We start from the raw sequence: 123239 nt of genomic DNA, 5'->3' as shown, positions 1-123239 counted from the left end.
CTCTCTCTCTCTCTCTCTCTCTCTCTCTCTCTCTCTCTCTCCCTCCCATGTGTTTGTGGAGGAGTGCAATTGCAGGCACTGTTGTTTGCCCTGAGAATTGTCGTTCACACCCGTGGACCTCCATGAATTTAAAGCAGGTCTGAAATTGCACTGACCAGCGTTAAAATCAGCCATATTAATTCAGATGCCAAATTGAAGTACAGCCCCTTTGCTAACGCCAGTGCCATGCATTGTGATGAAACTGTCAGTTAGAGACTTGGGTCTGGCGGCCAGTGACTTACTGTCAGATAAGGAGTCGAGGCAGCGGAGCCCAGGGTGTTTGTTCAGTCCCCACGGGTCGAGCTCTAAACATATGGCGCGCTTCGCATAATGCAGTTCGATAGTGTAGACCCTTCTTGCCCTTCCCCTCACGTTTTGAGTGAGTAACTACACTTGACAAACACATGCATGAACACTAAATCTTAGTTAAATCAACAGTACCAAAGCACGTAGCGTAAGGAGGAGAGACAGCGGAGGGGGATGCGAGGTGCAGATTGATAAAATGAAATATGACTGGACGTTCGTTACCAATCAGCTGGTAGCCAAAAGGCTTACGAAGCACGACTGAAGCCTGTAGGCCCCGTGCGAGCTTTGACTGTATCCCATTTAACTGTGAAACTGTGGTGCATGTTGCAATATGGTCGTTGGAAATGCTGCGGGAACATTTCGGTCTTTTCTTGTCAACCAAAGCTGCAGCAAATTCAGCCGGGATTTGCCAAGTCTTGATGCCTTTTGACCTGACAACCGCCAAATCAGTGGCCTAATACCAATACTTAAATGTGCATTATTCTGGGACCTCTCAGTTCATTTTCCATTCCCAAGAGGCGTGACCGACGGACACGGGTCAAAATGCCTCCGGACTCAATTGGTTAGAACTACAACCAGTGAGTGCAACGAATGTGACGCATGGGAGAATGTCAACAGACCGGAGCAGAGAGGAGATTTCGGTGATGATGATTCCACAATGTCTGTGAACGAGTGTTGTCATTTTTTTGTTCATGAGAACTGTGAAAATATCGGGTACTTTAGGTCAAATGCTCGTTCATCCGCCTTGGTTGTTTACAACAGCCGCTCCCCTCCGCGTCACGGTATAAACCCCGCCCATTATCAGATAGTCGGTTGTGATTGGACCGGCAAGTTTTCTGCTGGAGGGAAATCACTTCCCAATGGAGGGGATCCAGATGCAGTCTTGCTCGCAGTGAATTCATCTGGGTCCCAGGCGTCCAGTGGTTACTGGAATGGTTTTCTCTGACCTACGTACAGTGTCGGTTTGGTCAAATCATGATCACAATGGTTTTTGAGACTGTCCTCCACCAAAAAATGACCAGATGGGTCGTTTTTGAAGCAGCGTATTTCGACGAATGTGGTCGTTTTAAAGAGCAGACCTATAGCGGTGGTTATGTACATGGACTTGGTAAGTCCATCAAGTTTGTGTATTTCATTGGATTTGCTTATTTTCTGTAAAGTGAACTCGTACTGATTCTATGCCATGTTACCCTAACCCTAAACCATCGCTCTTACCTTTAACCAGCTCATTGACCATGCATTGGTAAAGCAAATAAAGCCCCTAGATGCTCTGACGCAGAAAATGTCACCGGCAGAGGCGCTATTTCTGGAAACTGTCGATATGGTCGTTTTTACCACATACGACTTTTTCACCCTAGCTTTGGACTACTCCTAACTACTGGACTTCAAAAAACATGCCAGCATATCTAAAACTTACCATATTTGCATGATGTAGTTTGACAAATCCGCACAGTGGTAACATTCTGGGGTTTTTTAAACTGAAGAAACACACAACACAGTCATCTCTCAAGCAACAATGTTGAATGTTTAGAAAAATATGGATGGTTTATTTGACCCTACTTTGACAAGAATTATAATCCATTTCCATGATGTTCAACTCCTCCGATGTCAATGGAACACAGTCTACATCCAATGAACAGTGGTATATCTGTTATCAACAACACATTCGTTCACTTTTTCGTTCTACAAACAGTTTCGCAAAGACACACACAGTATAGTATTAATTGATCCTGTCAAATACTTGGTTAAGTGGATTTTCTATTCTGTACTCACGAAACAGTGATGATTTATAGTTGGTTTTTTTAAGAATCTATTTAAAACAGATAGTCTAATACAAAGTCCATCCAGTACTGACTTGTCCATAATACGGCTTCTAAAATAGCTTATTTACAATCGTCTACTGGAAGCAAAAAAAATAAAACCCGCCATTGCTTTCAAAACAAAACAAGCTAGCCATCAACTATTCAAACTCAAAAAAACCCAATAACAGAACAGAATTTTTTTTATTTTTATTGATTGTGCTTTGTAACCCACAAAACCACTTCATTTTTGGAAATGGAATATTCGTCAGAGGCACCAAAAAAAGAAGTGCTGAAAACATCCATTTCAACTTTTCTCTCGTCGAGATTCTCTAGAGCTATGAGAAGGACAGGGCGTACAGATGGTTGGGTAGCTTTTTTTTCCTTTTTCAAATCCATTTATTTATATATTTATAAAGTGATTACAGGCTCATCCTTGTTCATCACCTGTGGTGACGTTGTGTTGCACAACAGAAGTCACGGCGGAATCGGTCTTTTTTCTTTAACCATGCAAAGCCCTTTGAGATTTGCCAGAGAAGGTCACAAAATAGATTTGTTGGACAAAGGGGGGCGGCCGAGGCGGAAACAGACGTGATTAGTGTCTCCTCACTCAAACATACACAGAATGAGGATGTAACCTGTGGATGAATAGGGTAAATCGTGACAGTGGAATTAATAGTAGGCAAGTTAGCTGGATAATACCACCCCTCCCCATATACACAACCCTCTCTGGCTTCAGATCTAGCTGGGCACCTGTCTGCAGTGTACAGTGAAGATAGTTTTCCCGGTCTCTCACAGTAAGATAGTGAACGTTCTTGGTCGTGGAATCTCTTGCAGGAACCTCAGTCAAAGAAAGTGAATTATCGTCATCCTACTCGTGTACCCGCATACCTCAATCCGACCAACGCCCCCTGGCACACAACAGTGCTTCTCCCCGTCCAGTTCAACTATTCCCTGGCTGCCGTTACACAGTCACCTCAGTCTTGCTGCCTGTGCGGTAGTGCTGTGGCTGCTGCTGCTGCTGCTGCTGCTGCTGCTGCTGCTGCTGGTGATGCTGAGGGATGTAGTGGAGCTGCTCCACAGTGTGAGTCCGTCTGGAGGCAAATGCCTGCCTCTTGGAGACTGTCTGGTTCATGGCTAAAGTGTTGGAGTGCCCGTTGCCTCCTGTTCCCTGTGGCCCGCCACTGCCGCCGCCACCACCATTGTTAGAGGCACTGGGATGGGAGTGCATTTTGGTCATCTTGTAACGATCCATGAGAGGGGTGGTGGGTATGAACACGTCCGTGTGCGAGATTGCGCGGGACATTGACACGTCGCTGCCGCGGAACCCGCCGGACATGCTGCCGACCATGCCGCGCTTCAGGGACATCATCAGCTTGTCCGGCGAGAGCAGGGGATCCTGGGACAGGAGGCGGTCTTGTGAGTACAGGCGATCTTGTGAGTAGAGGCGGTCTTGAGAGTAGTGGCGGTCTTTTGAGTACAGGTGGTCCTGTGACAGGAGTCGGTCCTTAGTGTACACGCGGTCCTTGGTGTACAAGCGGTCCTGGGAGGTGTGGCGGTCCTGTGGCAGCAGGCGCTCCTGGGAACGGAGGCGTTCGGCGGACAGGAGCTGCTCGTCAGAGAGGATCCTGCCTCCATATGGGGACATGCCATTCGAAGACATGCTGTACTCCTCCTGCGGGGCCCTCTGCGGAGACAGCACGCGGTCCTGGGACATGGCCCTCTGGACGCGACGGGGCCTTTGCCTTTGCTGAGCCTGCTGCTGTGAAGACTGCGACTGCTGAGGGGCCTGGGAGATGGAGGACTGCGGGGGCTGGCTCTGGAGCTGCTGCTGCTGCTGCTGCTCCCGGTGCTGTGGAGCAAAAGACGAATGAGGTGAGTTTATTCACAAGCTGAGGGGTAAAAAGGCTCGGCCGCCCAACAAGGAAGAATGAGGTGAAAGACCGGCTCCAGCGTCTAACTCATTCAAATCTGGAGGCTCGGAGACGGCACTAATGGTTCGCCTCACTGACGCATGCAAAGAAAAGAAGGCGACTTTGCTTAGATGCCTGCACACTAAGCCGAGCACTCGTATACACACCTGCTCTTGAGTCATTTTGAGAACATGCAACGGGAGAGTGCCTCTCGCTGCAAGGTCGGGCAGGTGTCGCTTACGCGTGTAGTAGTCATCGACTTCTTTATCTGCTGCTGAGATGAGAATGAAAAGAAAACAGAAGCAAGGGGTGAGGAGGAGACTCCGAGAGTGAGCGCAAGAGGAAACACGGAAAGGTGTTGGAATGTGGCCGGGGGGGGGGGGGGATTGCATTAAGCGAAGAGAACAACTGCACACAATGCAAAGAGCAGTGTTGGCAGACCCATCTGAGTTTCACCTTTCCGAGCTCATGGAGTGGAATAGAGAATAGGGATTGACAGGGGATCACAGTCGGACCACATTACATGCTAGGCCGCAGCATCAACACATCCAGGCTTCATCTGGGATTCTACGGGCAGCACTGGCTGTGGGGGCAAACTTTTTCAAAGGTCAGGCGAAAGTGTATTAAAACAACATTGCACCGACATGGAGGGAAGCACGCAGCCACGCCATACCGTCACATGCCGGAAAGCAAATCTCGACATTGCACAATCACATCACGTTGATAACGGCGAGTGCGTCAACGTCCTTGAATGGATGTTGGATCCCTATTTGTGTGTACAAACAACTCACGACATGCATTCAGGGGCAGATTCAAAAGACGAGGATACATTTCCAGAGAGACAGTAGTGTGTAGGAGTGAGCATCGATTTCATGCCGCGCAGCACGAACCCATGCTTGAGGACGTGTCTTTGCGTACACAACCGCACACAAAGTGACGCAGATCTACAGAAACTCTCGCCGACATCTTGTCAAAGAAACAAAAACACAGCAAAAAATGGAGAAAAAAAACATCCAAAAATGGAAACACTTAGTTAGACACCCGTTGTGAGACGAGACGCTCATTCTTTATTCTTTCCCAGCACCGTCGTGAATGTCTAACAATCACACTGAGTCGGAGGTAAACGCTAATGTGAAAATAAATGAAGGAGAGCAGACCTATCCACCTTATTAAGAATTCGGCCTGGGCCCCGTCTTTTTCAATAATGGGTGCAGCAGTGTTCACACCACCTGTCAAGATAACACTCAGCCAAAAATCCCCTCCGACGGCGAGCTGCGGCTGCTTCCTGCAAATCGATTAATTATGAGAGATAATAAAAACAAGATGTTCCTTTCTCGAGCATAATAGTCTTCAAGATCTGGGCAGGCCTTTGCAAACTCCTCAACCATATTACCATGGAGTGAATGAACAACTCGCGATGTACACTGTCCTGCACTGCGATGGGCTAAACGCTTTTTCTCCAGTTTGATAGCAATTTGCATTAATAAGCGGTAGCATTCTTCTCTTTTATTATCCCAACAATGAAAACGCTGCTCTATCTTCCTCCCAGCACAATCCACCGTGATCTATCAGTGAGCAGACACACGTTGAGCAACAAAAAGAAGGAAAAAAAAACGCAGAGCCCCTTTGGCTGTTTGCTGCAACAAATAATATGCTTTGGAAGCAGAAAGGAAGTTGGTAAGACTGAAGGACACTGCCTGAGGATATTTTTTCGTCTCGTCTGTGAGCTACCGTCGTTGGCAACTGAATCCATTCAGTTTGGTTTTACCGCCTATCAAATCTACTATGTTAATTTTCGCAGGCATGCTTTAAGTAAGAGGATGATTTTTTTGTTTCCAATGTAGGGCAACTGAGGACCAGTAAAAAAAAAAGAGCACTGCATCCCGCAAAACCTGCTTTGCCATTTAGTTTGAAATTGTGCCTGGCAGCTACCGAGTGGGAGTCGGTGTGGAGTGAGCCCTGACGGGACGAGTAGTAGATCGTCATCCTTCACTTTGACTGCATGCCAGCAGTGAAGTGGGGCAGTCATGATGAAATTACACAAGCCTTAAGGAATGTTTGCGTTCCACTTAGAGAGTATCATGAGATGAGACCTCATTACGCAGCAGAAATCCACCGTGGCACCACTAAATCAATACCGAGCCGGGCCAGGCACGAGAAGCCGCCTAATGTACTTACACGCTCCGAGAGAAATAGTGTCTGCGGCCTTTAAGTGGAGGCAAGGGAAAGCACGGAATGTCAATGACTCGGCTGATGTCGCGGAGGATCAAAGTTGGGGACGTGGCCGTTCCCTGGTTTCGGATTCAAGGTCCTCTCCGTCTGCAGGAGAACGCGCGGGCACGCGTTGTGCTACTGCGGTCGATGTCCTCGGTGCGGCCAGCAGATCTAATTCACCGCTGAACCACTCGGAGGTTCTTTCGGTCTAAGTCCCCAGTCTGGAGTGGGGAGAGCACACTCAAGGCACCATTTCTTTTTCTCATCATGCACGGCACCGGGCCACGGAGCCTACTCTTGCATTAGTGCAGGGAACTTGCACCTACTGAGTTTCTTCAGCGACGAGAATCGGCTGAGGTCGGCTTTGACGGCCGCCTCGTAGGAGGGCGGCAGGTGTGACAGGCTCTGGAAGGAGCGAGAGAAAGACAGGTCGTAGGGCTCCGTCTGCGAGGTCAGGATGCCGCTTATCCGATTGTTTTCTGGAGACACATACATACATATACAGACACAGAAAAAGGAAAAAGGAAAGAAATGGGCAGGCTGGCTTCTCCTACACCCCCCCCCCCCCCCCCCCCCCCCCCCATCACAAGGACGAGACCATCATGGAAGACCGCCTGCTGAGGTAGAGAAGGCCAGCAGGCTGGAGTTGTGTCTATACAAATATTCCCTGGAGGCAGAGTTGCTCTGAAAGGATTGGAATTGGAATAATGTAAGAATCTGTATATGGATTCATGAAAACACACATGTGCATTGTTCCAAGTAAATTCAGCTCAGCAGCGCTCACTCAGTGCCAGGGCTGTAGCCGCTGAAGACCCGGATAACGTGCCCTTGGTAAAGTCTCTGAGGAATTCGGGGGGGTTGCGTTGACCGAAGTAGAGCATTCACACTCGTACAAATAAACATAAACATGAGTTTTTAAAAGCTGGTCTTGGTACATTTTAATGAGTCAGATGGGATCGAGGTTTCAGAACCGTTTCCATTTACTCACTGCCATACAGTGGCAGGCTATTTTTCATGAGTGACTTGAGGTTTATTACGGAGATAGTATGAGAGCCTGACCAATTAATCGGTTGGCTGATGATATCGGCCGTTATGAGCTTTTGACAGACATATCGTCATAATATATTATATGTCATATATACATATATTGGTATCAGATTCGTCCAGTATACCGGTATTGGAAATGTTTTACTTCCTAATAACAGTAACAGCTCCAGAGAACCCATACCGTTCAAGCCATATGAAATATATACATTAAAGTGTATTGCATGTGACACGATCAGTTAGATCATTTCACTTAACAAATAGTCCCGCCGCCATCGCAGGGTGATATTATCTTGTGTTCACACCAGACGTTACGTTAGTTGTGTTCACTCGCGTGACTAGAGTAATATTCGCCCGTTCTCCTTCTGACACGGACGTCAGTGACTTCAGGAGAATCTCAACGCTACCTGGCTTTCACCAACATTGTGTCACGCGAATGTTTTTCGATTGAATTGAAACATTTTAACTCGAGCGAATTACGTGAACTTCGCATATTCGGCCCGTTTGCATCTTGGCAATGACTGTGTGTGACAATCTTGCCATCTTTGCATGCAAAACGGCTTCGCGCTTGGCGTGAACGCACCAGTAACAAGTGACACCGACTTGCAAAGAGCACAGCAAACTAGACAACAGCCGATTTTTAATGTTGTCTTCAGGCCAGTTTTGTTTGAAATTCCTGTCACTCAAGGCACGACGAACTACACAGAGCAACATAAATTCTATGGTGTAAATTAGGATAGGATTTTGTTCAACCCCACCAGAATGATATCGTAGCTTTGTAATAGAATTTTGATACATCATGCAAAGAGATTACATTTACAGAAAATATGTAAAAAGGGAAATTAAGGAATATTGAAGTGCATTTTTAGAATGTTTGGCGAGTCAAAAAGTGGTTTTTGAAGGGTGGTTGGCAGTTTGGGAATGCTACAGCCCTGAGTGGTGGCTCTATAGAGCATCTGAAATGAGTATCACAGAGACGCTGGTGTCAACTGTCTTTTCTTTTGCCCGCGCTTTAACTCAAACAATGGGTTGCGTGTGTCTGAAATGATTTCATATCTACAACTCCAGCGTGCTGGTGGCAGTGCTGGGGCATCGGAGGCGGTCACATCAGGCGCTCAGTGAGAGCGTTTGGTGTGGGACGGACACGACAGGTAACGTGGTGGTTTGACGAGAGGAGACAAGCGGTCCTTGGGGGGGGGGGGGGGGGGGAAACCAGAGACACGACACACCAAACGACAGATGTGTGCCGGAGAGCGGCCGCGCTCGCGACAGTGCTGTGATGCGGCCTGCGACGTGGCGGGCGAGCGACGTCTGGACTGGCGGTCGTCGGTGCGACGCGATAGGCTGCCGGCGGGACACGTGCGGTGGTGGCGACTGGACCGAAGAACCTCTTTTATTGCCGCCCCGCTCCTTCTCTTTATCTCTCCTTCTCTTTATCTCTCCTTCTCTTTATCTCTCCTTCTCCCAGGCACGCGCACAAAACATCCGCGGCCTGTCCCTTTCACCGCCGCCGGCCTCGCTCTGTCAATCTTATCTGTCCAGCCGTGCTGCCACCCACTTCCCTTTGCTCCTTAATTCTTTCTCGTCCATTCAGTGCTCCCCCTTTTCTTTCATGTTCTGTCTTGCTCCTGCTCCATCTCCCTAACCCCCCTGCGAGCTGTGCGGCTGTCGCGCGGTGCAGAGCAGCGGGCGATGGGGTGCGGCTCCCGACCGAACGGACAGATGAAAACGGGGCTTTAGAAACTGCTGCGGGACGGGGAGAAGGACGGGAAAGAAGGGGAGAAGAGGTACAAATAAGGGAAATGATACTGAAATACAAGAGGGAACAGAAATAGAGGGGTGAAAGGAGAAGGGACGCTCTTAGAGAATAGGACTGAGGGGCGGCGGCAGGGGGGTCCCGGGAACGATCCGTGAGCGGACAGTCCGCCACACTGCATCGATAAGGGGAGAAATCGACTCAGACTGGCACATGCTGTTAGCTATCTCAACAGCGAACACATTTGACCGCCTCATCGCGACGGACAGTAGCAACCACACAGACCTGGCTCGGATAGTTTTTGCGAATCTTGGCGCTGGAGTTCTTTAAAAGGGGGAAAGAAATGGAATTCTCTATTCCTCTAAGTGTCAACAAATCATACGGACAGGCCAAAACCAACGGTGAACGTCGGGTTTTCAGTTCAAAGCCCCAAGCATTCTGAGCAACTGCTACCCGAACCAGGTCTGAACACACGCCGGTTACAGTTGAACAAAGGAAGACACAGACACAGGGGTTAGTTTGTGGTGCAGGTGTACACACAGACATGTGCTGATGGATGGAGTGTTTACACTAAATTAAACATATGTACTGTATGACTTACCACGTCTCAGTGATCGGTGAGCTACCAAACCCAAGTGAAAAAACAAATATTTCAGAAACATGTTGATGCTGAGAAAAACAAGAACTACACAAACCTACTCCATATTCAGCATCGCTCAGTATGAAAAACCCCAGCTTTTACTTCCAGAGACATATGATGTGCAGACTTGTGTACAATTATGCAAGTAGATATATATATATATATATATATATAAATATATATATATATATATATATATATATATATATGCAGCGTTCTGAAATTTGAAGCCTACGATCAAAGTATCTGTGTTGTATGTGTTGTTAAAAATGGATTTTTCCTGATTTCCATGGTTCTCCACTGCTTTTCTCCAAAGATGTGGTTTAGGGTTCAAACAAACAGACTACGAATCAAATTCCAAGATCGGATTGATTTAAGAAGCACAGCGAATATTCAACTTGTCGCCTCCTCCCTTTCATCTGTCTTTCCTCTCTCCAGCATCCACCTAGAGGACTAATGTAACCACTTATAGAGCCTGACCAATATGGACATTAGGGAGTAAAACATTTCTCATATCAATATATTGACATATAAAAAAAAAAAAAGGATTCCTATGTTGTTATCAAACCCTTATGACAAAGCATTGTAATTGAGGCTTGATATTTGAGAATTTAACCATCAACTTTCTTTCAAATAAGTGAAAATAATAAAAAAAAAACATAATAAATATCATTATATTAAAATGCACATTTTGCTTTGTTCAGTCTGTGAAATAAAAGTTGTCATAGTGGCGCATTATCCGCACACATGAACGCAAATGCTGATATGTCTGTGAAAGGCTCATATAACCACTACTCAGCTCCCTCGTGAGAATTATTCTGAGCAAACCGCTGTATGACGTCAGTAAGAAAATACGGATTCATGTGATGCTCCTCGCAAGGGGTTTGAAGTCGGGGTGATAACTCTGGTTCGAGAGCTAAACAGCAGGGGTCATTACAGGTTACACATGCTCCGCCGACCATGACCTCAACACGGTGTTAAGTTGACCTTCGGCCAATTGCATTCTCTTTGGAAGAAAAGTGACTATGGGGTGTTACTCCTCTGCAAATAAAAAGGAACGCCTGTATTTTCAATAACAGAACAGCGTCGCAGCCGTGCCACTTGAAAAGAGGACGACGCTGAGGGTTTTCTTCACACATCCACGTCGAGCACTATCCTCAAGTTACCGCCCAGGGTCCAGGCTTCCTCTCAAACACTGAACTGAGCTGTGGATTGGTTCGAACATTCCCTCCTCCCACTGGTTTGTCTTACCATTCTTAGGTGTGCGTGTGGGGCTACCTAGAGCCACATGGTTATAGTTGTGCTGATGGGGACCTGCAATGACAAAAGCAATGAAAGATATATGTTCAGTGTCTATGAGGAATTTTCTGTATCAGCTCAAATACAGACTTGTTAGTAGTGTGAGGGTGGAAATCAAAGAGATCATCACTTAAAGGCTGTTGAAGTTGACTTTTGGTGGCATTTCTTTGTTGCCACATGCCTTTTTATGTAATTCACACACATTTTTAAATTGACTTCTATGGTGTTAACAAGTCTGGATGCCACAATCGCCACGATTCAACCGCTGGCCATCTTGTATTAGTGGGTGGAGGATCCCTTTAATTTCCTCAAATGAAGGGAATGGACACAGAGAGATGAGAGCGAGATGAGTGGCATGAGGAGTGAATCGACAGTAAATGGAGTCCGCTGTAATTTTGGCGATACACTGCAAAACATGTTTATATCAAACAGGTTCCAGACAGTCAGAGGCTACAGTCAAAACATGATGGAGTGGGAGGAAAAAACGGGGGTTGCATACATTTTTCACACTTTCTTTTTTTCACGTACTCGGAGCACAGAGGCTCCTAATCATAATCTTTGGAAAGAGACGACAGTTCGTGAATCCATGCATCATTTAAAAAAAAAAAAAAGTCTCACAAGTAGGGTGGCCACCACAAGGCACCACAAGCATATAGGTTGAAATAAGAGTAAATCAAGAAAAACATCTTGACCAATTTGACAAAATAAGGTATATGTTGCATTTGAAAAAAAAAAAAAAATGCTGCAAGCGAAAAAAACACAACTCCCTTAGTTAGACATCACGTGAGCAGTATACTGGAGATACCATGCAAGCACAGAGGAAACAAGAGAAGTCACACACAACAAAGAGTTTTCAGGGAATGCTACAGATAGGTGTGTATGTGTAGGTGTGCAATACCAGTTGTGCTGTTACCCTCAGGGCTTCTGAGTGTTTTAGCATCTTTCAGCCCATTGTTTCGGTTTCACTGCCCTTCTTTTTAACCGCTAGTCTTGAGCCACATTTTGTAGCGTGGGAGCACTAACAAACCCGCTGCACGCTATCTGCTGCTGCTGCTGCTGCAAAAAAGATAAAGCCGGCGACTATCTGGCGAGGACACAAGGACACAATTTAAAGGGAGAGAGATGCTTGAAGCCGCTTCAAAGAGCTTACTCTGCAAAGTCTCCACGTGTTCAGCGGCGTTTGCTCCAGCTGACAAAGAATCAGTTCAGATAATATTGGAATATACATGGTCATTACGTCATCACGTTAGGCTCCATGTTTCAGCTGAGACACTCGACGCGATTGAACATTTTGGGAAAAGGAAGTGAGTGGACTCCAAGGATACTTTGCCCAACTAAAATAAACATGATCGGCTTATCATTTTTTCTGTATAATTTAGTGCTCGACTCCTGCCTTCTTGAGTTGCAGTCCTATGAGTGCTCTCTGTCACAGTAGAATTCTTTTAATGCGCGCCCGTGTCCTCATGCTCCTGTTTGCATGAGGCCGGGCTAATCAGCAGCAGCAGTCTTCTGTGTCGCCATCTGGGAAGGCAGAGCCATTTTAATTTTCATCCCCGAGAATAAACAAGAGCTTCGCCCAATCGTCTCTCCTCCATCCTACTGTGGGGGAGTGTTTGACAGGCGATGCGACGCGGCGGAACAGTGCTCGACTGGGCGCCGCGCCGCGCAGGTTCTGCAGTTGAGGGATGGCACTTTCACTGAGCCCATTGTACTGAGAAAGTTGATGAATGACAGCCATTCTCAGCAGTGTGTAGGAGCGTGTGTGTGTGTGTGTGTGTGTGAGCTTGCACGGTGGTGTAGGAGCAGGAGGCGGCGATGGATGGAGACCCCGTTGCAGAGTGTTGCTGTCGCGACACGTTCATTTGCTGTCTGCTGCTGTGCCTGTTTAAAAATGCATTAGAGCCAACTGCTGAAACATCCATTTACATCTGTCACAGACGTGAAGGAGGAGCGGGAGGCCCGATGCGCTCACATCACACTTTTCAATATTTGCTCGGGCTATGGAGATAGATGGGATGTGTCTTCCACGCGTTCCTCCACCGAGTTTTATCCTTTTTCATAGAAATGCTTAACGGTGACTCTCGCAGAGGAGCTGATTCGAGGGGCCGAATTCACACCCCCCCCCCCCAGACTGCGTCTCCTGAGTATAGTACATGAACAGCATTGTATTAGAAATGTATGTGTGTTTAGTTTCTCTCTGTGGTATAACAAGAGTAATTCCACCAATAGTCCGGATTATGTGCTGTTCTTAACACTATGAGACACCAAGGAGGTGCCAAAGAAATAAAACATGGAAAGTGATGCGAATGATGCTTTCAGCAAAAGGAGCTTTTCCTGTGTGCTGAAAATGTAATAGCATTTCATTCCTGTTCAGAGAGAATTTGATTGTGAAGGTCACTGCGTATTCAACAACTCTGCCATGTCTGTCAATTTGTAAAATGCTAATCTTAGAAAAAAAAAATACATCTATTTTTTCCCAAATAGCACTTCTACTATAAATTACAAGTCCAGGGAAATGGCAGCTCTTACTCCCCTGTTGGAAACCTCGGCTCCTTTTCATATGTGTAATGGAAAGAAAGAAATGAAAACCTGTTGCTCCTCTGAAATAAAAAGGCCAATTTATTTTTCCACACTTCTTCAAGGCCAGTTTAAAAAAAAACAAAAACAAACAACTTTATATGAGAATATAATTTCTGATACAGGCCGTGAATACTTAACGGTGAACTTCACAGTTCACTAAGCAGTGCTAATACATCCACTTAAGTCTTGAAAGTTGGAGCACAAGCACACGAAATACCATCAGCGTTCCACATCTATCAGCGTTTCAACTGCACACCGGTGCAACGACAAAAAAGATAAAATAAGGCTTTGTAAATAACATTCCTCAGATGAAAAATTCACGTTTAAGCCAGTTTACTTCCCAACCCCTTTCCCCTTCACGATTCTGCACGCTACACAACACAAAGTAAATTAGAAGCTGGAGGGGATGTGGCTACATTTACTGGCAACATCTTCCTCAAAAGGAAGTGTGACGGTCGGTCCTATTAGAGGGGCATGATCGATACCTGATGTATCAATATGAACCAGCGTCCATTGGATCAATAACATTTAAAAAAAAAAGGTCTGATCACACGCTGGCCACGTGAGCCTGGTTTCCCCCGCTGCTGCTGCTGCGTGCATGAGCAGAGCGACGATGTCGCGAAATATTTACCATCCGAGACGAGCGCGTCCTATATTTCAACGCGCATGTGATTACGTAAACCTAATCGACGGAGAATGCTGAAGCAAAACGTCCGTCTATCGTTTCAGAAATCACAGAAAACGCGAAGATGTTATGAGGATCGCGATTCGTCGTAGCCTTTCAATAATCCATTTGCCGTATAAATCACGATACATGGCTCGCCCCTGCATAAGAGTCAATTATCTGTATGGATATTGACGGTAGCACTGGGTGGTCAGACAGTGACGAAAGTTGGTGTTTGCCCACTCTAATTACTAACTCCTGCCCAGAGCACCAGATCAAACCTGTTCGTCTATAAGCTTCTTGTGTCCTTCACATTGCTTACTGTCGGTTTCGGCTCCTGAAAACACACAGTTAATCTTGACTATGTGTGAGCATTGAGTTGCCTAAACATTATTATAAAATTAAGTGGATTATATCAGGAAAACAGATGAAAACTTTCAGTGAACATTTTCTCACGCTGATCAGAAAAACATGATTTCAGTCAACACTACATTTCCGACCAAACATATAATTGCTAATACACATTAGGTGTATAAACCGTAAAACTGACGAGATGAGATTCATGTCATTGTCATCACCAACACAACTACTGTACTGTGTGTAAATGTGTAATGATCACCAGTCCACTACTGAGATATTTGGTGGAGAAACTATTCAAAAGGTCAATACTTGATTGATTTGATCGAAAAAATGACAAGACAAACGGAGGTAATCACTCTACCAGATCTCACCACTGACACGAATGAGTTAACGAACTGAGGCACGGAGCGACGCTACGCAGCATTCAGGATCTCTGAGAATCTTTCCTCCGAGTCTGGTCTGGCGATTTCCAGTCAAAGCTCAGTCTGTCGGGTCCGGGGGGACGGGGGCCGAGGCTGAACGGTCCGCCGCGGAGAGGCGGACGACTTTTAGCTCATTAAGAGCCTGGACAGCCATGTTCAGTGATCCCCTCTGTAATCTGGGGACCAATTAACCGCAGTCAAATAAGAGCCCCGGCACAACCAGCAGCAGCAACCTCCAGAGCCACGAGGCTTCCTATCGGCTCAGAACACTGCCCGCTGCACCGTCAGCCTCCCCGCCTCTTTGAGTTGACAGTGCAAAAAATAACCTCCACTCACCGTGTTACCCCAGGAAAACTATTTGTCAATGATGAAGGGAATCTCACGGTGGAGGATGAAGACACCCCCCTCCTCCCCCCACTCCCGAAACAACGCTGTCCGTTAGTCACTGGCTTCATCTCCTTAAATTGGCACAGTGAAATAGATGCAAAGGCAGTGCTGCGGTGTGATCATATAGATGGTTGATTATCTCTGATTGACACGCTCTCCAGATTGCTGGGTTAAACAGGGTCCCTATCTAAAATGCTAAATGGATGTTTTTCTCTCACTATGTTGATGACGCAGCTGTGTTTGTCAGATGGTTCTCAGTCAGATTTAGTGGCTGAATAAACCGTATATCTCTCATCAGTGGGCTGCAGAGGCAGGCATTAGACACTTTCTCATGGATACAGTCGCCCTCACCTCCGCGGGGAAGATTACTCACATTAAATTTCCCTTTGCTTATAACCGATCTCCAGAGAGTACCTCCTCGGCGAGTTTGCATAATAGCATCCAGATGGAAAACAAGTGACTCAGTAAATGTGACATTTGGTGTGGCATTTAGTTTCACTTCACACTTCTAAACATCACATCCACATAAAAGCACACAAGGGGAGTCGAGAGCACGCATGCTGAGTGACCACATGAAAAACCTTGAACCCCACGACAAAGTTAAATAATCATTTGCAGAGCCGATAACAGCCACATGCTCCGCAGTATCGCGGAACGCATCAGCACATTGATTTCTAATCATTCGCATTCTGTCCAACACCTGTCAGCTCTCTGTCTGTAGGTTCTGTGTGTGAGTGTGTGTTTGGCCACAATCTCCTGTCTTTCCACGGGGAAGTCATGCAGAGGGAAGAGATGAGTTGAACGGAGCACTGCCAAAAACTCATCTATATGAGTGAGAGAAAGGGCCAGGGAACTGGCTGACAAACAAACAAGGTCATCCGAGTGTTCGCCTGGACAACTGCACAACCTCCAGGTGGTGGTGAGCCACCTCGTGTCGGACCCACGCACCACGCCAATCCTAACGCTTGGGGCCGCGTACGAGCAGCGTGCACAGACGGATGACAAATTCGGGGAAACAAATGAGGAGAAAATGCAGATTCCAACGAGTCCTCCGACTTGAACGACCATGTTGGTTGTTTAACGCTGCTCTTTACCGACTCAAGACACTTTCTCTCATTCCTTCAAATTTGAAGGCAGGGCGAGCTTCATACTTAGACTTGCAAGTTTGATTTTTAAAAACGGAAATCCTGCAGCAGACCGTGCTTCGTGCACCAGCATCTAAAAGCTAAAAAATATTTCCACTGTTTTTGATAACACAAGCTCTAAGTAGATGTGGCAGAAATTGTGGTGCATGTAGACAGACTAGAAAAACACTGACGATAGAGATGGACAGGCACAACTTAATGGAAACCCTCAAGGCTTGGTATCTCTCCACAACAACACAGAGGAGGGGTAGTGGTGGGGGAGGCAAGAGAGGGAAGAGCTGGGGAGACCGAAATACAGAGCGGACAGGATAAGAGAAGGAAGTATGAAAGTGTGAAAAGGGGGGGGATATGGCACTGAGAGGGACATAAGGAAGGAAACAGCAACATGGGCCAGTGATCACAAACCTCCAGCCTCCCAACTCCCCTCTTGCTCACCCCAGATCTATTAGAGACCCATCCTCAGCTCTGTGCTCCACTCTCCCGACGACAGCCCTCTCTGAAAACCAACAGCGCCTGCTATCCCATTAGCCCTGCCAAGTGGAGCTACTGGGGGTTATGAAAGGCCCTGGGGGGGACGTGGCGGTGGAGGGGGCTTCCGAGTGCACTGCGCACGGGTGTGTGTTTGCACGTAAGTGTGCACGACGTGTGTGACGGGTGTGAACTCGGATGTCTCTGTAACCGGGTGCTACCAACACGGCCCTGCCCTCCTCTCGCGGTAAAAGGAGGCGGGGGGAAGAGGACGCCACCTTGGGCTTGACATTTAACAACTGACAAAGAGTGTTCACATTAAAGAGCCAAATGTTAACTGCCATGAAAGCCCCACTTCACGCGGTTCGTAGGGGACAAAGCATTAGGGCCCTGGTTAGAAGTAGCTTCCACCTCCTCCCTGATTTCACTGGTAGAGCAGGAGGATTAAGTCTGACCCAATTCAAGAGTGATGCTAATGCTTAAAGTTGTATTTATAGCTCTTCTAGCTCTGCTAATTTTAACTTCCACTGCTCACTCTTGACTGTGAGAGTTGAATTTGAAAAATATGGATTTACTCTCACAAAAGACTGAACCTTTATCTTTAAGGAAAAGTCTCACGTTGGATACAGAGAAGCTTGTGTGATCGTGACGTGTTCAGACGAGGTAAACGGAGGACCGAGTAGTTGGCGACATTGGCAACAGCTACCATGACAACAACAAAACGCCACCCACAGAAACGTGCCAATACAGCAAAAGTCAATGTGGAAAAACAGCCAGTCTGGATGAGGTAGTCTGGATAAAAAACTAAAAGGAAATCTGTTTTGATTTCAGCACAGTTCTGTCCTTGGGTGTTGGCGATCTCTGGGAGAGGCAGGCGAGTATGGATTCCTGTCAGCCACGGTGTCTTTATTGATATCACAAATGTACCAATCTGAAATATACAGTTGTATGAACATATTGGGGTTAAGCTTAGGTTGTGATCAGCAAGCAATAATTCTCCAGTTGGGCGGCATTAAAGCATTTGCAGAGGAAGAGGACATGCAATCAAAAGTGCACCGATCAACTCAAATGGGTGGTGGTGTGTGGGTCGATGGTGCAATAGCGTTACTTCTGATCCCAAACGTTTCTCTTCTACGATCGATTCTCATATTAGAAGATCAATATCTAATCTCAGTAATTTGGGGTATATTTTATTACCAACAGGGACACAGCAGAAAGCAACTACATGTCGACATCATGATCTATAAGGTTATACATACTTCTCCTTCTGCTGGTCACGTGTGAACCACGGCCCTACAAATGCGTAAGCGACTGAACAGTGTTGACATTGACGGCGGTTGACCACAGGCGCAGCCACGCATGGATCTCTCTCAGGGTCTCCGAGCAGCGACCACGCTGAGATGTGCGTGGGAGGTCTGTGACGTTCAGTGGCAACACCACACACACTGTGTTGAGCATCTGAGATTTAATCCCAGTACAGAATACAAAGAGGAGGGAAGACTTCACTCCCTTAGTTTCCTCAGCAGTGGCAAGAATTATCCACGTACAGAGAGCTATAATTTAAAATGTTCATCGACTATTTCCCTTTTTCTGAACCCAAAGTTTTGGAAAAATTCTCTGCCAATTATTGGCATGAACAAAAAATTCCACCCTGGGCTATATTTGGTTTTGGAAACCAGGAGTTCGGGGGTATTGCACATCACTAAATCAAAGTCATGTGTTTCCTCTCTGCAGTGGAGTGGACACATGCTTCATAGACTTCATGATTTATTTTCTAAGTCTGATTTCACTGCTCCTATCAATATACCAACCCTCTTCCTAAAACAGGTGTAAGACCTTTTATATATATATATATATATATATATATATACATTTTTTTTCCCTGCGTTTCAAGGCTGAACATTAAAACATAAAAACAGGTGCATGGAAACGCACATACGGAGCATGACTACCAATTATCTTGGAGCCGTGTTTCTGGTGGCCAAATGAGACAAGTCCATCCTCCGTTATCAGGCTTTTACAGCCACACTCCACAATATTCACCACCGAGCAGCAAATGTTCTCTCTTCTCCGCGCGGCGGCTAACAGCTAAATGCTCTGTTGAGCTGGGTGAAGCAGCAGAATTGGTGATAATCGCCTAGAAGTGAAACCTGGAGGTGCGGGACACATGTCAGCGGTATGTGGGGGGAAACGCTATGATCAAGTCATGAAACATTAAAAAAGGGAGTATTAGTGGTTAGTGCCATGGCGGCATTATTTGCTGAGGCCTGTATTATAGACTATATCAGATTCTTGTTAATGCAGTCTGAACATGGTTCGATCCCCTGGTCCTCCGGTCCGCATGCCGGAGTGTCCTTGGGCAAGACACTTAACCCCTAAATTGCCCCTGACGGCTGTAATGGCAGTGTATGAATGATGCGTGATAGAAAAAGGACTATGAGCAGTGGTAGAAGTGCAGTATGAATATGTGTGTGTGAGTGAGTGGATGTGACTTGTACTGTAAAGTGTTTTGGGTGGGCGACGAGACTAGAAAAGTGTTACATAAATGCCGCCCATTTAATATTTGCCAGGTAGAAAGAGAGAACAGTTGATTGCAGAGGAAACTTTTTTTCATTCAGTGCCCAAGCAGACTGCGTGTGTCTGTGTGTGTGTAACACGCAGAGTGTGTGCGCATAGTGCACCTGCCTTTCTTGGCGCATTTAACTATAATCACGCCCCATGAGATAACATTTATATTGTTATATTGTTATATAATATCTCTACTGACTTCACTTAGTCAAAACCGTGTCACTTTCCACCGTCTAAAGACAGCAACACATCAACAATGTGCCCACGGGTGCTCAGATGGGCACGGCTAAGTCGTTCCGAAACTAACAAAGACACGGGCGTCGCACACTGGCCGCTACCTTTTGCGCAGGGTGTCGGCTGATACGTGAGAACCAATTAACACGTTTGGAATCGGTTGAAAGGAATCGCTGCTCTAAAACAAATTCCGCTGATATCATTATGCATTCGCAGACGACTCCATTAATGAGAATCGGTAGAGCTGCTGATTGCAAAGTTCCTGTGCCGCTCCAAGTGCAATAAAAAAAAACCCCGGTCCAGAGCCGGTAAGTATCACTCTTTATCTCATAACTCACAATCACCCCCAAGACACCAAAGGCCACGTAGTTACTTGACATGTCACTGCCTCTCCAGCTTTACAAATGAGCCATTATAGTCTCAGCAGGGATGGCGGGGGGCAGGAGGTCGAGATGGACCTCATATCCAGTTCATTTTGAAATGTGATAGACAGTGAACCCACCGCGGGCCACTCTGACTTTGTGTGTTAAAAGGCAATATGAGATCCATTTTATTGAAGTAGCGCTTCGCGATGTTCCTGCGGAGCTCGTCTGATTCCACCGCTCTTTCGCTACAAAGCCGAGGTGACTCATGGGGTTTAAAGGTAATAATCTTTTCCTGAAAAATCAAACAATGTAACAGTATGGCATTTTCATCTGATGTCACACAATAGGAATAGTACTCTCATGGAACAAAAAGAAAAAGCCATTTCTCAAAAAGCCATTTTTTTCAACAGTTGATTGACATACCAACCGACTCCATTTGCGGGCTGTTGAAAAGCAGACTCCCTTTGAGAGGAGGCGGAGGAGGGCGAGGAAGAGGTAGAGGAGGAAGAGGAGGGTCCGTATATCGCAAGCAAGGATAAGCACAGATTTATCTGATGTCTTCTTAAAATAAAAGAAGTAACATCATCAAAACTGCCTTTATCCGTGCCTTTATAGACCAGCCCTCCTCTCCACTGAGACGGACAGAGTCGGAGAGCACGCACACCAGAGGGGTTAGGACATTCATTTCGGTAAAGTGGACGACACCGAGCAGAAGCTTCAGTGGAACAGTTCAGAACACACATTTCAAAGGGCAGGAATTAGAACAGAGGAGTGGAATGGGACCATCTGCGTTTTTAAGGCACAGCACAATGAAAAAGGAAAAATGCAATGTGGGCCAGCTGCAACAAACATCAAGAGGTACAGAACATTCTTGTTTACAGACACTATGCCCTAGTTCTCTTTGTTGTTGTTGTTTTTTTTTAAATTTCTTTTTTATTAATTAGGCCCAAACTCTGCTAAAAGAAATGGCATTTTAGCTGAAAAGAAAAAGGAGTGCAATTGAAAAAAATCTCCTCTTTACAATGTTTCTTTGTAGGCAAGCCCACATGACCACACCATTGATTAGAACAGAACCAGGGGCGTAACGGTACGTGAGTTCACCTGAACTGTTGGGCACAGGACGTTCGCTTCAGATTACTGGAGAAGTTGTTTGGTAATTTTAGGGCTTCTAGCTCAGGCTTAGCCAGGTCGTCGCTGAAATAAGGCACCGAGGGGAAGAAACGCTGCATCCTTTCCCAGGACCTTCGTCCGATACAGAAATCAGTCGACAGACTGTCGTAGGCTACCGATGTTAAAATCGTTTCACACATTGGTAAATAAAAATAAAAAAAGATGAATGCATTTAATTGTTTCACATTCTTGCATGTGGTACCTTAAAGTATAAAAATACAAAGTCTTAATGGACTTTATGTGTGCATCTTTTTGTACCGTTACACCCCCAACAACACAAACCAGACTGTTTACATGTATCCATCATACAGACAGGGACGCTAGATGTCAAGGGGGAAATAACATAGGTTATAGATAGACAGAGGTCAACAACAAGGCACTGCACTACACTTAACACTCCAGGTACAAGCTGCCTCCAAACACTGCTCAGCGACCAGATCGTGCTCCAGCGCTTCAGACTGGTTCATAATTCAGAACCAAAGGGGTGGTTGGAGGCAGCCCAGACCGGTGAACAAAGAACAGCCATCCCTACCATGGTGACTCTGGGAGCGGACCGGCCAATGTTTTTCTCCTAGAAAACACAACCAAGTGGTTATTTATTAATTCATTGTGCTTCTTGTGCAGCATTTGTGATATAACAGGGAAAATACAATCGCATTGAGAGAAACAAACTGTAACTGGTTCGTGCTTAAAATTCACATTCACAACATCATTTCCTTTTTCATGCGTTTTGACTTCAGCATCAGACATTAAAGCAGTACAACGGCATCACTTTGTGAATAACATCTCGTTTACGAGTCAAACCGTTTTCCACATGGTAGAGCAGCAGATGTGCGTGGACACATGTAGTGCAAGAGGGCGGCAGCAGATGAGAACAATTTCAGTGCTCGGATATCGATTGTCTTTCATTTTTATCTTCCCATCTACAGGCTGATGCCACCTGACACCATGACACAAAGCATCAAGTAACCTCTCTCTGTCTTTGTCCCTCATGCACACACACACACACACACACACGCACACTCACTTAAAAATGCCACCAAGGGTGGCGGAATACAGAAGGGTTGGAATTTTGCGATGAAGACGGGAGAAGGGGAGAAGAGGATAATGAGGAGAAGGGAGGAGGTGTAAAAAGTCACTGTTGTTCCCCGCACCCTGACACCACAGGGCTCCAGCCATGCAGCGCTTTGATCCATCACTATTGATTTACCATCTCAGCTTCTCATCGCCACTGCCCTCCCACACAGCAACGCGCAGCTACAGGGATGCGTTCCCCAGCTCTGGGTCGGAAGCGATACGCGCCCGTTTTGACCTTTAACACGGCGAGCGCGTAACCCTTCATAGTTTGGAGTGGTGGTTAATTATAAGGGTTGGGGGGGGGTGATGCTGTTGCTGCAGAAACGCGGACGAACATGAATTGCAGATTTTTCCCCGCGGAAACACCAGGAGGTTTGGATGAAATCCCCGGCGAGAGAAATGTGCAAACAGCCAATCTCAGGACCGAAATGCTAAAGTACACATAACATGAGCACCAGCAGAGAAAGGGAGCACATTATAGATTAACATTGTGTATTGTGTTCTTTTCTGCTTTAGTTCCCTACACTAAAACATCATCTGCATATGATTAAAATGGTTGTATTCATAAGTCATAAAATACACCCCTCACTACAATCAGTACAAAGGTGTTGTTGTTACAGCCTTAGTTACTTGGTCTGGTGATGACACGTTAACAAACGTGTTAACAAACTTCAGATAGATGCTGTTGGGGTTGCATTTCAGCTTCACCCAGTAGGCTAAATATATTCTTTTTCTATTGTAAATCTATTGTCTATTTCAATTTCTTTGCTTCCAGTGACCCAGAAAAATTGTTAACATGTTACATCTCGTTAACATCGCGTTGTGTATTCAGTGTGCAAGTGCAAGTATTTATCATCTCATTTCACCTGCTTTCTTTGTCTCTGAAGCTCAGCCAAAAAGAAAGACAGAACACACAACAGCTCAGAGCTGCCCCGTAGGTGACATAAATTATGCATCTTCATATTAGCGAGGATTATAAACTTGCTAATAAGAGCAAACACGCATCTGTATCATAATACAAAATACTGGAAGGAATCATTTAATTTGGAAATTCAAATCATTTTAAGCATATGCTCACAAACCTCAAAGATTAAATTTGAATTCGACCAAATGAGCTTTCGTGCTCTGGTATTGATCAGCATTTTTTTGACAATCCCCCTCAGATTTATCTTGGTTGTTTTGACCTCATTAGTCGGTGAAATCTGTACTGCATTGCACCCTGGAACTGCACCGTGTTAAGTACTGCAGATTCCTGCCTGATGACCTTGAGTGTTATTCCAGTTTATAACTAATCAATAGCTTGATAAATCCATCCGACATGTAATGGGAGGCTGCCATATTGATGACTGTGGAGTGTTTCCTCCGGTGGAAGCACTTTGTGAAATCCGGGGTGGGGGGGGGGGGGGGGGACCCACTGAAGCCAGATGAAAATGTGTGGCCATTTTGAAAAGTCTGTATGTTCTTTGGTTTGGTTGAGGTACTGCAGGTTATTCATCTGTTTGTGACCCCGCTATTTGAGCTGCAAAAGACCAAACGGATCCATTTCTTCTCCTTTTCACACATCTGTACATTGGGTGTTCCTGCTCAGTTATTTAGACGCAAAATGTGACAGGAAACCTTCCTCCCCTTCCTGACTCAGCATTACGCGACGTGTTTGTGATGCGCGCGGCGCTCCCGTCAATAGGAACCTGCGAGCTACGACAAGATTCAGAATTACCCCTCTGCACCGCACAAGTAAACAATCGTCTCATTTCACAGCGTTGCCGTGTAAAGCAGTCAGTTATTCTGACACCCAATTTTCCTTGCGATGCGGAGTGGGGAGATAAATTGAAATGTCTCAAACTGACTGTGAGTGGAGGTATGAAATGCACCAAAACAAGACTTTTAAAGCAGGGATACGGATGGCATAAGTGTAGTTGGCAGCTCAGCAGTAAACAACATTGGTTATGCTCCTTAACAGGAAAAGGACTGTGGGTTTACAGTCTACACCTGCATGTAGTCGACCGGAGTGGTGTTGGTTGTTGGATTCGTGACTCTCTGGTGCAGCACCACCAAGGGGAAAGGCCACTGGCGAGGCGAAGGCGGCAGAGGAGTCGGTGCACGGAGGAGACCTCCCTCCCTGGGCAAATCTACTTGCCAGCATGCCCGCACCTCAGCACTTCACAATGTTTGCTCCGATTTTCATCCCAGCTGGCCGCGGCACACAGTATCAGCAACGCTAATCTCCTGAAGTCAATGAACGTGTCGTGCTTTCACGATATACACAAACTCAAGGCACCTTTTGGAAAAATCTGCGTTTGAAAGCTATTTGGTCTCTCTAATCTATATTAAACACTACATATTTTGCAAAATATAGTACATATAGTACTAAAACTTGATTCGTTGATTATAGCCTGGACTTTCCTTGATAGTAATGGGCATTTCAGTGATGTTGAGGCTAAATAATGGTCACACTGACTCCAGAGGCTGCTGTCGTATACCGTGATGTATGGTTCATTACAGCTAAATGTTTTTTTATGACTGCAAGACTTTGCATACTCTTGTATTTCATATCACCACACAATAAGAATGTGTCATAAACAATGTTTGCTAGTGGCGCTGAAGCACTCAGCTCATGAGCCTCAGAGCTGAAGCCACGTTCAAAAGACCTGATCATATATTCATCGGCGAAAATGTATCGTGTATTGCGTGCTAGCTCTGAGATCATAATTATGATTCAAAGGATGCTTCAGGTATATTGCAGCTTGGGTCTTATTTTTTACATTTTTGGACATCATTTCTATAAGTGGTCGGTCTAATCAAGTCAATTGCTGAGATCTGGAAACATCACTATAAAGAAGTAAACATATTTCCCACTAGTTATGTTCATATTTGATGATTCTGCACCATGCAATGCTAATGCAAGATGTAGTGTACTTTGTGTTGCGAGGTAAAAAAAACAACAAGTTTAACATTTTCATTGAATATTATTATATCCGTTGGTTGTATTTTTTTTATTTTTTTTTATCAAATCCGGAGTTTGAATTGTTATTTAAATTATTGTCTGGTGATACTGGGGCCAGAAATACAAGCAGTCAGATAATCAGACAGAGTTTTAACAAACCCCAAATTTCGCCTAACCTTTGGAGCAGGAAACATTTATCTCTAAATAAAGTTATGAAGAAAATCTTGCAAAACTTAGTCACAACCTGTCATTTGTTTTAGTGTGCATGTTATCTATTGGACACAGACACAGGCTTAAATTAGTCTCATCAGTCTTAGCTGGATCCAACCGGTATATCCATCTGGTAGTCATGTGTAAATTCAGTGCCAGCACCCTGGAGATTAGCCGGAATTCCATCCAGTATGGATCGGCAAGGAAGTACTGTCTGAGGAAACACAAAGACTGACTGTAGCATTAGAAATAACCCACACAATTTGTCAGACTGAAGCAGCTGTAGTCACATACTATCCTCTGTATTGCTACAGGGGGTTCTCAAATCAGTATCGTATTAGGATTCACGTGAAAAACATCCAAACTTTTCCTTCAAATCTCTACTTTTGCCCGTAGATACAATGTCGAATAATAAAGTTTTCATTTCTAAAAATGCACATTTGTGTCTCATCTGCCTCCCTGGTTGTTGATTTCTTTCAATCAACACCTCACCGAGCGAAGGCGCGCTCAGTTTCCTGCTTTGCAAATCACGGCGCATTAGCATATTAACAAATCACGCGGCTGAAATGGGTAAATCTTTCTGTACCTGTGGCAAAACACTGAGTGAAATATTGTGTGGCGCACTGAATGTGTGATTTCTTTCAAAACCCTCACCCGAAATACACACACACACACACACACACACACACACACACCACCACTCCCCTGCTGGGTGTGTTGGATTGCTATCAGTCCCTGAGAAAGCTGCTTACATAACCATGCTGCCAGCACCAGCCCACGTCAGCCTCCATATTAGATGATAGCATCTTAAATGGCTTTTTGACAATGTTGCATCTCACTTGCAGTTTACAAAGACAAGGCCACTAGTGATTGTGTGCGTGGGGGGGGGGGGGGACTGCTGCTTTGCCCCTAAGTGTTGTAAAAATAAGATGGTGTGTAATGAAAGGAATAAAAAGGGATGAGGTCGCTGGGATTGTTTCACAGAAGCAGCTGTTCATCCAACTTTAAGAGCAAAAAAATGATTCTGATTCATTTGTTTAGCAGCTTATGCAATTGTTTAAGACGTTCTCAGGGGCTTGAAAATAACGACGTCAAATATTTATGCTCAACTGGTTCAGGGGTTGAGTATTAAAAGCACGAAAGCCGATCGTGACACGATTGACAATAGGAGAGTACAAAGTTGCAAGAGTTTACCAGTCCTCTTGCAGGGGAGAGAGAAAAAAAAAGAAGGTTTCTTCATTAACTCTCCATCTCATACAGCAATCCCCCAAGCTCAGATAGAGCAGGGCGAGTGAGCAAGGGAAAGATTAAGAGAGGGAGAGTGAGAGCAAAGATTCGATAAAGACGGGGGGGGGGGGGGTCTTATTTCAGTGCTTCACACACTGCTGGATGATCAAAGTAGAAAATGCTGTTTTAATTCCAAGAATCATATCTCATCTCCTGTCCACAAGCTCATTATAGAGGATTATGCTGCAGGACAGAGAAGAAGACGAGAAGAAGAGAAGAAGGAGGCAGAGCAGGCACAGGCAAAGGGCCCCCAAAATCCTGCTGGTCTGCTACACTGCATTTATATATAGGCCTACATAAACTTTCTTTGCGGAGCATCGATGTAGAGCTGACCTTTCCTGACCTGTTGTGGATGTCGCAAAATGGGCAAGAGTGACCTTTGCCTTCAGACCCGAGGCATCTCAGCGATGCAGCCCCGGCAGGGGAACAACCTTGAATGAAATATAATTTGCCATAGCGCCAACCACAGCTCCACCTCTCCACACCCCCAGTCTCGGCAGAAACCTAACATGGCCAGGTCTCTTCCCTTAGCACAAGATTGAGGAAAAACTGTCCCATCAAACTCCTGGAAAAGAAAAAAGAAAAAATCCAAAATTTTGAAAAATAAAGTTACTGGGATAGGTAACTTTCTAATTTTGCTAAATCTGAAAACAGATATCTTTCTTCTCCACGCCAGGGCGACATATTTCTAAACTAGAAAATCACCTTTTGAAAATGCTCCAAGTGTATAAACCTAAATGCTAGTAGCAATAAAGGAGGTGTCATTATTTGTATGTTAATATTTTCAAATTAACATAAAAAACATCAGCTGTCTTTTGGATTTAGCTGTAATAACTGTTATCGTAATGACACAGAATGGGAAAAAAATTTGTCTACTGCTTAATAGATGTTTTCATATCTGAAATGTTTTAATATCGAGCAGATGAGTGGCCACAGGACGCCACCTGATGTCAGGTTGTACAGCGGCGACGAGCCCTGGCGCGTGACTTGTCCTGAAAACGACCCTCCCAGTTCTGACAGCGCTTGTATTTTCCCCGGCGACCGCGAGCAACAGACACAGATACCTGATGTGCACATTGTTCACGTCCATCCATACATTCCTCCTCCAGCTCCCCATTCAACAGCACAATCAGGCTCAGCAGGGGCCCCAGTCTCCAGTCATTACAGCCAGTTAATTCTAAACTCATTAACAATGGAGCCATAACAATAGTGCGCACAAGAGTGGAAGGTGTGGGTGGACTGCCTTCACGCAAGAGAGTGGGGGGGGGGGATACTGGGTTTTTCATAATCAACTGTCAGTCATTTGGCAAGATAAAGGCTTCTTTAAGTCTGCATAGGGGACAGAAGCCCACAGTTGCAATTTAATTACCATTTTGCTGGAGTTTTACAAAAGAAACGGAAGTATGCAGTGTCATGACTATGGAGGATTGGCTCCATGAATAGAAATGTGTTTCTACAGAGGAGAGAGTTGAATTAAAGCCCTGACATATTCATCGGAAGTTATGTTTTTTCCGTCTCCCCTGACCTCCTGCTTGATTAAAGAATAAAAAGACAAAAAATTTTGAGGTATATTAATTATATTATATTGGAAAATCTTAGTGACTTTTTCCTGCCCTCTGTGTCGTTGTTTTTCTTCCTCACCAATCCACACTCTGTTTGGCTTTTGGTAATTTTTCAATTGCAATGAATTCAAACGTTGATTTCTTTCACAATGAGAAATTCAAATGAAATCTTCAAAAGGCATGTCATATTTCTGGATGACAGAGAAAGGATATCCTGCCTCAACAGCCGCATTGCCACACAGCCTGAAGCACAATAGCTGGCAACGCTCGGCGAGGTGTGTGCGATTTGCTTCAGGCACATAGGTGTGAGCGAGACAAATCTGAACATTGATTGAGGCCATTTAATCCACCTCTACACCTATTGATATGTCAATCATCCTGCTCCATCTCGTAAAGCGCATCAGTCTCAGGAGCAGAACAGTGGCCCAAGGACACCTCTCTTTCCTGTCATGTTTTAATTGCTGCTGGCACTGCACGCCATGACTCATGGTAATGAGTTAATGTAGTCATTGAGATTTAGTGCGCAGCCACAGGCTACAGACTCCCTGCCGAGAATAGTCCACCGTTGAATATGGCTCTATTAACATTTCAGTGAAGTGCTACCGGTCACATCGGCTGCACTGATCACAGCAATTGTGATTAATTTTGTAGCCTGCCAGATCAGACTGGAGGAATCTAGGCGGGTTAGGGGGAATTAAAAAAATTTCATCATGATTGGATCTCACAGGGAAATAAATCCTTTTCTCTTCGTGCAATTTTCTCTTTCTCAATTCACACGCACAGACACCACTCTAGATGCATAAAAGTCCTTGCTTCCCTTGGAAGTCTTTGTGTTTTCTTTTTATTGTTTTACAACACTGAATCAATGCACATTTAGTATTGCCTTTTAGCCATGCTAAAAGCAAGATCCGGGACTGTTCCTCTAGCGCCACCTTGAAGCAGACATGGTTTTGAGTGATGTCTCAGCGACTGATGGTTAAACCGATGTGAAAGTGTGGTTATATCTTCAAAACAAGCCACGATAAAGTTCATCAGAGGGGCGATACCCCATATACCCCAATCTGGCAATGCTAAATTGAAATGTTCCCAGAGGACCTAACGGGACCTGCAGAAGCTAATGCTTTACTACAAAATGTCATTTTCTGTCTTTTTAATGACATCTTGTTGACATCGCTCCTGCCATATGATCATAAATTGTAAGTCAATTATTTTCCACACACGCACAGAGAAAAAACAAAATCCTGCTCCTGGCTTGGCCGGTGCACAGGGAATTTAAACTGTGCATGTGCACATAGGTGCTATAAGTCTGAAGAAAGCTCAGGCTTCTGAGGCTCAGACTGGAGAGACTATGCAAACAACAGCAGTTGCCAGGTGCATAACCAGTCACAGCTTTACAGAAATTACATGTTGCCTCCAATTTGTCAGTAGGAGAGGGCCTTGGCAGAGGTCTGCACTGAGTGTCCTTCTAGTTTTGTACGTTTTCCTATTGGATCACATTATTAGGCAAAACAGAAATGTCTGACAGAGCACACATCAGACAGTGGGGAACACTATTAAGTACTCTCATTGAATTCTAATTGTAGCTCTTATTTTGAAGGGGTTACCGTTCTAAAAGCATGGCGACAGAATTAGATGTTTTCTAGGCAGAGGAGAGGACTCCATAACTCGTGTGTTTGATTAGAAAGTGGCAGCTGAATTAACCCAATCTCTTAACCAAAAAAAAGGCTTTAGGGTAAACCTCACATGGTTTAGCTTTTTCCTGTCCAGGGGGTTTAATAAGCTACCTGAGCAGATCAAAGACATCAGTCAGTCAGACAGGTGGCAAAGTGATGGGATGCTTGCTGGCAAGCTAGGGAGAAAAATAGCTCCGAAATGAAACTGACAGGTTTAATACCAGAATGTAAATTGCTCTGATTCTATGGTAGCTAAGCAGGACAGGGCAGCAACTATTCATGAAAAGTAATATTCCTAGATTAATGTTGAAAGGGGTTTTCACGTTGAAAGATGTGGAGAAGTTGCCCAAAGGTGTGCAGTGGACTACACATGAAGATATTCATAGCTCAGAGTAATTTTACTAATAAGCCTTTTGATTCTCTCAATCCCTGCAGACCCCTTCGAGGAACAGACTCCTCGACTGCTTTAGAGGAGGAGTTGCCACCATTTTGTTGAAGCCACGAAAGGCTCAGGTAGGGCAGGCCTCAGTCAGAGGCAGGAGACAGATCTGACATAGCCCTCCTTTTATCTAATTAATGGATCAGTGGGCAAGATGTAGTGGCATCGAGTGGTGCGTTTGCAAATTGCAACCAACTTCTGCGGGCTTCTGGTAACATGAAAATGCGAAAGACCCTGTCGAGAGCCACTCTTATGTTTGTCCATATTGGGCTATGAGAAAATGACTGTACTGCTCACTTGATTTATAATTTATAATGACGGTTAACATTTTCCTGAGGAGTTTATGGTCTCAATCTCTAGTTTCAAGTCTTCTTCAATACAGCATTTAGTAAATTGTGCATGGAGTGTGGATACAGCGTGATTGACAGCTGGACCGTCCAATCGGTGCATGGTTGCAGGTGTAGGTGGGCGTGCAGTGGAAGAGCTCTCATTTCCGATCTTGCAACTCTACGACTGCTTGTGGAAATACTTTCGAAAGCAGTTGAGACTTACAACATGCTGCATAATAAGGAGGTACTTGGGAGAAGGAAGCAGGAAGAGGCCAGTGTGCAGATTGCGAGGTGATGGGACCCAGGACTCCCGTGGTTGGAGAGGAAGCGTTCCCCACTGTGTGAAATTACATTTGATAAGCTAAACCTGCAACACATACAATGTGAAATATTCCAGATTTGTAAAGAGAACCAGGGAATCTCGCTTGTTCCCCTCCAGAATGCAAACCGCCAAGAGGATTGTACAGCCGGAGACGCCTGCTTATGGCTTTTGTCGTTTTGATGGCAAAACTCATCAAACTCTCTGACAGACAGTATTTGGAGGGTGTGCAAGCAAAGGCTTTTCTTTTCTTCTTCAACCCTTACTCTGTTGATATCATGTGGGGAAACAAATTGAAAGATGACTGAAGTGGAAAAGGACTGTTGGTATGTTTTAACTCCGTAGGAGCTGGTGAAACATTGTAATTATGAGCCAAGCATGAAATATTTACCCGGGGAAGCAGCTACAGAAATGTGCAAACACGTAAATGTCGTGAGATGAAATACAATGGGTCTTTATGGATGTGTTTAATTATTACATTCTGCAGCTCCGCATAGCCAACGTGCTCCCTCTGCCTTTGACAAAGTGTCATATTTCATGTCGGCGTGCGTTTCAGTCAAATGAGAGCGAGTCAGGTTGATAGATCGAGGGTCTGTACAGATGATGCATTTCCCCTGTGATTGCTTCCATAGCCATTACTCACAGCATGGGGTGATTAGTCGGCCGGCCGCTGACACCTCTGCCCGCGCCTGTGTGACGTGGCCGTCTCTTAGGAGGGTCCGGTTACCTCTGCCACAACACTGATCTTTGATTGCCAGGCTCAATCAATAGGCCAAAATAATGGATTGTGTGCATTCCTATCAATCAGCCTGCCGGGGGGGGGGGGAGGAAGTCATGAAGGACAGACAGCAGCGATGCTATTTACGAAAAAGGGGCTGGATTACTTTTGGAAATATCACTCAAATGCTGTCTGATGGAAGTCATTGTGTTACCTGTCAAAGGAATTTGGGGTGGAATGTGTAATGAGATGGAGGGCAGCGGTGTCAAAATGTCAGCTTGGCCCTTTAACTGGGGAAAAATCCACTGACACCAGTAGGTTAGATTTAGGCCATTAGGGCTGTCGCTAAGACATATTTTTTTGAAATAACTTAAAAGCAACCAATCTAACCATCCTAATCTATATGGTATTCAAGTTAAATTCCTGCCTCACTTGAGTGACAAGCGAACAGGTGGCGTCAGAGTTGTGGTTATTTATGATGTCATTGTAAGGCAGCTGCATTTTTTTTTTTAACCAAACGGCCTTTAATTCATGATTTCTGTTCACTATGTTTGAATCCAAAATGTTTCCATACATTACATCTCTGATGGTTTGATGTCAGGATTGTTTCGCTCAGCCCAGCTTGTTATAGTTCCTACTGCACTACATTCATGAATAATTAGAGCCGCATTTAGTGGTAGCGCAACCGGCTATGCAATAGATGCTGGTAAACGTACATTTACAGAAATCGCATGGCCTGCTGCACCTAGACACTGTGAATGAGACAGATCATTGTGTTTGCTCAAATAAAAAGAAAAAGCAGTATCCTTACATAAAATAATCCATTATCCTTTTCTAATCCTTCATCCATTATAACAGGTTTTTTTTTCTTGTAATTTTTGTTTTGTGAGCCTCTGTGTCTGGCTGGTGACTCATTAAAAGTCACGATAAAGAGTCACAATTTTCGCACTCTCTAAACCATCACATCTGCCGTTATATGTATAAATAAGTAATTAATAGAGGACGATGGGTTTACAATGACAACATTTTTATATTGAGAGCTTGTGAAATCAAACAGTTTCTTATTTAATCATCCAACAGTTACGGAGCAACATAATCATTGCGTCGGAGTTGTGTTTCTGCACACCTGATGAATGCAAGTCCAACATTCACTCTCTTTCAGGTCTGGTTTTGGTCTCTATCAACTCAGGAACTTTGCGACAGGTAGCGCACAGTGGGTGCTGCAGATTTGGAAGGGTATTCTCATTTGGCTCATCACTACCAGCGTCCCCTTTTACTTTGTCACACTGTATTCGCATTGTTATTAGATAGCATTTTATTACAGGAAATGGAATATTACTGAACATCTGCCCTTTTAAACAACTTAGAGAGGGTCGCTAAAAATAAACATTAACATAAGATGCTTATTTAAATTAATGCACCCTTTAGATCTACTACCATGCATATATGTGGCATGTCAAACTAAGAAGATTCCCCAAGATGGCTGAATTACTTTTCCTCAATTAAGGTTCAAAAGATAGAACCCAAGATGGCAGCCTGGGGTTATTGCACTGGACGAGATTGTTAGCCAGCTCAGCCACGAGGCCTTCGGAAAAAGGCCGTGCCCTTAATTGGTCCCATTGCTCTGGTGGCTCAACCAAAACAACCAATGTAGACATCAAGTCTTTCACATCACCCTCATTGTGCATTAATCACACATCATATTCCATTGTGTCGCCACAATACACACTGTGGATTTAGAGATAATCTTTTCAGGCTTTTAATTAATAGCAAGATTCCTCATAGCATCAGCAAAACCCTAAAGTCAGCAGGGTCTGCGGAATCAGTTACAGCTAAAAGGCTAATGAGCTAGCTAAAAGGCTTGAAGTCAATGAACTGCAAGCACTGTAGATATCATCCTCTGGAAACACTTTCCATTTTCTACTATATTTCCCAGGGGGCATTGTGGCAGCTGCATGGCTGATTCCTCCTGGTTTAATTTAATATATTCGTGCATCTCCAGATTGCTGTGTCTGCCAGATAAACCACCATGGTCAAAAGAAAGCCTGAGGAGGGATGAAGGAAAAGTCGTACTTAGTTTGGGCCAAAATCTGGTCCAACTGTGTTCCAGAGGACAGAACTGGACGGTATCCACTGCCTATGCTGCTCAGGTGGGTTTGAGCGCTGACAATAATTCTTGAGATAATTAAATTTAACATCCAGAAAGCAGATATTGACTCACTCCCTTATAAACAATTAATCTGTAGAACAGCTGATTCTGGGTGATGAAAGGACCAAATACTAATTACAAGTGATTACTATCTAATATTTGAGGCGATTAATCATCTGAAAGTGTAACTTTTTGCCTGTGTCATTTGTAAACTCTCCCTCTGGCAAAAAAAAGGAAAGGATTCTGTCTTCTGGTGTACAAAATAGAGCTATAGGGCGAGATCAGCTGCCATGTGACTCCTCGCTCAGGGAATGAATTTTATTACCCGTCCCTAGATGGAGTGCAAAAGAGTTCTGGGCTGTTTAGATGGAACCTGATGCAGTATTGATGGGGCTGGCAAGCTGTCAGGCTGGCACAGACAATGCTCTGAGTAGATGGACCAATGCCACATCAAGGGAATAGAGGCAGTTTAGTGAAGGGAACACAAACAAAGCAGATATTCTTCATGTGGTTTAAGATGGACAAAAACTGTACATGGTAGGCCGCAAGGTTTCGCCTCAGTGGACTGTTTTCTATCAGGGGAATAAAAAACAGCCTCTACGATGACACTGATCTGACGCGATTGAGAATGCTTCTTTAAATCCAAAACAAGTCCAGTTGTTTATGTGGACAGCAAAGATTCGCAGGGTCACAACATCTCCCGTCATTGTCATGTTGCTGCTGTCTCCATGCATGGCTTGTCCACAATCAACTGACTATTATAATTAAAAGACTGAGCAAGCAAACATGGGCTTGGGCAGCGGAGCGTTCTGGCATGGATACAGGAACAGTTTTTACACTAACACCTCCAGTGTTTCGCCATCCGCCTTTGCGCTTCATTGCCCACAGCTGCAGGAGTCAACTCTCTGCAGGGTCTTTTTTTGCTTTTCCACCATTAACTACCTCAGAGAAAATGCTGGCTGGAAATTGTGTATAAGAAGTGCACCATATAGTTTTATTTGAAGTTTCTTTCTAAATGGAGTTATTCAATTCAATGGCGCATTTCCATTAGATGATTTAATTGTAATTACCCATATATGCCAAAGTAGGACTTAAGGTGGAGTGAGCAGTTCTCGAGACAGACTGTGGATATTTAATTCAACAGCAAAACAGTTGCAACCTCCGAGTAGGAGGTCTGTAATTTTCGCGGGTTACCTAAAGTTTTGGCGTATTATATGGCGTGCCTAAATAAAAAAACTATTTTTGTGCAAGCCCACACTGATGTTGCACAAAATATATTTGAATATCTTCACCGTCAGCTGTATTACAAATTATAGCTCCTGCCACAATCTGACCATGACATTGTAGTCCCAGTCTGAGGCCTCTGACATATCCTCGTCTTGCCTCTACTATTGTCAGCATTCCTGGAGGATTTGGAGTTGTGTTCAAAATTAAACAGACCAGCCGGTACACAATATCTCCAAAGGAAGAGAGAGACTGAGAGCATTGACACACTGAATATCTTCTGTTTCATACGCCGGCATATGGATGTTTCAATTCTGCCATACATGCCTGAGGGGAATTCTCCCTTGAGCTAGCTCTTCCTCTTTCTTCTGCTCCTCCTCAGGGATCACTGGCCCCCTCCGCCACCGCTCCTGTCATCCCAGGCATGCTAGCTGGGAGCCTTTTCCATACTGCGTCCTCCCCTGGCTGCTGTCACCAACCGCTGTCTGAGTGTCTCAGCTGAATCCCTATCTCCCCGGGGCTCCCGCTAGCTCTGCAGTGCACTGTGCCAATGGTGAGGTAATTAAGACACAGAAAACTCCTCCTCTCAGTTGGGAAGAGTATTGAAAACCTAATATCTGTCAGGAGCGGCAGCATGCAACTAATTTTGCCTGATTTGAAAGCGCTCCAATGGTGTGCCAATTGCTATGTGCATATAGGCAGCATGTCACTCACATGGCAGGCCTTCATAGGGATAGTTTGTCCGACCAGAAGGTTGGTTTGCATCACAATGATGTTCCAATGAGGTTCTGACGCTGAACTACCAGTCCACTACATACTGGCCACAGTTAGATATGTAACTTTTCTCTTTTATGAAATCTCAATCGATATGTTCCCCACCTCTGTTGAGATTAAGGTTCAATAGAAGGCACATAACAGCTACATAAAAAGTCTGTGAAACCTGCACTGAAATGTAAAAGCAGAAATTTCTATGTAAATGCCTCATGCATCCCACAGGCATCCCTAACAAATAATTAATGGGGTGGGTCACTCTGATTTATGTGCCTGCTAAACTCTTAATAGAATTTCATAAACTTTGGTGTCAGTGACTTTAATGTCAAATGATGAAATAAATGTGATTTCAGAGGGTTCCCCTACCCTGATCATAATACAATTCAGAGGGAGAGGTTGCCTTTTCTAGAATGTAGAAGATATTTGAATAATTAAGTGTTTCCTAACAGTGTCTTTTAACGTATCTTTAAAAGTATATTCAAAATGTGTATCTTCAAATACACACATAGGATAGGCTATCAATCAAAACCCTGACATTTTTGCTGTACAGTATCCTTTTCTTTTGCATTTTTTAGGAAGCCATTGATTTCTTTTCATTTTGGTGTTGATTGAAAACAATGAAGCAGGCCTTTAAAACTTGTGAGCATCGTGAGTCATGCTATTACTTCATACTAACATAATATGATTAGAAGGAAATAACTACTGTATTGCAGCCATTGGTTTACATTCCATTCCTTTAAAAATGTATGATCATGCATTGAATCATTTTTATCCTGCAATCCAATAAAATGATAATGGAATTGGCAAAATGTAATGCAGACTTGAGGTTAAAGGTAATTGATTACACAGCTGAACTAAGGTGCAAACACAGCCATTGGTATCCTTTAATGTAGGCTTTTAATACCTAAATTAAATTCCCTTAATTTAGACTTTTTACTTTTAAAACTTCATCAGTGAGTACTAAGAAATCATTAAAGCCAATCGTTGAAAAATGCATGTAATTTTACAAAAGTAAAAATTTAAATTTTGAAAAATATACCCACCAAATACATCATGTTAAGTATAAATAATTTGTAATATGTGGGCTGTGACATGCAAAGCTACTGTTATCGGCCTTTAATGTGTACTCATAACTGGTACTGAATCACCTCACATAATAATAATACTAGTTACATCATACATTGTTCCGGCTGATTCATAATGAAGCAATGTGAGTGACGCCCCTTCCTGTGTTTTCACATCCATATCATATTCCCTCCATGCCTCACTCAGTGGGGGGTTAACAGGCTGGCTCGATATATGTGAGAACACCATCCGATACACTCCCTTCCCCAACCTGTAATGGCCCCAGGGGAAACTTCATTATTTATCGCTATTGAAGGGGCCTTTCAATTATAATACTTCAGCCCCCCTTGTCTATTACCCCACAGTCTTGGTTAGTTGATTGAATATCTGTAGCATCTATCTGCGATAATTCAAGCGCCCCACCATGTGAAAAGTTCACAGAAACCTGCACCTAAACAATGTGGAGGCAATTTGCCACTATGGCCAGGGAGTATGGGGAGAATGCTGCAGGGGAATGGAGTCAATGACAGCTAAGAGATGTAAACATGGTTGCACTTCATTTCTTTAACCAACCGCTCATGGAGTGGCTTTATGGGCCCAACAGAGCTCCTCTTAATCTCTCACATCTCATATGGTCCTTCAAACTGGAGCATAATCTTAAATTTGACAAGGTGTTGGTCCCTGATAGTTGGATATGTTGAAATATATAAATGGAATATAATATTCATGATTATGTTTTTAGTCCTTAATATCTACAAAGGTATTTGGTCCCCGCCCCCCGTGTAGCCCAGAATGGACAAACCACACTCGTTTTTACGAGGATAGGTTATCCTATATGCTTGAAAAGAGAGGGGGGAAGGGAGGAGTATTCAGTTGGTGCAATCTGAAATCTCATCTCTAGATGCCATTCAATTTGACACCCCGCTCCTTTAACAGCCTGGTGTCAAATTAAAGAAAATACCAACGTAGAGCCATGCCACCAGAGCAGCTTCAGTGTGCCTTGGCATTGATTTTACAAATCTCTGGAACTATCGTTGCATGTTTTCCTCTGTAGAAGTGCTCTTCACTGACCTCATGCCTGGATAGCCACTGTCCTCTATGTCCCAAACCTACTCACTCTAAGCTGCCTCACCCATGGCTGACTGACACCATCTGAAAGCTGCATACTGATCTTAGAGATACTGAGAGAAAATGGCTGAAAACCAGTAAACCTGCTGATCTCAAGGGTTTTCAGTCCCTTGTATCCAGCATCAATGCCATGAAAACTGCTTTTTATGTGTTTTTAAGTATAGCACTAACAAAGACAATTTCCACCTTAAAAACATTGCTCAATCCTCCACTGCCACCAGATGCTACCCTCTCTGCTCATATATTTGTCTGAGTCTTTATTTTAAAGGTGGTAGCCATCAGCAGACAACTGACGACCCAAGTTAAGGGCACATCTCCGTCCACAGTCTTGAGGACGTTCCACCTCTCACCCAAGAGGCTTCTTCAGTTATGTTGTGGTGAAACAAGGTATTGAACTTCAGTAAAGTGTGGGCAATGTTCTTTGGTGCTCCAGGCTGAATCAATGGTCATTAGAGTCATTGGAGTAACCTGAGGTGGCTGATTCAATACCCCTTTTGGATAACTATGACCTGGATGAATAAGAATCTCCACAGACATCTTCTCATTACTTCAACTGTTATCAAAAGCTATCGGAAGGGCTGCTTTCAAACAGGTTGCAGAGTTGCTCTCACTGAACGTCCTTGTTAATCCAAAGAGAGTGGCTGTAAGAGTGGCCACTCCACATGAAACAGCTCTGCGATAGAAGCCCTAAGAGAAGCTAGAGCTGCAGTTCAGTCTTTGTTCCTTATCTTGCTGGACCTATCATTAACCTTTGATACACTGAGCCAGCGCATCCAGTTCTCTCCAATATCAGCATCTGGGGGAAATTGCATTCTTGGTTTGAATGTTATTTCACAGGGGATTCCTTCAATGCCTCATTGGCATCGCCAAACATCTTTATCCCATCCCCTCCCCACTGGGGTGCCACACGGCTCCTGCCGGGGCCCCTTCTCTTTACATTATACACAACTTGCTTTATGTCCAATTATCTACTCACATGGTTTCTCTTATCACTGCAACAGAGATGACACCTAACTGTGAGTGTTATACCCACCAGATGACTCCACAATCTTAATGCAAATTTCGGCGTGCCTCTCAGGCATAGCCATATACATGAAGGAACACTACCTGCAACCTGAACTCTCAAACACTGAACTCTTATTCAGCCCTTGCAATCGATCTCTCCAGCACAATATCAATGTTTAAATCACCTTTTCATCTCTCAGCCCAACCAAGGTCACGAGAAACCTGGAAGAGCAAATGCTAGCAGAGTAGGGGTGTCCTTGTCCAACCTTACAAACCTCTTAAAGACTCATCTCGTCAAAAAGCACCTCCTGGCATTCCATCCCTCAACACCTTAACATGTCTGACTAGCACGTCCGCTGCTGTATTGAAGAAATTTAGCACTTTGTATTTAAGGGCTGCGTCTGTCAAATGAGAATGTAATAAAATGTTTGGATGAAGGAATTTTCATCTTGTTTCTTCACCTAGGTTTTACCCTTTAATTTCTCACCTCCCTAAGAGAAAATTAAAAAGGCACATCATGGCCATCACAGCCCCCTCAAATTCAGTCAAGCCTCATAGTGAATCCAACCAAACAATGCAGATCATGGAATCATAATCTCTCTACATAATCTCTCTAGATACCCTCTCTACATTTAAAGTTAAAATTAAAACCTTCCTCTTCGATAAAGCTTATAGTTAGAGCTGCTCAGGTGTTTAATAAACCATTTATTTATTATGCTGCTATAGGCCTAGACTGCTGTGGGAACTTATATCATGAGCATCTCTCTTCCTCTCCTGCTCTCTCCTTCTCCCTCTCTCTCTCTATCTCTCTCCTTCTCCCTCTTTCTCTCTCTCTCTCTCTCTCTCTCTCTCTCTCTCTCTCTCTCTCTCTGCCCCCATGTATTTACATTAGATGTCACTAACTCTGTTTTCTCTCTCTCCTAGTAGATCTCGGACCCCAGAGCTACAGGATCCAAACCCGTCATTATTATTATTAAACCTAACCCTAACCCTATTACTATTATTATTATTAATACATCACTACATTTATGTGTCAGTATTCCCTAATTATTAATTTTACTATAATGAATTATTATTTTTCTCTCCACCATCGCCAAGTGCTTTGCTCATTGTTGGATTTGTTGGGTTTTCCCTGTAATATTGTAATATTGAGTTCACTATGTAAAGTGCCTTGAGACAATGTATGTTGTGATATGGCACTATACAAATAAAATAAAATTGAATTGAATTAATCTCCATCAAGGAGGAATGATGATGATAAAAACTGTTGTGCATCTCAGCTACACGTTGCTGGTAGTTACAGGTTTATCTTTTACCATGCATTGGCCGAAAAAATTGTACCCGCCTATGAAACATTCATATCACTAGATTGGGTTTTGTATTTTGATGTGCAGCAAATTAGACACAGAAATCGAATTTTCATCAAGATGCATTGCGCTATTATATTATCATATGCATTATTCTCTGGGAAATCTGAGAAAATGTCAAAAAATGCTCTCACAATTTCAAAGTTAGTGATAAAAGGTCCTGGATCCTTCCATTTTTTTTAATGGTTTCTTTCTTGGCTCATGTCCCATCCTTCCACCAAGTTTAGTGGACATCTGTTTAGGTTCATGTCATTTTTTGTGTAGCTTTTGTGTAATTTTGCTCGTTACGACCATAGGCCCGCCCCCTCTCCATTCGGTGTTAACACTGTCATTCTAAATAATGCAAAGCAGAATGTGTGGGATCTCATATGGGCTTGGAGGTTCCTGTGGCCCTGATTGGAGCTGCACCAAGTCCGGCTCTCTTCAATCAAGACTACATTGTTTTAAGAATGGACTGAAACATTATTAGGGTAGGCTAGCTCGGCAGCACGCCATAGAATTGAGAGAAAATTAGCAAGCAGTGCGCTTTGTGCTTTGAATATCCAAATTTGGATAAGATTGTTGATTTCTTTACAAACCTGGGGACTAGGACAGGCTTAGTTTAAAATACTTATTTGGAAACATTCACTTTTAGGAATTCAATTTTGTTGAGTCACACTAGGAACCAGGGTGCTGTTTTCGCTGTGATTTGTTTTTTAGTAGAAACAGAGTTGTTAATTAGGTTCTGATTTCACTCACACAGTTTATTTTGAGATAGTTAGATTAGTTTTGTTAACTCTGCTTTTATAGTCCTCTCCTTTATGGGTGTGCTGGGTTGTAACACTGCTGAAAAATAAACAGACAAATGGACATGGATGAGAACTCCTTGGCAGAGGTAATATAAAGGTACCTTTAAAGGTTTGGTTGAACCAGTTCATTGTGCTGTTCACTGAGAACAACGAGCAAACGGTGTCTCATAATGGTTAGTCATCAGTGAATGCAAAATCTGTGAATTGTTTAGGTGCTCAGTAAACAATTTCCCACTGTAAATTGATAATGATTACAGATCATCACAAAAACAGGAGCAATTTATCAGCCTCTACAAAATGATTAGGGCTGCAAAACCGGATTATTAGCCAGTTGGCATTTGGGGAATGTGTTTCCATTTGAATATTTGGATGTGTACAGTCTGTATCACTCACACTATTGTAGTTGTCAGATTATGGCGATTTATCTTCCATTCGGGATCAAACTGCTGTTTTTTGTCTAGGGTTATGGTTTAGGCTATGGTTACTCTTGGTAGATCCAAATAAAACATTTAAAAATGTGCATGCCACTGGAGAAAAAAAACCCCACTATGTCTGCACAAACAGACTAACTACAAACTCTTAACTTTTGGCCAGACTCGATTAAAAAAATGAGAGGATAACAGAACAAATTAAATTAACACCAAACTCAAAGCACGCATTCCCCTTTGCCTTTTCAATTTTCCATATGCTGGAAATAGATCTGGAGATGGATTCCAACCCAGGGCTGATAAATTTTAATTTCATCCCTCCAATGCATTATTATTTGCACAATGCAACTGGCAGTCATGGAAAGTGTGATCAGAATGGCAAGTCTACGTTGAAATTCCGCACAGAATACAAAATGTCCCACCCCTCGTATACAACAAAAGGCAATCATTCCATTTGTTTTTCCACACAATGGCCTCTGGATAATAGTAATACGGGGCCGAGGTGGAGAGAGAGAGAAAAAAGCAACCGAGTTACCAGCCTATCCCAGTCTCTGCCTCTTCGTTATGAATAATAGATTACAGATGAGAGCTGGAGTTTGCCTTGCAGGGAGGTGGATATAAAGCAGCTTGAGGTCAACACGGCAGAGCCAAGACCAGTTTTGACCAGGCCTATATCTAAAACACTCGGAGAAGTATCCTCACAACACCCTTAGCCTGACTATTTATAACATCTGCTTTATCACTCAAAGCAACCCTGTGAAGGACACGCCAGTCAATGTACAATGTCACGCTATTCAATATGATGAACTGCTTGAGCCAGCTATTTCTGGTGCCCCCCCTGATAAATATTTGGAAACCCCGTGCAGTGCTCTGCCGTTGTGCACTTGAGCACGCACGAAGGCGGCCAAGCCCGGAGCAGGAGGGATGAAATGCGCCGCGTCGAAAATCTCAGTCGGTGGGGAGTGACAATGACTGATTACCTGCTAAGAGGTTTACAGAGGAAACAAAAATCCAAACAACCGCCACTGTGTAATTTAATAAAGGTAATCTGGGCTGAGAGGCAATTTGAATAGGGAAACTTGAAAGAAAAAGGCTGTTTGATTCAAAGGCTCAGCGCTGTCCACTTAGCAGTGGATCAACAGCTCTCAGATCTGCGCCCATGTCTTTAATGAGAGAGGGCGTTCACTGCTCACGTTTGGACATGGAATCAGATCCATTCAAACAAAACACTGTATTCAATTCCCCTCGTGGACACGGTGAAAGGAGAAGAATGAAATAGAAAGCCCAAGTGAAGAGAAGCTTGAAATTCAAAGACTAGGACCAGACCCAGAGCACAATTCAACCGCCAACCTCTTTTCATCTGCCAACCCTGGAGGCGACGCGGTCCACGGGGATGATAGACGCGGGCCAAAGTTCACAGGTTCCTTTTTTATTTCAGCGGAGGGCATGGCATTTCAAGTCATCTTATCTTAGATGGACTTGCAGTAGACGGGGTGAAGGTGGTGAGGTAAGGGGCCGAGCAGCTGTGGATTTAAAGTTGTAAAAGGGTCTTTTCGTCGGGGAATTGCTCTCCGGGGAAGAGGTGGAGGAGAGAAGAGCTTGAGTTTCCAGACTAATAAATACGTCCTTTTAAAAAGAAGTTAGCATTACACTTCTTCAAATTAAATCCAAAGAAATGTCTTACAAAACAACCGGAGGACGGATTAATATATTTTGCACTTCCGTTAAACATATCTAAAACTCTTGAGCTTGCTGGATACACTTAAGCCGTGGAAGCAATCCACAGATGTGATGCTTCAGCACACGGCGGATTCCAGATTCGCCCTGCGCGCATTCTCCACTTGACTTTAGTTGTGTACAGGACCCCGTCGATCAAAGATGATGAATAACGAAATCTAAAGGAGGGAAATTAGCATGAAAAAGTCCTTGTTTCAACTGATGCATAAAATATCTGCACTTACTTTAATGAGCAGCGATAAAAGTTGCCATGCTGTGCGGTGGGCAGCATCGTGATTGATGCTGCCCATTAAGAGTGCGCTGCCGCGCCCGAGCAAACATCACAGCAGCCTTGTCAGCCCATTGTCCCCCACTACCTGCCTGCGAGGACTCTCTATCTCTTCTGCTGCCATTTTAACTGCCAAACTCCGACTCTCAAAATCCCCTTTTCTCGTTTCGCTCGCTCACGTTTAACCGCTCAGATATTCCGTTTGCTCCACATTCCTTGCATATTCCCTGCACCCGTTTCTCGCTGAGACGAAGCGCTCTTTCTCTTCCCTCCAGCATACCTCGCTGCCAGACAAATAGCTCCACTTGTTTCAAAGTGGCCACAACAGAAGGACAACGATAAGAGAGCTGTCTCCCAACTGTCATTTCCTCCGCCTGCCCCCGCATCTCGCATCACTGTAATCGACTGCAGTGTAGCTGGAAGTGCTATTGTTCCTCGGGGTCTCGTCAGGAATTGCAGGTTGGCTTGTCATTCACTGACCTCTACGTTTTTGTGGTCGGTATGTTTCCGAAAATGCCACGACCTGTTTGGCACATGTGTCCATTTTTTGAATACCCAGAGATAGTCGTTCATTCAGTCCTTGGCTTAATGACACCAAGGATTGCTTGTGTAAATGAGGGAGGAAGAAAAAAACCTGCGGCTCGGTCTCCTCACGTGGCAGACAGGCTCAGCGAGTGACTCTGTACGACACCGTTCCTTCTCTGCTCCTCTCTGATTCTGCCGCGAACGATGGAACGGACGCGTCACACTCTCCCACTTTACCCGTCAACAACTCACCTAACCCCTAACTGAGCAGCGGTGTTCCTCTCTACTTTCTCACCTGCACAGCCGCACAATGACTCACCTCCGTTCATATCTCGGATTCTCCTGCATATTCAGCAGGAGAAGCTCAAGAGACTGGTCACGGGATAGGGATGTCTGACCGTTCTTCCATATGGAAATTTGTCTTGATCTCTCTACCCATAATGAGTGCCGTGGTCCTGGCCTTTGCTCTCTCCCGCACACCTTATTAACACGTTCTTAATGGCGATTCTGCAGAGTGCTTAGCCAGCAGGTCAACGGTGCCACCTCCCCTGAACCAGGCCATCAATTTGTATGAGCAGGTACACTGTGCCAAATAGGAGCGCACTGTCAATCAGAAACAAGGCACCGGGTGAAAAGAGAGCCGCCTGGCTGGATCCTCGCCCCCTGAGAGCGATGTGGGGCCGCAGATTGCTCCCCGGAGTGGGACCTGCTTTCAAAGTGTTTAAAGAGGACGTTTTGTCACAGAAGGAAGAGAAAAAGAAAAAAAAAACCTTTGGTGGAAGAGCAACCAGTGATGAAGAGACCTTTTTTCTTTTGTCAGGTGCTAGCCTGACTGCTTCTTGAACAAATAGTGGAGAACCAAAAACAGCGCAAATAACGTTCAAAGGTTAATATGTAGTTCCTTTTTTTCCACGGCAAAATGAAGTAAATTACATTCAGTCATTCTTGTTTTTTTTGTTTTTTTTGCAATGTAAGGATCCCTTTAACGCAGAAGATTTTTTTGATTAAAATTACAAATCAATTCCGTGCACAATGCAACTGGCACCGTATTACCGTATTGATGGCGTGCGAAATACGGGCACAATTAAAACAAGCTGCTGTAACTGTGGTGGAATGTCCCCTGGAAAGTTGGGGGAAATAGCTCCAGGGGAGCCTGTAGAACCTCCTACTTCATGAAAATGTGACCATCAAAAGGCCATTTGAGATATAACAGGCAGTGAGATGAATAAATAAAGACCCAATGATGGAGTCTATCATATGTATTGTATGAACTAGCTTATTGGCAAAGTAACATGACGGCACGGTGCCTGGGTGCCAGGTTTAGTGCAGAGCAGCAGTTTGAAGATGGCCATGCCTCAAAATGCCTTTTTGTGTGTTTGTGATCATTAGTAATCCATTTCTGGAAAGGTTACGAGCAACTTCATTTTAATAGATGGCATATCCTGCCCTATAATGTGTATAAAGTGCTGGATGCTGGCAAAGTGACCGAAGGCGGAGGTGAGAAACAGTTGCTGGAAAATAGTGAGTTTTGCATCAGACATCTCATTTTACCATCTGTGGCTTAGAGGCGCGTCGGAGCTTTTTCCGTGGCCACTGTGTGAATCAGTCTGAGCTGGGGGGGTTTTTTCCCCCTCATGTACCTTAAACAACACCAGAGGTTTTTTTTTAACGGGCGGATGTTTTTCATCGTCTGCCTCATCAGCCCGGAGTGTTGATGACATGGGCTGGAAATGGTGAGACCGCCTGCGGGCTTGTTGTTCCACGGCCGCCTCTGATTCATCGGGAGAAACAGGGGAGGACTGGAGTGGAGAACTCAGACGCAGAGAGGGCCTTTTCATACCCTGCCATCTCCTTCTTCACAAAAGGTAAACAAAGAGGCCAAATTAGAGGCAAACGGCTGTAAGTGCGTGACAGCAGAACCAAATGATTGGTGTTCGCCTTGTGAGCTCCTCTGTTTCCCCCCCCCCACAACTCCTTTCCCTGGATGGTCCCGACACTCTCTTCCCACTGCACCGTTGTACAGTACAACTTGCTACATCAACACAACGCCAATTAGTGGCCCTCGCACTCGCTAATGTGCTGAAATTGCACTGTAAATAAAGGTCCTGCGATAACATCCCCCCGCTAATTCTGATACTTCATAAAAAAAATAAAAATAATAATTGTCTGCCATGAAAAACCAATTTGACTTCCTGCACGGGGCAGAATTATAAATTGGGCTTAGCAAGGTAATGAAGTATGGCACGCGCTAAGTCAAGGATGGAGGCTTTGTCTGAAGTAATCACTTCTCCGGATGCTGCAGCTTGGCTCGCGTTTCATATCAACAAGACTGACATATGGAAAAATAATTAAAATGGACGCATTCAAGCAATAACAGCTGGCGAGCGGCATTTTTAATACACCATCACATTCGCATGCCGGCTGTCAATCCACTCTCCTGTCCGAGGCGGAAAAGTCCAATCAATCAGGGTGTTGGAGTTGTAATCTAGTTCCGTCAGTTGCAATCTCACAACCTGCACGCTCCCCTTGAACACACCTGAGCACAGAGGAACGCGTGCGACAACGTGACAGTGATTTACTGTGCGGAGTTTTAGTCCGTGACAGTGAGTGAGTAGAAAAGTACACTGCAGTTCTTCTGTGACAAGAACAATTAATATAAGCCGGCGATTGGGCATCAGTCTGCGTAGGCTAGAAGCCATGATGCGGTGTGGCGTTGCATCACCACTGTCGGCAAACAGGGCAAAGCAGAGTTGCTCCAGCTCCCGCTTGTCGCCCTTATGAGATTATGTTTCCAGAGAACTTTTTACACAATTACTGGCGACTCTGGAGCTTCAAACTGAGTTCTGCTGTTTTTCTTTTTTACACCCAAGGCACTGTAACAGCGCAGTCCCATCTGACAGCAACACATACACACACAACACATCAGCGAGCATCCTCATTAGTTTGGCTCAGTTTGACAGAAGCCTCATCCCTCGCCGCCTGGCTAATTTTGGACAAGAGGACAAAAGAATACGCAGGAGCAAAGGGAACGTGGAAGGCGGCGCATCGATCCGGACAGATGGCCGAGGGGACGGGGGCAAGGTTAGCAGCTGTGAGCGCTAAATAAAGTTCAGTGTTACTAAAAGATTGTCACTCTGGGAAAACACAAGGCCAGAGTTATAAAATTTGGAGGAAGGTTTGCAAAAAGCACAATTGTAATTCATGCTTTCATTCGAGCTGTTAGATTTATCGACTGAAATGTCTAAAAAGTCATATGCATATTAAAAATCATATGTGCTGGTATCATGTTTCTTCAGTTATATATTCGGCATTGTAAAAAAAGGGGTTCATATCTTAGAATTTTGCATCACATGTAAAATTTTCATATTTTTGTGAATTATATTTGTGAATAGTGCTACATGTGAATTTCTCACTGTTTTGACATTTGGTAAATCACATGTTTCCATATATGATTGTTTCTGTACACAATATTGTATATGTAACATGTAAAACACAGTGTGTGACGATCACATATACCACACATCAATATGTCAAATGTATTGTGTGTTTCAGTTGAACATCATCGACTACATCGACATAATCAGCGTGGAGAAGGGCGTGGTGTGCAGTCAAACATTTTTTGAATGAGCAGTGCGAATCAAAACAGTCAACTAGAAAAGTGTGTACCACAGCTGCAGTCAAATACTGTAGTACCACAATGCCATACTGAAGTGTACCTATATCTATAGTGGGGTTTTTGCAGTCACAAGAAGTCTCAAAAGGATGCACAGTAAATATGCCAAGGAATATACATGTCATGTGAAAATGCAGCTGTCAAATAAAGTTTCAATAACAATAAATATATATTTTCCCGAGAAACTCCTTCGCACCGTGCACAAACTGTTTGAGGCCGACTGGAGTCATTCACTGATGAACAAACTATGGAGCGTCAAAACCAAAACCAGTTTTAGAAATGACTCAGGTCCTTACTTTTTCATCTTAAAATGATCAAAATGCCTCTGTCTAGCTGACTCTTGACTAGTGGCCACAAGTTTAATTACATGACTTTTTATGTTGCATTGTGGGATAATGTGAATCCACCATACACAGTGAACTCTCACTAGACATCACTACAAATGAGCGAATAATAATAATAACACCGTATATGATAACACTATACTGTGACTATATCATTAAATCGTTTGGCTGTTTGGCATTGCCGGAGAAATGTGTGCATCGGCTCAGAATATCCAGCAGCTTTCCGTAGGGTCACGGGGGACACATGCAACATTTCGAGCTGCGATCAACCGTGACCTTTCCAACCAAGCTGGCGCAAATGGGCTTTTTTCCAGGGGTCAGCGTGACATGAGGAAAACGTAATTGACAACTTAGATGAAGCGTTGGTTCCCCCCCCCCCCCTAAAGAAATACTGCAGTAAAATGTGTAGATCTCAATCCTGTCAGCTCACTGTGGGCTTCTTCTGCTTCTACCATAACTCACTAAACTGAGTTTTTTAGTCTGTGACACTGAATACTAAACGTCTAGTTTCGTCCCTTACTTTTTATTGAGACCGCAGCACACTCAGAACCTGGCAAGAGGTGGCATGTAGTTTGGAATTGGGACACAACTTTGGTGAAGCCCGTGGCACATGGTGACAAGAGGTTCGTGACCCCCTCTCTAAAAGTTCACTGAAAGGGCATTTTATGTAAAGCAGTAGAGGGTAGACGGGGGGAAGGCTGAGGGGAAGGTTGTTACACCAGCCCCTGTTGGTAAATGACACCAAAGTAACTGAGTGAGTTTTCTATTTGATCGCCTCTCTCCCCAGCGCTCCCGGCTGATCTTGTTGTCGTCCGTTCTTGAGCTCAGCTCACAGGCCTGTTTTGTAGCGCGCCACACAGATGCGAGGCATCATCCAGCTGCTGTGACGCGCAGCAGCGGCCCCCTGACCTCACCTGTCCTCCCCAAGGGCCAGGCGAGGCCCTTGGGGAGGGGGAACACGCACGCACGCACGCACGCTCGCACGCACACACAGCTTGCCATATAATTAACAACCAAACACACTTTCCATCTGTATAATTAAGCACTTTAACAGACGCCCTGCTCATTCAAGCCAGAGGACACACCATGACTCCTGGACCTCGTTCTGTCAGTGTGGGCAAAAAAAACCCCCATACAATATGCACTTTGTTCAAAAACAACAACTGAGAGGCAGCGAAGGAGACAACATCTGTTTTCAGATTCACGTGGAAACTGGAACGTTCTGACCGTCCAGGGAATGTGTGTTTGCGTTCTTCTTTTTTTTTTTCCGTTTCTATTGTTACTCGCAGCCAGGGCAAACCAAGCTGTGCAAACCTCCTCAAACCATAATGAAGCTGGCTATGATTTCAATTCAGCAGGACTGTTTACTCGCCGGTAACCTCAACGCGCCGCCTCCTCCTCATCGCCGCGCGTTCACGGCCGCCCACGCGCTTCCCCGCTGCTGGACGATCACGTCGAACCGTCGGTTTTTCCTCGGCCTGAATTCAATGCCGGGGGTCAAGAGACGGAGCGAGTGATTTACTGACAATTTGCGGATCATTAAACTGGGAAGATAAATGACCGCGTGTTGTCAGACGCACTGAGTATACTGTAGGTAGGAGCCATTCATAGCCGTCAATCAGTCAAGGACAGCAGTCCCATATTATGCAGCTGAAGCAGTTCCGCCTTTGTTGCTCATGGAGAGTGCTTGTAAGAGATGATAAGAGCACGGGGGAGGTTTGGTCAAACTGTTCATTTCCCTCTAGCACCCTGAAAGGGATTGTTCGCTGCAAATGCTAAAGATTATACCAAGCAGCAACAGTATCCGAAGCCAAACTTCAGACCAGCGTTTCATCGATTTTAGGATTCAAACCACAGCAACACCTGCCTCTGGGCGCAGGGCAGCTGAGCCGAGCCCTCGGAGAGGAAGAACACTGTTAAACAACCGGGGCTTCTGTGCACGCTTCACGTACTTCTTCTTTTTCTCTCCTTTTTTCCCCCCTTTCTCTTCTCAGCAGGAAATTTGAGCATCAGCAGACCTTTGCAAAATCTCCGTCTGTCACGTTTCATTTGTTTTTCTCGCAGCAGAGGAATCAAAGGCTACCCGCGGCAGGAAAACACACATTTTGCCTGCACGGATGCTGAGCGCTGAACCGCACCCCCACGCCGCTGTTGTGGCAAACACATAGCCGGAGTTACTGGAGTGCTGTTATTGTGATATTTGCACACGGGCAATCTATTTTAAAAGGAATAAGGATTCATAAGAGCTGATGATTTTTCTCTCATTGGTCATCTCTTTTTTTGTGGGGGGGGGGGGGGGGGTTCTGGCTGCATATACTATTGTGACACGGACCACCTCCGGGGATGAAAACAAGCGAAGTAAAGAGCGAGGAGAGAAACAGCAAATTTCATCTAAACATTAATACAATGGTTCCTCATTAGGAATGAGAGGGAAGAGAAGCTCCCGGGCCCCTGCAGTTTTTTGCGCACAAAGCCATGACACTTTATTACAAAGGATCAGTCACCGCCGGAGGAAGGGCTGCCGAGCAACACATGAATCTGAACAGCTATCCATTCGAGCGCGGATCGGTCACCTGCTGCTGTAATTGAGATCAGGAACAGGAAATCGGCAGGTTTCGATGCAAAGATGCAGAGTGTGAATACGCACATTTGACAGTAGAGCGGCGGAGCCACAATTACATTAGTACCATGTCGATTTTTACTAAAGGGTCAGGCACCATGAACCAGCACAGGCACAAACACACTCAATTAAACATTCGAAAGCAGTATCAGGTAAAGGAGCTCACCCCGCAACCCCCCTCCAAGTGACACACACACGCACGCACACACACACACACACACACACACACTGGGTTTGTGTAGCCAAAATGGATGGAATAAATCACAAGAGCCCAGCCAACATGGCTGCATAATGATCAGTGTATTACCCATGGGAAAACTCTGGCCCTGACTAATGGCTGTGTTTGTTTCTATGTGTGTGTGTGTGTGTGTGTGTGTGTGTTGTGGATGCGTTTGGAGTCACCTATTCCACGCCGCCGGCACTGCCCGTCAGCTGGAGTTCAGGTGAACTTTTTAGGAAGGAAATTGAATCTGGAAACTTGTTGTTGGCTTTTTTCTTTTTACTTTTTTAACATTCATCAGGTATAGAGCGCCGTGTTGGTAGATAAGAGGAGTTCATTCAATCTCCTGTGTGAGGAAAGAGAAGAAGAGGAAGAAAGAAAAGGTACTCTACCTTTCTGATGGCCCCGACCTAATGTCACGAAGCCCGAGGAGATGAAGTTGTGAAGGTCAGCGCCTCCACTGCTCCGGATGCTCTCCTTTCCATAGTGGAGTCCTGGTCACACACACACACACACACACACACACACACACATAAACATCAGGCAGAATATACACGCAGCGTACGTTTGATCTCATCAGTCAGGCATTAGTAGCACTGGCAAGACAGCTAACATAGTGGTTTCCAGTAGTGGGGCATGGACCAAGTGTGAAGATGACCAGAGCTTCTTTTTTTTTCCAGATAAAATTTGCTCATGGGATAGTTTTATCCTGTCAGTTCTGTCAAGATAATTCTAATAAAACACAGACAAAATGTCACTGGTTGGTATTTAGCCATTATTTCTACATTTTAGAAGGGGCAGTTCCGACAGTTGCACACAACAGGGTCCGTTTAGCAGCCATGCGTAATATGCCTGTGGGAAGTCTGGTATATTTTCTTCAGTGGCGCTAGAGAAGCTTAGTGAAATCTGAGATTATGTCTCAGATGATGTCTTAACGATGACATCGGGGATGTGGAGTTTTGCTTTAACTTGACACGGGCCGGGTCTAAGTTGCACTATAGGATATATTGAGGGGTTAGGGCTGGAAGAAAACATGTATCTTCAAAAAAAAACTAAATTGCACCTTAAAAATATCTAAACCCACAAAACTAACCAATACAAAGCATGTGACTTAATGACACTGCACACTGTCCGTGGAAGGGCCATGAAAATGACGGTACCACCCACCAACGACAGGACAGCCAGTGGTGCGACGTTAGGACGGCTGAGAAAAAGGTTCGGCCTGGTTCCGGTGACCTCGGAAACAGCGGAGCAGCAGCGCGGGGACACCAACGGTCACACTTGTCTTGGTTCAGAAAATGAGACACGGCTGTTTGCTACAACTTCAACTGGCAGTTATGGTCAACAGCTCCCCAATTCTCGGTGCTGCAACTCGCGCACAAGCTACCGGGAGACTTGAATAATAAAAAATGACGCATGGAAATGCAACACTAAGGGTATGGTCAGGGTTCCACCAAGTCTTTCGACTTGCCAACGTTAGGGGGTCACAAGTCTTTCGACCTGTCGGAAGTGTCACGCTGAACAATAATGACTATCTACTGTATCGACTGATCTTTCAATTATTTTCTAAGTTCATTTCTCAATCTCAATAAATCCATGGAACCTAATAGGTACAGTACAGTGTATTCCATACTGTCCTGCCGACAAGATCACTGTAAACCTCTCTCTAACCCTTATTTTTTATTCCCTCTAGCACATGAGCGTCCCGGCTCTCTATCTCTCTCTGTCCCTCTTTCTTTCTTCCTCCCATTTTCTCTGTTCTGGCCTCCCTGGAAATGTTTTGGATCTCTGTGCTGCAGGACTTCCAGCCTCTTCCCTGGGCGGCTGTGGCTCAGGACGCAGAGTCGTTCGTCCACCCAACCGAAGGTTGGCGGTTTGATCCCCACTTCCGCCAGTACGCATGCGTCTTCGGGCAAGACACTTAACTCTGACGGCTCTTCCGACAGACTATGAATGTGTATGAATGTGACAGAAAAATGCGTGGTAATTAGCAGCGCTGTATGAATGTGTGTGAATGGGTGAATGTGGCTTTGAGGGGTCTATGTGACTAGAAAAGCGCTATATAATACAGTCCATTTTACCTCTACCCTCTACATTGCAGGTTTGTTTAGTCTGTCCTTTTTCCAGGTCCTCACGTTGGAAAGTGTGGCTCAGGTTGTATCTGTTAGTGGCACCTGGAACTTCCTTCATGTCTCCCAAGTTTCATGTTATTCTTTCTGTTACAGGGTTTTTGTTCACATACATACAGTATCACTCATCGGCACCTCCGATTCCATGCGTATAGTCGGTGGGTTTCCCTTTCAGATATTTAGCTGACCATGACTGGAAATAAAGTTACAGTGAAGTGTGAAAAAATGTTGCTGATTATTTTTCTGTATTAGGAAACAGCATTTGGGCTTTTCCATTGTGTGCTCAATGGCCCCGCTTGCGTTGTCTTCCTTGTGTCAAATAGAAAACTTCCCTGCGGTGTCGTTTCCCCCAGGCACCGTTTGGGGGGCGGCGGGCTGTGAACCACACAAGCAAACGTGGCGCAGTGTTCTTCAGAAAATAAAAAAGCAATAGGTTTCCACCGCCCACATGCCAATGCACTTTGAACTCAATCACACGTCTCCCCGCGCTGCCTCCATGGCTGCAGATGGAGTATCCGCTGGGGTTATTTTCCCATTCCATCAATTCTGTGAGTGTCATGCACACAAGCCATTGTTGTCTCCCTTTGTCACCTTTGTCATTGGTAGGCCCCTCCACAACCCACTGCGACAACCCTTGAATCTGAACAACCCTTTAAAAGCAATCCCCCCCACCCTTCTTTCCTCCCGCTCCCATTCCCAGCTCATTAAGGTGAGGTAGCATGAAGAGCCTGCAGGGGGAAGGCTACGCATTATGAATTTATCGTCCTTGATACAAAGGAATTCGTGACTTTCACCTCAACAGTGTGCCAAGGAAATGAACGGGCACTGGAGCGAGCAGCCGCCGCGGATTCATACGGTAATGCTTCTTTAATCAGGCATCGTCACTGGACACCTACACCTCTGAATTACCTCTGCGAGTGGGATAATGTGAATAATAAGATAATTATATTTTTAAACCAAGCTGGATGTGACGCCGTGTGTGGCTGGCGTCGGGGAGGTTATCTGAACCAAGGTCGATTACACTTTAACATGGCCAGGCAGAGGTAATTTACATGGTGTGCTGATTTCATGGCATTATCAGAATGCGGATATCTGCCAGAGTGGACAAGGAGCTGTGTACATCATCTCGATAAAGTCGTTCAGCTGCGTGGGGCTTTGCCCTGCGAATCATCATATCTTTATCTTCCTCTTGTGCTCGAGCAGTCCGAGAAACACGTTGGAAAAAAAAAAGAAGCTCTTTAACTGCCATGTTGGCAAATACATGTCCGTTAGGCTTTTAACCCTGCCCCTGCTCGTGAAACTAATGGTGCAGTGCAGTATCACGGCCCGCACTGGTCCAATATTACAGTAACTGGTGCTGCGAACTGGAAAGAGATGCTGATGAGATCCCTGCATTCACACAACTGACACCTCCTCACACACATACACGTGTACACACGGGGGTTGGGGGGGTCCGGCTGCATAATCAGGGGCAATAATGAGATCTGGGCCAGGAGACAATTAGGCGGGGTCTCTCGGATGCTGAGTTTAACACACGGTGCACTCGAGAGGACGCTCCTATTAAAAACATGTTGATGCAGTCAGCATAGAAATGTTGCTTTTAACATGTGGGTGATGATTATCTGGCCAGTGGGGAGCCACCGAGGGTCACAGAGGACATGTTACCGTGCACACTTTAAGGATTAATTGGAGGGAGGTTGCGGGCAGAAGGAGGAGGTTTTTTTTGCTTGTGTGTGTATGTGTGTGTGTGTGTGTGTTTGTGTGTTTGGTAATGGTTGTTGCAAGAGGGCTCAGTAAATATGAGTATCACAGTGCCCAATGGCAAATTATTAGATTCATTAAATCAATGTTTCGTTATCAAGGCAAAACTTGCTATAAACTCTCTCAGAAAACAAACTACACAACCACACGCGCACAGACACACACACACACACACACGCGCGCATTTAAAAATACCTGAAGGTCATGTCAAAGCTGTTAAATAGCTGGAAATGTTATTCTATCATCACAACCTCTAATTGTCCACAGCGGCTGACCTTTAAGCTCGGGAGGCTGCTCGCCTCTGACTCACTCACAACTGACTGCTCAAATCCTCGGAGTGCTTGCATAGGATCTCAAACACACACACACACACACACACACACACACACACACACACACACACACACACACACACACACACACTGCAGCCTACAGTCACTCGCTGAAGGCTTTTTCAACTTCCACATGAGCACACTCACGAACACAGTCATCCCTCTTATGCTCCTTATTCTGATTCTTCTGGTGTGGCAAATGCACCCCCCCCCCCCCATAAGTCAGAATCTATTTTCTTTTTTTTCTTTTCTTTTGGCCAATCTACCTTATTGGAGGAGCTGTTTTTTCCGACTGGTCTCTGTTGAAGAGTTTCCCTCTGCACTACCTGGAAACTATATTTCATCATTCCGTGCACTAAGAAATGTTCAGAGAGGAAACCGAGCAACACATTTAAAAAAAATAAAAAAAATAGCAGAGAGGCAAATCTTGTGCCTGTGGTGTGCAGTGAAAAAAGAAAATCAACTTCATCTGCGGAGGGCCGCAGGCTAAACTGCATTACTCAGAGAAGCGGTTATTGTTTACTTTAACCGACGGCGAACTCCTGTTTGGCTACCTACTCCTCTCTTTTCAAGATCTGCTCGTTGTTGTGGCTGTGGGCCGCTCTGTGTTTACAACCCGGCCTAAAGAGAGGATCCAAGCGCCACGACAATGCAGAGTGGATGTGAGTAAAAATAGCAGCACTTGCTCTGGTATCATATTATGCCGTCTGCACTGTTTTCGCTTTAGGCCCTGTTATTTTTTGGATATTGTTCTAAAATGCAGAAAAGCTCTGCGGTGCACCAAGGACACCATGTCACCACTCACGGCTTGCAAAAGAATAACCCCAAAAACACCGGCATGCATTTCTTGAACTGAGCCTAAACAAAGCTCCGAGGATGAAAAAGACATACTTGAGCGAGGAAGTGATTACTGCTGAGAGCGACGGGGCATCATTACATGCTGAGGATCGAAGGAGAGATGGATGTTATTCCCACTCTCGACATAAGTTGATAGGATCCTCTCGGGCCCTTTAGCCACTTGCTTTATGAGCTCTCTCCACCTGATTTGAAAGTGTCTCAAAAACAAAAAGGTAAAAAAAGAGAAAACCTCTGGAAGTGAAGTGCAATTCTGAGCAGCGTAGCGACTCCGGCCGACAACCATCTCCTTAAGAGGCCTGCCTACTCGCTCTGTGCCAAATGCCCATTTAGCTGCACATGAATATGCATTTTCTGTGAGAGTGAGTGGGCTCCCGCTCCACAGTGTCGTCGAAGCTCCCAATTTATATGCACACATTAACCACGCTTTCGCCCGGGCTGTCACTGCCTTTCATGTCCAACCCCGTCAGGACTGCTGCGGTCCCTGATTGGGGGATGGTGGGTGCAAACAGGCGACCTAGTCGCAGCAAAGGCACCGTGACAGGAAGACAGAATCTTTACCGAGTACGAATGCATGCGAGGACGGCAACTGAAGGCAGCCCGCCACGTGCAGCTGCGTATCAGCCTGGTGACCATTCTAAAAAGGGCGCCCATGCGGCGACTGAGTGGGGGAGACGCCCAAGTGAACGGGCGCAGACTGCGGTCGCAAACAAACACTTGAGCTGCAAGGAAACGTTTCCGGCAAGCATTGGATAGATGTGGAAGTGGCAGAAAGAGGCCAGGTTAACGTGACATATAAAGACTGTAGAAGCACAAATGAAGCCGAAGGTATGCACCAATCTTTTATTCATTATTTGCAGACAAGGATGCCGTCCCGTAGCTCGAGTGAACCGTGAGAACAATAATGTGTCAGGTGCTTTCAGGACCTGTAACAGCCAGCGGACATTAATAAAAGGCACAATTCATATCCTCTAATGCCCTGTGAACTCTCTAATTCTTGCAACTGCACCCCCCCCCCCCACCCCCCATTTATAGATATTAAAACATTAACGTGGGAACACAGTTTCTAAAAGGGCCACATGTAGCACACTACCAGAAAATATTGAGATAAATCTGATTGTATTAACATCTTCAAATGAAGATGAAGCGTGTCCTTTCATTGCCATAGAAACGTCAGCAATGGATGTTTTCAAATATATCCTGTGTGATTTTTCATTTGACAATGATGTGTGGCTACACTAGGTCCCTTGTACAATGTTCAATGGTGGATGTGTTTTAATCAATGTATGTAATGAAGACCAATGTTTTTCCTACCAACAGATATTGACACAGCTACAGTTTATGGCGTAAAGGGGAACCTGATCTTGTGATAGTGAGTACAGTAAATTTGAGGGCGGTGAAGGTGAGGGAGACCAGGTCCACCAATCAGATTCCAGAAGCAGGTTCTAACTGGTCTAGTGCCACACATGCAGAAACCACGCGTTCTTGGTCCATGTAGAACCAAGGTCAATCCGGACTTGCCGTTCAAAATGACTGCAACAGCATTTTGCAAAATTGATGATGGAATCGGTCGGAAGTAAGGAATGGGAAAGAATGATTATATATATTTACAAAAGACAGTGCTGTCCTGTTAAAACATCCATACCCCAAATTTCTCATCCCAAGTCAATCCTTCACTTTTACAAAATTTTTGTATTTTCAACAGAAACCTGATTTTCTTCCTTTTTCTGATTGATGCATTATTGAAGTAGTGAAATTAAAAATCAAAAACAGTTTTTTTTTTTTTTAAACTCATGTTGTAGCAATGGCCGACTACACGCGTCATCATTTCGGTGCATTGACGGCTGCAAAGTGGCCACCTACACGTCCACACGCTGAGATATGTCTTCGCCCATATACGCCGCGCCGCCACGCGTCTCTCTGTTTTTCTTTCCGTCTCAGCGACTCCTGTGCGTTTTGCCATGTGTCATTATTTCCCATCTGTGTCCCTCTCTTCCCTCGATCTGATAACACCTGCGTCGCCTTAGAACCTGCTGGTGCCGACCGGCTTCCTCCGACCCCCCCCCCCCACCCACCTCCAAGCGGCTTTTAGCCCTATCACAGATTTATGTCCGCTGTCTCTTCCCTGAACTGCGCAGTTAAATCACACTGTGTGCGCCACGTCGGATTCGCCCGGTGACTGACTGAGAGGTCATCACTTGCAGCCTGTCAGAGACTGCCGGGCCATGCTACCTTGCCAGCCTGTAATTATCTCCACTAGCAGACAACCCCCCCACCCCCCCACCCCTTTTTTCCCTCTCTTTCTCTGTCACTCTCTTCCTCGCGCTCTCTTACTCAAATCAAATGATCACTGGATGTTCACATTGGAGATTACGCTGCCGGTGGTTGCAGTCTCTGGAGGGGAATGCATAACTGTATACAGAAATAATGAATATATATATATATATATTGCGAATGCGTTACAATGGACACACTGAAATGGATGTATAGGCTATGGGTCAAACTGCAGAAATCTGACTTCAAGCTGTATTCGACCGACAGTCCTGGCACATTAACTGGTGGCCGCCTTGTGACGCTCTAGAGCCTCGAGAGTCCTCGGAGAGGAGCTCTTACCGTGGTTGGATTTGGAGGCGTGCACCGGGGTGTAGTGGTTCTTGGACGAGGTTCTGACTGGCGTGTTGTCCTTGGGCGAGCCGTTCATCGCTGCGAAATTCTCACAGTCGTATTGCGATATGGGGATGGGCCCCTGCTGCCTCAGGATGTCTGCAAGGGCCCTGCAGACAGACAAAGCACACACACACGGAGAAAACAAGAATGGCTGTTAACGTCGCAGAAATATGTTTCTCCAGCTTCCTTTTTTTCTTTTTTCTCACAGTGCAGCTGAACTGACGTGAGAACAAAATGATAACCTGTCTGTTTACTGCACAGCGAATGGCTGCTAATTGTTCAAACAGCGGTGTGCCATTATGGGTAATTCAGAGCTGCTCCCTTTCTTCTCCTCCTTTTTTCTTTTTTTTTTTAATCTCTGTTTTAACTGCTGGGAACATGACGAATGTTCATTTGCAAGAGAAACAACGTTGGATGTGTGAGAGCGTTTCTCTTCTAATTGGGGTGAATTTGAATGTTTTTCAGACAGCACCAGGTGCATATGGAAGGATGGAGCCCTCCGGGGTCGGGGGGGGGTGGAAGAGAGGGAGAAGCGATCATGATGAAAGAAAGTTCAAAAAGTGTTTGTTTGCTTTAGAAAAAGCTTCAGTTAAAAAAAAAAAGGAAATCAAATTACTTTTGCAGTGCTGCAGCAGCTCAAAGCTTTTGTACAACAAATGTATCAGCGGCGTAACCTTTGCGTTTGAATTAATATTTTAACTTCACCCACCCAGCCCCCCCCCCCTCCCTGTTCCTTATTGAATGTGCAGTGGTGCATGCATGTCACATGACCTTGATACAGCCCCAACGTTAACACAATCCATTATTCACCGTCCTAAGATCGCTCGAGTGTTGAATAATGCATCCCATAAAAAAAAAATAAAAAAAACGATTCAATCTTGAGGAAATAATGTGTGTCAGCGTTTGTTCACCCAAGTGGGAACAGTCTACGACATGTGGTCCACTCATGTATGATGGCTCGCACATGTCGAACGCAGGGAGGCGGCAGGGGCCAGCTGAGGAGCTGAGACGCAAACACTCGCCGCGGTATCCCACCGCGGGCTGAGCGTGGCCCGTCCAAATCACTGTACCTGAGCACACCAGCACAGGCCATGTGCTGGTGTGCAGAGGGTGGGGTCGGAGGGGAGGCGGTGGCGACGGAGGATTGGGGGTCAGGCTGTGAGCTGTATGATGACAGCTGGCAGCCATAACTTGGCTGCCAGCTGTCATTGTAGTGGGGCCCTAAATATCTGGGTGAGCGAATCAAAACATTTGCATGTGTAATTTTCATCTCACCCTGAAGGCTGGGGGAAATAATTCATCTGCGATAGAAACGAACAAACATCTCCCCACTCCCACACATGACAGATGTACACACAAACACACACACACGCACACACGCACACACTTGCTTCACGCAAAACACCATCGCCCATTCCACAAACGCTGTAGATCACTCCCCCCTGATCGTTTTTAGCAAATCTGACGATCTGATGTGAAAGGTGCTCATCAGCTGAGCTTTATAGATTACAATCTGTTAACAATTACTGCAAACACACTGCCAGTCATTATCACTGATACAGGGACAAACACACCCACACACACACACACACACCTGACCACAACTGCGAATATAGAGACAAGAAGTCACATGTGACGTGATGACCTTTGACCTCCGACCGCCACGCGGTCTACACGTCCATCTGGTTAATAACCTGTCCAAATATTTACAGTCTATCAGATGGTGCAAATGATGGACCGTTTCTTCTACTAGGAGAGGCGTGTTTTAAACAAGACACTGAGCAGACTACACATATGTGACACACTCACCTGTGTATATTCATTTCCTGGGGCGGCTCTGTGGCTTTGTCGTACGCCACTTTGACCGACACCCCCAGCACTATGATGAAGGCTATGACGCCGCAGGTGATGTACACCGCCGTGCTGGTCTGATCCATGCTCGGGTCGTACGTCTCGCCGGTCGGGACGGGCGACGGGGCGGCCGTCTGCACCCACACGGGCGTTTGGTAGTTCTTGCAGGCTTTCTGCTCCAGCCGGTCCTTCTTGTACTCGCAGCAGAAGCGCAGGTAGCACGTCCCGCAGCAGTACCGGTGGTCGGTGTTGTTGCACTCGAACAGCTTGTCATACTGGCCGCTCACGTCGTAGTAGCCCAGGCAGGTGTCGTGGCTGCTGACGGGCGCCGGCGTCTTCCGCGGCGGGGCGAGCGTGGGCGCCGCGGTGGCCCTGGCCCCCGTGCGGGGCCCCGGCTTTGGTCGTTTGCCGCCCGCGGCGGCGCTCGACACGCTCGGCGGGTCCAGGTACACGAGCAGCAGCAGCAGGTGCCTCATCCCCATGGTGGCGTGGCGAGCTCTGCGCGGCGACCCTCGCGCGTTTCGGTGGAGACACCAGAGTGTGGCCGAACGCGCGGAGGCTCAGTCGAGTGGTGCAAGTTTCGCCGCCGAGTCTTCCGCTGCTTGCTCGGTCTCCTGCGCCGCCGTCATGCTGGACGCAAACTCGTCGTCAACTGTTGCCCAGTGGCGGGGGGGGGGGGGGGGGGGGGGGGGGGGGGGGGGGGGCAACGTGTCTGCTGTCGGTAGTCTCGGGCGAGCTACAGCCCGTGGCGAGGCGGCGGGCGGCGGAGGCAGCGGGGCACCATGTCCCGACGCGGCGCCGGCGAGCTGATGGAAGCGCGGGGGCCCCCGTGCGCTCCTCCCGCGGCTGAGCTCGCGCGTGGAGGCGCTCGGCGGCGCGTCGCTGTCCGAGGTGCTGATTGCTGGAGACCGAGTCCGCTTCTGCCGGCGTCAAAGTTCGGCTGGAGGGGGGGGAAGGAAACAAACAGACCAGGCGGGCTCATTAGGTGTTACCCCCCCCCACACGTCAGAGGCGCGTCATTAATAATTAGCAGTCTCCCACGCGCCCAAATAACTTGGGCGGATTTTGGACACGTACAGTACACGAGCCATCAATACAAGTCACCCTCTCCGTTTGCGCGAGCTGTTCAACGCGTTAACGCCGCATCCGAAACGCGGACGCATATGGATACGCGGCATTCCTTTCTCAAGTGTTTTCAAATGAAACTGAAATTTAGTTTAACGCTTCTTTTTTTTTCTCGATTATAATCAGAGAGTGGGAGTGTGAAAAGCAGCCTACCTCTGCGAGGATACCCGCTGGGGAGTCGCTCTCTGTCTGGGTCTCCGAAAGTGAGCAGAATATCAGCGCTCCGAACACACACACTCTCTCTCTCTCTCTCTCTCTCTCCTTCTCTCTCTCTCTCTCTCTCTCTCTCTCTCTCCTTCTCTCTCTCTCTCCCTCTCTCTCTCCTTCTCTCCTCCCTCTCCACTCCCTCCCTCCCTCCCTCCCCCCTGCCCCTTACATCACTCCAGTGCTGGCGTCAGAACTCAGCCAAGTATCGGTAAATGTTCCAGCGCACCGCGCCCACCCCATACCCCAAAACGCGCCGTCCCGAATGCGAGCCAATGCAGCCCAGTTAACGCTCCTTAATCCAATCTGCCGGACGGACCCCCGTCCGCGCAACACGGTCGCTGGCTGTCTCCGGCGACCAACCGTCTCCTCATCCACTCTTGCGCGCGGCGCTTTTTGCGCAGCTGGCCCCTATCACTTCGCAGCCACGTATAGCCTGCAAACAAGCATCGTTTTCGGGATGAAACAGCAATTAGCCGTGCCCTCTCAATTAATGCACTCATTATTTCCGATAAAGTTAATTTCTTGTTGGTCTAGTGATTCCCCAAGCCATGGCACCCGGGGGGGGGGGGGTATGAGGAGAACTGATGGTAGGGCTACATCACCAGTGAAGTGTGTTTTAGCACTGCTGCACTGAGCCAAAGCTGCATGGCACACTCATATAAATATATATGATGTTGCCAATGTCTTCTATTCTCCTGCTGTATAGTCACCAATGAAAGCCTCACACGTTTTCAGAACAATCATCTGCATCCATTGACAGACCTTCAAACCAGCAGATGCACGATCTTGGTCGTGATGAAAAATTCCTGCACACGCTGCTCCCAGGTGCACTCGGTTGGAGGGCGCACAGTTGCGCACAGTGTTTTTGCACTCCATGCTCCATGCACTCCAGCTACAGTATACGGAGAGGTGTGTGGACGCTGCAGGCTTCAAATCGCAGATAAACACGCCGGTTGGGAAATGCATGCAACGTGATGAGAATACAGCACATTGTTTCTTAGCTGTGGCGATGTGGGCCAAAGGAGCACGAGCAGAGATCAGAGAACAGAGAGCGAGAGATAGCCGGGAGGAAAGGAATCCACGCGATGTCTGCCGGAGGATTTCAGTCTTTCTCCAGCCTATGTATATGATTACAGATGATTATTGTAACAGTTTGGCGCACTTATGTGTGACATTTCCGGCGCAATGGCACAAGTTCTGTACCATGGGAGAAAGAAAAAAAAACTTGAGAACTGATCAACATCTCTGACAAATCCACACAGCAAAGCATCAGAAAAAAAGTAAGAAGCACTTGTTTGTGAGATACCTGTGTTCATAAATAAATGTGGATTTTTTTTTTTTTGCCATATTGGGATATGAAAACCACAAGTGAAAGTCAGGGTTAAGACAGCAGAAAATTATGAGTAGCAAAACTGGCATGGAGGTATTTGATATTTTTGGAAAGCTGTACTTATACATATTTGCATACTAAAGGCCTATAAATGAAAGGGCTAGTTCAGTCCGCAGCTCCACAAGGTGTTTTACCATCTTTTTTTGATAGCCCAATTTTTTTTTTTTACCAGTCCACACTGTTTTAATCCGCACTCACCTCAGCCATGTTTCCGGGAGCAGCAAGAATCTGTCCTCAGCCAGAAGAGCTCTTCCTAGCAGCGAACAGCGCACAGGCAACACAACTCTAGTTGCATGGTGGACATAAAGTGGACAACATGGCTGAGAGGGGGAGTGAATGTTGGATCAGAAACACAACCCTGCATGATGTAAAAGAAGAAGATCAGTATAACAATTTGACAAGTTTAGTAAGAGTGATGTGTTGAATGCTGTGGTCGCAGCTTGTTCTGCTGCACCCAAGTGCCCAACATAAGTTTTTGATGCAGCATTAAGGCCTTTGCTTCTTTATACAGTAGCACACTCGGTCATGGCTTAAGAGGTCTCGTGAGTTGAAATCTTAACAAGCGCACAGCACATGACGGTGAAAGAACAATTATCTTTTATGGCTCTCGTGAAAGATTTGAGACAGATTGCACTTGCTCACTCATAATATTTACCACCATTGTTTTCCGTGTGTCTGCTTTGCGGAGTTTGGTAAAAAATCTTTGCAATAAAGCTGGTGCAGTATAGAACACTTTAATTAAAGCAGCTCTGTGCCAACTGCCAAACATGAACCGCCCCGTTTCTATTGCAAATGAAAAGCATGATTCACCACTGAGTTGAAAGTAGTACAGTCACTCAGTATTGGCCAATCAGGACGGAGCATTTGGACCGTTCTACCTGTGCAGACTGAGCTTGCACTTGCCATTTACAGGAATGGGTTGGTGATTTTCTATTTATTGCTTAATAACATGGAAAGACCTGAAACCACAATGAATGTAATGTACTAACAAAAGCTGATGCACAGTCTCCCTATCCCTCTAACTATGAATTCTGACAAGTGTTGTTCTAAAACTATTAAAAGCACATCAGTGAGCCACACTGTTGCCCTGGGTGACATGTTCCATCATCACCATGAACACACACAAACACACACACACACACACACACACACACACACACACACACTGGTGGTTTATTTTGGCTCAATCCCACACACAGTACATGTCCTGCTAGTGCAGCAAATGTGAAGAAATCTTTGTGGAAAATAATAGACAACAAATTTACAATCTCCTCCTGCTTTGTGCATCAAATTAAAACTACAGTGGCCTACAATCAAGCCTTTTAAAATATACAAGTAAATATCGGGGACACCTTTACATTATGCAAGACATGTGGACATGGAGATGAACTGAAAGCCCGAATCATTGTAGGCTGTTGTTCGGCTTGTCATGGGACTTGCTGACCAAAAAGGTAAATACAAACTAACACAAACCTTTTCACTTGATTTTAAACAACAGAACTCAGAGAGCGCAGACCTCCACCGAGGCTCAGCCGGCCCCCCGCCTGTATGTGCTGTTTCACCCGGAACCTGCGTTCCCATCGCCATCCGATCCACATATTCATGCATTTGTGAAGATATACGCTCAAAAAACGTCAAGTTTGGCGCTATCTCGCAATGGTGAAGAATGCTTTTAAAAAAAAATTCCTGGATGCAGATTCTGATCTATTCAACATGCTACCGTGTCTGAAGCCTGTCTTTGATCAACTTTTCATGCGAATCTGTCAATAGCTTTTTAGCTGAGTGATCCTGCCAACAATCAAGCACACACAACAAAACATAACCTGCATCACCGTTACTATACATGAGCTGCTTTTTGAGTGAAAACACAAGATTGATTATTACTGGATGGGACCTTTAAAAGTCGCCTGAATCCACCTCCATCAGCACCGGCTGTCCAACCTTTGCAGGTCCAGCCGGCGGTGCCAGATCAGATGTGGCTGCCGCCCAACGGAGGTCACGCAGCAGACTCCCCCCTCGCCATCGTATGACGTTGTTTATGAAACACAGACGGATCTCAAAACCCCGGCACGACTCCTCCCGCACGAGGAGAGGTCTTTCCCTCGCCGCGGCACTCTCACCGCTGTCATACGTCTGTCGCTAACCCTCCCTGCTTCCCCCTCCAGAGGAATTAGCGAAGGAAGGTGGAATGTCATTCGAGAAAAAAAAAAAAAAAAAAAAGGATTTCAAAAGCTCCCTGACAGGAGCAGTAAGGGGAAAAAATGCTTTGCATAAGCATCTTTTTTTTCCCTCTATCACCAGTGGCGTGACTGGCAGCAGGTTATGGTACCGAAAGATCCTCATTTAAAGTCTAAGCCTCTCCTATAAAACTTAGAGAAGCTCCTGAGTGACTTATATACATTCAGCACACCAGGCAGAAGGCGACTCAACCTTGACTGACGCAGGAGACTTAGTCCTTCTGAACTAAACTGAAAGACTTTTGGGTCCAAACGCACTTCGTTTTTTGTTTGCTCTTTCATTTTATTACACATCACATTAATCCATCCGGTCTATGTTTTTGGACACTGGGTGACATGCAGAGGAGGAAAAGAGAGTGCGCTGATGTTGGTGTCTGGATCTCAAACCTACGACGCTGCTGATTGGGAGGCTGAGAGAGCAGTTGCCTGGTAACCGCGCTTTACGATGCCATCCATACTTGTTGTGATGAAAAATTTAAACTCCCCACTACTGAACTACTCGCTGGGACTTCAGCATGAGATATGGATGTGCTCTGAGACGCGGAGGGCAGGGAGCTGAGCGGCGTGCACTGAAAGAAACATTCAAACACACACACAGAGCGGGAATACAGACATCACACCTTTGCCTGTGCTTGGTGAATCATGTTACCGCAGCTCCGAATATATTTTCGGGCCCACAGCAGGGTCTATATGCAACCAAATAATGATAATGCAGAGGGGAAGGCAATGTTTTGAGCCTCACCCTCCTTCATCTGTGCGCTGCAGCTCGCGACCAACTGGGATGATGTTCCATTAATGTTTCAGATCCATTTCTGTTCCTGCAGTAAACATGATTGAAGATGCATCCTGCATGAGGCTGCATTTGGTGTCATTACATCACCCCCCCTCCCTTTTTTTTTCTTTGTTGAGGGTGTATGTATCATTGCTGGTGGCATCATTATATGATTCACTTGGGATTTTGGTTGCATTGTTTTCATCTCTGCGTGTTGTATTCCACTCTATATTCCAAGCAACACTTTAAAAAAAAATCCCCCCTGTCCTTATTTAAAGTCTTGAAAGTGAAACAGTTCAGCCGTTGAGGGAAGAAACTGCACGCCTATTCCGTGGTAGACAAAAATTATCAGCAGTAAAAATGCAGTGCACCCGGGGGAATTTGCTGCTGCAGCCTCACATGCTCTGGTATGACCACGGGCTTATTCTGGCAATTTGCTGACTTTGTGACTCTTGTCTGGAGTTCAGCAACCAGACTGTGCGTCGGGTCGGGTTCACGTCATCTTGTTGCAAAACAGTTCTGGGGCTCGGGTCGGATTATTTTCACATGTAACTCTATAAAACAATTCTCTCCATCTCCCTCCCTCCCTCCCTCCCTCCCTCCGTCTCTCTCTCTCTCTGCTAATCATCTGTGTCAATGTGAGTCATACGCTGCAAGTAAGGAGGAGGCTTCCAGAGGAGGATATTGCTAAATGTGTCGTGTGTGATTCTCTTCCTCCGTAGGGTTTTAATAACGTCCAGTGTCACTGAGCATATGTGTAACAAAACACGAGGAAAATCGAACAATGATAAATGGTGAATGACGCAGTTTAACGAAGTTCAAGTCTCGTTTCATCACATCATTAGCAGTTTTAAACCCGTCCGCGAGCGTGTACAAACCATGACACTTTACAACATGCTACAAAGTGTGTGTAATCAACACTCCAAAGAAACTGGGTTTTCCAAAAGCAAAGGTTACAGTTCTTCACAATAAATGCAAGCAAACTTCAAATAAGCACAGCAGCATTCTGCAATGCCACACATAAAAATGATTCAAAACATATTGATCAAGACACACAATCCGGCTGGTTTTCCTCTAATATCCATCATCAGCAAATAAAGCATGGTCAAAGGTTCACGCAGTTTAGGGCAACACAGCACTTGGTTAAGTTTAGGCCAACAACATCTGTTATATTTATTAAATATTTCTTAGTATGAAACTGAAAATATTTCATCTTTCCCTGACCTCAAGCCGAAACTAACCACGTGCCAGAGAGCACAAACCAGTTCTGTTCTTTGTCTGCCCACAGTTCACACGTCTGCCTCCCCATGGCAGAAACATGGTACGAAAATAAAAGCGCTTCATTCGCTCAAAGATAAAGACATAATTTCCGGGAAACATTACAGTCTGTCGTGAACCGATATGAAGTTTTAATGTACTTCTTGTGAATGCCTTAATTGTTACCCCCCCCCCATTCTATTCTGCTCTGCTCTATTATTTTCTCTCGGTGACGAATTATGAATATTCAGGCAGGCTTCTAAGATTTGTTTATCATTAAATAGAAAAGCAAGATTCAAGGCGCTGAAAAGGAATCTGTTTAAAAGCCCCTGCGTTCCTGTGTAGTCTCAACTGCAAACGCTTCGCAGTGAGCGGCTGAGCAGAATAAAGGCTTTTTAACGGATTTCTGAGTGCCTTGGTTCTCCCCTCTTTTTTTTTTTTTTTTCTTCTGTAATTTTCAGCCTGCAATTATGACTAGCCATGCAGAATAAAGGCTTTAGATACATTTTTTGGAGTGCCCTGAATTTGTCCTTTTTTCCTCCCACATGACCACCAGAGGGCCATTTTCACTCAGGCCGAACTCCTTCATCGCTAGAGTCGAAGAAACACCTCGAGCCTCTTATTGGTTTATGAAATGACCCTCGGGTCAGCTGCGTGCCGACTCCCCACTCCGAGATGATAAGCGCCGCCTGAACGGGGGGTGAGACACAGAAGGGAAGGCCGGAGAATACCAGCCTTACATCGGGACAAGACTTTGCTGTTACAGCACTGACAAAGCGGTGAAGCGCGGCCTCGCCTGAAACGGGCCGCCATTGTTCTCGACTCCTCTTGCTCTCCCTCTCTCGCTCTCTCTCTCTCTCTCGGGGGCCGGTCCTTTGTACGTGCCATGTTCTCCTGCCATTGCCGTGACCCAATTTCCTTTCGAAACTGTTTCCCCCCCGAATTGCAGAAAGAGCCCGGGACCGGTGCAGGAGCTTCTAAGCGAAACGGTCCCCTTGAGTTTAAGTATGCGCGATGCTTAGTCCTTTACTCCACAAAGTGCTTTGTCAAGAATTCCTAATAACGCTCCCTTTTTTTCTTTTCCTTTCTTTTTTGCCCACAGGGCTACAAATTTGAGCCATGGGCCCTGTGCTGGCGCAGCGTCGAGCTGGGCAGAGAGTTCAAACCCGCACAGCTTCTCTGATATGGAAACAGAGCGCCTCACAGAGATATGAAGAGGTGATCCTCGTGTCACTGCCTTAGCCGTCAATCAAAGCGAACGTTGCGAACGCGTCCCGTGTGCTGCGCTGGCGCCAAATGAAACCCGCGGTAGGGGTCACATCACTCTAACATTTGAACCCCGTCCCGTGCTCCTCTTAGCTGCTAGCCGTTCGCTGGCTGCCTCCTCCGGGATGGATAGCGTGTCATGTCTGGAGTAATGGCTCTTGCCAGCGTGCTGTCATCACTTCCGCGTCTTGTTAATAATAAAAAAAACAAAAAACCCCGTCCCGCCGCCCACGTCCCGCCGCCCGCGTCCCTGGCACGGCGGCACGCCGTAATGTCTCACTAATTTACAGCCAGACTTACAACCGAACGGGCCCATTTGATTTTCAGCGTTGGCTTCTGATCAGGGCCGTATAGTCACAGAGCCCAGTGGTTAGGGTTATAAATGATTATTACTGAAGTGCCACTTTGAAGAATGTGAGGAGAAGGGAGCTGATGGTAAGGAGTGTTTGCCTGGGGGAGTGGTGTCCTCACATAGCAACTGGATGCTTTCTTTTCACCGGCTACAGATGATGATGAAGATCATGATGATTATGATGATGACGCTGGCGATGACGACGATGATGATGATGATGATGATGATGATGATCTACTAAGATTGACATCAAGCGGTCTGGTCATATTCCGCTTCTGTGGTGAAGTAAAATAGTGTTTGTGGCGTCATGGTTGTTGTTGACATGATAATTCAACTTCTCTTAGCAGTTCTTTGAAGCTGCACCCTTTAATAGTGTAATATGAACTCCCTCTAGACGTCCAAACCTTTTTTGCATTTGCATATTCTTTTTTTTGCATCCCACAACCCAGCTTGTGAACACATTTAGCAGCTATATCGCTGTATACATCCCTCGAGAGTTTGTGTGGATTTGCATTGACCACGTGCCCAGAAAAAAATGAATTAACGTTTGCTGGACAGCGGAGACATACACTTTTAGCCACTTTACATGGTAATACTGTATGAAAGGGTTGCGTTAACCATGTTTATCATGTGGCCGACAAAGTCAATGAGTGTGGGTTTTAAAGCTTTTACAGTTATTGTGATTTAGAGCGGTTTAACGCGACTGCCCCAGATGGAGCAGAGGGCGGCAACTACACATTGCAATGTACCGTGGACACAGAAGTGGAGGGGCGCGGTTTTTCGCCCGCTACACCTGCTTAGGAATTCAAATATGCTAATGGGATGTGGGAATAATACATTTCGTTTTCTGAATATATTCGTGGTGAGGCCAGGCTTCCTCTGGCCTCTAAAAGAGGAACCACCACAGGTTTAAAAGTAAAGTCAAGTTGTTTTTCAATGTCTTATTCATTCTAAATGTTGGTTGAAGTCTCATAATTTTCATAGTAATTAATATCAGGAATTCCCTAACCCTTCTCATGTGCACCAGTGTCTCTTTTGACACTATACCAACGGGGGGTTGCTACGGACACGGCTTTTCAAATCCGCCACATCTGGGCTTCAGAGCCAGGGACACAGCTCAAATGTTCCTCTTTCTCCTTATGCAACAAGGACCTGACCAGTGTGCGTAGTGGGGAATTCAAAAACCATGTGAAACCACAACCAAGGATGACAACTTGAATGCTCCCCCTCGCTCCGGAGGAGACACTTAACCACACTCAATAAGAGACTCTAACATTTATGTGCAATTATTCATACATCGTGCGGTCTCACCTGCCTCTCTACAGTGTGCTACAGTGCACTCCTCGGCTCCCTATACCCTGGTCCGCTCAGGCCTTTCACCGAATCGTTTTGGGGCCATCAGCTGCCTCAGAGAACGCACTGCGAAGTCACCTCGCAGGACGCTGCGCCACATAAAGTTACGGGAGAAACGCAGTGAGCCCCCACAAATCATGTCAACGCCTCCCAGGGGACCACTTCCCAGATGCCTCTGTTTTCCTCTTCGCTGATGCACTACGCTTACAGCATGTGTGGGCGTGTGCACATATGTGAGTGCGCATATCATAGCTGCAGTGTGCACGTGTGAAAGTGGGTCACAGCTGCCAATGAGAGACCGTTTTCTCCAAGCATGGGTCTTTTCCTTGAGCAAGGAGGAGAACGGAAACGGGCACATTGACCTTGTCCTTCGATTGCCCTCATCCAGCCAGGTTTCCCACCACAGATTCTTTCCCACGCAAGTGAGACGAACACAGAGGCAACACTCGGGCACACGTTTTGCCAAATGGGCTGTCATGCTGATGTGCATCCCTCCCCTCTATTTTTCACAGGCCTTTCAACCATCCCTCCATTTCCTCTTTGATATCGGCTCTTGTCTCCCAAACCTGTGAGCAAAGCTTGTTTCCAAGGTTGGCCTTATCTTTGTTGTTGGAGAAAAAAATCCATTTTGGAGTCTTGCATTTTCAATTCCTGCATAAATTGTTGCGTCGAGAATATTCTCTGAATTCCCTTTTCTTCACCTTCAAAAAAACCCTGCAAGGTTTATTCTTGAAGCAGGCATTGTCTGTGTACACTTGAAGATTAGAGTGGATACCAAATTCAACTGACTAAACTTGCAATTTTTTTTTCTTCACTTTAATACACAAAATGAAATATAGGTTAAATAGCTCAGCTTTCTGGTAACACCCTCCTCCCACTCCTCCCCCGACTGCGAACTCACATCATTTAACAGCCTCGGTGAGACGTCGACCGGAGAGGTAAGCCAGGGGAGCGCCCACAAAATTGAGACCGCACCTCTCACATGACTTACCCAGCCTGACACATTGGCATCAGTCCGCACAGTGACAGTCAACATTATCAATGCAGTTTTCCGGCTCATTACCCGCAGTTCCTTCAAACCCCGCGTCTCCCCCGAGAGATGTGCTTTGGTGTATCTCTCGAGCTGCAGGAAGAAGAAAAAAACCCCGGCACATAAATTTAGCAACAATGTGGACATTGATAATTGAACAAAGGGAAAACAAACAGTAGCTGGTGTTGAAAGCAAAAAAAAAGCCTTTATGTGCCATGGTGTGCAGGATACTAATGAGCGCTCCAGGCTCTCAGTTTCTGCACCATCCATATGTTCGGGGGCCATATTCACGTGATGCTAACTGCCTCGGCTACTGTATTTCCCGTCTACAGTTTCTGTCTCACTGCTGTGGGGGATTGAACGCTGCCTGTGAATGCTGCCAGGTGTACAAAGCTATTCCATCGCTCATTTTTCTCTGTGCGTGATACTATTTAAAGCTTCAGTTTGTCATCGAAGTTTCCGTGATAAGACAATGGTTGCATATTCTCATGCGGTCACATTCTTTTATCAGTCCATCAGTAATTAAATAGTATGATACATAAATAACAAACCTGTTTGGTTTTTTTTGGGGGGGGGGGGGGGGGGGGTGGATAAAATCTGTATCCAAAAGGAAGAATTTTATTAATCAAAATTATGTTCTGTATAATGTCCTTACAAATGTTTCTCTGAAAACATTCCCACTGCTGAACAAAAACGTAGTGCCCATGACATGTGCACTACTTGTTGGTGATGATGCAAAATTACATTGATTCGAAAGTTACCAAAACATATCGCTATGCTATACAGTATATTGTGTATGGAGCTGTGAATTAGTGAATGACTCTATCTGCATACATGGAGATTCTCTCAATCCAATCCATCGATTTCATTAACTGTATTTGCATAATGCAGTAATGTTTATCATTGGTTATCATCGGCTGGCGATGACATTACAGACAACACTGTGGTGCACTTTAGAGATTTTCTAATTAGATTGGTGGCGACCCCTTCGATGCCTTCCACTTACAAGGATTAGTTCAATCCAATGTCTGGATCCAACCAATCAACATACACATTAAGTGTAAGACACTAAACGGCCCTTCATCACCTTCATTCACATTCTGCCATGTCCTCCCACCTTGTGTTTACAGAGAATTTTGTTAATTATACAATATTTATTCCAGTAGTCTACCTCATGTAAATATAGTAATCTGTTATTATCCATATTTAATTCAGCATCTTTGCACTGATCACCATTGCACTAGTGTATTCCTTCAACATATTGCTCTCATTTTTATACATAAATAATTATATGTATATTATTTCCTGTATTATATGATAATAACGGTATATAACTAAATGTTGATGTTTATGTTCATCTTGTCTTGCTCTGTCTTCCTTGTTTTGTTTGTGGAAGTCTTTTTCTGTGAGAGCACAGGAAACATATGAGTCAAATTCATGGTATGTTTACACATGCTTGGCCAATAAAGCTGATTCCGATTCTGAAGTGCCATCCATATATCACGCTTTCTCTATCATATGTATACACTGCTAGCACAGCCGTCAGAGGCAATTTGGGGTTAAGTGCCTTGCCCGAAGACTCTTCGGCATGCGGACCAGAGGAGGCAGGAGATGAACCACCGACCTCCTGCCTCCCATGGACGACCCACAGCCGACCGGTTTGGCTGGGTGGTGAACGACACCTCTTTTTGTTAGGGTTAGGGTCCGTTTTTTTTCCTGTGAACCCATATTGATGCTTCACACAGACCTTAGTTTTGTAAAAATGTTCATAGTCTGTTACATTTTTAATATTTAATCTACTGCACAGGCACATTTGTACTTGCATCATTTAGCAACTTGTCAAGCCGGCGTTGGCTGATTTACATTTGTCAACACTGCAACTGCAACAGCTAGACAGAAGATTGATATACTACACACAACACGAAATGCGCTTCAGCTTTCTAGCTATTAGGACCCCTGTGCCGCTGTGGCTCAGGATGAAGAGCCACACCAGTCCGCATGCCGAAGTGTCCTTGGGCAAGACACTTAACCCTAAATTGCCACTCTTCCGGCAGTGTATGAATAATGTGGTGGGAAAAGCGATGTAAATATCAGCACTGTATGAATGTGACACAATGAAAAACTCTAGTAAACCGCTATATATATATATATATATATATATATATATATATATATATATATATATATATATATATATATATATATATATATATATATATATATATATATATGCTTTAGTCAGTTTTTGGCTCAAAAGCTAATTAGCTGGTCAACTGAAGCACTAGGCAAGTTTTCCTTCGGTTTCTTTTTTCTTCCTTTCAGCAATGATTAAAATGTTTAAAATAATAAGGGGAAAAAAGTTCAACATGTTTTGATACCGCACCATATGGGGATGACTTGTTCTGAGTCTAGTCTCACTGTGTAACGGGCTTGCATTTAACACCTGGAGCTATTCAGCCATTGAGGGATCTTTGATGGAGGCGCTGGGAGAAAGGCAGACAGAGGAAGCGGGGACAGAGGCAGAGATAGAGAGACAGAGAGTCGGGGAGCGATCAAAGGTTGTGCCCATGAGTGATGCAGGCAAACGACCTCTTCTGCCTGGACGGTCATGTTCACATCAAACCAGGCCACAGCTGTGCTGAGCCGGCTTGGTGTCACTGGGAAAGTGTACAGCGTGTATGCACAAGGGTTTATATGTTTGCTTTTGTGTATCGTGCGCGGAAAATGTGTGTTTTCCCTGTGTGTGTGTGTGTGTGTGTGTTTGAGAGAGAGAGACAGAGAAAGACAAATGATAGCCCCCTACTGAGCCTTTATTGAATGACGACTTCACATTGACCTCTCAGTCCATGTGTGCGTGCGTGTGCTAACACTGCCTCTTATGGGGAAAAAAGGGAACGTAGTCATGGAACAATACATCCCATCTCTTCTTTATGTATATACTATTATAACATATAAATAAATATAATTTCGAAACACTGTACCAGCAATGAAATTTCAAGGCAATCAAAAAAGTAACAATTTCAAAGAGTTACACGGCAGAAGTCATTAATCCAGTTGACCGCAGTAGAAAAGAGCAAAGTGCAGTTGGAGTTAGCCGAGAAAGAAGCACAATCAGTCACCAATTACTACTCAGTGGCTCCAAACAACGTCACCTGCACGTCCCGCGTCCCATTTGGCTTCAGTTTCGGCGGTGGGAGAAAATGGAGATACATCTTCCGTCGATTTAAACGGCCACAGGGCTCAGCCAAGCGTCTATTAAGAAAGAGACAAATAGGCCAACTCACCTGTTTTATTGGGCCATTTGGAAAGTTGTGTCGACCTGAAAGGCCGGTCTGCCAGATGGCCAGCGCAGGCCCAGTGGTGAGCTTTATGACGCTCGATAATGCCACGAATAAGGTTTGCTCGGGAAATGGGAAACGACGATGGTGTGGATACAAATATGTACTAAGGGCAAACAAAGGCTTGCATATACATACCACGGGAAAGTGACACACATTCTATCGGTTGGATGGAAGAGATTTGAAGCGAATACTGCTGCAGGGCACAGCACCACAGCTGAGAACTATGGTGAAGTCAAACTTGGGTGTTCAGCCTTAACAGTGCAGAGAGTCGGTGGATGCAAAGTACGGTAAAAGTGTCATCGTACTGCCAGAGCCGGCCCTAGCCTTCACGGGGCCCTTAGCAGAATTTGACCGCTGGTGGTCACGAGGGGCCTAGACTGCCGCTCAGTTGTTATGCCCCGGGCCGGCCCTGCATACCGTAGATAGGGCTGAAGAATTTTTATCATTTCACAGCAGACATTTTGACTTGTGATAGTGGCAAAAGCACAGGTTTCTGTAATGACGTTATTGATGACCACGCTCTATTTAAGTCATCGTTTTTCCTACTGTACATGAGACTTAAATTCAGCACGTAGGCAGTGCCTGATCAGAATGAATGGAAAAACTATTCTGAGAGTTTCCTTACTGCTCTGGAGAGAAAAGTAATCGTAACAACAGATGTTCCTGTTGAATTGTTGACAGTGCTATTATTATTTGTAGCCTTAATGTTGCTAGGCTAGCAAGAGTCTTCAAGGGGGTCTACAGCATATCTCTCCGAGTTAGTAAGCCTTCCAATTTGAGTCTGCTGCCACGGTGAAAATGAATGCACAACAAGTGAAAAATTAGCTAATTGCTTTATTGAAGCCTTTACTGCAGAAATAAAGCACAGTCACACGGTGAGCTCAAAAAGTCGGAAAAAAGTGAAACGCCAGAGAAAATAATGAGGAATATGATTGAAAGAGATGAACAGGCTCCCTGCAGTGACTCAGTCGCCTCTCAAGTGGCCACTGTGCGAGTGAACCGGACGTCCGGCCGAACACCATGTTACACTCTCAGATGGTTATGGGAGGATGAGGAAATTGCAGTTAAAGTCCACTCACTATTGTTTTCCTATTATTTTATTTTGTATGGTGCACTGTGTGATCACTATGTGAAAAACAGAAACTTGTACATATATTGCAATGATATGAAAATGCATATCCCAACTAAGTGTCCTAAGTGCTGCAATGTGACAGTAAGCCTTCATGAACAATACAATGACCCTGAAACCAGCGAATCTTCAAGGAATGCGGGTGGGGCTTGTGAAAAGTCCAACATTAATTTTACTAAAACGCACGTTTTATTTTAATGGATGTGAATAATTACGTGGAAGAAATCATTAAAATATGAATATTTAAACAAAGTCAAATATGGCTTCATGGACCGGACTTATAAACCTTAAAGGTTTACAGAGTGCTTTACAATATTTGTCTGTCATTCTCACACAACATTAGATCATCTGCGGCGATGGAGCTGCCAAGCAAGGCGCTCACCTTCCGCCGGGAGCAGCTTGGCGTTCAGTGTCTTGCTCAAGGAGGCTTCGTCATGCGGACAGGAGGAGCCGGGGGGTTTCGAACCACCAACCCTGCGATTAGTAGACAACCCGCTCTTCAGCACCTCGTCTCTTTCGCCATTGTAATAAAAAATTATGGACATCCCGGGAAGTATGCGGTGTACAGGTATTAAATATTGCATCAGGTAGAGAATGTGGATAATACAAAGTGATGAAATATTAACAGTTGCTCACACACATGTAATGCCGCGCATGAAAGTGTTTGCAGACAAAACCTCAGAGTGTTTGAAGCCGGGGCGCCGCCCTGTAGCGTGAGCAACGGTGCATTGTGATTCATTGCAGAACACTGCACCCAGGGGTCCTTGGGGAGAAGGTCCTGGGTCCTTTTCTTTGAATCACTGCTACTTAACAAAATAAAAGGCCTTTCCTTCTACACTGCCTTTTTTAAATCTGAAGGACACAGAAATGGCACACTCATCTCAAATAGCGCCCAGCTCATCAGAACAGCCCTGAGACAACTTGATGTCGGAACATAGTATACTTTTCTAAGAAGAAAATGTGCATATTGCCGTCTCAGCATTCTTTCAGGCCCTGCTTAGGTATCAATGTCATTGGTATGTATGGGCTGCTGTGCCCCCTCCCACCAGCCATCCCTCTCTGTAAGCCTCCAGGCATCATCTTCAGCACTTTTCAATATGAGATCAACGGAAAGAAAAGAACATCTCCGTGTTTTTTTTGTTTTTTTCAAATCATTGTTATTCTACATGGGAGATGAAGATAATGATAAAGATATTCCAGTCTCAGGCCATCAGTGGTTTTATCTTACCTCATCATTATTTCATCCCGCCTTAGCTCAGATGAATGTTGTTTGTCAGGATAATCACAGGGTTTGGTCTAGGTTGTATTCCTGTGATGGATAAGGCCGTTACACTTTACAGAGTGGAGGACACCTTCAGCAGAGTTCCTGTCCTCAGATTAACTGTATCTTCCTTCCAAAATTATCCTTCTAAAAGCTTTGACACAGGTTTTTTTTTACGATTTCCTCAGTGCAACACAAAAAAATTGCCCTGGGTCTCTTGGCTGCACACACAGAATGAATGAACTAAACTGGAAAACAAATTCTTTGCAGGAAGGGATGTGTCTCTCTCTCTCTCTCTCTCTCTCTGCATTTTCGTAATCACTTTTGCAGGATGAAAGACCCAAGCCAAGGTTTTTGATGCAGTTAAATCTAGAAATTAAGCTCATCGGTTTGGGGAAATGATGCATGATTCATGCGATTGGATGCACTTGTTCTGATATGTAAAACACATTGAGCCAAATTAAACATTAATAATAAAATGGGTGAGTTTCTTGTTCTGAATTCTTGTTCTGAAGTGCTGCAAGATAAAGGTATAGTAAATGTATACAAGGTGTGTGTGTGTGCGTGTGTGTGTGTGTGTGTGTGTGTGTGTGTGTGTATGTTTATAAAGCTGCTTAAAGTTTTACAATTAATCACATAACTATGATATGATATGAAAGTTCTAAAAGCCACCAAGTCTGTATTTTTTGTGTGCAATCCATCTGTCATCCATTAAAAAATTGTTACAGAAACCTTGGACTCTGAGTCTGATGCATTTTATTCTTTTATTTGGCGCAAAAAGTTGGCAATACAAGACAGAATAGCACAAGCAGTGAGGATGATTTGTGGAATATGAAGCTGCTGAAAAGCTAAAAAAAACAACAATATTTTTCTAAGGTGTAGAGAAAATTAAGTGAATATTGGATTTAGATTTGCCAAGTGGCCAGAAACACAACTCCAAATGAAATAGCATTGGAGGGGTGACGCATACCCGGAGCACGTGTTGTATGTACTGTATGTACGCTTTTATATTGGTCCCGCCACAGTTTCATGATGGTACAGATCATTTTTTACACAACATAAAAAAATCTCTTTCTCTCTTTTTAAATGATGGTGAATAAATCCATCTATCCATCCATTATCTATTCCACTTTATGAATGTGACTTGTAATGTTAAGTGCTTGGGTGGTTAATAAGACTAGAAATACGCCAAATAGATATAGTCCATTTACCATTTACAATTTATTTTTCACTCGAGCAGAGTCTGTTGTAAGCCTGTTTGGAATGTGCCCCGCTGCTGCACAGAGCTGTTCGCTTGTTTACTCAAAGTTTGGTGAAGCTCAACTCTGGAGAACGGGAGAATCATTATCTCAACATCAGTACTTGACTTAAAAGTTAAACTGGTTAAACTTGTCTCCAACACTGGATAAATGAACGTGCGGTAAATGTAGGCTATATTTTTTTTGTGGGGCAAAGACAACTACTGAAACAATTAACAATTCAAACCACTTTCTCGGCGTACATGGCCGTTAAACTACAACTCAATGTTAGAGGATGCATGGTGTAATGTTGCATTCATTCTGTGATTAGACTCAACACTTTAGATGATCAAGGGAGAGTTGGGGGGGGTTTGGCGGCAACTTTTTCTCTAGGAATCATTCTTGGAGTCACGGATGAAGAGTTTTGATGAAGAGTGTCTTTGCGCCGCTGTCATGAACAATGACATCACATAAAAATGTATGCGTATTGAACGTGCCCCTCGTCCAAAATGCCCCTGCCAAGTTCGGAATAGAATGGATGAATGGTCAGACAGATTCCTTGCATTACAGTAAGATGGTTGTTATGATGTTGTGTCTATAAACAAGGAATATATTTGATGCTTTGCGATATCTTTGTAAATACCGATACAGTACATACGGTGCTCTATGTGCAACAATCAAATTTTGATTGATTTTATTTCTCATCCACTCCAGCTCTATTGCAATAGTGATGTTGATAAGTCTACAGGGCTCAGGCTTACACCTGGTCTTGCTAAGTCCGACAGGACTTCCAAGTCCAACCTAGAAGTTACGTCAGCTTTGTCCAATCAAAATGTAGGCCGGTAGGTGAAGCAGTGACAGTGAGCAAAACTCTGCTCTCTAGCTAAGACTTGGGCGAGTTTGGTCGGTCTGTTCTAAATTCTGGTCTTTACAGTTAAGGCTGGGCTTGGTTAAAAACCAGTTGTTGTCCACGTCTTTGCAGAGCCACAGGAGCTGTGTTTGGTTGCCGGCCTGACTTCAGATGCTGGCACACAGCGCTGGGTTTTGCTCACAGGGCCACTCTAACATGAGTGATCTCACACTCGAGATGGGATGCAATCTGTCTTCTCCCGGGGCTCTTTGTCTAATACCGCTAATTAGGGGAAAGAGAGAAAAGGGTCAATCCTCTCTGTGTGTTCTCCGTGCACACTCCTCCCCTCTCTCTCTCTCTCTCTCTCTCTCTCTCTCTCTCTCTCTCCCCCACTCGCTCCCTCTCTCATTCTCTCCACCAATTACTGGATTAGAAGGGACACTACCAGGAGTCACTTAGAAACCCGGGCGTACATGCGCTGTCACTACCAATATAGGACTAATGGTGACTGTAACACAGCCTTGAAGAGCCCTGTGGTTTGGGACCAGAGTCTGCCATTAGCTGATTACTGCAGTTCATTTAGAACAGCAGGCAAATAAAGGCATTTATTCTTTCTTCAGATTTATTTCTAGAACAAACAACAAAAAAAACAATGCAATAAACACAGCATTCACGGTCTCAGCTGGGCTGAACGGCATGAGGGGTAAACCTGATTGTACTCAGCGACTCTGACATTTACTGCAATTCCTTGGAAGTGCAGTGAAACGCGAGCAGCCAAATACACCATGCAGATGGTCTATAAGGTATTGCCTACACAGGGAGAAATAATTTGGCTCCTCTTGCATGCTTTTTTTCCCTCACTGTTTACTCTCCACACATACATTTTGAGATATGTGAAAGAATGGGCATCTCAATCATAAGGGTGTGTTTTCCAGCCAACAAAACGCTGCCAAATCTCACCATCTGTTAGTACTTGGGGCGAAGGTAGTAGAAAAGTGTGTTAAAGCAGCTCCAGCAGCCTTTTCCCTGCTGACGTCAGCAGAAGTATCATCAGGCCGATTGATCAGTCACATGGCCTTGATAACTCAACGTGAACCTGGAAGTGGAGACTTGACTTAAAGGTTCAGTGTGTAGGATTCAGTAAGAATCTAGTGGTGGACTTGTAGATCTCAATCAACTTCTCGCCTCACCTTCCCCTCCCAAGTGTCTATATTTAGGGGTGGAGAGAGAGGTGGTATGTGTGTTCGATGATTTAGTATGGGAATTAATAAGAAAATAGTTCCCCACCTCACATAAACATATTGTGGCCTTCAGGTAACAGGTCGAAAAACTAAAAAAGTGTGTGGAGCCCGTTTTTGGTTTGTCCATTCGGGGCTACTGTAGAAACATGGTGGCATAACATTGTGGACTCAGTATTGATGTAGATATATAAGGCTCATTCTAAGGAAAAATGAAAGTGATTTTACAATAACGCAAAGCGTATACTTATATTTTAAACTATTATGTTAGATTTTTGCTACTAGATTCCCCTAAAATAAATTCTTCAGTGGACCTTTAAGATTAGCACCCTCTCTGTTGCTGGGCTGTGGTATGTATGGAACACCAACAGGTAACAGATGGTATGTCTTACATACATACATGCCATACATATAAAAGGTGTGATTGATGCAGAAGTGTGAAATGCGGGCTGCAGTGTGACCCTCCTGTAGAATCAATCAGGAAGAGAGGGGGAGATGCTGCATGATCTAATTATGTTGGCATCTGCTATTGAGATAGAAGATGGTTAATCCTCAACCTTGTACAGTATCAGGCGGAGAGATGATAGCAGTGTTTCCCTCGGCGCAGATTGGAACAATTGAGAAAACAAGATAGGACAGAACTCAGCTTAGAGAAACAGACTTTCCCTGGTGCTTGCAACTGTATTTATGCAAATTGGACACTCATGGGTAAAGGCATGGTGACTCACGCATGGGACAATTTTCACAAAGATGGCTCTCCGCTCGGCACTTCAGTGGAGAGATGTGTTGATTTTCTGGCTCGAAGCGTTTTATGTTGTTTTCCTTCTGATTTTGCAAGACAACAAGCCCTCGAATTTCCCACAGATCCTACAAAATGCACCCTAGCTTTTGCCTGAGTAAGTTGTGCGCTAAAATCACAGCTCTTTTGAAGAGGCAAGGCCTTACCCCCACCCTCCCCTGCTTGTTAACCAGCCAGCAAGTTGACAGTGTTTAATTGATTAAACTATGAATGCCTTCGATGGCTCAGCTCCACAAAGGGATGCAGTGCACAGACAGTTTGGATGGCAGGCAGCAGCAGAGAGCCCAAAAATCTCTCAAATAACTGACGAGTGCGGGAGAATACGGTGTTGATTATATAATTATGAGCATGCCTACTCCAGTAAGTCTCATTGACTCCAGCTTCCATGCGGCACTCCTATCGTCAAAAGCACATTTACGTTCCCACGGTGTGTGAGTGTGTGTGTGTATGACTTGTGTGCCTTACTAACAACCTTCTTTGCATGAAACTTTTCTGTTTGTCTGCTTTCATTTGATCTGCCAACACTGTTGTGTTTATTTGTAGTCCATGTTGCCAGAAGAGGCTTGTTAGCTGGGATTGTTTATTGCCCTTAATCAGCCGCCAAGTGGCGTCGCCCATGAATTGACCCATATTATGCCCGGCCTTCTTGGGCAGCGACGGGTCCTTGTGTCGCTCCAATGCAGCGTCAATAAAACACATTCATTCCCAATGGAAGGTATCATGCATTGACGCTGCCGCCACCATGTTTCACCATATGTACTGAACACGGTGTTTCACCTGATGGCCAGAAAGCTCTGTTTTGGTCCATCCAACGTCTCCCAGCTGATATCACAATCTCCCTCATACCTCCTGAAAAAAATGAATTGAAATGTGATGTCAGTCTTTAAGCCATGCTGGTGGCATGTTTCTGAGGATGGCCAGCCTCCTATTTACTTTGTTTTCCGTGATAACCAGCAAATGTCTGCCAATATTTCAAACTGCCATGGTGAACATGGTAGACATACCTAGTAAACATTGTCAATGTGCGCATCGTAGCAAGCAGACATTAGCATTTTTCCCATGGGACCACTACACACTATATAACTGCTTAAATGACTATAGGCGCTCAGTCTCTTCATACACATACTCATAGGTGCTTTGGTTTATTCTGGCTTCGACTCATTGCTCATGCTGGAGCGTTGGCGCTGCGGTTTATTCGCCAAACTTAATTAACCAATAAGAATGAGAAAGACGTGACCTCTTGGCCCTAAAAGGTTCAGCAAAACTTGACAATGGTTGTCAGATTAAGTCTAATGACGCTAATAAGGTAGAACTGCTTTGTAGCTGGGTGTAGGTGTCAGGGTTGAGCAGGAACTGGACCCAAATGCAGAGGTGGTGCAAAGCATATTTAATAATAAAACAAAACGAACCTAAAAATTTCCAACGAAAAAAACAAAACAAAATCCAACCAAGGGTGTCCACAACGTGTAGCAGAAAAGTAGGTGCAGACAAACACAGGGGCAGGAGACACAGGAAAAACAAAGACACCAGAAATAAGACACGGTAAAGGAAATGCAGCAACACCAGGAAAAGGAAAACAACAAGGGATCCAGATCCAGCAATTCAACCGACACACAAGGAAAAGTACAACAAGGGGAACAACAAAACAAACCATAGAGTCCTCCACAGCCTTTAAGAGAGGCTTCCTCTGTTCCAGTCTCGCATATGCAGCTGCAACTGGCGAAGCACCTAACTGCTTTTTATATTTACAATCTTGCAACTCTGAGGGATTCTCTTATTGTCCCTGTTCACTATAGTCTTACAGATTTACAGCTGTGCCCTGCTCTCTTCATTTCTTAATAAATGATTTAACCTAATCGAAGAGATGTCCCGTGAACTGGAAACGTCCTTGCATCCATTCTCTGACGTGTGCTCGTGAAATCACTTTCAACAGAAACTACACCTTCTAGATACAGCATTTGTGCTTATACCACTACCACATCTATAACACCACACAGCTAAACTCCGTTTAACTAACAGCGTAACTTTGAAAACGGACTGGCTGCACCGGTGATGATGTTGGGGTTCTGGATATTTCCGTGGTGTTTTTGGTTCACTTCCTGCTCCCTGGACGTGGCAGTGTGTTTTCTGCTCCGTCCCCGCTCTGCTCCTATTCCCCAGTGTGTGTGCTGCTGGCAGGGTGGGATCTTCGCTTCTCCCCTCCACCGGCCAATTCGCCTGATCTGCGTTCGCTAATCAACGTATTCACCTGTTCCTGTGTTTAAACACCGGCTCAATCATCACTTCCCTGCCAGAGAGTCGATTTATCCGGTGGGACCTGGCCAACCATTGCTCTTGCTCCGCTTGTGACTTTTTTTTTCTTTTGCCTCCCAGCTTTTTGTGCCTGTACGCTTCAGACTCTGTAGGACTTCTGTGACTCCCTCACCCCTGGACCCTGTTAGTCCTTAGTTTAGTATATTGTTTGCTCAGCACGATTTGCTCCATGTATGAACAGCTGATTTGGTTTTATCATTTTCATAATTAACTTTGATCACTTTGTAGCAATCTGCTGTCTCCTTGCCATTGAAGGTTCCCTTTATGTTGACCAGTGTAGAAAAAGCCTCATCAAACCTACTTTGACTCAGTGATGAAAAACATGAAATTATCCAAGAGGGCCGAATTGTTTGTATCTTTTTTCATTTTTTTCCAGGTTCTGTATCTGATCGGTGTCTCTGTGGGAAATCTCTCCTGGGCCCGTCTTGGACTAAGCTCCACACACACACACACACACACACACACACACACACAGTAGATGGCCAAGCTGACTAGGACGATCAGGATTTGATGAAGTATACATGCAAAACGATAGCTTCTCTCTCGTGACTGGCTGCCTGCAGGGGTGACTGTTGGAAAAATGCCACTGCAGAGAATCTTCAGAGGGATTACCAAACACTGCTTGATAAAGAACGTGGATAATTAGTTTCATCCGTGGCAATCGCCTGTTGTTATTTATATTATTTACAACAAGCTTGATTAACAGATGCAAATTCCCAACAATCCACATATATATGCATGCCAGCCAGTTTGTGAGCTCCTGCTGCCAGTTTGACTCCTGGTTTACAATTCCAGCCGTAACAGCGGAACCCATTTTTCAGAAGAAATCCAGGAGGAGTCCACACTCCGTCAAAGCCATCCTATGATTTTTCATAGCGACCGGCTTGCTGGCATATATTCTGCCACCAATTAAAGTGCCCATTTATAATGAATAACCAGTGTTTACGCTGATTCAAAAGCACACATTCATCCAGTGTGTGTTTACACCTCGTTTGTTTTCATTCTCCCCTCTTTCTCCCCAGTTTGAGTCTTCAAAGTTTATGATGCATGGCTGAGAGGATTTCTATTACTCCACACGCTTGTAGATCTATCCCACTCGGGTTGGAGCAGAGGCGGCTTGTGCTGGTGAAAGGGGCAGACGAGAGAAGCCTCTCCCTTTTTTACAAGGTGCAAGGAGAGTGGATTTAGTGCAGGTCAGGGTGCAAAACCTCCAATTCACACCTGCAAAGTGTTCTCTTTGCTTTGAGAGTTGACTTGTTGGTTGTTCGCTCAACCAAACATAAACCAACCAGACCTACTGCATGAAGCCAAATCTACAATTTGGGTTCAGCAAAAGTGAGCCAGTTCTTGGCAATGGCCCAAGGGCACTGGTACAACAAATATTCACTCATGCCAGGTATGTTTTTGTGAAATTATACAAGGATAGTTTTTGATTTAAAAGCTATAAACCTCTAAAAACTCAACAAGAATCTCTTCTCTGAGCCAGTTCAGACAACATATCAACTCTGTAAGATTTTTACGTCTGCCAAGGAGGTTATGTTTCACCCCTGTCTGTTATGGATTGCCATGAAACTTGGTGGCAGGATGGGACATGGGCCAAAAGAGAACCCATTAAATGTTGGCATGGATCCAGGATTTTAAAAAATATATATTTTTCTTTAGGAGATACGGCCTATTTGATGCCTGGATCTATGCCTGCATGGGGGGTCAGGCATATTTAGATCCAAATAAAAATCCTGATCTTGCTGATTTAAAGGTGGTTTCATAAGGCGACTGTTGGGCCTTGGCAGAGGTCTGCGCTCTACTGAGTGCAAATAATTCAGTAGGTCTACTGTAGCTAGAACAATTCTTCATATGCAGTCTACTGCATATGGAATGTACTCAGACATCTTCAAATGTATTCATGCAAATATGAAAGTGTTATTTTGCAGCTCACGTACCAGAAGAAATCATGGCGATATGCTGCACTCAATGTCAGAGCAAAAAATGCATTTTATTTTTTTTGCATGTGTATTGAAATGAAAAGCTGAAATATCACATCAACACAAATTCAGACTCTTTACTATGACACTTGGAAATCCACCTGAGGTGCCGTCCATTTCTTTTGATCATCTTTGATCCATCACCTTGGTATTCAGCGCCCCTCTGGTAAAGTAAGTTGATTGGATGTGATTTGAAAAGGCTCGCGCCCCCTGTGTATATAAGATTTCGCAGCTGACATTGCATATCGGAGGGAAAACCAAGAGACCGTTCCCTGCAGAGCTCAAAGACGGGACTGGATCTGGAGAGTGCTGCACTGAAGGCTCCCATGATAAACTGGGCAATCAGGAGGGACGGACCTTGGGCTTGATCTAATTACATGTTTTGTGATTAGGTAATCGAAATGAATCGCGTCTATCGATAAATAGAATAAATTGTGCACAAAATAATAAATGTACAAATGCTAAAATGGTATGTGGCACTAGAATTCCATCATCCTTTCTTTGGGATATCTGCGTAATCTCTGCGAGCCGTTCCTGTTGGTGAGAGTAGGTCAACACAAGGTCACCTGCCGATTCCTCATCTGAATTGTCCTCATTAGATATTTGGGACTGTAGCGGCACAGAAGGGGGTGACTGATCTTTTTCTTTTGAAAGATGAATCAGTGGTTTGTTTCGTTGGCATCAAAGGGCCAAGCAAGAGTGAGAGTACAGTACTTACAAATCAGACGGAGGATCCCGCACAGAACTGTCCCCATTCTGTATCGGAGACAAAGGACATCCTAGAGTAATGTTAATCCGTATAATTTTTTCTTTCATTAATTAATAGTAATTAAATCTTATTTGACAACCCCTATACGTATATTATGACTGAATCAGCATGTGGCAGCATTGCAGTGCATTGAATCTGCAGATACAGCTCAGAGGTTTCCGTTAATGTTCACATCAAATATCGGACTGGGGAAGAAAACGAGATCTCAGTGACTTTCACCGTGGCACGATTGTTGGTTCAGGACTGTTTTAAACTGTGGGGAACTGATAAACGTCTCAGAATTCACAACACGTGGAACCGTGAGGTGTGTGGACGACACCGGCAGAAGACGATCAATTGTCATTTGAACGTTTGAACGAATCCACACCTTATCTGAGTATTGTGGCTGACAATGTGCACCCCTTTACGGCCACAATTTACCATCTCATAATGGATCATTCCACCAGTGCTGGCCAAAAGGGATTTTTTTTCTTTTTTCCTTCTGATTCTATTAAAGCTCAATTTTGTATTTGGTCTACACCAGAATCTACTACATCCAGGAAATAGCCACATTCTCGCATTCTGACACTGGTAAAATCCCACACTTTCTCATTCCTGCGCTACTAAAAGATGAAATAATTCTATGTTTACGTAATAATATGTTGATGTATGGATATTGTACGAAAAGGAAAATTTCAAAAGCATTACATTTAACTAACATATGGCTTCGCTTCGTTAAATTTCTCTTTATCGATGTTACCACTTAACAAGCCGTCAGAACTTTACACAATTACAGTGACACGATAATTATCAAAAGAAACTTCTTTCTTTTTCTCTCCACCCACACCCCCTGCAATAGGATTTGACTGATTATTTAATCTTCACACGATAGCTTTAAATATCATGAAAAGTTAGTGCTGTCACTCTTTTAGATGTTTAAGAAGGCTGAGCCGACACTCTAATTAGTTCACGTTACAACCCAGCACTTAATCAATTGCACTTCAGCTCACTTGAAAGTTGCTCACGGTCTTCCTGGATTTTTTTCCCCGGCATCTCAGTGTGCGAGCTCGGTGCCATCTAAAAATTGAAAAGCCATGGTCTCAACAAGCCCGGCAATCTAGAGTTAAAGGGGTAAACACAGAGTTTCAAGGATCGCCGCTGTAATGCAACGGGCAAGTTCTCCCACACGGATGGAAATGGCCCGTAGACAAATACAGTTCCAATTCAACGATACGCTGAAGACGGCGAGTCTTTTCCACTTTTTTTGTCAGGGAGCAGGGTCGACTCAGTGGAGCAGATGAGAGTCGGCGGCAGCAGCGAGCGGAGTTAGATTCCACTCAGAGAAAGGTAGCCCTAGAGATTTAGGGGCAAGAATTTGCTGCACGCATCGTTTGCTCCTTTAATTTAAGGATCCTAACAGGAAGAGTGGTGCTGTATGGCTCAGCGGTTCCATCCCTCATTATAAAATGGCTGCTTGTCTCAGTCCGTAGCTTCAGTCCTATTACTTCCATCGTTGCAGACACGAGTTATTATAAAGCTCGGCAACGTGTTCACAACAGGGGTGTTGTTGGGGAGTGGCTTTCAGTTTGGGGATTTTGAAAAGTTCAACAAAGGGTATGACATAGCCTCTTTGTATGCGTCCGTTAGTGTGTGTGTGTGTGTGTGTATGTGTGTGTGTGTGTGTGTAGAAGTGGGCTGCTTTGATGGTAGCCTGACAGCGTTAAAGCCTGTGCGTAGGATGTGTGTGTGTGTGTGTGTGTGTGTGTGTGAATTGGTGCCTCAATGCCAAATAAACCATCATAAACTGTCATCCAACAAATAGCTCATTCCATCATCCTAAATCATTGATGCTTTTCCTCCCAGTCCTTCCACGTTCTGCACATAACTTATAAAGAATATCTCCTTTGCTACTCCCACCTCCTGACTCACAATTGTAGTGCGACTGCTGTATTTTATCATATTATTACTGGTTCGGCTCACTCGGCCCCGATGCCTGATTCCTCTTGCTTTTCAATCACTTTGCTCTGGGATCCCATCCAAGCCGCGGCTGCAGCCAGAAAGAGAGAGAGAGAGATAATGCGGCCAGATAATGCATCCAGACAGTCTATTACTGTCTGGCCGGCACAATGGTGCGTGAGACGATGCTGTGAGATTTCAGCCTCTTGTAACTCCCCATCTTTATTGTAGGCTCACAACAACAACAACCACAACAACCACAACACTGCAAGGAGGTAGAGATATGTCACGAGTGTCCAAAAGCAGGGGGGAAAAAAGGCATTACCTGTGTGTTTTTTTCTTTTCCTTTACAACTGTATGTTACGGCTTGTTTTCATCAGCCTCTAACTTCCATGACGAAACCGCCAACCCCAACGGTCCCGCTTCTGTCCGGCTGACAGGCCGTCCAGATATCACTTCTTCTTGCTCACCCAGTTTCCCTTGACCTCTTTGGCAGGTGTCATTTTAAATGGACTGGTAAATGGATGTGGAGCTTTTCTAGTCTTATCGACCACCCGCCGGTACAAGACACATTCACCCACTGACACACACATTCCTACAGCGCTACTATAGCCCAGCACCTTTTCTACCACACATCATTCATCAGGGGCAATTAAGGGTTAAGTGTCTTGCCCAAGGACACTACAGCACGCAGACTATAGGACCCGGGGATTCGAACAATCAATCTTCCAAAGACTCCGGCTGCCGGTGCCCCTTGCAACTGCTCACCCATTGGTTGTTGCCGGACAACAGTGAATGCCAAGGCAGCAGTGCGGACAAGCTGCCTGGTATCACATCTATATCAGACAATTCTGCACCTCACAGTTTTTCGGTCCCATGACAGGATGAGTGTGGGCAGCACATCGCTCACTTTCTTATTATAATGACAAAATATCTTTACTGTTATTATTTTATATTTTCTTGTTATTACGTGATGCCAAATTATTCAATTTCTTTTTTTTATAGAAACTTTTATAACCTTTTAACAGATTATCACAACCGGTGTTTCTTGTCAAAGCCAACATTTCTCGTCAAACGCCATAATTTTTTTCATCGAGCAGTTGTAGCCTACGTCAGTGAGAAAAATCGGTTTTCAATATACTTTATGATGCTTTAGATTAGACCCGGCCATTTGAAGAGCCATCCATCCACAGCTGTATCACTGTTCTGGGAAATAATGAGACAGTTTTGTGCCATAACAAGATAAAGTTGTAGCAAGTTTCTGGAATAATTTAGTATTTTTATATAATACTTTATCCAGTAAGGGACAGACTCATTTACCCTCCTGTTTTTTATTTTTGTTTTCCCGGGGTTGGTGTCTTTTTACCTGGTCGTTGGACGTGGCTTTATTAATTCATGCTTTCCATATCTGGATTAACCAATTTTTACATCCTGTCTTCTAAATGAGAGTTTCTGATTTGCGGCATGATGATATCACCCGCCTGTGTGCTGCTTGATTGGTCGATTGTTTCTCTAGTCATGAAGAGGCATAACACCAGATCAGACCCATTTCAGTCACTGAACAAACTGCAGATGTGAGCAGTGGATGATTCAGTTGAAAATAATTTAAACCAAAACCTTTTTTATCTGAAATTATTCTAATATAATTTTCCTCTGGCTGTTTCCAAAAGAACTCATGAAGTCCCTTTACATCTGAAAGTTCAGTGAGAATTATTATACCCAAGAGGACTCGTCGAGAAAAGTAGTTCACAACCGATGGTCACTAACCAAACGATACATACCATCATGCATTGTGCTTGACCTGAATGAAAGAAAAATGGCAGACAGATGCGAAGAGAGAGAAAATTGAAGACGGTTGTACAAATGTAAGAACATTTCTCTTTTCACTCACCGGAAAATGAAATAGGATCAAGGCAGGGGTGTAAAAAAAAAAAACGCACACATAATATCATTGCTTGTTACAATTAAGAGAATAAAAACTGAAAACAAGCTAAAATGAAATAAGACGGATGAAGCATGAGAACAGAAGCATTCAACGAATACAAATTATTTGACTCAATGAAAGAGAGCAGCGAAAATAAACTATTTTTTTAACTATTGTAGCACACAAAATATTTTGTATGCGAAAATACCACTTTTTATTTGTCATGACAACTTTGAGATTTCAGGAAACCAGATGAAATATCAAATAAAGAAAAGGAAATACAGAATAGCCGCATGTAAATAACTGCCATAGTGTATATTGCACATTCAGTCTAAAATCTGTAAATTTTACAATACACATGTGTAATACTAACTAATCATAAGTTACAATTATTATACACCAATGATGAAATCTGAAATGATTAATGCAGTATGTCAATAAGATGTCATTATTCGACATTGTGTAATATGTTTCCATATGACTTTGACTTATTTACAGGGGTATTTCTAATAGTTTTCTGCAGTTATTAGCTCACGTGACGGGAGGCCAACCAGCAACCTGAGCCTGAAAAAAAAACATTTCTTTTTTCCTCTGACAGAAAGAGACTAGAGCAAGACTGGCCTCTTTCAAAAGGTCTGAGCGGACTCCTGTCACTTTTCTTCACCATTTCTGCTTTTAACCTTCCTGTACCTGTCGTTAGGAATCAAGGGCAGGCAGCATGTGATGGGTGGTCGGTCTGAGGAGGGAGGGAAACGGAGAGAAGTACAAACGTGCACAGTGGACTTGTTGGGGAACATCAACCCTGACAGGTGGTAATGCATACAGACAAATACTGTACAAGGCCTGGTCTCCTGTACTTTTTGTAATTCAGATTTAACGTTGCCTACTTCCACTCTGGGTTCAGGGTACGGTTGAGGGGCTGCATTCTGTTGAGGCTTTCGTCCTATGGAAGGGGGCGTGGCTTCATCTAAACTGGGTTAGAAAAAGGATGGACAAGACCTTTTATCCATGGTCTTTTCATTGTAAGTACCACTGGACCGATTGAGTGAGTCCTTGGTTCATGGTCAGCGTTTTTGCTGCAAGTGCCATTCAATGTAGCATCGACACAAGTGCCAGTTATTTTCGCTTGCGTTTAGATTTGAATACTCGTTTTTATTTCAACCTGTACAAATTGCCACTGCCGGTGGTATTCAATTTCTGTGGTCCTGCCTGGGAGTTCCGACAACAGAGCTGCGGAAGATGCACCACCCCGAATCCCCGCCCTGAAAACATTTCTCCATTTTACCGCGGTGACCAAACTATAGACGGACTGAGGGAAGCACGAAGGAAAATGATGATGCACAAATGAAAACCTGTGACTTGCAAACCAAATGGCAGATGATGCAAGCTGTGATTTTACGTTGATTTGCGCTTCACATCAGAGATCTGATTTCTGAATGATGGACATTTTCGCTTGCAGTTTATGTTGTGATCCCATGCATCTTTGCATTTTTATTAACAGGTGAACCTAGCCCTGTATCTGACCCTCTGTCTTTACTTTTTTCCATCCCTCTATGGTTCCCTCTTCACACCTTTCCTTCCTTCCTTTGTCCTCTTTATTTGTCCCCATGCTGTTCTCTTTACTTTAAGCCCTTTTCTTTAGTCCTTCCTACGTTGATTATTTCTTTCCTCACTAAGTTTCTATCAGCGAAACTAAACTTTACACGTCTCAATAAGTTATTTACTGCATGCGACCGTCCTAATATAGAACTAGTAATTATTTTTGACTAAATGAGTTTCTGCTGTGACTGGACGGAACTTCTTGTGGCTTGCCAAATTGCGACCTTGTGACTTTGGATTGAAACCTTATCAGAACTGCCCATGAGTCAAGCGAGGATTACTCGGGTCGCACTGCCGGTGTCAGCACTCTGCTCACATAAGTGTTTCAGGCATTCACGCGGCCCCGACTAATTGATATGTGTTAGCGAGCGGGATATGCTGATGTGCCAAAGTCATTAGCCGAAATGTGAGGAATAATCATTTTGTTTCAGGGCCATAGGCCAAAGTAAGAAGGAGAGGCCACATGCTAATTCCCCCGCAGCCAACTGAGCCACAAAGTGAAGTAAGCTCACCTGGACGAGATCCAGAAGCTGCACTTGGAAGTCGATCTCCCTTTAGTTTATCAAAGGGAGGCATCAATATCCTCCAGGCTGATTCCAATAGGTACACAGATCATTAAGCAAGGTCTCAGGAGTGAGTTCAAATGAATGTACGATCGGCCTGATAAAAATGCTTGGAAAACACGCTTCTATCTGCCCATCTGCTTTTCAGAAGTTTTCCCCTTGCAAACCACATTTGGATCAGCATGAGTATGCATAATGTTCTCTCATCATATGGTTATTATTTCATGTCCAGAAGTCTTTGCAGTGAATGCAGTGCATATGTTTGTGTTTCGATATGGATGCTTTCTTTGTTTTTTTGACTTTGCGAACATTATCCTCTCTACAGTTTGCAAGTATTTGCAGATCCCTCATGCAATCAATCATTTATCCAGAGGTAAATGTGACTGTTTGTACAATGAGATACAATTCCTGAGGAGTTCAACAACCGTGGATTACCATAATCGTCTCTTACAGTACACGACTGTGTGACACAACAGGGTTTAATTCACGTGGCACTGGTGACTACATTACAGCAATTTTGTGACCCTTTCCCATTTGCACAATTGGCTCATATGCGGGGGGAAAAAAGGAAGATTTAAGCCCTGTGAAAAATTGCCTTTGTGCCGTATCTCTTCACGCCGCCTAAACCAGAGAAAATTGGGTCACAGGGAAAAATGTGAATGAAACACAGAGTGAGGGCTGATTCGGTTGCAAAGGAGTCCCTGTGACGTGACGGCGCCGAGGGAGAAAAGCCAGCATGCCGTGAGAGAGAGAGGTTTTTCATGGAGGTAAGGGAGCATTGAAAAGTGTGATCCAAGCTTTTATAATTGTAGACCATGAGGGACCAGGCCCTCTTGTAGATGTCAGAGTGACACATCTGGCTCTGATGTCTCCTTTCTGTGTAAAGGCCGGCTGGGGGTGAAAGCACTGGCGTAGAAGCCACTCCAGGCTGTTTATGCTGCCTGAGCTCTGATCTGACCCACAGTGCCACAGTGCTACTTAGCTTCTTTGACATGTTTTATTAAAAAAAAAACTAAAAATCAAATTCAATAATGACTTCAAACCACTGGGGATTCACCCCACTGTCTGTGCATTGTGTTTGGGCACAAATCCCCTTCAATTGCCCATCATGTGTCACATGGCAGATTCGTTACATTTCTGCTGGATGCCCATATGACAAAAAGCATTTATGATACTGCCTGGCTCCAGGTTTGCCCTGTAGGGACATGTTGTGCTCACCACGTACTCGCACTATCGAATTTAATTATGATCATGAAAAAGCTCTTAAAACTATAGATAGAGGGCCTTTTCCAATTATTATTTATTACTGGCACCTAACACAGAGTATTGAATCGGTTCAAAATGCAGTATTTTTTCCCCAATGGGAAATTCCTGTTTGAAAATTTTTATTTAGCAATATCCTCAATGTTCAGCAGCACGGAGTTCGGAGTCCCCTGGATACACTAATATTATTCTAGGTTTATTTTTCCGCCTGCTGTGCATGATGGATACCGGTGGCATTCTGTGGCTTTTACACATAAGCAAGCATTGCATCCCCCCCCTCCGACACACACACACACACACACTGTGATTCAGCTGTTTACTACACCAACAACGTGCCAGTTATGGAATATTATTTAATTTTTTTTGCCGCCTGTCGTCTTTCTCCTGCATGTTGCTGCACTCTACGTGGAGAACTTCCTTCACCCCTTCGTGGCTGAGATCACAATTAGTCACCACCTCTATCTTAATCTCCTAGATATTTCAAATGAACTTACAATGACACAAAATGCCAAATCCAGTATTTTTGACATCCATAGCTAGGGCACAGACTTGCTGGAGGCTTGCAGCTGGACTCCAGCTGAAAGGAGGACGGTTTGCAGCTGAGGCATCTTGGGAGGCAGAGGCCTGATGAGAGCAGGCATGGGTTATCCTGCACATTGGTGAAAATACTCGTTAGAATTTGGAAGGAAGGAAATCACAGCGGGGCACTTGAACTGTGGGATGATTAGCAGCGGGAGAGGAGTGGAGCCTGGAGCTAGGTGAATGGAAGCCACACCCATGTCACATAAACAGACACAGACACACAAACAGGGAAACGCATTACTCAGTTTCTCATTCCTGCAACCGTTGAAATTTCTCCAACTGCCACCAACATAACTTTGGCCCTCATTCATCAATGTTGCACTGAGAAGCTTTTAAATTCACTTGCACAAAGACAATGTAGGAATTCACATTCACAAAATAAAACGTGGTATTCATCGGCTGTTCGTACACTTGACTCGTGCAGACCTGTTAGTATTCTGCCATGATACATCAGAGGTTAGTGCACGTGAAGTCATAAAGAAGTCATAAAGAAAACTTACATAAAGAATCATCTTTTATGACTATTTTCCACAAACTTCCCTTCCAAAGACAAACTTAAAAATGATAAATATATATATATAAATTCAGTAACAGAAATAGAAGTCGAAGCAAAACAGGTATTGCTTCACGGAAACCCTCAGCAATGGCTTGAAAAATGAGAGGAATTGATGCTTGGGAGCAGGTTGGAACAGTGCTAGATTCTAACTCATCAAAGACGTTGTTTGATGTATGCAAAAGAAATTGTGATCTACAAAATGGGATATACGTGACACAAGAAAAGAACAAAGTGAGTCTTCGCCGTCTTACTTAGAGCAGCATGGCATTGGCATCATCCCTGTAGAGGCCTCTGTGTGTGGGGCCTGGAGGAATACCAGACACACTGATGGCTGATGGTAAGTCAAGGTTTATAGCAAAAACATATCACGAAAATAAATATGGCAAAATGACCAAACAAAACAACACCTAATCTCCACAATCATCACCAGGCCTACAAGGAGGGTGTCCTCTTTGGCAAGCGTGAGAGCTGCGCTGTGTTTTGACTGACGCAGGTCTGCAACAACAGGAAGAGATCAATACATCAATTCTCGGACTGAAACGGCAGCTGGGGGACGTATGCAACTCCCTGAGAGATAAATCAAACATTTAAAGGGCTTGTTGGTTGTGTCACAATACATTCTGGTGAAGTGTGAATGTGTTGTCCTTGTAGGTTTTATTATAATATTTTGAAGAGTGATTTCTGAACACCGACATTGACCATTGTAGTCAGAGCAATGTGTGGTGGGAGACAGATACTACCTGTCAGTCATGCACTCATCTGCTCTTTGTGAATCATTCAATGACATTTCTTTTTTTTCTTGTTTGCAATGCTGTATAGCAGCACACCGCGAGCCTTGACAATGTAGCAAACCTGAAAAAGGCATTGCCTATTGTGTTGCATTCATGTAGTGGCATTTGAAGGGATTTCATTTCAGAGGCAAACCTTGCTTGGCCCAGACAAGCACGGCCTTTCAGCAGGCCTGTGGTGCACTCCACTGTTGTTCTTGTGTGTGCATGGACTTGATAATAGCTTGCCTCTTGTTGGTGTAAGGGGTTCGTGAGGGGAGTCCCTTTTTATTTTTGAAGGGTGGCCCTAGCCTGGGACCCAGGCAAATTCCAGGAGCTCATTTCATTTGCTCTGCCAGAATATGGTCTGGATCCCCTCCATTGGGAAGTGATTTCCCTCCAGCAGAAATCCTTGCCGGTCCAATCACAACCCATTATCTGACAATGTTTATACCACCACGTGGAGAGAAGCAACTTTTGGAAACAACCAAGACTGCCACTGACGAACGAGCATTTGACTAAAAGGATATTTTCAAATTCAGTAGGTCTATCCAACTGCGTCAGGAGGCATTTCGGTTTGCGTCCGTTGGTAACGCCTATTGTAAAATCCAAAATGAACTGAGAGGTTCCAGACTAATGCACACTTGAGTATTAGTGTGGCTACACCAGGCTTGGGTGGCCCCAGTCTAATGCAGTTATTCATTGCAAATTGGAGGATACACCCCTGGAGATCTACCATCTCACTCTCAAGAGGGGTTCCTCAGTCATGAACAGAGCGTTTTCTGGTAGAAGTCCTGCATGGAGAATAAAACATTAATCAAACAGTCACTTACAATTCATCCATCTATCCTCAGTAGCTCCTTCTCGGAGGTTAAGGACAACTAAACTGTTCTGCACGATGACTGAATTGTGTGTCACTACATTCAGCAAAGCCAAATGTGAATCACTGACCTGCACACTGACCGAATGGTAACCTTTTCTGTTGGAATTCATTCAGTGATGGTGCTTTTATTGCGATGTGCATGCAGTCAATCGCGCAAATGACTTTGGGAAATCCACCAATGGTCTTATGGCTGTGTTCTGGGTTCGGACCAAGCAGCGCAGACACAGACTTAGATTGGGGGGGGCACAGGTTTATTGTTACTAGGTTTGAGCAGAGGCCAGCCGATGAGTTGAGGCGTGAGGGCAAGGCTGCACCGGACACACAGGAGAACGCCCTGACTGGAGAGCGCTGGCATGGAGCTGAGGGGGCACAGAAGACACAGGCGGAGTGAGCAAGGAGGTGAAGGCTGGCGTGAGGATGAGGTGACCCAGGAGTGGTCTGGATCCGATCCAGGTTCTGTACACAAGAGATCACGAATCACAATCTTCACAAGAGAAACTAAATCTCGAGATCTTAGCGGCCGTCAGTCTGCTACCAATATGACTGGGACAATTTACGCCAGGTGCCGACAATGAGCCGCACCTAGTAGCAAACACACGCATACACACACACACACACACACCCACACACACACACACACACACTCATCCATAAGCACACACACATGACATGCACACAGGGACATACACACACAGCTGTGACATAGGGCTTGGAAGCCCCTTTTTTCGCTCTGACCTGTTGCAGCAGCGGTGTACAGAAACTGTATGTCGAGGAAATTATGCGGAGAAGGATTGGTCCAGTATGTCAATCTTTACTCCATTTTATTAGCATTATTTTTCTTTTCTTCCAAAAGGTGCATTTGTTGAAAAATGAGGGCCCTTGTCTTTGGAGAAAATGATTGGACCATTTATTTTTTTAGAACCCTGAATGCTCAAAATATCACCCCTAATTTTGTACCTTTATTTCAATGAAGTGGTGAATATCCCCAAACCAATTTGCACATATGAACTTCAGACAAATTAAAACAAAAACAACATAAAGTGTTTCAATAAGGTGTTTCGGCCACCAGATTGTATCTTGGCATTGATTCTACAAGTCTCTGAAACTCGACTGGAGGGATAGAACACCATTCCTCCAAAACATATTCCCTCCTTTGGTGTTTTGCTGATCACATCAGTCCGAAACCACAGGTGTGTGTGTCGCCTTTTCAAGGCTTTAAATTGTATGGGCTTTTATTTTGAAATGTTTTCATGCCTCAAGAGTTCCAGGTCAGAAGGTTAGCTTCCTGTTGGTGAGTAGAGGAATCGTTCCACTTGCTTTTTTCATCCATTGCAATCCACACTGTAAACACTACAGAGGCAATGTCGTAAGTTCATCATTTCCTCTCTTCTTTTAAATAATAATTTAAACGTTAAGATTCATATTTACAATAAAAAGCATTTGATCTGGGGGGTTTTACATATATTTACATAGAATTGAACCATTTTGTAGCTTGTCTTTTGTTACGGTTTTCACTCTGTCTGAGAGATGACGTAAAAGAGCCCCAGTAAACAGCCAGATGAGATTACTACGACTCAACTCGTCATTTTAAGAAAGAGTTCAGCTAGTTGGGCAGCTGCTGTTGCTACACTGTAGCGAAGACAACATAACAGGTGTTTAACTGGGTTTAGATTTGGTGACTGTGTAGGCCATAACATGATTCACATATATCCAAACTGATCAAGCCATTCAGTTACCCCTCGTGCTCTATGGTGCCACCAAATCCCTTCACTGTAGGCGCATGCATTCAGGCCTGTACCGTTCTCTCGGTGTACGCCACACATGCACTTACCTATGTGACTCATCCAACCGTTTTTTTTCTCCCCATCGCTACAGACCTGTGCTCAACCCTCAAATGGGCATTCATCTATTAAAAAAACAGGGCATCCCAACCATGATATATCCGTTTCTTGCCTGCTGAGCCTCCTCAGCATTTTTACACATGCCACAGAGCATGATGGGATGTTGTACTGTTCAGTGAACCTGTGTGGAAGCATCGGCATCTGCTGCTTCTCCACTCATTTATTTAGCTTTGTCTGTTACTTTGTCATCAGTCTGTAGTTTGACTAGAGAGCCTGGCCGAGGGTTCTAGGGGGCACCAAGAGTCTGTTTCTGGGTTTGTTGGCCGCACGGTCCGGTTGTTAAGCCAGCATTTTTCCTTCTGAACATCTTCATTGACTTTGAAGCATAATTCTTGCCCTTGTTAATAGTAATGTCCGCTAAAACAAAACAAAAAAGTCTTCGCTCAAGGCCCACTAGACAGGTTTTTCTCGAGCATTCAACTGCATTTCAGTCTGTCTGTTTTTGTCAAATAGAGCTAGCGTCCTTAAAGATGGAAATGTGTCAGGATTTCGACTGCAGCCACTCTATTTGATTTATTTAATATAACATAAAAAAGGTACAGTTTTCTGTTCAACATATGAACAGAATACCCCCCAACAGAAGGCCAACTATCAATGGCACTGTTTCTTCCACAAGAGGATTCAGTGCCATAGTTACACACAATTACCACCAAATGCTCAAGTTCCATTAAGTAGATCTTTGGCTGTCCACATCACAGAAAGTTAAAGTCCATACTGGAATCTATCGAATGTTTCAATGCTCAAAGCGAAAACTGAGTAAGCCTGTGAAACAGAGTAAGCCTACACACATGGACACTGCTAAACTGCATCATTTCAGTCTGCCTCTTCCGAGTTTAATTACATTTATAGTTATGGTTGCAGAGCCCAAATACAGCTCACACACACAGAGAGAGGCGGCGGCCAGCAGATTGAGGGTGGGATGAGTCGCTGGTGTAGTCCTCTTTGAATGGCCTTGATATCACTTAGCGGAGATTTTCTGCAGTGGCTTGATAACTGGATGAATCCCTTTAATCTATTTTCATATAGCCCTGATCCTCTCACTGGTGTTGGCAGTGTGCTGCCAACCAAACACACACGCACACACACACACACGCACACACACACACACACACACGCGCACACACACACACATGTTCACTACTTGTTTCATTCACCAGTAAGTGACAAGGCACGCTGTAATTCTGGGATATAGATGCTGTCCAGGGGTGAAGCCTTGACTACATTGTCTTTCATCCACTATTTTCAGAAAAGGGCAGTTTCACAGGGGGAAAAGAGAGAGAACACAACATTGGGCATGAATCTACAAGAATTCAACTCTCTGTAGCTTGAATGTGGCGATATTTACATTTTAAAACCTTTTAAAACTCACTAAATAACACTGATCTAATTCGTTCGATTTGTACACAACTGTAAAAGTCAAAGGTTTTAGAGGAAAAGTTATACTCTTTGATCACTTCTTTGCCAACTCATGTAAAGTATTGATTTGTGAGCTTTAGAGGTGTTGGTAGACATATTTTTTTAAATTTTGGACAGAGCCAAATTTGCATTGATCGCTCAATACTAATTTAATCAGGTCCATTCCTCTCTGCTGGTGCCTCATATCCACAACACTGGGTAACAAGGGCAATGGCTTCATGATCTAGTAGAGTTAGAGTTTAAATAAATACCGTATACATCGACAACGGACTGAACTGGAGATGTTCTATTAGTCTGTTGTTGCCAGTGTACTGTTCTTCACTGTGGTCTGCTGGGGGAGCAGCATCAGAGCCAGCGACATGAACAGATTGAACAAACCGATCAAGAAAGCTGGCTCTGTAAAGTATTTATCTATCTATCTATCTATCTAAATGTTCTTGGTACTGTGCTAAGTGAAAACACATAGCTAATAGGTTTAAAATTGTAACATTACACAACAAGAGTTGTTGATGTGCCTTTAGTTATATCTAGGTAACACTTGTATTACAATATATGTTGCGCTATATTGTATATTGTGTTAACATAATCGCATGATTACATTTATCAAATTAGGATGGCAGTTTTTAAATCAGGGGTGGGAAAACTCCCCACAGAACCATTTGATGTGGCCCAAATGCGATTCATTAATACAAAAAAGCAAACAAGAAAGATTTTTTATGAAAGCGATAAAAAAAAATTCTGCAACATAATAAGTAGCATAAACTAGCAGTTTATCATGTCCTCCAGGGTTGTCCCTTCTGGCTGATCGCCTCCAGGTTACGGTCAGGGTGAAGTTAACACACACGTAGAAGTTAGGTGTCAACGCTGGCAAGCATCATGGCGACTGATGTGAAGAAAAGAAAAGTCAATGTCTTGTGGCTGATGTGAAGCTGCTTGACAAAGTGAAATTGTTTGTCTTGACGAACCCTCGCACCATTTAGGTGCGTGGGATCACGGGGGAGGAGTTACATGTATGTATGAATCACATATTCAATAACATAAATCGGTAATACATCAGGGAATTGATAGACAGGTGTATAAATAATACAGAGAATGATGAATAATATAATGAGTATGCTCTTTCCCCTTTTCTCGAGGGAGGAATTACTGTCTTTGCAAGCCACGCATGGCTCTGCCAAAGGTTAGACGTAATTTTGGCTAAAAAAAAAAAGGGACGTGTTCAATAATTTAGTGTGACACGTGAAGGATAGAATAATAAATAAAATGTCGTTTGGAAGGAAAAAGGTTCCCCACCCCTGCTCTTAACACATGGGCCTCATGCAATAACAGTTTGGACGAACACATTTGTTCTTAAATTGTGCAAACGAATGATGTAGAACTTCCGACATTCGCCACTTTTCCGTTATTTTCGAGTTTACTTTCAAGTACGAACAGAATTTACGAGTGGTCCAGACCTGTCGCGGGAGTCACGTGCTTAAATGAGTCCCCTCGTGCACGCTCAAATACGCACAGGTGGCATTCGTCTTGTCTACACACTTTAGAAGCGTTTGACGAATCTGACGGGGCCTGTTCATAGGAACTCAGGGTACAAACGGACGTAAGAAATTTAGAATAGGAATACAAAAAATGTTCTTGCGTGAGGCCCATTGATATCCATAAGCCTTGGTTGTCGGCGTCATTCGAGTTGCGAATCAGTGCTTTTTGAAACAAAAATCTTAACATTGCACCATACTGTCGTTACTCGATTCATCTAAAAATCAAGCCAGAATCTAAAAGTGAATGACTTAAAGCTGCAGATTATACCATCAGTTTTCTTCAGCTTCTGCTTGCACATAATTATAAACATGGTGGATTGATGTTTCTAATTAAATATTGGAGATTTTTCTTTTGATATTCCTTTGTTTAAATTCGTATTGATTGTTGAGTTTACTCGGGCTCTAGAAGAGAACATCAGTATGAAATTGAGTCATATTCATCAAACAGTTGTTGAGGAATAGTGGCATGTTGACAGAAGAGAAAGAGGAGGCGCGGTTGAACCTACTGCTAAGGGTCCACTCAGAAGACATCACATGGACAACCTGAGGTTAGACAGCAGAGCTTTCCCAAGTCTCAAAAGACATTTCTCACACATCTCCCCGTTGCAACGGAGGAATGACTTTGCTGCAACACCGTTACAGTGATAAATAGAAGTGTTCAGGTGACTCATATAGGGAAGCATCCAACAGTTGAGAGCAGGCTGGAAGTGAAGCAGAGCCACTTTAAAGAGCCTTTGAGCTTGTTGTGTGCCTCGCGGGCCTCTGTGGTCATTTATGAGCTATTCCATCCTGGAACAACGCTTACAGATAAGTGCCTCAGTTAAAGTACTGGTCTCCAATAAATATACTTTTGTTCTTAGACAGTGGCAAATTCCTCGTGAAGAGGGATAAGTATTAGCACCTCCTGTGTGAACAGGTGACATCAATTCTAAGACACATCCCCCAGAGCGAGCATTTCAGGGTGGGATGAAGTTGGTTTTCTTTGGTCTGTAACCACAGGAGAACAACTTTAATGTCTTTTTGAATTTGGTTTCTGCAGATTACTGCCAATTCCAAGTAAACCGTAGCCAAACAATATGAACTCATAAGAGCGTGTCATCATTGGAAAATCGTACATGGGTTGAAATTTAGTGATGGAGCGGGCAAAAACAAATCTGATTCCAATCGCTGGTTGTTAGCGGAATATGATGGACCTTTCTGGGCTCTTTGCCCAGAAAACATTCAATGGTGTTCAAATTGTTCTCACCCGGCCAAAACTGAACCAGACTCAAAGTGTAAACACTCACTGCAGAGGTTGGGTACACTGCTCCAGTATATATTTGGAGTTAACACATGCCTAATTCCCAAATTACAGGCAATGTTCTGCGTGTTTTGTTTTTTTTCTTTATTCATTCAAGTTTGGTCTGTTGGCCTCATCAATGTACGAACTTTTGTATGACTTACGTAGACTTTTTGCTTTTGACCACACATTCATGTATGCTGCAGGGTATAGGCCTCTAGCCTTAATGGATCGATGGATGTGTTCATGTTTGCATGATGGCTACTACTCCTACAGGCCTTCAGGGCATTTGTTGTGTCTTAACAAAATCTCATGGTAAATGGACTATATTTGGTAGCGCTTTTCTAGTCATATAGACCACTCAAAGCGCTTTACAGGATAGTCACAGTCACACACATTCATACAGCGCTGCTATTTACCAAACATTTTTCTGTCACATTCATACACTTTCAGAAGAGCTGTAAGAGGAAATTTGGGGTTAAGTGTCATGCCCAAGGACACAACGGCATAGATAGATAGATAGATAAAAACTTTATTCATCCCAAGCTGGGAATTCTGCAGCACGTTTCACACAGCACACATCAAACATTAAAAAATCTATACAATATTTATATAAACAAATTTTTTCACAGAATTTACATGAAGTATTGACAGTGGAACAAGGTCTATCTGTCAGCCAGAGGTGAGGTGTTATAAAGTGTTATGGCTTGTGGCGGGAAAGATTTCCAGCGAAGCTGAATCAGCCTATAGGAGTGTGACAGAGAGGATGAGGAGGATCCGGGTTATCCATAGTCCTCCTCTCCACCACAGCTTCAAACCCGTCCATCTTGCAGCCTGTTACGGAGCCAGCTTTCTTGATCAGTCTGTTGGTGTCGCTGGCTCCGATGCTGCCCCCCCCAGCAGACCACAGTGAAGAACAGTACACTGGCAACAACAGACTGATGGAACATCTCCAACATCCTGCTGCACACATTGAAGGATCTCAACTTCCTCAGGAAGTAGAGTCTGCTCATCCCCTTCTTGTGCACAGTCAGGCTGTTGGTTCTCCAGTTCAGTCCGTTGTCGAAGTTGACTCCCAGGTACTTGTGTACATGTGGACTGGCGAAAGCTGGGATCGAACTGCCAACCATCGGGTTGGTGGACGAACGACTCTATCTGCTGAGCCACATGGGAATCCACGCTCTTGTTGAGATACTTCAGTCTCGATCAAAGTGGCGGCTTGACCATTCCTCTTCTGTCGAAGTCTTCAGTGGCAAAAAAAAATTAATCATCAGAACTGGAGCAGGAGAGGCCGTGAAATCCCGACATCTGGGCCCTCGGATGAGTCACCTGCAGAACCTGGAGCCCCCCCATAGCGCATAATGCTTTCATTCATTATATCAGCCTGCGTGGTAAATTCCCACATCCTTCCAACAGCAAACCCCATTTATAACACAGGCTTTTTGTTATATAGTCTCTAGCTGGAGTTGAGATAACCCGGATGACATCATCAGTGTTGTCCGCAGCGGAAGCTGAGATAACCCTCCTGACATCATCAGGATTATTTTCTCAGGCTTCAGAGTTTATTTCCTGAGACACCAAAGGCGGCTGGCGGGAGAAAGAAAACTGTCAATCCAAACCTTGTGCTGACCAGACAACTGGACTGAGATCGGTTGAAAAGAGTCAAAGGAGTCGCATGAAAAGTTTTCCAAATATACTCCGGTGCTGTGCGTTTTGCGCTCTAAAATCAAATGTACCAACCACAGTATTTAGGTTATAATTAACAGATGGTTCTAGTATGAATTCAAAAGCTAAAATATGATTAAAGCTAAGTGCAGATTGTGAACTCTTCAGAAAGTGATTGAACAATCAATCTGTGCATGTCATGTGTATATATGTTTATATAAATAATTTGATAACCATGGTAACGTGTGCGCTCGTTAGTGCATGGATTTTACCCAGATCAATCAAAAGCAGTTCAAACTATGTAAGGCTGTGCTTGCATGTTCCAGCACTACATTAAAAAAGACATTGCAATTCCACAGTAAAACTCTCAGCATAATGAGGCACAACATGTCTACTTTTCATCCTTTAGGCACTATCTACCCATTGGTTATTATTATACATCTAGTCTAATGATACTTACAATGCTTGGAATCAGTTGTTTCCTTGTGAACTCTTTGTGCCACCGTGAATATACACATAAGAAGCATTAAAGTGCAGATTGACCTTGTCAGTCCGACATCACCCGATGATGCTTTTTTTCAGGAATAAACCAAGGGTTGGAAACGTTAAGTCCTGTGGACTGACTGATTGCATAGTTTTGATGATGTCCTCTTGCATCATCACAAAGCTTGTGGATGGGACATTTTCATTTGGTTGACTGACCCAAGTCCTGCTGCATTTGACTACATGTTGCTCCACTGAGGATATCATTGCTGTGTACACTGATCTGTCACCGTATGTCACACATTTCACAAAGTCCGCTGTTTAACTTCCTCTTTTTTTTTTTTTTTCTGATCGATCACAGAAAATGTGACCATGGTTACCTGGGATGATACCGCTCTGATTTTCCTTCAGTTGTATATATTTTTTAAACCCCTCGCAAAGTGAGTGCTGTTAAAATCCAGTACTGGTGCACATTTTAAGTGTCAGTTCACCCAAATGGTCAAATAAACTCACTTGCTTCTAGTGGCACGTAGCCACAGGGAATGTTTTTGTCCAGGTTTTGAGATATCTGTTTCTGTGATTTCTAGCTCCACCCCGACACAATGTGGGTGAATGAAATTTAGTTAATGTTGCTCTCATCATTGAAGCAAAAATCATCAGCAGTATCATTTTGCAGAAAGACTGTCTCCATAACTCTGGTTATGGACAGAACTCCCAGAGTTTTTATTGGAATTAAAAATTGTCTCTATTTCGATATTTGGCTCAGTAAAATGAACATCATTTTCCTGCACGGATAGATACTTCTAGACACAAGTGAGCAATAACATTCTCTCAAAATCGGAATGATTCATCCTTTTAAGAAGAAGGAAGCGCGCAGGTGAAATAGTTATGACAAAGATGCCGAAATGAACCGATCAGACCAGCAGACAGTCTGTCAATCTGGATAAAGCCATGAAGAGTGCACTGTGCATTAATCGCAACCCGCCAGGCAAGTGCTGGCTCGCTGGATGACCTGTCCCATATTTCACCACTTACCAGGTGGCCTCACCAAGATAGGAATAACAGCTCTGCAAAACTGCTGACACTGTGTCGGCTGCAAACCATTTGATTTTTGTGCAACACATTTGATCATTCAGTGTTAGTTTGGGTGGATCCAATAAGCCGCCGACCGGCTCCGGTAAAGTGGTGTTTTGATGAAGACATCTATTTGCGGACAGTAATGCCACCCTCTACGCGCTGCTCTCGGGGAAGCAGGGGTCTGACCGGCTACCATAGTAACAAACGGCGACTTCTCGAGCCTGACCTCCCATCTATTTCCCCCCACTGAGTGTGTCTGTAGGCTGTGGGGGACGGGCGGGGCGCGGGGGGGTGTATGCGTGCCTACCTCTGTGCGTGCACGTGGGATGTATGCACAACAGCAGGGGCACTGAGGGGTTTTCACTGTAAAAGCCGCAGTGTGCAAAACCCTCTAATGGATCCCAACAAAACCCCTTCTCAGAGCAGCCTGTCGAACAATAACGTCTGAGGCTGGAAAAGCACTTGGTGGCCCTTTTTTTTTTTTCCAGCAGAAAAGTGCGGCCCGCAAACGTTTGCCTCCCAAACGTCGTGCTGGCATACACACAGTATTAATATATAAAGGGCACTCAAAATACAGACATTTGATGAATTATGAATGCAAACCTACGCTGGACAGAGAAGTAGGAAGGAAGTTTTTCGAGCCAGCTAAACAAAACATTTGTTTCAGCCTGTGTCGTTCTGAACACACGGCGCGATGTATATTATATGTCCCGCTGATTGTCCACTGCACTGTGTGTGTGCTGCTAATGGCATCCTGCGGATGAACTTGTGAGGGTGCTGTGTATGAGGACGTACAAGAGCGCCCACACATTTTGGCCCAGAGATAATGTCTCATCACAGAGAGGCTGCCTCTCGCAGCTCTTGTACACAATGCGGGAGAACACATGCTGAAGCAGTGCGACGAAAGAGCGAAAAAAAATGACAGCTTTTGCCCCTTTGATTTCTGTTCAGAGGAGCTCCCGAGGTGGTGGGTGTTTGCGCATTCCTCGATTTGTTGCAGAATCCAGGGCCTTAACAGGCAAAAAAAAATAAAAACGGGGTGGAAAAAAACACTGTTCATTTGCACGGGGCTCATAGCAGATTTATTTATTTTTATATTGGGATCAGTGACGGCTGATGAATCATTTAGTCAGCTCTCCTACCTCGCCTCCAGGGTCACGCCGACGGTCCACTTCCCAAAAACTCCCCATTATCTCCAGCTGACTGCATTAGCACTGCCACAGTGGAGCCCCACGCTGCGAGCCTGCCGACCTTGCTGATGAAGGAGCTCTGGGGAGGAGGAGGCGACATCATCAGGCGAGGACAGACTCCGGGCTTTTCCTTTAAGGGCAGCGCCATGTGTCTCCACCGAAGTCTCTGACGCAAGTTTGAAGAGTTTCTATTTTTTCAAAGGTAAAATCTTAATCTTCTGACGCCTTCATTCATTTTGTTCTGCTGTCGAAGACTCGTCTGATCCTCATCCGTAATATTCAACGAGAGCAGCAAAAGTCGAACCTAACTTCTTCTCTTTTGATGAGGAAGATGAATTATCCCTGTCCATCAAATGCACAATATGTTATTTTCTGCTGCCGGGGGTCTCTCAATCAAAACAACAACAGCAGACGGAGTTTGGGGGACATTGTGTGAAGTAGCGTGGGATAATGGGAATTGCTGTCTTCACCGCAGGCGTTTTGACCCGTCACACTTGGTAAAAGCACAGTTTCAAATAATGAAATGAATGACCGCATCTCTTGTACAGAGCAGAACCCTTGCTAATGTTTTCAGGACCAACTAGGCCTCTCTTAATGTGACAAAGTGAAGTCAAAACGTCAGGCATTCAGCTCCACCTGGTTAGGATTCCTTCAGTGAAAATTATTCAGGAGGTTTTTTTCCGGGAGGGGACTCACCTGCACAGGTCTCCTCCTGCGCAAAACAAGTGGACCCAGTGATTAAATCCAGTAAAAACAGCGCATAAGGCAGCTTGACGTTGAAAAATACAAAAATAAAATCTGATGCATTTTGGAGGGCACGGGATGTCTCGGAGGGGCCACTGGCTGAGCTGCTGTCTAACATTTGCTCAGCTTGTTTCTCCCATCACCCTGATTTACATAATAACTAGATGTCCCATGGCTAAAAATCCTCCATCCAGTTCAGAAATATGGTTTAAAAACGTCCAAGATCTCAAAAGTGTATTGCAAAAATGTGGTATTTCGATTGGCTTCTGGCAGACGAACATAACATGGCGCAAAATGGGGATATGATGCCGCATACAAATGAAACAGAGCAATACCTTGGTTAAAATTGATTTTTAAACATGAATTCACGAGACAAAATCTTGAAATATTTTACTACTTAACTCAGACCCATGCTATAGTTTATAACTGTCACAAGCCACTTAAAAAGTAGAAACAACAACTCGAAACAACAATTAGATAAAGGGATAAACTGTAGAGAGAATTAAGAACGTGTTATTACAAGAAATGTTTTCAAACAACTTTTGGAATATCCCATCTTAAAATAATATAATAATGACAAATAGAAATGACGGACTGTATTTATTTAGAGATTTTCTAATCTCATCGACCACTAAAAGCGCTTTTAGAGAACATATTCATAAAGTACCGCTATTTACCAACCCTTTTCTGTTCATACACTGCCAGACGAGCCGTCAGAGGCAATTTAAGGTTAAGTGTCTTGCTCAAGGACACATTGGCATGCTGACTGGGGGAAGCGGGGATCGAACCAACGACCTTCCTGTTTGTGGATGACCTCTACCTGAGCCTCAGGTAAGCTATAGGCTAAAAACAATCTCTATACCATTGACTTATTGAGAGCAAGATATTGCACCGCCTGATATAGCCAAACTTCTGATTTGCCACAGTAGCAACTCACAGAGCTGCAAAGAGGAAGTGTTATACTTTGTACTATATGGACTTTTACTCTATTGACGTCAAGTTTTGCAAAAAAAACAAAAACTCAGTCTGCAGAACCTATAGGATCATGTGGGTAGAGCCAGGGAGAGCAACTTTAATGTGCTTGTAGTGGGCTGCACAAAGCGAACAAAAAAGCGGGGCAAACAATTTTTCATTCAAATTAATGGGGGTTATCTGACATCCAGCTGGTAGTTCTGACAACAATGTCAGCTCTCAGCTCATGGACGATCCCCACTCAGGCTTAGACATAGTTTTTACCAACAAAAAAATGATTACAAAAATTCTCCCAATTGCTGCAGCATCACTGTAGTTACTGCTTGCCCACTAACAGGGGAGAATTTAAAGTTCAGATCAACTGTGAGCTGTTGTTGGGTTTTTTTTCCCTGTAAAAAATGTGGTTAAAAGACAGAAACCCTTGAAGCAGTTTGTTTTCTGACAGCACGGAGGAACAAAACCAAAAAAAAAGGAAAAGCATCAGCTATCAATGCCGAGCACGAAATCAACAGCTGTGTCTCAGATACAAATGAAGTAAGGCCGGGAGCAGGTATTTCTTACACAAAAAACCACCAGGCAAAAATCCATGTCTGCTTTTTTGGCAACCAGTTGGATTTGTGAAATCAACTGGTTTTTCAGCACCCTCCCTTGTGGCCATTAGGGTTGCTTCTTAGTACTCTCTCTCACACACACACACACACACACACACAGTTACATTCTATATGGTGTGTGTGTGTGCGTGCGTGTGTGCGTGTGTGTGTGTGAAGTGTGCGAGGTGTCGAGAGAGAGGGGGTGTGTAGGAGCACAGGGCTCCGCTTTCCATTACAGTTGTGATTAATGGCCTAAACGAAACCCAGCTTGGATGCGAGGGTAAATGATTTTTCGCGCATAGCCCGCCTTAAATAAAGAGATTCTATTTACTGTTCTCCCCCTCGCTCAATCTGTCTCTTCTCTGTCTTCCTCTTTCATCGCTCTCGTTTTTCCCCCACGTCGTTTATAAACTCGCGTGTCGCCATCCGCACACACTCATCCCCATCTGTTTGTTCTCTTTATTCTCTTTCTGTCTTCATACTGAGCGATCAGTCTGCTCCGCTTTCTCTTTTTTTTTCTCCGTCTCGGTCTGCAGTTTATCTGTCTCCAGTTTCCGTTTTCTCACCCTGTCCAAATTTATTTACTCTCACTCATATTTTCTCTCTCCATTCACATTGCCCACTTCATGTCGATTCATACCCAACTGTCTTGATACTTGCTGTTATCGAATGCGGTTAAGCTTGTCGTTTCCGTTCACTGTTGTCCGTGTAATGTTCAAATTTGCCCCTTAGGGCTTTTCTATGCCACCATGCAAAACATGTATAATTAATAACAATACAATTAATGTATTTTGTAGTCATTTAATTTAAAGGAGTGGGGGGAATTACATTTATTCACTTCCTTTCTGTGTGAGTGAGATGAGAAAAATTGACACCATGGCGTCTGCGCCACGGACACATGTTGGAGTCAGGATGTGGTTAGCCGATAGCTTAGCATGAAAATGGAAATCTGAAAATGGTGGGGAAATGTTAAACCCATTTTAATAACACATCATCGCATTGGACCGAGCCATGCGAGCTGTCTCCAATCTGCACGCTAACTTTATGCTAATCACTGCTCCATGTGTGAACGTTACACATTTAACACAAAAGTCGTACGAAAATTCCCATCTCGCTCTTGGAAAGATAAATAAGAAAATGTACCAAAACTATTCCTTTCATCTCTTGAGAGCTTCTGCATTTGTGCAATGCAGCACAGAGAGCTCACAGTGGTAGAGGATAGAGGTCACTTTATATAGTGTGAATAAGACGAGAGTCAAACTCAAAAATAATTCTCAACGCCATCAACGCTGCTGGATCCATAATGCATACCATGCTTTATCTCTTATTTTACTCCAATTGGGGCCATAATTGACTAAATGAATTATTAATATATATAATAATATATCATTATTATTGAAGCAGACGCCACAGGATAATGTTTACTGACGCTATAAATCAAGTGCGAAGTAGTCATGGTCTCATGGACTACATTTTGCAACCAGTGAGTCGCCCCCTGCTGGGGATTCCAGAGGATGCAGGCTTCAGGCACCATTTTTAGAAACAGTCTATGGTATATGCTGAGTAAAACTTTCGTACCACTTATGTAGCACTTTTCGAACCCAGGGTTGCTCAGTGCTTTAATACATTTTTGTCCTAAAAAGTCATCACTGTTGCTACGTTTATGCCTGGCCTCACTCAGACGCTGCTGGCTCCACTTTTGTCTGAAAATTCTGGGGCTGTGTTTGAGTACGGATGGGCAGAAACGAGAGACATTCATTCATGACACTGTGATGCATGTCGCAAACACCGTCAGTGTCCGCAGCAGTTTCAGCTCCTCGTTGGTTCAAGAAAAGAAAACCCTGCTATTACTTTTCACCACTGCCCTTTCACATTCGTAGTTTTTTTCCGCAACTAAGCAACCGACTGCAGAGACTACACGCGCCACAGTGTGTAAAACACCCCTACATTTCACAGGAAGGCGTTGCAATAAAACTTACATGAGGGTAGTATGAAAGTGACGTGGAGTCTTTGTTAGAAAAACAATTTTTTTGGAAGTTATTGTAGACGTGCTACGGCATCTCGTCTTAAATAGGAATACAGCGCACCGCAACAGTCCAGACGTGAAGAGGTGAAGCAGTGGCTGATTTGTTTCGAGCTGTTGGAAGGATAAGAGGAGATGCGGTTTGACAGCGTTTCTTAAATGAAAACAGCAGGACGGAGTTACTGACTGCAGACGTTTCTGCCTCCCCTTTGGCAGGTCTCCGGAGGCTTGCACAAAACCTTTTCCAAGATTTCAGAAATGAAGGGTAACTCTGAGATGTGGCGAACGGGTTCGGGGTTTAACAAGATCTGGATCTGTTTTGTTTTTCTCTTTTGCGTCTTCTCCTTTCAGACGCGGTTGAATAGAGGAAGTCTTAAGAGGAGGAAAGGGAATCGCTGATAAGTGTGAGTCAAGGAGGGCCGATGGTGCCCAATGCTTCCTTGAAGTATTCAAACGGCAAAATATCAAGAGAAGAGCGGGGCAAAGATAAGTGGGATGCAGCGCCATCCGTGCAGGGCGGTGGCTCAGTGAGGTTAGTAAGACATTTTTTTTTGCTATCACAGGCGAAAAGAAGAAAGAGACGAAAGAGCTTCACTGTTTAAAGCGTGATTGATTGTTTTACAAAAGAAATTTACTATTGACTTCTATTGACTGTTATAAGGTCGTTAAACTAGGTACGCCTCCTTAATCTTTAGCGTTAGGGACGACATCATTACCTTCAAATTAGTATAGTCAACCTAAAGCCTTGTGTTTTTCCAGCTGCCTTCAGCCAGCCTTCCTTTCCTGATACTGTACCTTATATTTTTACCTACAGGACCTTACTTAAATTTGAATTTGTGCTTAAGGGGGACTGGAGTATCCAAAGCAGCCCTGGCAAGTATTATTAAAGCAGCTTATCAAATGATCTGCCTGGGAGGGCGCAGACAGGCTCTGCACTACATCAGAATGAGCATTGGAAAATAAAGTAGCAGATGTTGTTTTCAAAAACATCCCGGAGCACAGCGAGGCTAACGGGTTGTGTACAAGGCAGAATCGAGGATCCCATTTATGTGAAGTCGACCAACTTTAAGGAGCCCAAGGGCGAGCTCAAGGTCAAGTTATGAGTAGGAGGATCCTTCACGCGTTTTGAACATTTCCGAAGGATTTACTTGCATATCAAAAACCCACATTATTATTTATCTTTGCTATTACTTAAAATATTCTGCAGACATGGAGGGGTTTTGGCGGTCCAGCATTTACGATGCTGGGAATAGGAAGTGTACTCTAATGAGCTAGTTGCTTATTGAAAATTACATAAATGCTGTAACCAAAAAATTCAAAACAGCATCAAGACAAATGTCCTTTTGTTTTCAACGCATCAGCTGATGTGATGTTCAGTCCTTTAATGAAGCAAAACGGAAATACTGTCCTGCTGTCATGACGTGTGATGTCATCAACATGCTGAAAAAATTGCATATAGGACCTGTGATATTCTCGGATGTTGGCAATTGTTTCTTCCATATATTTTCCCACCTTACATTCACACACACACACACACACACACACACACACACACACACTCCGACATCTACATCTCTGCACTCCCTCCTCTCTTTCCCCTTCGACTCGCTGCCTCCATCCTCGTGACACGCAGCGGGTCAGCCTCATACTGATTGTGAAATCATGAGTTTTGCGCCTCTGTCGACGAGGCAGCACAAGACAGAAATTTGTCTCTTCATGAGGAGAATGTTATGAAGGTTGGGGGGGTGGCGCTCCTCTGTTGGCAGCCGTGCACCTGAACAGGGGTAAATTAGTAAATTCCAGTCAGAACCGCAAAGTGTCAAAAAATGGCAAACATGCCTGACTGAGTTTGGGGAAAATGTTAAAAACGATGCATTAATTTTTCAGTGTGGGAGAATGGTGCTTCCATAAGAAAAGAAGACAAAACACCCCCCCAAAAAAACAAGCTGTCCTAGTTTTTGAGTCTTTAACTCAATGTTAGCCTGATGTGATTTCAGTGAACCGTTATTGTGATACGGAACAGTATGGAATCAGTGTAACACTGCCTAACCCTCCCCCTTAATAATTATTTTACACAACAACACAACGAGCTGTGAGCACAACACCGACACGTCGCTGATTTCTGAGGAATCTTTTACACATCCAGCAAACAGAAGTACGTTGGCATTGATTTGGACTGAGGTTTCTTGCTTCCTAGTGATTGTAACTCTAATATACATTCTCTTTTAACTCTTTTGCTTTGGTCATCATGCACCAGCCCTGAAATAATTCGTCTGGCTAATCTCTGTAGGAATTATGAGCAAGCAATCTTGCATTGTTGTCAGAGCCAATAATGTTGGTTTCATTTAACCACGTTGCTCCCTACCAGTAACCACGTTTTTTCTTTTACTGTAATGATCATAACGAAGGTCCCCCGACCTTAATAAAACTGCAACAACGACGTTTCCCCAACTCTGTTGGGTGTTTTTCTGCCTAAACCTAAACCTATCCAGATCAAACCCATAGCACTGGCAGATCATAGAATGCCTTTATTTTTAAAACAGCTTTGTTCTCCTTGTTGGTGGTGCCAGCGCTAGATGTGAAAATGCTTACGTTATCCCCAAGGGCATGAACCGACAATTGTGTTTTATTGGTTCATTTGAAAGACATGTTTGATGAGAGCAGGGAGAGGGAGCCAACACACTGGGAGGTAAAAACAAGGAGATGAAAGATGCTAAAACGCTCCATGAAGCTGCAGGGGAGCTGCAGACTTCCAACTGAAATGATGGGTTTTTGAGATATTATCTAAAAGGCTGAACTAATCACATCTTGAGTTTGTCCTAAGAAAACAGAGAATGCCACTAATGCTGTATTCATTAATTTAACATCACTTTGGCACTGTTTTTTTTCCTTTTCTATCCAAACACAGACTGATGTGATTCACTCCCTGCTTGTGTCGGCACCTGACACTCGACTTCTCGCCGCCGCAGCGGCGGCAGCTTCGGCGTGGTGAAGGTAAACGGCTCTCTGGTCTCTGATGGCTCTGTGCAGCTCCTCTCCAACCCCCCCCATCCCCCTCCAGACCACAGCAACTTTGATTTCTGTGGGAGTTGGGGTGGGGGGGGTGGGGGATCCGAGCATGAAGGCAATGCATCAAAACGCCTTCGCTGTGCTGCTGATAACACGCCGCTGCCTCAGGAATAATAGACTTGATTGAATTAGCCATCCATTTTTTCCGCACGCTCATACATCCCGCAGTGGCTTGATCTCACTGGCAGCCGAACGCTTGTGATTGAAGAGTCAGAGGAGATGTGTGTGTGGGGGGGGGGGACGGCAGTGGACAGAAAAAAAAGAAGAGAAAGTCAAGAGGTGAGAGGACGAAGTTGAGAGATGAAGGCGGAATGTGGGAAAAGGATGGTCAAGGGGAGGAGGGGGGTGTTTGAGTTGGGGTGGAGGAGCTCATAAAGGAACGTCTGAGCCTCTCCTTTGTGTCTCGTCCTTCACATCTTGTCCTTCAGCCTCCGAAACCGGACGACTGCATAATGGTGCCTTTCTAATGGGCGTGTTCAACCATCACATGGCGAGGGGAATGAGCTCTTTTCAGTTGCTAACAATTAGAGACATCCAACGAGAGAAGAGTCCTTCACGTGAAAGTGATTAGAGCGCGTGCCACGTTAATCACATGTGGCACGCTTGGTATTCATCCGCAAACATCTGAGACCCGGGGTATGAAAGAGACATCGTATGAGCTGGCTCTGTATTCCACTCGCCGCGCACGCCAGGAGAATATGAAACATGAAATGGCTGCCCCTTGGAGTGGAGACAGAGGGAAGAGGTGTCACTGTGTATCATGTAAGATCCTGCAGGCCCCGAGTTTGAACGCCGCGGCTGCTTATTAATATTCCTCTCCCGCCACGTGCCTTTCACGGAGGCTGAGATGGGATTGCAGTGATAACTGAAGTACATGGCGATGGATGCAATCGCCCGAATTACCTGGAACCTGACCGGCAAGCTAAGCCGCCCATGAGGCAGCCAGGGAAGTAAATCAATGCCTGTAATTGGTTTGTGTCCCTCCCTCTGTCATGCTATCCCTCCCTCCGCTAACTTCACATGAACATAGTTGACACATTCCCAATTTGTTGTCCTCATTGCTGCTTATGAAAGGATGGGACATAATAAGTGCGTGTTGAGAGCGGGAGACAAAGAGATTTAGGGGACCTTGATCGTGTGCGCCTGCTCGTGTTATTGCTCCCTCTCAAGCTGTAAAATGTACAAAATTGCATCCGTATTCTTCTCCTCATGTCTTTGTTACACTTACAGTATGTCCTCAGATGCGGTCTGGGGACGTTTTAGCCGGATTCCTCGTTTAACCCGGAGACACAAACGAAGACAAATGTCATTTTAATAACTTGCGATTACAAATACAGTGAGTCACTCGTTATCCAAAGCGCATAGAAAAAGAGATTGAAAATATACTATATTCACTAGATCATCTCGATTATAAGATCTTTTACATCATGTCTCTTAAAATGTTTTTAATGATGATGAGTTGTGTTCATTTGTGTTAAAATAAATAAATAAATCAAAGCCACTCCAGGGAACTGAGCCCCATGGCTAAGTGACTTGCACTGTACGTTCCACTTCAGACGTCCCTCGTCTGAGCTACATTGCTAATGTCGCTAGAAGTGTATTACTATATTATATATAACAAACCTGGTAGCTGCATCTTCATGCTGATAATTTGTCTCGGTATGAGGCAAATTTTGTTATTGTATAGAAAAAAAAATTAAAACCAAAAATTAATAAGTATTCTTGTCCAAATTTTGGACAAACTTTGAGCGCACCCCAGCTCCACTTGATGCCCCGCGGTCTCGATGCACAAAAGAAGATGTTCTTCTTCGATACTGTTAATAACTTTGTCGCTGCAGATGAAAACAAGACACAACAAGCCTTTCCCCTATTTACAAGAAGCCTTGTTCATATTGGACACTTCTGTCGAGCACTATTTTTACACCAGTGCCAATGTTCAGTGTCCACACAGGAAGCAGGGATTTGCAGCGAAGCAGAAAGTAATGCTGTGAAGGTCAGGAAGGTGCATGAGGAACAACGGAACGGTTCATGTCTGATCTTCTTGTCAGTCGTTTCTTCCCCCAAGCAGATGCACATATTTTAGGTTCCGTCATCAGGATATTTCCCTAAACCATAACATTTCCATAACAGCCAAGACAGAAATTGTGAGAAAACGTTTTTAAAATGGCATTATGGTTTCGTGGTATGTTAACAACGTGTCCTGGAACAGAGCTGGAATGTTTTCTTGAGCAGGATAGCAACAAATCATCATATCTAAATCACATAATGTAAGGTTAGTTTGAATAACCTTACAGTAGGCTACAAAACAAAATAAATGGAAATCTGCTTTTTTTTCAGGGGTTAAGGATTGATGGAGTTTAGGCAACTAAAACTACTTGATAAGGGTTAAGGGGTAGGTGTAGGTGTTGGGTTCAGAGTAAGACACCCAAGCATATGCACATCCATCTTCCCAGTGCTGTCACGTCGCACTACTGCTACCTTTGCAGAAGAGATAGGAGTCTTCATTAGCATTAACACAAGCGGTAAACACTGATTGTTTAAGGCATATTATTATGAACAAACCAAAAAGGCTGTCCTTGTTCATCGTGTTGGCAGTTTGGCCGTATTAGTACATATTCAAAATTACAATAACGACAGTAATCATACAATGATGCGTTTTAGGCCATGTCTGAAAGGCAGCAATTGGAAGTATACTGATACATCAGACACATATTCATGACTTACAAGCATTCACTTTATTGCACCAGTCAAGATGAGTTCTGCTTATTATTATTTGAATGCCTTTCCCTTTAAGATACACTTAACTTGATCCTACTGATTGACGCCAAAACAGAAAAGCCCATATTGGCATGACTAATCACCGATGTAATAAAAAGACTAACATAGATGTTAGCTACAGGAGTTAAAATCACGCTGAAGCAATGGCAGGAAATGGTACGGCAGGTGGAAGAGGCACAGACACAGGGGCGGGTAGAAGGTGCAGTGAAGGAATTTCAATATAGGTAATGTGACACGTCAAAAAGCGCGGCTGCAAAGAATGAAATCAATTGTTGGGACATGTCAAACGAACAGAGCCACTGTTACTGATGGACAAAACAAGGCAACAGGTTACTACACGCAGGGGACAGGCGGCCTGATTGGCTATCGCCTCACGCGTCACATGCAGATGAAAATGTGCAAGTCTTGCACCTTTCTGAATCCTCTACCAACTTCTCTTTCCCACATCCATGTCATATGTCTGCACATGGATACCAGGCGAACTGCACTCAGAGAAGTGGGATGATTTGCATCGCTTCCTCTCGTTTCCCCAGCGCGAGGCCCCGAGCGTCACAGAGAGGCTTAATGGAGACCGAGGCTAAGAGAAGAAGCTAAATGACGAAGCAAATTGAATAGTTAATAGGAAAAGGAGATGCGAATGGGAAGGGGAAATTGCAGCTTTTAAATGTTCGATTACAGATCTAGATTCTGGATTCAGCTTGTGAATCCTGTTATGTTTTTCTTTTGAAACTGCATTTTCAAATGTGTTTTCTTTTTTTAAATACATAATTTATGAATTCGTTCATGTATTCTTATATGAAATACCATTTGACTGTTAACTTGAAGGTTGTTTTAGTCAATCCCTTTTTGAATTATTGACTGATGGATTCATAGTTGTATGTCCCCGTTTTTTACTGTCCGATAATATTTAAAATCACGAGTTACTTTTGTAATTGACCCTATCTATTTATGATTGATTAATTTGTTAGCAAATGTGATGATGTCTCTTTTCATTGTACAAATTCTACTGATAACAGGAAGTCTCAGGCAATGCTGCGGGAGGATTTCCTCATGTTTATCCCACATATACAGAAAAATAATTCAACATTTTCAATAAAATATATTTTTCTTCCACAAGGGGAAGTGGGAGCACACCCAGCATTGTGTGTGTGTGTGTGTGTGTGTGTGTGTGTGTGTGTGTGTGTGTGTGTGTGTGTGTGTGTGTGTGTGTGTGTGTGTGCGCGCGTGTGTGTGTATGTGTGTGTGTGTGTGTGTGTGTGCGCGCGTGTGTGTGTGTGTATGTGTGTGTGTTAGTGTGTATGCTGTGTGTGTGTGTGTGTGCGTGTGTGCAAGACAATAACCAACAGATGCTGGAAATGCTGCTGATAGTGTCATTTTAAATTGTCCCCTTTCTTTCCTGTAAACAACAGCTTTACAGCCTGATCCCGAACAAGAGTCATCATAATCACAAATTGCTCCGCCATGATTTGGAAACTACAATGACTCGACAAATTGCCCTGCTTGTTGAAGCTGCGGCTCCGTGTCAGACTGTGTCCTGGGGTCCCGGACTTTTCCCAATCTGCCACCTCTGAACTCGGCCATTCGTGGGGGAGAAAGAATAACTGACCTTGGATCAGGGTTTACAGGTTGGCTCATCTGGTCTGCACAGTTCTGCACGTAGATAAACGGCTCGGTCTATCTTCTGCCGTCTGGGGTTGAACAAGGCTGCGGTCTCGCTGGGATGAAACAGGGGGGGTTGATGCGCTCCTTCACCCCTACACCCTTCATTCCTCTGCATCAAATCTACCCCCTTCTTCCCACACTCCCTGCACTCTCCCTCACCATATCTCCCCTCTCCCTGCCTTCGTTTTTTTTTCCCCCTCTTCTCCTCTCTGCACCGCCTCTTTAGATTTATCACTCACGTAGCTCTCTGCCTCGGGTAAGCTCTCGGGCCCTGTCGTCAAGCGGGGGGGAGGAGGGGGGGGGGCAGGCAATGATCCTCCAGAGCCAGTGACGCCTCATTTCTGAATAAGGTGACACCCACCTTGGCGGATCTGACGTGAGGTCGGACGCAGTAGAATGAGGTGGCACGCCCATGTTGGTCTGCCTTTACCCCGTGGCAGAGGTGAAACGTGTGTGGCCACGTCACTGTCTTCATGATAGCCGTGTGGGTGGGAGGGAGGGGGGTCTTGGGGTGTACAGGTGTGTGTGTGTGTGTGTGTGTGTGTTTGGAGACGTGGTAGTGTGTTTCCTGCCCTGTGTGAGAAGGACACACTGCAACTGGATGTTATTTCTGTAGTGTCAAACCCATAACTCCTGATAATGAAAATGAAAACAGGGTTTAGGATTTCAGGATTTCTCCACAGACAGAGGAAGTTTGATGGTCATATATATATATATATATATATATGATTTAGTCTTTTGTCATTTTCTGATAATATTGTGTTCTGCAGGGGTCATATGCGGGGACGTCCTTTAAAGTACGAACCTGAAGTTATTTATTTCATTTGCTTGTATTGTCATTGTGGCACTCCACCTCTGAAACCACTTGTTCAATTATAATAATGATAATTTTAACTTCTTCAGACTAACAACATAGTCTTTTTACACATAAGTGATTAGTCATGCCAATAAGGCCTTTTCTGTTTTGGCATCAACATTAATAATTTCTGTTTACACATTTCTCTTCCTGGTGTTGACACGACTCACTGTCAGAGTTTGAAACCCGCCTCGTGTGATGATAACAAAGTTTGTTGATGGTCAGTTTGTGAGCCTGCAAAAAAAACGTCTCCCTCCCTTATCCCGTCAGCTTATTCTCCATATCCATCCCAGTTCTCACTTCTAAGCTCTTACATCAACAATGTACTCTCCGTGTTAACCGCTGAGATTTGGACACATTATCACGAAAGAGAACATCTGGGTTGGCTAAACAAAGTTTAATAGTGAAATTACTATGCAAACTGCTCTTTGTTCATTTCCTGGTTTCATCATCCTTACTGTAATTGTGTTTTATGTCTGAGTTACACGATTTGGATATCCTGGATAAACAGTTGGCTGGTTGAAAATCTTTCCAAGCGTCTGACTGCTTGTGATTCTGGGCCCATCGGACTGAAGTAATATTTCTGTGTTCCCGCAGGTGTGCGCACTGTTATTGTAACCAGAAGACGTGATGGACAAAATTACAAAGAAAATAAGACCAAAGTTATAATAAAACGGAATTGTCCCTTGGGGTGAAGGTGGGAGGGAGACAAATCTCCCTTTTTATCACAAGCTGCTTCCTGCCCGTTTTCAAAAGCCAGGATAACATTTAGAGGTGGACAGGATGACGGATAACGGCGGCTCTCTGTTGATGAGTTTATTCTCCAATCACTCAAATGTGAACAGTTTCTAAAAACTCTGTGTGTGCGTGTGTGTGTGTGTGTGTGTATGTTTGTGTGTGTGTGTGCGCGCAGTGGATATGACAACAGTGTCAAGGACACGGCGACAAGACGAGGGCCCTGTCTCACACAGGGATAGAGGTCTGCTGTAATGAGGTCTCCCCAGGCACCACGTCAACCTGCCTGTCACACACACACACACACACACACACACACAATCATATTAAGCCTGGCCACTGTATCGTGCTATTTATATTATATCATGGCAGTTATGTTGCACTTATCTGGACTGGTCTTCACACACACGTTCACACACTGATGACGCAGCATCAGGAGCAGTTAGTGGCCCAGCGTCTTGCTCGAGGACACACTCCAGAGGCGCTGGGGATCGAACCAGGATCACTAGACGGCCACTCTACCTCCTGAACCGTGCCGCCGCGTCATTTATCGATACATGGAGAGGGATCCCAGACTGGTCCGGTGCCTTGTGCTGACAAAACGAGTGGTCCGGCGGCCGTCAATAGGGGCCCACGCGTTGCTTCTTGTTCTGCTGCGTCGCTCCCTCGTGTGAGAACGAGCCACTCTGCCTCTCTCTGGCCGATAATCGATGCCCTCCGCATGCTCCTTTGACAAGAAAATAGACACATGCCAACATAAAATAGCGCGTGGACATGGTGTGTATGGCTGATATTTGCTCTCATGGTTGCAGCGAGCACGGCGATGCTGAGAGGACAAAAAACACTCAGTCCCACCTCCGTGGTGGCAGCAACAGAGACTCCCGCAATGCAATTTTCACTTCACGCCATGGCAATTCATTGTTGCCAGGCAATAGCATATCAGTGGTTCACTTAACCTGACACTGCGAACTCTGCCTGCACGCCTCTGTCGGTCTGATGGCAGCAGAAGACACGTCGACACCGCTCCGCGAACGGTTCTCCTGTTTGCTTCGCTCGGAGCATCACGGAGAGACGTTGTCCTGCGGGAGCAATCAGACAGGATTGTGCTCAAATGGCGCTTTGTTGTACGGGTGAAAACTGAACGAGGCTGGAAAGCTTATCCCGACGCAGACTAATACAAAAATCAATACATAAAAAAAAAAAAAAATCGGTGCTGCTTAAACACTAGAAGTAACCAGCGTTTCAAACCAGAGCATTTATCAGTAAATGGTGTGTGGGTGCTATTATATCGCGTCAATATCTGAATTGAAGAGTACACGTTTTTTTTTCCCCCTCTCTTAGTATTTATGTGAACGACAAGTTAAGCGCTCTGCCAGAAATGAACACCGCCATCTACTGTTAGTTTTGCGGACTATGCCTGCGGACGAGCAATTCAGAGAGGATGAAAGAGTCGGAGCCACGAGGACGCCTTCAGATTCCTCACTCTGCGCCGCCCTCGTCTCGATCTCCGCTTTCTCGTTTTCGCTATCTGCTCCGCAGTCAACACAGCCAGATGCACACGAGCAGCACGGGGAAATCCGGCAGCAGACAGAACGTCGGGGAATCAATCGATTTCTGGGACCGCAGCCAGAGGGAACTTGTGGCCCTCGCTGTAGCCTGCACTCGCTACCTGTGTTACTTCACTCATGTTAACAGAAGGAGCTCCACACTGGGTTAGGCCGCCCTTTCATATTAGACAAGAGGATCTTTCAACCCTTTCAACCAGCTTTGCGGTGTCAGTCAGCTCCCAGTAAACTCCTCACCTCCCCGTCCTTTCTTCTGCTTCTCAGGCAACAACAAAGACAATCCATTTTTGTATTTTTCTTTGTCATCAACCGCCGAGATGTCTGACAGAGGTGGCCGACAGCAGGCAGGAGAAATCCCTCGCAACGCCGAGATTGTGGAGGCACTGTGGTTGCTCGCGAGGACAGCGACACGGCCCGCGTCGCAGAGAAGGGCGCAGCGAAGGTGGACTTGGAGCCGGAGACAACGTGCCTGTGGTTTATTAGTGCCTGCGGGCACCGCAAATCTGAGGGACCGAAGACAGATCTCCACATTCTGGGGGGGGGGGGGGCGAGAGGACAACAACAGCAGAAATAGCCCAGTTGATATGAGAATACATTTGAAGAGAGGAGAGCATCTATCCAGTCCCCAAACACACAAGGCCCCATCTAATATAGCTTGTGTTGTCCTCTGCAGGATCTGCAGAGAACAGTAAATAGAAGGCAGTCGTCACGTCGGAGGGGAAATAGTTGCCCAACACATTGCGCTTTTGAATTCAAGAGGGCGTTTTATGGCTCTGTAATTTCAAATCCCCGTCTTAATATTTGGATGTACGAGCACCATCTCCATGTGAGACTTCGGATGCCACCCCAATGCAGCGGGCATGACTGGAATTTTGATTGC

General features: G+C 44.6%; 1 protein-coding gene across 13 annotated transcripts; it reads right to left on the bottom strand.

Moving 5' to 3' along the window:
• Positions 1-1864: 1864 nt before the first annotated feature.
• On the bottom strand, positions 1865-62207 carry LOC118287977 (protein shisa-6). 13 transcript variants are annotated; one of them, XM_035613687.2, is made up of 10 exons: positions 62117-62207; positions 60797-61778; positions 58934-59094; positions 51636-51737; positions 21906-21944; positions 10963-11025; positions 9673-9693; positions 6598-6750; positions 4225-4331; positions 1865-3996 (listed from the first exon to the last, which is right to left on the bottom strand). In XM_035613687.2, the coding sequence occupies exons 2-10, from the start codon at positions 61318-61320 to the stop codon at positions 3109-3111; spliced, it is 2058 nt and encodes a 685-aa protein (XP_035469580.2). In that variant the 5' UTR covers positions 61321-61778; positions 62117-62207; the 3' UTR covers positions 1865-3108. The 13 variants fall into 13 exon arrangements, with proteins under 13 accessions (XP_035469580.2, XP_047183796.1, XP_047183798.1 ...); XM_047327840.1 differs by having other exon boundaries at positions 4225-4328; XM_047327842.1 differs by lacking the exon at positions 6598-6750.
• Positions 62208-123239: the final 61032 nt, after the last annotated feature.

The sequence above is a fragment of the Scophthalmus maximus genome, chromosome 16 (genome assembly GCF_022379125.1).
Source record: "Scophthalmus maximus strain ysfricsl-2021 chromosome 16, ASM2237912v1, whole genome shotgun sequence".
In the NCBI taxonomy this organism is placed as follows: domain Eukaryota; kingdom Metazoa; phylum Chordata; class Actinopteri; order Pleuronectiformes; family Scophthalmidae; genus Scophthalmus; species Scophthalmus maximus.
This window is presented reverse-complemented; position numbering and strand designations above follow the sequence as displayed.

Coding starts and splice junctions, on each gene's coding strand:
- LOC118287977 (XM_035613687.2), bottom strand. CDS start 61,320: ATGGGGATGAGGCACCTGCTGCTGCTGCTCGTGTACCTGGACCCGCCG. Junction 4,332..6,597: donor CTCGTCGCTGAAGAAACTCA/GTAGGTGCAAGT, acceptor TTCTCATCTCAG/CAGCAGATAAAGAAGTCGAT. Junction 3,997..4,224: donor TCAAAATGACTCAAGAGCAG/GTGTGTATACGA, acceptor TTTGCTCCACAG/CACCGGGAGCAGCAGCAGCA.